We start from the raw sequence: 139,160 nt of genomic DNA on the forward strand, positions 1-139,160 counted from the left end.
CTACTTTTTAATTTTCAGGTTACCTTCTTAACGTGAATATAGGAAGTATTTTTTGGCGACAAAAACAATTAATCTTATTTTGGTTTCCTAGCAACTCGGCGGAACAGATCTTGACTCATTTAGAATTAAGATTCACTGTTCCTAACAACTTATTCAGTAGATTAAAAACTGTTATTATTAACCAGTTATCTTTGCTCATGATAATACCTTTAAAAATCCTAAATTGGTTTTTCTTTTCAAAAGTTGTATTCTTAGAGCAAAAGGAATTGGTGCAAGGAAAAAGAGTGTTTAAGAAACCTAGTCAAACTATTAAAAACTCGTATGTTAAAAATAAAAAAAAATGAGTTCTTATTTAATCTTTTATTTTCACAAGCTACCAATTCTTCAGTACCATACTGGTAACTTTTATTTTTAAAGTTTAATAATTTAAACCTTTTATTTATGATGGAGATTTACTCCGTAATAAATATTAATGCCCATAGTGGCGAAACGAAAGTCGATTTAGATTTTAGAACTTGTCAATACTTATAAAAATAAATTCCGCTGTAATTAGATAGAGATATTTTTGAATGCATAAAAACTCCACTGAATCCCTTAGTAGACATAACTGAACAGGTGTTAAAAATTGTTTTTCAAAAGTCTAGAGTAATCTAGCAGTTTTTACTGGTAAGCCCTACGGTTACTGCAAGTGGGCGGATCTACTTATTTCATACTAGATTCATAAAAAGGTATATTCCTATAGAATTTGTACTATTTCATTGTTTTATATATACCCAAGTACTTCATATATATTAACAACTATCTTGTAAATCTAAACTTATATTTTCAAATCGTATACTCCTGATTAACCATTGTTAACTTAATAGTTTAAGTTGGTAAAGTTATAATAACTCCCGATAGGTATGTATACGTTGGGTCACAAGTTTGTGTTGTAAAAAATCTGAACTTCCGTATGAAACTTTTATAAAATATAAAAACTTGTGTATTGAATTATTCGTCATTTTCACTGAATAATCTTTATGTAACTATTTTCCCCTGCCCCCACGAGCCTTATGTATAGCTCTCTGAGAAAGACTTTATATCGATTAACGTGTTCATCGCTTCTTCCATTAAGAAAAGAAGAAAAATATAAGTCCGATTGCCTTTTAAAAAGTTTACTCATTGTACTTTGTTGTTTACAAGGACGCCCGGTTTCAAAAAAAGATGATATTCATTGCGATAATAAGAGCGATACAAATAGATTTAATACTTTGGAAAAATATAAACTACTCTATTTAAACATTTTTTATAAAATGCTTTAGATAATTTTTTGGAAAAATAGGGGAGTTAATAAAGCTTCAGGCAAATTTCTAAATATACCCTATTTGCAAGCTCACAATAGCAATATTAATATAAGCTACTAATCTTCGTGCTTTTATAAAAGTTCTGTCATACCCCTCTCAATAATATTTATTTGAACAAAGTCGATAGAAAAATATATTGAGCTTAAATTTTTAAAATTGGAAACATTAAACAACTTCAAAAATTAATGATAAAGTTTTTTTTGTCAAAAACTTCCAACAGTTATTTTAAATCAGGTTTAAATTAAGTAAATTTTTCTAATACTCTTTTTTAACCAAAAAGTTAAAAGGTTTAACAAATTTATTCCTTTAAAAGGTCACGACAAATCGGTTATATATTTTATAAGCTCTAAAATATATATAGTTATTATTTTTAGTATAATTAGTAAATTAAGAGCTTTTAAATCATGATGGTCCAGATATATTAACAATACAACTGCAGCTAACATATAAAATAACAGAAAATCATCTCGCTATTAACGTTGACCTTATATGTGCAAAGAAGTTCAAGTTAATAGAAGGTAAAACGAAAAAACAAGAAATTAAATCATGTCTTCAAAATTCAATAAAAATTTGTAAATATTTGAATTTTGAAAATAATTGGAATATACAAAGTATTTAATTGCATAGACCACGGAAAAAGGTTTAGAGCTCACGATATAAAATATTAAAGTAGACTTTTAAACAGGTAGTTATTTATTACTTTAAAAAAAAATAGATTAGTATAACTCAACGCATTTCTGCCATAGCTTCCTCTAGTCTCTTCTTTCTTATTTTAGATTCCTCAAGATTTCTAGCCCTTCTCTCTCGAGACTTAATAATATATATATGAAAATATAGATACTAAAAACTTAGAGTTGCCCTTATTTGTTTACGGTAAACAAACTCAAGAAATGAAAAATGATAAGAGATACATAAAATATGTATATATATATTAAATGTCTAAAGTGTATACGTATTTAGCAAGACACCGGTCTAACTCTAGTCGCGCCTGGTTGCAATAACCCAAAAACTTCCCAAACTTGTGTTCGTTATGACAACGCTGAAACTGTTCAATGACGTCCTTGCAAGATTCAAAACGATCGCCAAGTACTGGGTGCATCAAGACAGTATGAAGAAAGAGAGTAGTACCCGAACGCAATCAGTCCTCGAGGTCTTTTTTTATAAATGGTATTTCCTGGTACTCAATCGGGTCGTAAAAGAAAACCCCGAAGTTACGAGTTCTCAACAGGGTGATAGAGCAGACAATAGCAATAAGTTTTGTATTAAAGCAATGCTCATATATATATATATATATATATATATATATATATATATGGCCGCGCTGTTATATACATGTATACTAGGAAATAACATCATTAGCCTTTATAGCAAAAAGCACAGTTAGGCCTTATATATTAAAAATAGTTTTACCCTGACCCACTGTATACTTAGAGCCCATTGCGCGGTCGGCGATAGCGTGCACCTTCCCACCTCATCTTCCAGTAACCGATTGGTGTGCTGATCTCGCTTTTTTTATAACGTCTCTTGCAGATGCCCGGTTTTTCGAGCTCAGACTGTTTAGTATACATTGGGCACAGGAGAGGCCTAGGTAGCTCCAAGAGGTGTAATCAAGAGCAATCTTGTATGACTTTCTCACCTAAGCTAGAACCTACTTCCCACCGCATATAAAGGCAACAAGTTAAGTAAAATAGCATAATGGAAACCGATTAATTTCAGTTAAAAATAGTTTTATAAAAGTGTTCATTTTTATTAGTTACGAAGTGTGTTAGACTCAAATTATAATATATATTTTTTTAATTTTTCGTTTAAATAATATATATTTTTTAAAAAAACAAAAAAAGGTTCCAGTTCAGAAAAAGAAAGACTACTCATTAGTTTATAATTTATATATCGAGAGTTTTTAGCGTTATCCTGCATAATTTCGCAAATAAGTTTCGGGTCCTCACATGTCCAATAGTACTAAACGAAAAACAACACTAACAACAAAATGTACTATTTAATTTCATATCAAGAGTAATCACTCTCTTAGAGTTCTTAAACTTGAATCAATTGGTTCTTTATTTTTCTCAATTGTTATTTTGAAACTTAACAATAAAAGACACAAGGTTGTTCAAATATAAGTTTATAGGAAGAAAATTTATTGAGTAATATTTTATTTATTATGAAAACCCCCAGCTGCCTAAGGGACACTAGTCCATTTCTTCCAAAAATTACTCTCAAGATGAGTTCCTGATAGACCACGCACCACCTAATAACATCTTTTAGAGTACCTGCACGCAAATTTCTAAGCAGAAGTATTATATTCTATACCTTAAAAATGTTTATTTTGATATACACGCCATATGGTTCTTTCGGGCAAATACTTATATATCACCTAAAGACACCATGGCTTTATAACTTCTAAGCACAGAGGTGCGAGAAGACGTATCACTAAAGCTGGGCCTATAGAATTGCTTTACAACTATGCAAAATAATTGAATAGAGTTACAAAAATAATTTTTTATCTTTCAACGTAGCGAGTTTAAGGTAATAACAATAGCAAAGTAAATCAGCTCAGTGACAGAGATTGGCTTATACAAGTTTGTTTTATGTAATAAACATCTTAAACTTTAAGTATTCTCTCCTTAGAACTTGCGCACTTAAAGTTAAGTATGGAGGCCTTAACCCTAATTTTGTGTACATCCTATTTTTGGTTTTTTAGATCCAATATCTAGTAACTTTACAAGTTGGAGCTCCTCCCTTAGGGCGAGGAGCTCATAGTTGGGGAGGCCTGGCTGGCAGTGGTACTGGCCGGCGTCTCCAGGCGGACTCGGGTCTTGTGCCTAGGGTTGTCCCTCCCGATGGTGGTTTCTAATGGTTTTCTACGACACCTGGCCAAGTGGCGGGAATTCGATCGAATATTTCCCGCTTTTCCAGTCCTTCGGGACAGGCATTATAGCTTTCTAAAAAGCTTTTTACACTGGCGGGCACTATTGCTCCAACCTTGCAGAAGAGGGAGATTCAGCTTAAGCGGCTTTAGGTCTCAAGAAGACCGGCCGTGGTATGCCAGGGCTAGAAAAAAAAAGTTACAAGTCGACGCATTCCAACTGCACACCTTATATGCAATATATACATTTCCTATATTAACTTTGACGTTATGTTGTTAACAATAGGTTTCCCTTTTATCTTAGCTCAAATTTTGACTATCGTTATTACTTTAATGGAAGCAAATTTAAAAAAGCTTCTTTAGGTAAGTAAACCTAAAAACACCCCATAAGGAGATCGAAAACTTGTATATCTTTTTTGTGTTAAACTTAGTTGAGATTTTTCAAACATAAATCTTCGATGAATATATAGGAATTGAAATAATCAATTATTGTTTGGAAGTTTTTTGTGAAATTTTATGTATCATTTGCTCCATTTAAAGAAAATTTTAAGCCTCACAAAGGAACAATTTAGCTTAGAGCTTAGATTCTTCTCGCGATATGTTAAATTTAACAATGGTAGCCAATTAAAATGCTAACTGAAAAGAAAAAAGTGCCCATCCTACTCCCTCTGCTGGTTGAGCATGACTTCTATGCCAACCTCACAGCGAAATACAGTTAATAAATATTCTTTTACTTTGTAAACTTATAAGATTACTCTGTATGGATATATATTTTGAACCCGAAATCATACCTATACCATCTTCTAAGATAAGTATTTCAGAGGCCTTTATTGACTCTTCCGAAGGCAACGGAAAACCCCATCTTTTTTTAGCTACTTTTATCCGAAACCAAATTACTGTGTGGTTGTACAAAGCAAATGGATTTCTACACAAGAAAAAGTCTTATCTTTGTAGCAGCAACATTAAAGAATTGTTGTGGTCTCCTAATTCCAAGTATTATTTTATTTTTTTAGTATTCAATGCTAGGATGTAATTTAGATTTTTTAGAAAGAAATTAACAATCTAAGAGCTTCTGAATACCATTAGATTCCTTTTGTGCCTTTATGTTGATTCTTGCCACCTTGAGCTTCTTGACATGGAAGAGGAGTCTTCTGGTATAAAGAACTTTGTTGATTGCTTTCATTATTCTGATGCCTTCTGGTTTCCTGACTCAACTCATTTTGCCGTTCTTCTAGAGTTCAACGTATTTTTTTGTACTGTATTTAATACCTTAGGATTATGTTAATATTATTGCATTAGCTTAGAATTTCTATATGGTCTTTGCTCACCAAAAATGCTTCTTTTATAAAAAAACCAAAGTCAATGAACTATTCAAGTATTAATATTTTTGTAACAATTTGAATTTTTTACTGTTAACATAAATAAAAATTTATAAAAATTGATGTAGACGGAAAATTTAGCTGCGGAAATAAATATTTTGCTATTGTTAGAAAGGAAAACAACCGCGATTACGTGTCTATTCTCTCCACTACTACTTATCAACTTCATAAAGTACACAATCATTTAAAAAAGTTATAAATGCCAAAGAATATTTTTTTTTCTCACTTATATTTAGTTTTTCTTTTTTTTTAATATACATTAAAGGCATTTTCGCTAAGTACCAAAGATGCCACGCACTTATTATGGTCTCCCATCTTTGAAGCTCTTTTTTGTGTAGTGGATTCAGTTTTACATGTAAGAAACGGTTTCATTTTTGCTTAATGAAAATTGTAGACCTATAATTTTTCCTTATTATTTCTTTTAAAATTTATTAGTATAAAATTTGCCTCTACTCCATTCAAGGTATGCTCCTTGGTAAATATGAGCAAGGCCTGGTGCATTATTATTTTTCGTTTATTCTTTCTGTCATTGAGCTCTAATTTCTAGGAAATACTGGGAATTCGAAATCTTTTGTGGTATAATACTGGAGATTTCTTTGCGGCGTTAAACTCGATGGACACGGTTAGGACATTTAAAATTTTTAATTTTTTTAAAAAATTAATTGATTTATTTATGAAGTGATTTTAAAATTTTTTTTATTAAACTTTAATACAATTGTTTCTAAAGATTACAGTGTTTACCTCCACTACAGTGCGTCCTGTTTTACAAAGACAGCTTCCTAGTGCTTTACCACTAGTTATTGCATATCGCGTGATTGTTTTTCAAGAAATTGAACAGGAAGGGCAGATGACTTGTACGATTATCATTCTTTCGCTAAAAGAAAATTAATTAAATTAAAATTTTCAAACATTATTTTTTTATAGTTATTGTAGTAAGTAAAGCAGAGGCAGTTGCCTTTCCTAAAGTAGTTTGTGCTAAAAGTGCTTCAGTTATGCTCCAAAGTGGCTGTGGATCATATTTGTGTGTAAAAAGTGGTTATAATAATAAAGCTTTTAATTTTTCATTCTTAAAATAATAAATTCCTTTTACTAGAAAACATGCCGAAGTGCGTCTTTATATATAATTCTAAAACTTTAAAAATAAATTCTGTTGTAATTATGGTAAATCGCTCTAAATAATTGTGCTATAAATTGGATTGCACTGACGCGAGTTGTATTAAAAGAGAAATGTCGTCACTTCCCTTGCTTGGCACCCTAAAAAAGTAATTTTAAGCATCTGCACGGGAATACAGGCCTTTGGCTTATGGACTCCTATTGGTTGTTTTGCTGTACATATTCCAGGATTCCAAAATGGTTGGTTGCTAATAATAAATGTTTATAATAACTTTAATATCTTTCTTTAGTAACAGATTTGCTCGTCAAGAAAATTGTTTGGTCTGCAACGGGAAATAATTTTATAGTTGTTGGACACAAAACGGTAAAGAAAATTAAAAAATTCGCTTATTATCTTTTTTACTTGATTCAGGCCTTTATAGGAATCATGACCCTAACGAAAAATACACATGAAGAAAAAAGGAATTCGATAGGATAAACACCTTTTTGCTAAATGATGGGAAAAAGTATTTTTCTTCCGCTGTTTATATTTTTATTATATCGCTTAAAGCACTACTGAAGGGTCGCTGTTAAGTTTAAACAATTTGTTCAGACATCGAGCCACTTGGAAGTAAACGAAAAGTTTGTGAAAAGCGCCTGCTCTCTTTCATCCAGTGGGCCGCCTTCTAAAATGGAGAGCTTTGGCTCCTCAGAGGTAAACATCTCATCAAAATTGCTCAATCCATCGTTGATCTGCAGAAAAATGATTAATAAAATCGTTTATATGTTATGGTTAAGCCTAAGAAACGTACAATTGTAGGAACATACGGCGGCGCAATCTGCTTAGTTTCCAGGGCTGTCCAATCAACGCCGTTGAAAAATGGATGTTCCTTAAGCTCGAGGGCGTCCCGCTCAGAACTTCCCAGGCGGAGTTGGGGCTCTTTTACGAGCAACTGGCGTATTTTCGAATCGAGTCGGCACGTGAGTCGCCACGTTAGCGACTATTAAGACCTGCTTGATGACGGACGCCGCGGCTGGCTGTAAGAATCGGGGCACTACATACTTGCATTTCACAATCGCCTCAAAGATCTCCTCCTCCGTATCTCCATAGAAGGGTGCCTACCATAGCATTAGTATACAATCCGATCATAGTAAGACCAAGTTCCCGCCCTTAAGCCACCTGGCCAACAAGCATCTCGAATATCAACACGCCGAGAGCCCACCAGTCCACTGAGCGCGTGTAGTCGTCCGCCGTTAGTACTTCGGGAGCAATAAATTCTGGAGTTCCGCAAAAGGTCGATGTTCTGTCGCCATGCCGCATATTTTCCTTGCAGAGTCCAAAATCGGCGATTTTGATATGTCCGTCCTTGTCGAGTAGCAGGTTGTCCAGCTTGAGGTCTCTATAGACAATGCCGCGCTTGTGCAGAAACTCAAGACCCAGTAAGACCTCTGCAGCATAGAACCTGACGAATAAAAGCCCTACTTTATGGAGAGTGAACTAGCTATCCAGGTCAGCAAGCTTACTGGCCACGTTGGTTGGTGAAGATGGCTCTGTGGATGTGCATCATGAGGTCGCCCCCAGCAGCGTACTCCATGCAGAAGCAAAGGTGGTCGGGCGTCTGGAAGCATGCGTACATGTGGATCAAAAACGGATGCTTCACTTCCGTTACCAGCTGCAGAATCCGCTTCTCCGTGAAGATACTGCGTGACTTCACAATAACAAATAACAAATAACATGAAGTCTGGAGGATAAGGCCCACCTCTCCTCCTCATCGAGAGCACTCCACTTTTTGATAAGCTTTATAGCAAACAGCGGTGCATCTGGAACGTGTTTGTACTTTGTGGCTTTTGCAAGGATCACCTGTTATATAGCAAGGCAACGAGGGTTACCCTTCAGAGGACGTGCTGGCTATACAAACACCACCTTTCCAAAATTTCCTCTTCCTAACACGGCCTTGAAAGTGAAGTGGCTGAGCGATATTTTGGTAGGCAACACACCAGCGGGTGTTGTGATTTCCCCTAAAACCTATAATGGTGGTCTAAATAAGCCCAGAACCCCCCACTCCGGAATCTGCAGAGCAGACTAACCCGATCTTCAAAGGCTTTTTCCGCATAATATAACTTGTCGTCTTTGGCCGCTTCCACTTTGGCTAACTCAATTTGGTCTACTTTTACAGGTGGAACGGGAGACGGCGTGGTTTCTGTATTCAACTTGGTTCGTTGCAAGCGACAGTAAGAAGTCAATAAACAGTAAAAACCGTGTGGCTGAACGCTCAGGCCAGCTACTGCACGTGCGAAATCTATGGACATTCCACAAACGTTAGGCACAAGCTCTTGACAGCGCTTATGGCACACCCAGTGACAATCTATTAATAACAAATCTTAGTAACGTTTATATTAATAAAAGAGCTTTAAAATTTTACGATCGCATTTAACAGCATTCTTTCCAAAGATGGAAGTCCCACACCAGCCACAGAAGGCTTTAAGGTTCCAGCTTTTAAAAGGTTGAAACAAGTGTGGAATTTCAAACTTCTTTCGAGACTGTAATTAGTAGGTTAAAAAATTATAGGCAAAAAAATCTATACAGTTTATTAGTTCGACTCGCCTTAGCGGATTCTGTTATACACGGAACGGCCACTTTTGGGCAAGACAAAAAGATCCGATCTTCTGCACAGCATTTTTTGTGGCAAGTAAAAAGACATTCTACAAGAACATGAGCCTTCCATCCGATATTAACAAAAAAAGGTCATTACCTGAACACTGGAATCCCGTTCTGTCTATAGAACGGTGGCAAACTGCGCACTTAGTACTCTTGTGGAGCCTGTGGGCCACAAAAAGATGGTGGCGAACAGCGAGTTTCTTTTTATTAACTAGTAAAGCCCCTCTTCTTACAAATTCGCCTTTATGTCCGCCCGTTTTCCTGCGCCAGGAAAGTTCACAAGTCAAAGTACCCTGCGGCTCAACGCGAAGATCCAGCTTTAAGTCGTTGGTTTGCAAAAGTTTTTCCAGATGAAAAAAAGCGATTCCGCAAATCAAGCCTTTTGCATTGTACAACATAAACTCAATAGTTCGATTTTTGTTTAAGTTAAATTCGAATTCCTCGTCCCATATAGGCAGAAGAGAGCCGGGAAGGGATGTGGTGGTGGCCACCGTGGAGTTGTCTAGCTTAACTGCACAGTAAGGAGCAACTTTATTAGAGGCGGGGATCGTGGGCGCCGCTAAATGAGCAGCGCTGATTACCTATACTACGATAAGTAGTCCACTGCATTTAAATTTAAGTGTACACTTACTCTAACTGTTAGATCGCCACTAATGGAAAGGTAACTTGTAGAATCAAAAGGTTCAGCCTTTTCTAAGTATTCAATAATTTTTTTGTTGTTTTTTCTATATTTCTGCACAGCTTGTTGTAATAAATTCAAGCGCCGTTCTTGTTCTTTCTGGAGTTCAATGGGCTTCCCATTTAAAGCTGCTATTCGCTTAGTGGCCTCGTAAACGGAAGATTCCACTTGGAGAAGATGAATAACTTCGCGAATATGGTCAAGAAGCTCGTTTTCCTCCGCACTTAAACCGGAAAACCGAGAGGCTTTTCTAAATTATTTAAATTTTATATAAGCAACAAGACCTCCCTTATGTGCGATGATACTTAAGTTGGTCAATTTGCTGATAAAGTCGCGTTATACGCCTTCGGGCTTCTATTAACGACTTCTTGGCATTCTCTAACTTCTCCAGTTCATCTGGAGATATACCGACTTTAGAGTCAGTCGAGGGAGTGTACAGGACTATAATATCCTCAGAAGCCCTTCTGTACTTTTGTTCTTTTTCGATCTCCAGTTCAAGCTAAGTTGACATAAAACTAAAATTCCAACAAAGTTTGCACGTCACAAAAAAAAACCTTGGCAATTTTGTCTCCCAAGTTGCTAACATTAGGGAGTTGTAGATCCATCTTAAGTCTAAACTCAAGAAAGTTATAGATTAATAACTAGAGGATTATATAGTATTACATAAACTTTGTAAAGAGAAATAGTAATTATAAAAAAGATAAAAAATAAGTTTTAATTATTTAGAAGATACTATTGAGCTATAATTAATATAATAATGTTTAGTGTTTTAAATATCACCAGTGATTTAAGAGGTCAAAGAGTGGGAACTTTACCAAACTTTGCAGATTAGAGCAATCAAATAAAACAAAATAAAAGGTAGGGTAAAAAGTTTAAGAAACTATGAGGAATTAAATATTAAGCAGTAATTAATATAAAATCGTTTAGTTTTTCTATAAAGGAAAAGAGGTTTAGGGAAATTAAAGGAGTTGCTAAACAAAGTAACGTTTATTGCCCCACCGCCGAAATTTTCAGTTTTATCTATTGGCTAATCAAAAGATGGGGTAATAATGGTTATTTAGAGAAAACTATTATTGGTTAATTATTTTATTTTTTGTTATAAAAATGTGCATGGGTGGTATATTAAGTGCTTGTTTTTGCTATAATATGCATTAAAGGTGACTCACTTATTTTTTTGTTATATGAGTAAAGGTGTCTACTTGGATCCTTACTTTAAAGGAACAAATTTACTGGGTGCCGTTTAGCTAACTAAAATGTTTAATTTAAGCCTTCAAGTGCTCAGTAACATTAATAGTTTGCGTGGCGTTGCTTGGCGTGAGGACCGAGAAAAAAGGGGAAAGTACATACACATAAAGACGAATAAGGAATATAGGTCTATTTAGTCTAAAAAATAGTTGCTCAAAAAACCTCATTATACGTGAAATGTCCTTATATTTCGTGAGGCAACCACTATAAATTGTCGGTAACAGTAAGTACAACGTTCAAGGTCAGTTTTCGTAGGGAGTGCAAAGTTCTCGTGTAAGCGTAAACTGTTTAGCGTTTAATCACCTTAAGCACGGGTTTAAAAATTGAATTATTAAGGGTTACTGAAAATTGTTTATTAGACCCTTAATAATCTAATGCTACATTTTATGTATGATATATATATATATGTTTTTTAATAGAACATACGGGCGGTTCTACCTATTTTTCTGCTCTTTCTTCCCGTCTTTTTTTTCGGATTTTACTGCGTCTTTGTTGTTGTGGTTTTAAGTTGGCCTAGAGGACCAGGGATATTATAAAGATAGTAGTTTTAGTCTAGGAGACTAGAACAAAGACTAAAAGCCTAGTGGGCGTTATAACTGTAGTTACTAAATATATTAGTAGTTAAGAGGACAACTAAGTAAATGCTAAGTTAACTAGTTTTACTAAATATTTTAAACAGATTTAGAAACTTTATTTAAACGTAAACATTGTTTCAAAATGATTTTTATTAGGATACCTAAAGTCGTTTTACTTTTCTAAGCTAAGATTTTAAGTAAATAGCGCGATGTGTAAATTTTAAAAGCAAAACGCACCTTTATAATGAAATTTTATTAGTATAATTACGCAAATTATAGAAGTGATAAATCCTAGATAAAAAGACCTAAAACTGGTGAATTACATAAGGTAAAAAAAGTTATATTGTCAGTGGTCAGCTATGACTAAAGTTAATAATAACTATGTCCCACTTACACAACTTCCTTATTCTTAAGTTTACTTGCTTAATGTATAGCTTCGTTGTTTCTTTTCCAGAACTTGTTCATTGTATCAACTCTTTTGGTTAGACAGTTAAATAGTTAGCGAAATAAAAAAAAATGGTTAAAATAATTTTCTAAACAATAACGTTCAAGTTCATTAACTAAAATTATTTCGGAGATAGTAGGTTTTTAATACTTAAACGTAGAAGTTAGAAAAACCACTTCTACCATCTCCTTGTCACGTGCGTTCTGTATGAGCACGAGCACTTGGTTTTTATTATCCTACCCTTCCAGTGTAGTGATCCTTTTTTTATTTTTACAAAAAAATAATGGGCATTAAAGGATTATCTCAATTATTAATAGATTATGCGCCCAATTCAGTTATAGAGAAGGAAATTAAAAACTATTTTGGTCGCAAGGTGAAATTTTATTTAAATGAATTCCACTAAAGAGTTTCGTTAATATAAACCGGTTATTAATATATTACTAAGTAGATTGCCATTGATGCTTCTACGAGTATTTATCAATTTCTTGTTGCTGTTAGATCTGAAGGTAATAACCTACAAAACGAAGAAGGCGAAACAACTAGGTTTTAATTAAAACTTAAACATTTTACTTCAGCTGCAGCTTTTTTTCTTGTATAATTCAAACGTATTATATATTGAAGGGTATATATTTTTGATTTTTTATAAAAATTACAGTACATTATTGTAATAATATCATTATTTAATAGTCATTTAATGGGCATGTTCTATAGAACCGTTAGAATGTGTGAGAATGGAATCAAACCATGGTATATAACTTTATTAACTTAACTAAATTAAAATTATTATTAATTTTTTTTCCACTTTTTATATATTTTTTAACTTCACCATATAAATTAATTTTAAGTTATGTTTTCGATGGAAAACCTCCAGAACTTAAAAGCTGCGAACTCGAGAGAAGAACAGAAAGGAGAGTGGAAACACAGAAAAGTTTGCTTGAAGTCTTTATATATTAATTTCTCTATACTTAATATATTCTACTTTTTTGATAAAATTTTATTATATTTATTTTATAAAATATAATTTGCTTGTTTTTTTACTTCTAAACTTTTTTTTTAGCATAATTTATTCTTTCTTACATTTTCCAATTTTTACGAAATTTAGTATTTTATGTATATATATAATTATTTTACTTGTTATGCTTTTAAAATATTAAGTATATTTATATTATTATAACACAATTTTTTTAATTATCATTAATCTTATTTAAAGCGCTACTATTACTCTTTTAGAATTTTGTTTATAATCTTTAAAAATTTTTGTCTTTAAAGAATTTTAGCTCATTAGAATTTTTTTTAATAAAAATTATAGTTTTCAATTTATTTTAACTCTTATATATTTCAAAGTATACAACCTTATTACTAGTAGAAATTAAATTAAATAACTGTAGTTTTTTAATTGCATTTCTTTTGTAAATTTTAAATTTATTTCATTATTATTAGTGTTTTTAATTTTTCTTATTTTATGAATAAATGCGGTTTTTTTGTTTTGATTTTTTTATAATTTATGATTAGTGGGATGTAATTTATTTATTTTATAAAGCTATTATGTATAAAAATTTATATATTTGTATATAAATATTGTTATTTTAAGAATCTTTTAAAAAAAATAATTTCATTCTCGACTTTTAGTATGAGTTTTACTTTAATTAAGAAATTATTAAATAAAATAATTTCATTTTTAATAAAAATTTATTTATATAATTTTATTTTTTTAAAATTCGTATTTTTCTTTTTTGTTATTAAAAATTATAAAGTATTATTTTATGTTCTTTTTATCTTAAACAAAATGCATTTAAGAAAACTTTTATTACAATTAATTTACATTTGAATTGTAGTATAAAATTTTTTTTATATAATTCAGGCTTACGAGTCTGGCACACCACAGGATGTCGCCAAATTTACGCGAAGAATGGTGAAAGCTACTAAAAAACATAATGAGGACTGCAAGAAACTTTTGATGTTAATGGGAATACCTTACATCGAGGTTTTGATTTTATATTTATATAATAAATGGAAAGTAATTTAATTAGGAAATCTGTAGTATTTTTTCATTTTCGGTGGTTTTTTTTAATTTAAAAAATTTTGTTTAGTCAAGTAATTTTAAAATGAAGTTGATTTTAAAAATTTTATTCTTTTCTTTTCAACTCTTCTTGTTCTAAATTTTAAGTAAACTAGACTAGAAAAAAATTTGATTTATAGTATAAAATAATAATATATTTTATAAAGTTCATTTTGTAATTTTTATTATATGAAATTGATTTTTGTAAATTCAATATTTTTTAAATTTAAATGTTTTTAGTAGGTAAACTTGAAATAAAGTTGTAAAGAAAATAATAATTTTTTATAGTTTTATTAATATATTCTTTTTATACGCAATAGATTTTAAGAAAATTTCCTTAAATCTAAATGAATTATAATTAAGAAAACATTTAAAAAATATATAAATATAATATTTTTAATAATTTTTCTGATTGGAATTGATTATAGAAATTTATTTTTCTTCTGTTATTGTAAATCATTAATAACTAAGTTAACTAAAATAATATAATTATTAATATTATTTAAGTAAGTTTTTTTTTAGTAAATATATTTTACATATTGATTTGTGAAGTTTTAATCTTTCTCTTAAACTTTTAAATTTGTTTAAATCAGGGACACCAGAAAAATTTAGGAATTAAAAATAAATATAATTTTTTTTATTTTTTTCTTTAATGTTAGTGATTTTAGAATTTTGAAAAATTTTCTTACAAATTAAATTTGTTTTAATCAAGTAAACTAGAAACTTTAGAAATAAAATTTTCATATTAATTTATTATAATTTAAATTTTTTAATTTAATATAATTAATTTTATTCTTGATGTTTATGTTATTTATTACTATTATACTACAGTTTTAGGTAATTTTTATTATTAACTCTATACCTTTTATAGTAGGAGTAATAGTTAACATGAAATTTTGTTTAATTTAATATTATTATTAAAAATCTTATTTTAATCTTCCAGTCTTCTCAATAGAGTCAGTATTAATTTTAAAAAAGAAGTAGTAATAAGTAATAGTAATTAATTATACTTAATAAGAAGAACACAAGAAAAAGTTTATTATTGGTTTTCTCGTTCACTTTTATTTTAGCACTTTTTACCGCTTTTTTTCAAGGCCATTACTATAATTTGATTGGTTGGGATTGGGATGTAATTGCGCTGTGGAGTGTTTTTTAGTCATGTTAAAGCATTTGGCGCCGTAAATTATCGTTTTTTATCGCGTCCTTATAGGTTCAATTTTTATTTGTTATTTGGATGGAAATCCAGGCACACATAATCTGCGTTTAACGTTTTTATAAAGTTTTGCTTTTGGGTGAAGCACTTGATTCCATCTTTTCTAAAGATAATAAAATAAGAGTTTTGTTTATAATATTAGCTGCTATATTAATGTTGATAGAAAGTACCAGTGGAGTAATTGAGTAAAAACTAATAAAACTCACTTTAACTTTAACGTGCTTTATATAAGTTTGTTAAAATATAAAAATTATGAACACCTTTTAATATTATTAGTAATGCTTTGATCAACGATCTTCTCGAGCTTTTAAAATTGCTTACTGTAAAGACGTGCATTAGTTAAAAGCAACCAATTATGGGACAGTTGGTCCAGTTAACATTTTTTGGTTGGTGAGAGGGCAATTATTATAATATCAAAAGATATACTGCTACAAGTGACTTATATATGCATATTCCTCCTATTGTTAGGCGCCGTGCGAAGCGGAAGCGCAGTGCGCTGAGCTGGTCAAACTAGGAAAAGTAAGTATAAAAGGCGTTAATTTTTTTTATTGGTGCGGGCGGCCCAAGAGTGCATTGCTTATTGCCTCGAGCCCGCCACTGACGGCCGTATCCATTTTCATGTAAAAACTTATTTCCCATTAATAATTATCCGTTCATTGAAGTTTAGCATTTTAACATCTTTATATGTTTTTTATGCATTTTTTTTTCTATTCTCTATTATTTTAGGTATTTGCTACTGGAACTGAAGATCTGGATGCGCTTACTTTTGGAACTCCCATCTTGTTAAGGCGTATAACTTTTTCGGATGCTCGGAAGTTACCGATCCAAGAAATTAACTTGAATGTTGCATTGGAGGAACTTAATATTTCTATGGATCAAGTAAGCCATGCTTGTTTATTGGCTCTCATTCATTTTACTTACACTACTATTGGTTAATACCGGATTACTTTTATTCTATTTGTCGATTTTTTTAATATGATTGGTTGATGTAACTGCCTTTAAGTCACTTGGTTTCCTTGTGTTTTTTTAGAAAATATAAAGTTCGGGGAATATTTTCATTATTTCCATTTTTAAAAAATAGATCTACTTTTAACTTAATATAAATTTTTTTTTAATTTTCCTTTACTTAAAATTTCAAACTTTTGTATACCAGTTTATAAACAATGTTAGTTTATAGATCTTTGCATTCTTCTTGGTTGTGACTACTGCGAGACGATTGGCAAAGTCGGCCCTCAACGTGCCTTGTCGCTAATAAGAGAACACAAAGACATTGAAACTATTCTTAAGCATTTGGACCTCAAAAAGCATCCCGTTGTTGAGAGTATCTGACTGGCGTTGAGTTTTGTTTACTGCTTATAATTCCCTTTTACAGATTGGAAGTATAAAGAGGCACGTGATTTTTTTAAAAATCCCGAAGTACGAAGTTGTGATGATGTGAAGGTAGTTGACGTAAATTTTAGTTGATTCCATTTTTTTGTAATGTAATTTAACTTTTGAAATTTATAATAGCGATTTTTATTTAGAAATTATTTTAGTGATTTTTGTTGATAATTTTTTTTTCGTAGCTTGTTTGGCAGTTGCCGGATATTGAAGGTTTAGTTCAGTTTATGTGTGAAGAAAATGGATTTAGTCATGAACGAATTCGCAACGGCGCAGCTAAACTTGTAAAATCTGCAACGGCGGCGGTTCAAGGACGAATTGATTCCTTTTTTTCGGTGACGGCATCGAAGCGGCCCGTAATTTTTTTTTTTTAATCTTTCGGTTTTTTTTATAACTTTATTTCTTTTAGGCCGCCGTTGTCAAGAAGAGTAAAAACAAAAATAAAAAAGTAAATATTGCGGGAAGAGGAAGGAAAAAGAGTTAACGTACAGCAAATTATAGAACGTTAGCTATAGTTTGCATCCTCGTGTTGTTTAGAATCTTAACCTTTTTGAATTTTCTCTTAATCCTGACTGAAGTATTATCGTCTCCCAAAAAAATTTTAATAAATTTTTGAAATTCTTACTGACTTATTTTTTACTTAAATCCTGATTAGGAATTTGGTAGTTTTTAGTTATATTTTTTTAAAACTTTTAAAAAAGTTTAGTGACTTCTTTTTATTACGTTCTTTTATTAAAGTGTTTCAAATTAAATTTAATTCTGCGCTGATTTTCAAAGGAATAAACAAAATATAACAGGCAAAATTTAAGTTACCACTATTGGCTGGGGTCATCCTTGTGTTTATGTATGTAGTAAATAAATAATGTTTTTATATGTAGATTACTTCGGTGTAGTATTCTTATTACTCCCATCTTTAATTATCCAGATATGGAAATGAGAGTATTCCTGTTAGAGAGTTCGAAGTATTTAAAGTTAATACTACAACAAGCACAGGGATCTCGGTGTAGTTCTGATTATGATTAGGCAAACCATTGAATTGCCTTGGCTACTGCTCAGCTTTAAAGCTGTTAAATAAACTATAGCCGTGAAAAGACTTGAGAATGTTCAATTGAATCGGTGGTTTCTTCCTAATTTAGAGTTAAAATTGTGGGTCACTAGGTACCCTTGCGACGTAGATTTTATCTATCTATATAGCAGACTTACGTATAGAAAAACCGAAATAACATTCCAGGTGATTTAACACTATCCTTCTCTTCCCAGCTTTCTGCTTAATTAAATATACAACTCAGTTTCTTTCTCACGAAAATCGTTAAAGAGTATCGAAATATATAGTAAATAAATAATGTTAATGTGCAGAGTTTTGGTGAGCTCAAAGGGGGCGTTTTTATATTTAAGAGTGACACCAGCTAAAAAAAATATCTGAATTAAGCATATAGATTACGTTACTAACAAAGCTAAGAAGGCAGTGGCCTCTCTCTACACTGTCTTAAAGTTACCTCTACCGAATAAGTATTTAGTCTACATACGATTACCTCTCTATTTAACCTGATTCTCAGTACAGAGGGCTTCTAACGCCTCAAGGTGTACTAGCAAGTAAACAAACAAATAAAGAAATTACGTGAATTAAAAATCTACGGGTGAAGACGTTAGTTTCTTAGAAACCTTCAGGATCGATAATCTTTAACTATCGCTCTATATAATAAGCAGTGAGACACTCTAATGTCAACTGCATTCCGTTATTAAACGACAAATGAATAAAAATATATGTTCCTCCCTCCGCGCGCAGTATTAAATATTTATCATGTATAGGTGGAGCACCGTTTAAATAAACACCAATAGTTTTGCAGAGCACTTGCAAATAGTGATTTTGGTTATTGATAATATTATTTTTCTAAAATTTAGTTATGACGCTTTTCCAATATTTTTCTTAATATATTAGAACGTAAATTATTTATATGAGCTTCAGAAATTAATCCGAGGTGTATTATTCTGTGGCGAGTGCTTAGAATAAACAATAAGCCTGCAAAACTTAAAAGGCATCCCTCGTGGAGGCCGCGTCTTGCATGCATTTAGTATTTCTTTTTTAGTAAGCTTAGTTTTTGACTGTACGAAAACTATTAAAGGAGTATTGTCCCTTTACTAATGTACATTCTATGTCTATCAATTTTTGCATTAAAAGTTTTATTAGCCATAAAAGCTTGAATAGTTAATTAGTTTTAATCCTTTTTTATTGTGATTTGCACTCAAGTTTATGTCTCGCTCCGAACGGCCTAGGTTGCTTTATGAGAATCTTTTATGTTGTTTTATTAATAAATTTTAATTACTGCTTTACTAAATATGACTAATAATTATTATTATAATAACTTTTATATAGTTTTATGTCTTTTTTCTTATGTAGTTACTCTATTCCTATCTAAAGTTTGAGCCCCCCCTTTAATTATGAACGTCGTAAAAGGGGCGACCTTAATAGAATTCGAAGTCGACATGAATGTAAATCATCTGATTTAGATAATAACTATAAAGGAAAAAGTAAAAGCCCTCGTGATCGTGAGCATAACCTGAATCCTGTCAAAAACTCTTCTTATGGAAGTGATAAAAATAGAAGTAGTTTAGGAATTCGCGGCACTTCACCACACTCTTCCTCCTCTTCCTCCTCTTCCTCTTCCGTTGATTATGATGATCTTTCTCCATACATTACCCCTGAGAACTCGCCAGTTAGTACTATAATAAGTGAAACCTTCTCAGACACTGAAAGCTCAGGTGATGTTTACTTTTTCTTTTAAATTTAAAAAATTGATTATTTGTATAAAAAAATTTCTTAGTTAATTTATTTACATGTTTAGCTATTAATCCCTCTTATAAAATATACTATCGTATTTTACTTATCGTTGAGTTCGATTCATACTCAGGGGTTTTGAGGAGTTTTAATTTTTATCTCTTATGTTTTTTAATTTACTTATCATTCGAAGTGGTTTAAAATATTATATTCTATAATTGTCAATTCGTAATATTTCTTTTTACTATAAATTAAATTATTTTTATTTTTCTTGTATACTTCCTTGTTTTGTTCCTTGGATATACTTTTCGTAGTTTGTCTTCTGTTATAAGTAAAATAATTGTTTAAATTACATTTTGATAACTTGTTGCAATTATATATTTTTATTTAATAACTTTCGTAAATAAGGTTTTTTTATAACCTTTTTATAGATAAAAAAAGTTTTAAAAATAAAAATTATTTTTAATTTATTGATCGACAGATTCTCCAGTGAGAAAAAGAAAGTCTTCTTCATCCAATAGAAAGGTATTAACATTATTATGACTAATATTTAAAAAAAATTCTCTCCACTTCATAAAATTTAGTATTCATTTTTTTTAATTTAGTATAACTCTAAAAGTTTATTAGTATTCCGAATTGATATAATTTAAAGTTCTATTATAGCATTGCTTAAAAATAGTCAATTGATAGTGTAGAATTATAATTCAGTTTTATTAGTTAATAAAAAATAATATTTTTAAGTTTTAAAACTGATGTTATAGTTTCTACCTTTTAGCGTAACTGCTTGGATTTAACGTGCTCGTAGCATATTTAATTATACATTTTTATCTAATTTTCTGGTTGGTTATTTTTATTTCTTTTATTGTCGAAATTTTATAAATAAATATTTTTTAGAAGATTTTATTGTTTATTTTTTATATATTTTATATAGTAAAAGTATAGTTTAAGTAAAGAAACATTAGAAATTTTTTATTAAAAAAAAAGTAAATCATTATTTGAATCTTGCTTCATTCTATTGAATAAGTTAAAAAATTAATATTTATAAAAATACCTTAATTCTTAGAGGATTATAATTTATTTAAGTTTTTAAAATTCTTTTCTCTTTTGGTCGTTATTCAAGTGAAATTTATATTAAATTAGTTCAAAGTTTTATAATTCTTGTTAATTTGTGTTTTTTAAAATTGAAAACGGTAAATAAAATTTAATTAATTTTTTTTAAAAATTTGAAACTTACTAAATTGATATTTTATAGGCATGTTATTATTCGCAGCTTTTTGGTTTACATTTTATTTTATGTTTGGTTGATGATTATTTATAGTAAATTATTTTTTACTTTATTGAAATTATTAATATATGTTTTAATTTTTTTTACCATCGTAATAAATACAAAATAGGGAATTTATAATTTAGTAATTAAGTTTCCTGAATTTTTTTGTGATTTCATTTTAGTAATTTGACGAAGACAAATTGATTTTATTATTTTTATTATATATAAATCGTCGCTTTTTACTAATATATTTACAATTTTAATTTTTATATTATTTTATTGTTAATATAGTTTAGTTGTTAGAATTTAACTCTTCATGTTTTTTTTTGTAATTAATTTATTTTACATGGTATCCACAATTACTTAAAATTTTATTATTACTAGTTTTTTATAAATAAACTTTAAAGTTATCGTTATTTTGTAAGTCACCTGATAAAAATCTTTTTTCTATAATTATTATTAATTTTTTTAATAGAGTAGTAAACTCTTAAAAAAGAAATTAAAAAAGAAAGAAAAGAAAAAGAAATTTAAAAAAACATTAAAGGTAAAAAAATTTCTCTTTAAATTGAGTTAAATTTTTTTTACTATTTATACATAATCAAAATTTTGTACAATTTTTACTTATAATCGTCAATAAACGTCTTCCGCTTATTTTTTTATTATACATTTTTTTTAATATTACTTATACTTGGAGATTTTTAGTTTATTTTTTACTGCTATATCTTTTTTTAATAGCGTTCTAGGGAAAATGAAAAAATTAGTGCGATCACTGGAAAGAAAATTAAAATGAAAGTCAAAAAAACAGCAGCCGATCGTGCAGCCGATAAAAATAGATCAGAACTGCTAAAATTTTACAACGAAGCCACTTAAATATTATTTTAAGGATAAAAGTTCACAGAATTCTTTTTTTGCCTTAATAAAATTTATATATATCCTCTTGAACATCTTTACCCACTGAATTCCTTACTATTTTTTTTTTACTACAATAAAACGTTATAAATCCCCTTAAGAGGTTTGTAGTCTCGATGCTTACTAATGATTGGTTGTATTTTTTATATTGAGGTAGCCTGCTTGCTTATTTCCAATTGTTTACCTAAAAAAAAAAAAAGAATTGGTGTTCGTAAAGTTGCTGCTTAAATTTTTTTTTAAGAAAAATAACTTGTTAGTTATAACTATTAAAAAATATAATTTTTAACAGTTTGCGCTATATTAAGCGAACAAAAGGTGTCTTATTTAAGATAGTATATGCTTTTTTAAATTTTTTTGAAAGTTTTTTTTAAAAAGAGTATTATAAGAAAATTAAAAAAGCAAGGTTCAGGCAGAAGTCTAAGAATTATGCAAAGGTTTTGTGTGTTAGGGAACATCAAATTACTGCAACAATTTGTATTATAAGTTTATTGGAGCTTCTACTCTCTTAAAAGGTAAGGATTAAACTATAAGTGTATAATAATGTTAATTATTTATTTAATAATAAAAGTTGGTACTGTTAGGGTCACCTTCTGCTTTTGTATAGAAGTGAAATTTAATCTAATTGATATAAAATAGAAGTTAGTAAGAACAGAGTTGCCTTCTGCCATCGAAAAACTTTTTACGGAGGCCAAGGAATATAGAATAAGCAAATCTCGGTAATCACGCGAAAGCTAATGGTAACACTTTTTTTAATGGAAAATTTTAACTGCGCTACTTATGGCGCTTGCAGAGTTTTACTTTAAATCTAGCAAGCGCACTAAAAGTAAATATAAAATTGCTAACAGAAATATACAGTTCACAAAAGGAACAAGCATAACTAAAATTTAAAATCAAACTATGTAAATAATAATATTAAGGAAGCGACTTTACAATAGAGATCTTTATTCTTTTTATTACTTATTTTTTAATTCGCTCTTTTTAACTATTATATTTCAATATATTTCTGTTTATAAATAACTTTTGCAAGAAGGCCACGCCCCAGAATGTGCAAGACCAGTCTTGCTACGTGGGCCTATTTCGTGTTCTGACCTAACCTATTATCTACACACCTTCACATTTAACTACCGCACGGTCGCCTTGAAGATTTAAATCGCACCTTCATTATGAAAGTAACGGCATAAAAATAACCACGTGGGTAGAACGAGACAAAAGAAAGGAATTGAGTGAGCTGCTCTCTGTGAGTACTTATATAATACTTTTAACATGTTAACTACGTGAAAACATCAAACTAGGCGCGATAGTTTGCAACGTAACTCAGCGTTATATGAACATTGAAGCGCATACTTAAGGTCGCGGTTTCCACCGAGACCCTTAAGGGCAAAGGCCTCGCAGAAGAGCTTTCAACAAATCATAACTTAACTTCCCAAAAAAAATTGGTTTTTTTATTTGTACACTTTTTACTTCTTGATTTTCCTTCCTTTCCCGTTTTCCATTTTTTCATAAATTTTTATAACAATTGTATAGTCACAAGGGAATAAAAAAAACATGGGTATGAGTCGAGAAAAAAAATATATAAATATATAAGAGCTGGTCTTGCAGCATAAAGCTAACGCTTTTTAATGAAAAATGCACTGAACCACCGAAGCATTAGTTGCGATGGGCGCTCTGTGTATAAGCCTCAAGGCGGTAATAATAAACTTTTTCCGTGCGACAACTATCCACGTGACTCGACCTTTCCTGGTATACCGTTGACTGTAAGCCTTTGATCTAGCATGCGCCCCTAACATTATTTTCATTGGATACTATGTTAAATGCGACCAATGCATGAAAATATTATGAATAGCGTTATGAGCGCTTAAACATACGTTTTAAGACTTTCAACCTTAGAGTGAGGAAGCTGATTCTTCTACTTTTTCTATATGAAGCGCCTCTCTATAAGTTAACATTGCTTCTAAATTTAATTTCTAAGTTCTGTTTACATTTTACAGTTTTTCGTAAGGCCCCTTTCCCCCTGAGTGCAGCTTTGATATAGTTGTGCATTAGCTCCACTCTTGCTATAAGATTATACTTCATTTAATTATTTTTGTAGCTTATAACCGTCAGAGAACCTTATGATCTTCAGGGTCGTAAAAGAAAGCACCGGTGGTTTAACAGAGGTAATGTTTGGGTACTAAAATTGTTTAATTTATCGTCATGCTTCGTTCTATTGCTATTTTATTGTAATTCGAAGTGTTATATTTTTATCGATATTAAGCTTATATATATAAAAATTGTTATTGCTCGCTTTTAAATTACGATTGAGGGCTATTAGAGACACTTAAGATAATATGACACTTAATATAATACTATTATGAATTAGTTGATAAAAGGTAATACATTTTGATTGATAAACTGTGAGATTCTGCGACAACATAGAATTACCTACAAATATTAATATATAAATAACCAAAATAAAAAATAGTAATTATAAATAATTATTGATAGTTATTAATAATTATATTTTAAAATAACAAATTAATAATATTAATTATATATATTATAAACAAAACTAAAAAGTAAAGAATAAAAATTATATTTATTTAGTTTTAGGGTTAATGTTTTGAAAGCACTTTAGTATTTTAATTGTTTAGTTGACTATCATTTTCTTATATTAGCGTCATAATACTTTAAAAGATACCAACATGCTTATATTCTGATAACTTGTGTCATGAATCTAATAAGGTTAAAAAGAAAATTTTATAATATTTGTTAAAAACCACTCATGGTTTTACTCAATTATTTGAAGGAGACACGAGCGTTCAAGTGATCATTTTCAAAGATGACAATTGTATACTTTGTTCACTAGCATCTAAGGAGCATACTTTTAACCTATAGGCAGTAGTTGACTTTGAAGCTTACAATTAATTCTTGTTGTCCTTCAATTAATAATACCCATCTGGTCCTATCTTTAGTTTTAAATTTTCTATGGGGGTAGCTAAAAAAAGTCACAAATTTCTTATGGTTTTCCATTAGGTAAATACTTGCAATGGTATACTTGGAATGGGCATCAATTTTAATAATAAGATATTGAAAACCAACAAATGAGGTTTAAATCCTTGTAGTTTGTAGAAATGAAGAAGTTATATTTAGCTTAACTTTGAGAGCGAACTAAAAATTGATACTTTCATTTGCTCCTTGGATTTAACTATTAAATAAAATTAACAATTTAGGTGTACGATAGTATATTATTATTAACAATATAAATTTTTTTTAGTGAATTCAATATATATGTGATTATCCTCACTTCTTAATTGTTTTATATAGAGCAGAAATAAATTGTTATTGTGCTAATAGTTTCGTTATTGTGCATTATTTACTATTTTGTTGTGCAAGATAATTTAATCTATTAGTGTATTGCGGTGATAATACACTTTGATAAGTGCTACTTTTGAACATTAATAAAATTTAAAACACTATAATTGTTTAGAAGTAACTCCCGTTGAATAAATTTGTTCTAATAATAATATTCTTCAACTTCGACTAAAGTGATAGTTCATGTTTTATAAGTTTCTCCACTTGATCGGGAAATAAGAAAGATTTACTTGCATGTGAAAACAATTTAAGAAATATTTAAGCGCAAGGCAAGGCTTATTTATTCTTAACAAGGAAGCATTATAAGAGGATGAAAAAGAGGTATGGACAAATCAGTATTTGAATAAACCCACTTCGGCGCAGTTACGCGGTCAACTAATCACTATCGTTAATACACAAATTCTTAGATGTTCTGTCGTGGAATTTCTTTCTTATACTTCCACTATTAATTTATAAGGGCCTTAGAACTGTATAGAATTATTATTGGTTTATGCACATACCTGATAATTCAGAACTCGCCAAGGAATATAGGTTTAGCTTTGCTGCTTTTTTTCTATAATGTAACATGCGCTTATTTCCACTAAACAAGTTCGTTCTACCAGGGATCACCTAGTTTTATAGCGTGTTGTTTTTTTTGAGTTAAATTTAGTAGCACATAGAGTAGGCCTTACCCTTCAGTCAAAAATTGTAAAATAGCTCTGAACCTTAAAAGAAACTTATCTTCCTTAATTGCTTCGCAGATTACGGGCGTGTAAGTATGTACAGTTGTTTGGTCAAAAACTTGTGGACTGCACATCTTTACCGTACGCTCATCACTCTCAATTTGGTTGCGCCTACATTGCGGGAACGTCTAGGAAAATAACAGATCAGCAGATCTCGCTGCTTCGAAAGGCATTCCCCCGTATGAGCCTCATGGAAAATATTTACGTTATACTTAACTTTATTGAAATACCACCGAAAGGCGACTATAGCGGTGTGGTAACGTACTGGTTAAATTCGTTGCCAACCCTCCAATTTATATTAACTTTTGAATTTTAGATTTTCGGAGACACTGAAATTCACATGTACCAGCCTATGTCTGACAATACAAGTTAGTATTGAACTTCGTTATCGTCTACTAGTCTAAATTATTCTAACTTTTCTTTAGTCACAAGACCGTCCAGTCACGGTTACGATCAGCTTGAAAAATTTTGCCAGAATTCTTTTCAGCCTATACTCCCAAAACCGCAATCCGTCGTGTGCGTTGAAAATTTTAAGATTATAACTAATGATCCTTGCATCGCTGAATGGCTTGACAATTTTTCCTTGGTAGTAACCGGCGAAGTGGAAGCTACCGGTGCACACTTTTGATTTCATTTATTCCGAGCTTTGATTATTTACGTGTCTCTGCTTAGAGAGTACCATGTTCCAGGAGCTCTCATGGGAAGTGACAGAAGTTACTACGAGGGTATGTCCAAACCAGTTTCCTGCTAGATTTTAATTCATAAGTTGATCAGGCGGATCTTGCTTAGGTTTATAATTATATCACATACAACGCACAGAAGTTGGTTGACGGCAACCACTTGATTTATGCTTACGGTACGACTAATCCCATAACAGGCAAGCTGAGAGAAGCATTATATAAAATTTCTTTGTCAGAATTAGCAGAGATTGTATGCACGGTGAATTCCAACTCGGATATAATAGTAAATTACATTATATATCTTTTTGTTAATATGCATAGCTTTGATTTTTTTTTATAATTTATTTCATTATAACGGAAAGTAACTTAATTAGGTCTTTGCTCAAAATGGCATCCACATCAATATGAGAAGATTAGAGAAGTTTGTGTCATACTATGATTTATTTTTCTCTGAACAGCGGCAAACAGAAGTTATGAATTTAATACGAAACCACGATCCGACTATTTTAAACTCGTGGACAGGCGAACTTTTGCATACGCTGAAACTGGAGAGGATTTCCACCCTAACTCTTCCGTACGAATGGCATAAAGATTCACCGCTTAGACTTTCGCAGTACTCGCTGAAACCTCCGTGTGTGGCCCACATATGGACAGCCAAAACATACTGCTCACCGACTTCCTGCCATTTTTGTAACACGGGGCTGATGGGACTAATTAAGCAGGGCTACCGCTGCAGCCGCTGCAAGCTAGACGTGCATAGGATGTGCACCAACGCAATGGTCGGCTTTCGGTGTCTTGTAGAAAAAAGTAACACTAAAGCTGTAGTTGAGTAGAAGTTGTAAAAAAGTTTTTCTTTTGTATATGCATTCTATATTTGTTTGCACCGCTTTAATTATTTCAATTTGTTCCTTGTTAGGTTTGGTGTAAATAGTTCTAAAGTAAACTATTTTGAATCACTTAATTCCAAGTGAAGTAAAGTTGTATAGAAAAGTAAAAAAAGATACTGTAACTAAAAAGTCCACTTAAAACACAAAAAGTTCATTGTACCTTAAAAAATTATTGTACATAAAGTCTCACGCCTTTGACGAAGGTTAAATAAAAAAAGCGCTTTATACTTTTTTTTATTATTGCTGACTTTACATAGCATTGATCCTGTGTGTCATATAAAGAAATTAACCATAATTGTGGAGCATACTCTCTTGGAGTTGCAGCAATAACAATTCTGAAGCCACTTAAGTCCATAGAACCAAAGGATTGCATCCACCTAAAAAAGAAAGCGACTCCTACCTAAGGGAGCTTCTAAACTACTTGTTAGAAATAAATAGTATAAACTTGTTTCTTAATTTATTAACCTTTTTATTAGCGAAGACCAACAGATGCTCTGTATTTTTGAGCACAAGTGCACACAATTGTTACTCTCTTGGTAGAGTATCATGACTTCGAAGGGAGTGGAAAACTGCTAAAGACCATTACCAAAAGAGACACCTGGAATCTCACTAAGACAGGGAGCCTTCGTTTTCTTTGTTAGCGAATAACACTATTTCAGTCCCTTACCCTAGGGACTAGGGTAGCAACCCACACTCCATCGCTGGTTAGACAGTCTGCCTGTTTTTAAATATGGCTACCAGGCTAAGTCAAAGTTATCTTATCTTAATCCTTCAAGGCCAGCTCGCTACGCGTCGGTTAAACCCACAATTCGAACGACTATATTGAACAAACTTTTAGTATTTCAGTACAAGCAAAGGAAAAAAAAAGAAAAAAAAATTATTTATTAAAAATATAAACATATTTCTTACATATGGGCTTAATTTATTACTTAATAATATGATAAGATTCAAAATTTCTTAATTGTGCACAACTAAATTTTTATTTTTAACCGGGCTTGAACTTATCTGTCTGGCGCTTGAGTCAGACGGGTTAGACGCCAAGAGCATTCAGTGGCTTGTCTTTTTTATAGTTATTTATCTTTTAATGTGTCCTTTTTATAACAAGGAAAGTCTTGTCAAGTAATTAAACAGTAAACAACTTTTCAAACCAAAGTAAACAAGCGCACCAGAAATTGGTAAAAAGAAAAGATGGAGGGGAAGCGAAGTTCATATGATCATCTATACTCTGAGTACCTCCTGGTCCCTCTTTCTAAGGTCTTTTATATTGCTCAAGCTGGCTTTATTGCGCTGTTATAGCAGATGATAGAGTAATACAGGTCAAGTTAGGGGCTTATCGGAACAACGATGCAATTAAGTTAATGGTAAGGCCTCTTGCAAAGAAGAGTAAGGGGCTGTATCACTCATCATTACGTAATTTTAGTTACTTTTAATAAGTTCGGATTGCTAAATAGAAATAATATTTAAGGATCAACTTTTAAGAAATAAAAATAAAAACAAAAACAAATATGAACCACAACGTGATACCTAAATCTTAGTATCGCATAATCCCGGACTGGGCTATACAGCACTTGAAAATAAAAAATTTATAGTTTGGTAGTTTAAGCATAGACTAGTTGCAAACGCAAAAGTACTTAAGCTAAGTAAGATATATAGTGATTAGTACAATTATTCAATAACAAACAATCGTACATATTTAATCGGTTAATTCTCGATAACACAGTAAACGCAAATTAATGGAGGTTACGAGGTAGAGCGTATACATTTTTTTTCAGTAATAAAGTGTTATGAGACGAAATAAATAGCAATACAACAGCTTATTTTAGTCTTCAGCAATGTCATCACCGATAGAGGAGGGTGAACAGTGGCGCAAAGGACTTGAACAAAGTGCAATAAGTCACTTACTCTTTTTGTGGGTTTCAATTTTTTGAAAAAGACTGAAATGCACTTAATTTTCCTTAAAGTTAAAGGAGGAGAATAACATAAGACCTAATTAGAGATTAATTTTTAAAAAGACTACTTTGTAGGCAGAGTTAATATATTTTCTTACGGAAGGTGGTCGCTCGGTGTACTCTGTACGCAAAGCACAAAAATAAAGGTCTTAATCCTTTATAATATAGAAATACTATAACTTAACTTTAGGGCCCTCTATTATTGTTAACACTAAACTTTAATACTGTATCCAAAATACCTTAGCTGCTAACTATTTATTTGTAACTACCTCGGCGACCAATGTATAACTTATAATTCGTACTTCATTGGGCAATTATATTTTAAAACAAAAATTCAGGTGGTATTATTAAAACTTAGCAAAAGTGCAAAGTCGAAACTAAGTGTGGTAATTTTTTAAATGCTTTATGTGTGATTTAATAAAAATATGTTTTGTCATTACAGCGAGAACTTCGAATTTTAACGAAATTAATATTTCCTGAAGCCGATAAACAAACTTAGGACCGCCGCTATAGGCACAGATGATAATAAAAAGTTTTCGCAGGGTAAATAGAAACTACCAATAATTTAACACTTTAAAAAAAAATAGGAAGTAAAGACAAGAGAGTTAAACGCAGAGCACCCAACCGCACCTGAAGGAGAAAGAAATCACTTTACGTTTGACACGTTAAACTATCGTTTTTTAACTCAACTTATACTAAAAAAGTGGATGCGGCAAACAAGGTTATATAGAAGTCCAAAAAATATTTAGTTTAAGGCAAATGGTTTAAGCGAGCGAAAGGGGTCCTGCAGGCAAGAAATCTGCTCTGCTGCCCCGCATACTCTAAAAAGCATGCATTTGTTTTCTCATTATAAAGTACTTATAAAGTAAAATTTATTCCAGCTTTAGTTTATTAAAGTAATACTTTTCTTTAACACTACAGAATAAAAAAAAACTTAGTTTCCTAACAGTGCAGCATAAACAATTTAAAACAGCTTGTTTTTTCAACAAAATATTTCATCCTAAAGCTCACAGAGCCCTAATTTACAAACTATAACACCCTAAAAAAATCTTGAAGTCACTAATAATAAGTCGGCTTTAGTACTCGAACTTAATATATAAATAGATAATTACAAATTAGCTAGTTCTAGATCCCCGCCAAAATTCTAAGGCTTGGTTTAGTTGAGCGAAAAAAGGTTGAAGCATTTCATTTTTAAATATGAGTTCTTCTTGAAAGCACTCTGGGAGGAACTCAACCTGCAAAATTTGTTTAAGGTCACTTTAAAAATAAAGTTTGAAAAGCAGTACGTTCATCCTGGGAACGTATTCAACTTCTTCTGGTTGAAAAATTAACTTAAATTCTAAATAATTATTGTAATACATTTTTATGAAAATAAGTAGTTCAAAAAAAAATTTAAAAAAGCCCTCCCCCCAACAAAAAAAAAGGAAATTAAAAAACGCCACTTAGTATTACGCCTTTAATTGGGCGCCAAAATCACCCAGATATAAATAGCGGTTGTAGCACCTGTCTGGCTTTCTTCCAACCTGCAAGTAAAAGAATTTAATTCCGTAAAGTTTTTTGTGACTGTAATGCCACTAATTTTGCTATAAAAGTTGACATATTCTAGCATAAGCTTGTGTTCATTGTGTTCGCGATCATATTTTTGATTCAATCGCGCATACTCCTCTTTTAGTGTACTGTATTTTTCTATTATTATATTTGTTTTCTGTCTTATCTCGGAAAGTTTGAGCTTCTCCCGAAAAAAAATATAAAATAAATACTAGTATGGCAAATAATAATAATGCTTTAGGACTTCAAAACTGTTCTTTTCCCTTTTTTCGTTTTCTAGTAGGTTGTTAAGTCGATCTATTTCATTATGGGCCTCTATAAGATTATTTAAGTCTGACATAAAATTGATTTAATATGACAACGTTTGGAAGTTTGGAAAGTTAAAATAGATGCCTTCTTTAGTAGGCTTTTCTTGTAGTATAATTTTTAATTGCTCATTTTCGGTTTCCAGAGCAGCTTTAAATTGTGTGTAGCAAGTTATTTAATTCTGAAGCAACTTTAGTACCTTTTGCCTTTGCCACTTCTTGTAAAGACTTTATTGTTAGCTTTTCCTTACAAAGTTGCTCATTTAATTTAAAAATCTGTAATTCATGTCCTAAAAAAAGTGAAATTTATAAAAAAAAAGCCCGTAACCTTTGATAAAAAAACAAATCTAAACAAATTTTGTAGTCATATAGAGTAAACTAATTTTTTTCAGCTAAAAATGCGCTTACAATTAACAAAAAAAAGTGCAATTTTGATATAAAAAAAACAGGAAAATTTCCACCAGTCGAAAGAAATATTTACTTTTCTCTATTTCCGTAATTTTTTGTAGAAGCTCTTTGTATTTAAAAGTTTGTTCTTTAGTTGCGTGTCTCTCTTTTTCAAGTAACTGTTTAAGTTCATCAATTACTTCCCTGTGAGCTTCATTAGCTTTTGCGTCTTTGTCACCTTTAAGTTATGGCAAAAAAATATTGAGAAAAAAGGACAATTGAATAATCTTTAAATATCACAAGTTTATTTAAAAGTAAGAAATTTAAGGTTTCACCGGGAGAATGTTGCAAGCAAAACTCTTGGAGTTGCTTTCTTATATGTATAATTTCCGAAGCCTGCTCTGTTACAGTCGTAGTCAACTCGGAATTGGTCTGACGTAAAGTTTCAACAACCTTTTGATCAACTGCAATTAAATTAGAAGTCGAAGTTATTAAATTAAAACTCAAAATAAACTTTTTTCCAAATCGGAACACTCCTTTCTAAATTTTTCTGCTAAAAACTCAGCTTCTGTATTACGCATGATAAGTAGATTTCTATACTTAACCAAAATTGATTGGTAATCTTCTAAGCCTGAGTAATTTTCTCTTTCACTAAAAACACTTTTAGGGTAAAATCCAGATCGACTTTCATAAGGCTTATTTATAAACCCTTTAATGTTCAAGGAATTCATAATATTATTAACTGACCCAGATGTTTCGCCTTTTAAAGACTTTTCTGTCATATTTACATTTAAATCAGTTATCGGCGCAGCAATGGTTTTAGTTTCGGAGCTCAAGATTTCGTCAAATTTAGTACTATCTTTGCTTCTCAGAGGACGAGATTTGTAGTTATTAACAATTTCCGCTTTTTTATTTGTTTTTTTTCTTAAAATTTTTACTTTACCTGCTTTGTTAATAGTTCCTTTATTAAGTGAGTCAACTACATCTATAAAAAGTGTATCAGAAGGTTCATTGATTTCGCTACTCTCTTCGCCACTGGATAAATATTTTATACGTTTGGTGCCCCTTCTAGATCTTCTAACATAAATAGACGCTTCTCTTCCTTCCTTTGATAAAATCTAAGTAATTTAAAAGGTTAAGAAAAGAATATAACCTACTAAAAAGTGCTCTATTAAAACTATAAATTACTTTATTAGCATCTATTGTGGACGAGGCATCTGCCAACACCATTTTCTAAGGTGATAAAAAATAATAAGTACTCGAAGTTATATGGATTTACCAGGTGCAAATTATAGGATGCATAACAGAAGTAACTTTTAAATAATAAAAGTAAAAAAGGTATGAGACAAAAACTTAAATTCTTTAGCGTGTTACAAACCTATTAAAATGTACCTTTAAATAATCTTAAGCGAAATAGCTTGAAACCAGTTTAATTTTAGTAATGAAGCTTCCCTCGCAAAGCTGAATGTACCCTAAAACAAATATAAGCTATAATCAGAATTAAAGGGCTACCAGAAAGCTCACCCTCAAGGTATAATAAACATTATATGGAATACAAAATTATTTTTAATGGTCTAAACATAAATAAGAGAATTTAGAATTGTAAGAAAATAAACATGTTTATTACATAAAACAGATTAATTAAGTGTTGTATGGAACTTTTATATTGGGAATGTGACCTAATATTTTAATAAACTACCAAAAATTAGTATTATTACTAGACAGACAAACTTGGGCCGCAGATTTGTTCAAGAGAAGGCACATTAGCTTTAAACCTAAAAACATTTATAATTAAAGTTCAACTAAACGCATGAGTACTAAAAATTTTAATATGTAAAAACTTAGAATACTATTATAAATCTGTTTATTTAGTTACTGTAAAAAGGAGGGACCACTGCACCTTTTTTAAAGCCCTTGAGCAACATATAGTACTGTATACAAGTAGAAATTATTGACTATTTATAAGAAGCGCTTATTCAGTCGTAAAATTAAAGCTAATTTTAAGCAAGATGTTTAGTAAAAAATAGAAATTTTAGACACCTTATTTTTCAACGGGGTGAACTACTAAAGAATGTTAACAATTAGCTGTGCATTGTTTCTATAACTTGATTACTTTTCGCTTTTATTTTAAATTGCGAGGACATTAATTAATAAAAAGTACTTATTAGAAAGTTATAAATTTAACTTGTGCGTTTAGTTATTAGTGGAGTAATCTCTTTTAATTTTAAATATGATGTACTGTTTTACTAGAATATAAATTATAACTTAAGCTGTATTGAATAGTTTGCCTTTACAAAAGGTTTTACAGTCAATTCAATCTTGAAAGTCAATCTTTTATTTAAAAGTGTGCCTGATGTTGTGATTAAAGTAACAAAAACGGAACAAACTATAAGTCAACAAAGCTCATCGTTTTTATTATTAAACTCATTAATTTAAATATATATATTAGAAGTTTTAGTTAAAATTGTTACACTGAAAAGCAGATGTTAAACAGATATTTAGGGGTTATCATGTACTTAAGTAGATACCGATCGTTGCGAGTTTGATATATTTTGTCAAATTAAACCTTAGTTCATTTCCTTAGTTTTTTTTTGATATTCACGTCACTTTTTAGAAGCTGGTAACTAAACCTTAAAGCACACTGTATTTTCCTGAAACCGTCAGAACTAAGGTATACTAATTAATTTAAATTAATAAATTCATAGAAAATAATTAATGTTTAACAATTCGGACTATGTACGATTATAAGAACCCAAAAAGTCTTTCTCAGAATTATTTTCCCTTGGTACTATTATAAATGAGTTATCTCTTCGTTTCTATAAACCAGTATGATATTAGTTATTTAAGGTTAACTACAGGACCTTTATTTAGTGAATGTATAACTTATTTTTAGTTGAAATTTAATTGTGACTCCGGAATTAATAAATTAGATATTTCATAATGAACTCTATATATGGCGAGATTAATAACAACGAAATGATCGCCTCATTACCTTATAATATGTAAACTTAACACTTCGCGGTATACTTACACCGCTTTGGAAGTCTAGAGGTCGCTTTACATTCTAGACCGCCACCACAAAATTGGACGCCTCCATGGGTTGGATAGTAACTGACCCGACCCCTGTCCAGTTACGCCAAGCTAGACGCCTGAAATACTGTACTAAATTTTCCTTCAAGGTAACGAGGGGATTAGCTATGCAAACTTGGAAAAGCTGTTATTATATAATAAATTAGTTTTACATATCCGTTGTTTCTGCTTTTATTGCTAACCGTTCTCTTACCTTTTTATACGAAGAGTTGACTCATCTGCCGAAAGATAACTAGCATTGAGAAGTTAGAAAGTTTTTGTTTGCTAACATTTGTAAAACTGAGTTAACTGACTTTAAAAAGTTCATCTTAACTGTACCATTTGAAAAGTCACTTTACATAACTCATGATTTCCTTTGAATTTTATAAAATATTTATCATAAATTTTAATGGTTATCGCTCTTGCAGTTTCACCTTTTCATTCTTACCTCTTATCCACTCTCAGTATAAACTTTTCTTTACTTTAAATCTTTCAGCTGATTACCTGAAGATGATTAGTACCAACTATTAGAATTTTTAAGCTTTATTTAGCTGTAGAAAAGCACTCTACTATTGATATAATAGTATGATGGCAGTTTTATAGGCATGTCTCTAAAAACCTGCTAGCATAGTAAATATACTGTTTTTTTAAGATGTACGATATTTTATAGGTGAAGTGGTATAAATTGATGTACGCCAAGCACAGAAACTCGGTAGACTTTATGTAATGTATTAGTAGGTACTAAAAATTATAAGAGCAGGTTAAATGCACACAATTTAAGGTTCGTAGAAGAGAGCACAACGGTGAAAAAAAGAACCTACTACCCTAAGGTTTGTGAGTTAATTCCCTTCACCGCCGAGCTACAACGACAGCTCTCTGTCTCGAATATGATGTATTTACGTATAGTTAACAGACGCCTTATTCAATTAAGATGACTGAAAATTATAAAAATTGGAATCTTATAAGAAAAATGGGCAATGGTGCTACTTAATAAGCCCTGCACACCCTCAAAGTGTTCTTTGCTCTTGTCGGGATTTCAACTTGTTAACAAGTTTCACATGTGTTTTAGCTTTTCAAAATTAATAGACTTTAAAAAATTCCCTTATATTAATATTGTCATTTGCAAAGTTTATAATTTATTGCACTTTTTCTATTGACTGTATCTTAGTTTTGGCAGACCTCCTTTTGTAATACAAGACACCTGATACGAACTTGTGGTATAATGACACATGGTATTTGTAGCACTTAGTATGAGCAAGTAATTTGTCAGGGTCTTCTATAGTGTGAGCTCACTTCTCATGGTCCTACCGAATATCTTATAGCGCCTAATATTAAAGTTATGAAGATTTGCGAAACAAAAACTCCTGTGTTTTCATTATCAAAATGCATCTCACCGCACTCGAGAAGTGAAACTGTCGCGTACGTTGCTACTAGCGTTTTTAAAGGTTATTTGCGAGAATAAAATGTTTAAAGCTATATTAACTGGCTCTTTCAGTTATGCGATGCAAATTTGATTGTCCCTTCATTAACCAATTTTTTATAGTAGAACAACTGAATGTATATTCCTCGTGGTTCAAGCTTTGATACTTCTCTCTTTGACGATGTTACGCGTTTCTTATTACATAAGTAGGAGATTGGGGTTTTGTATTAAGTAGCACTTTTTACGTTACTCTATAAGTTTACAGTAGTTAAGTTTTTTTAAAGAACTAATAATTTTGAAAATGAAATTTAGTGTACGCCAATTTTGCTATACTTAATCAGAAATACGCTATCATTAGTAATTTATGTTTCTTGACTCTTTCTCCTGGTAACAAACTCCTTTCTTTCTAAAACTTACCAGATTTGCTAAATTTTTCTTAAAAAAATTATTAAACTTTTTAGTAACCTTTACCTTAGTTTTTAATAGTATAAATTTTTTTCCAAAGTAGAAAAGGATGCAGGAAGGCCCTCGGGCTACCTACAACCTCCTTTGCTTTAAATTTTTAAATGACTACTGCTACCAGAAACTAAAATTTTCGTTCCATTGCTAGGCTAAAGTAGTTAGTTAAAGGAATTTATGAGGGCTGCAGCTAGTTTTTACTTTTATTTTTACTAAAAAATATATGATTTTTTGGCCGGAACAATAACACAACCAGCTCATCCACATCAACCATGGTTGTTGTATGATCAACGATCGCCTCATATAAAACGCCTATTAAATAAAAAACACAATTACAGAAGTATACTTATAAATGAAAAACAGTATAACAGTACACGTGCAACGATTGTAAGTTATGCTGGTATAGCAAAATTTATCATTATATTACTTGTAAATAAAATTCTTTTTTATCGTTGTATCGCAAAAAATTACAGACTGATATTAACTCACAACAAAACTTAATTAATGGTCAAACTTGAGTAAGTTCAGTCTAGCTTTATTTAAAAGAGTTATTATTTTGCAATTCACTAATTGCAATTGTAATAAAAAAAAATTTACTAAATTTAACACTACCCTAACCTTAACCTTAACCAGCTAATTCCAGTCTAGTTTTATTTAAAAGAATTATTATTTTGCATGTTTTCTGGGTAAATGAATGGAAAAGAGAAAATTTCCACTACTTGATTAGTTCACTGATTAGAAAACTAATTAAGTTTTATAGAGTAAATATAGAAGACTTGGGATGAGGGCAATGAACTCTATTGATAAAGCGATCAGCGGAGCCGCTTCAATTTCTATTTGAGAATTTTGAAAATAATCGGATAGTTCAGAGCTAAAAAAAGGCATTTAATTAAATTAAATAAATCTCAGCTGAACATTTAAAGCACCCGGTCAACTTTAACAAAGATTTTTTGTGGCAAAGAAGAAAAGCAGCAGACAGCAAGACATTCATATGGAAACCAAATGCGTGGAAAAAGTCCCAAACCCTAAAAACTTCAAAGTTGTTAAATACGTGAAGATTATAAAAAATTTAAGTAGACCTTCTTCGATTGGACGACAGTTGGAAAAAAACAATCCCACCAAAGGAAACAGTAGGAAGAACGCAAAGCCTAAAAGTGAGTAAACATAAACATGGTATTTATAAATGAAAAGGATGGACCAGGAATTTGAAGTAAATGGCGGTGAAACTCAGGATCGATGTAGAGCAAGCTCAAGCCAAGCAGCTATAGAAGTTGTAACATTTTTTCGCAAATCAAGCAAATAAAAAAAAATTAATTTTTATTAATAAATTTCTCTCCTTTTGGGTTCCGAACTACGGCGAAATAAGTTATGTTTTTGGTAATATTGCTTAAATATCTATTAAATCTCAAAAGCCACAAAGATGATAATGAAAAATGAAGATGCAATAGATTCGAAATTTGGAAGAATAAAATAAAGTTTAACGAAAATAAAGGGAAATTATTTAGAATCATATAAACAAAAAAGTATAGAAGAACCTTCCAACCGATGGTACATCCGTAGTTATAAGGCGCCATATAGTTTGAAACTATTTTTGAAAACTCCAAAAAGGAGTAGAAACAATCCAGCTATAACAAAAAAAGGTGAATTGTAAATAAATTAAGACGCTACTATTTGACAGAAGATTCACAACCAATTAAAATTCGTTGACCTAGGCATATCTCCTCTTACAAAACTAAAGGCATTTCAGTTTTTTACTTAGTTGCCCACAATTAAGCAGACTCGAATATATATATAATAATAGAATGTAGATGCTTTGCTTAATATAAAGAAGGAGACCGCAAAAATAGTTGACCTCTGGCATGAGAAGTGCAAAAATGGTACAAGCCCAGCTCATCCCTTGTGTGTAACATTTTTTTTCGTTATCTGTTTCATTAAAATAAGTAAACAATCTTAAAAATGCTTAAAAAAAAATTTCACAAAAAGCATTTAGAATTCTCGTTAGCTTTTTCCAAAGTTCTTCGTTTTTTAACTCAATAACAAGCGGTTTCGTCCTTTTTATATCATTTTCTATTTTTTCTTTATAGAAAATTAGAAACATTATAACTTACAGCACAAAGAAGATATCTATTTGAGGTCACCTTACCATACACTGAGGCTTTGAACAGCAAAGATGAGTAATGCTCTCGAGAAAATAAGCCTACCTTTAATAAAATTTTCCAGATGCGAGCTCGAACTTCCCACTGTAACAAATCCTTTTAAACCTTTCTTAGAAGAAGCTAAGTGATGTTAACCTCAATCTCTTCAGGCAGCCCATAGTTATCCAAGATAATAACTTTAAATTTTTCAATTTTACTTTTACAACTTATTATGGTTGAGTCTATAATAGCCATTAAACAAAGATTTAAATGCTTATAATAAAAAAGATATTAAACCAAGGTTAATTTCAAAACTTTAATATTAAAAACTTACCAAGTAATTTAATAATTTTTTGTCGGTTATTATCTTTTGGGAACGGCATACGAAATTATTATTTACATTAAGTTGCAGTAATATATATTTATATATATAATTGGTTACTTATTACAGCAAATTTCAAAAACAGAATGTATCTTTTGGTTTTCTATATTTGGGAGATGCGCCTATTTTTTAATTTTGGAATTTTTTAGATATCGCTAATCACTTATCTTATTGATTGACAAAATTAAATTCTATCAATACTATGAAAGTATAATTGCCGTTTTCTTTTTCAAGTTAAAAATTTTTCTCCTTTACTTTTCAATGAGTATAGAAATTACACGTTGACCTAAAATTATAAAAGTTTAATATACACGACAAAAGGTTTCAATAAAAGCAAACAAATTAAAAAAAAGTTCTTAATAAACAAATTGTATACATAACTAAAAAAAATGAAAATCATTCAGAGGTATTGTAATGCAATCAAGACAACGGAATATAAATTAATGCAGATTTATCGCCAATGTTTATATATTCTGTTGACATGTTACACCATACTTTTTTAAATTAATGCTGATTATTAGTTGTTATATATGTTCGAGTACTAGGTGCAAGTAAGTAAAGTATAGAAATAGTCTTTTTCTAAATTTATTTGTTTATTCTACTAGTTAAGTTGTTTTGGCAGCGGCATAATACCTTTCATTTCGGCGCTTCTTACGCATTACTACCTTTGTAACATCTTTATACTATATTTCGAGGGTTTAATTACCCTTGACGCCTTCAAGTGTCGATGCCAATATAGTATATTATTTGGTTGTATTGAATCCGCATTTAAAATTATTCTTTTAATTGCAGGAAAATAAGTAAGAAGTTTTTCTCTCGGAAGAAAAAATTTTTCTATATTCTTTATAATAAGGAGCTATCTTTATGTATTCTTATTTCGGTTGCTCCCAATTGTGATTCTGCGATTTTAGCTCCTTTCCTTGTCAGCGAACTTCTTCTTAACTCTATTTCTACGATCTTAGTATTCTCGTATTAATTTCTTACTTTACAATCTAGCTCTACTTTCGTGGCTACCAGGAAGTTTCCTTTTACCTTTATATTTTTAGCTTTATGTAATTTTAGTTACACTTTTTGCGCTTATTATCTTTATAACCTTATAACCGTCTTGGTTGAACACAAGGTGTACAAGGTTGCCGATTAAAGGTTTAAATTTTTTTTCTACTTAAAAGCATTGTCTTAATATAATGGTAACCTTCTTCAACTTTACTAGGACAAAAGTTTGAACTTCGAGACAATAATTTTGTAATCATGCCTGCATTTCTCACTAACCAGTAAAAGGCGTTGGCAGTACTGCTAGTAGTGTGCTAATGTAAACCTAATCATGCGGAAAATGCAGATAAAAATTATTATAATTTTAAAAAGTTAAATTTCTGTAGAATTTTTGCTTTAACGATAATAGCTATCTACCTTAGGATTTACTGAAATTTAATAGCTCTAGGGATTTTTGGAATAGGTAAAAGCCTGAAATACGTATGTATAGAGTTTTTTAAGCGTTAATGACATTTTCGCAGTTCAACTGTCAATTTAGTTTTTTGCAGTGTCAGTGTTTACAAAAACATGACCTAAAACCCTGGAAATTCAAAAAATATCATTAAAAGCACATGAACTATTTAATATACTTAACACTGAACTAAGAAATACAACTATTGACTATATGGTTACCGACTATAAGCAATTGTTTTGACTGTAAAAAAAGAGTTTAATAAAATTCTTTAAGGAAACCCGACAAATTTTCTTTGTTCTTGAATATAGCAGAAACAACGGAAAATATTGACCTATTAACGCAATATAAGCAGAAGGTAAAACTGTCAAGGCTGTTCTACTATGCTAGTTGGAAGAGTTTGTAAAAACATTCGGAGCGATTATAGAAATCCAACTCGGATTTCCAAGAATCCATTCACAGACATAACAACTCATAAATCGTTGAGGGGGGAGGCTTCAATTTTACAAATTTCAAAGGTGTCGTCTACCCCGACGTTAACGTAGCCTTTAATATGAATGACACGAGGGCCTCTAATGTAAATCATGGATATTTAACAAGAAAATAACTACAAAATTATATTAAAAACTAATTCAATTAACAAATCATTGGTCTTGATACCGGTTTTGATTAGTTCTTTTGAATCCATTTGTTAGTATAATTACCACAAGGCTTTTACAATAGAAGTAGACAGGCTTTGTCTGCTTATTTATTATCATATCAATTTTCTGCATACTATTCATTTACATATTTTTTTTATATCCTTTTGTTCTATTTTTCTATAATTCTAATAGTATTAGGCACTCCGTCAGTCCCCTACAGCATAATTGGGTCGTGTGAGGATTGGCACTGCTCTGTACTTAGAGTGCCGCCTGAGAGCTAGTGTTCAGCAACGCTCCTTCGCTATAATTACCCTTGTATTCTGCGTTCCATGCCAGACACTGCCGCCTATACAGGTACTCATATCAACACAACATAATATATAATGTCCTAACTACATAATACAACAAAAAAAATTACAAAAGAAAATGTAGCACTAAGCGTTGAGATAACGATACAAGACAGTTACAAATATTGTTTCAATAAGTATTACATAAAGAAAAAGGAAACTGTAACAGTTTGTGTACCATACTTCAACTCCCTTGCAAGTTTTTTTTTAGTGAATAGTGTTATCTTACTCACATAATAACCAGTTTGCTTAAGTCTTAAAAAATTAAGGTAAACTGCTCGCAATCACTAATAAAAGTGTAGAATTTACTCTTAGTCCTTAAGTCTTCTTTTTAAGTTAACTACTATTGTTGGTAATACGAAAAAAATTTCGGTAACCCAAAACTTCTATTTAGTTAAATGTTGTTTTTAAGTGTAAAGCCAATTTTCTGAAGTAGGTGAAGCCTAGTGCATTATCCATTTTGGTGTTAATAATCAGGATTTTTAAAGTTTGCTTTACTAAAATTACTCTAAAAACTCTTAAAAAGCAGCCTCTAGTAACCTTTTCTGCATCGCCTATATTTATATCACAATCAAAGAGTAGAGAAATTGAACTCACAGTAATGTTTATAAATAATGTATAACATTTCCCCTGTAAATAGTAAACACGTGTTATTTAATACTAAAAAAGTTTTAAATATTTTTACAGGCTAAACTCTAAATCTCTATACATAATTTACTAAATATGTCATTCTCTAACCAAGTTAACTCCACTTTTTAAAATAAAGAAAACACTCTGAATTCAATAAAGTAGTTACAATTTAGATTAAAGCCGTGGATTGGTCAGTTTTCTGAGGTGCATGCCCGTGTTGATTATACCTTCATGTTTTAAACCTTAAAGGTCGTGTTTTTACTGTTCATGATATCCTCTATTAAGGTTAATGAAAACTTGCATAGCTAAAATAGTTGCTGGGTCTTACGAACGTTTGATTTTTGGTTTAGATTGTTGTGTCATTGACCTTGGGAATTCTAAGTGTTTGGTTAGTTTTTTAATTTACATGTCTATTTTTGTAAATGGTCTTTTTTTAGGATTTGTCTTTTGAGCTTTCTTTTGCGTACCCTGCACATCTTTCGTGTATAAAGGCTGTTTCTATTAGTCAGGATTCCTCTTTCTTGGCTTCAGGTGGCACTGACGAGAACATAAGGTTGTTATTGGTAACTTTTAGTTGTTTTAGAGGTATTAGTTTTCTATAACGTTCTGGTAGCCCCATTTAAAATAAATTTTTGCTAATATTAATAACTCCCATTAATAAGTATTTAGCCATTGGATTACATTTTATATTTTTATTTTATATAATACTTCAGTAACTTTTATTTATATGTTGAGCTTTATTTCTTTTAACAATTTTACTAGACTGTACAACTTGAAAGAAAAAAAAGAACTTGGAGAACTTTTTCGGCATGGAGGGAGCATTTCTACCCTATTTTTTTATAGAAATTCTCATCTGCTCAGCGGTTCTCATGATGGGATAATATCTTTGTGGAGAACTAATGATTGGGAGTGCCTTCATGATTTAAAGTTTTTTTATTATTATTTTTTTGTAGGAATTAGTTTTAATTTTATATTTAGAGGTCATAAGGGAAAAGTTAACCAGCTTGCTGTCCATCCGAGCGGAAGGCTTGCCTTATCTGTTAGTGATGATAAAACCATGCGAACCTGGAATTTATTGACGGGCAAGCGGCGTGTTTGTTGCCTTCAATATGTGTAAGGGTAGTATTGTGTATTATAGGCCGCTGCGCTTACATCACCAGAATGCCTTTTGAGATTGTTCATGTCCGCTGGAATCAAAGTGGTTGTGATCTGCTTTCTCGTTAGTCATATTTTTACTACTTAACGTAAAATTTTTAAAGGAGATTTGTACGCACTTGCTATGAAAAATATTCTCAATATTTATGCTTTGGAGGTTTTTTTGTGATTAACTATTTTAATCTACTTAAAGATTTTTCAAACTACTCTTACAGCTTTTGTTAGTGTGTTGAGAGTTTTCTCACCGCCTCCTTATAATATTAAGCGACTTTTTTTAGAATTCTAAACTCTTGCATAGCGTCCATTTCGATCAAAGCATCAATACTTTCGATTTTCTTTCCGTCCGTATTTATTATTAACACTATTTTCTTGTTATAATTAAAATATTTTAGGACACATTCATATGCGTAGGGACGCAGGGAAAAGACATTGAAGTAATTCATATTGAAAGTGGGCAAAAACATGCGATTATCAGGGGACACACCAGTCGGTTTTACTTACTTTTTATATTTAAATATAAGACTATAACCAATTTTTATAGCGTTAAAGCGCTGAAAGTTATAACGAGTCCACTATTAGAAGAGCATTTCTTTGTGATTTCTGCCTCGTCGGACGGTTTTATAAAGGCTAGTCTTATATATATTACTCTCCTTTACACACTTATAGAAATCTCTATTTAATTTTGATTATTTAGTTGTGGAACGTTGGAAAGCACATCAAAAGCGGATCTACAATTGAATCTTGCGTTGCAGAATTTGATAGTAAAAGCCGCTTGACCTGCTTGGACGCCGTCTCTACTGTGTGGCAAATAAGTTATTTTTTTATTTCTAGCTTTTACTGCCCGCTCTATATTTTAATCGCAAACGTTTTGTAGATGAATTAGAAACAGTATTGCCTTTGAAAAAAGAATTGCGCAAGCTCAGGAAAAAAAATAAACAAGGCAATAAAGTTTTAAAAAGGGTTTCCGCAAGAAGAAATCGTTTGGCTTTATTAAAAAAGGCTATGAAAGGTTAGGGTTAGGGTATATAAACTTGAGAAAAAAGCTTTCTTACTGCACCCTCTCCAATTTTATGAGAAATCGGGTGATTTTTCTTATTAATAAAGTTTTTACATATTATGGCTTTTGCAAAAATTGTATTTTTAAAAATACCTTGCAGATATATTGTGTGAAATTTTCGGTTACTTTCTTTGGTTTGAGTTCTAGTGTTTTTTATTTCGAAAATAGTACAAAAGGTCAATTTCGACCAATATAATAAACTAAGTTTAAAAAGTCGATATATTGTTTGAAGAGTGCGGCAATACACTTATTTTTTTTTAAAATTTTGTGTTTGGTTTGGCAGACCCTTTTTTTGACAATCTTAAAATCAGAGGTATACTAATTTAAAATCTTAAGAGGATTTATATTATGTTTTTAAGATTTTATTACTATGTATATTTGACGGTTACTTACCCACGTAAAATTAGTGTTTGATGAAATATTGAACGTTATTTATTAATAAATTAGGAGAAAGACACGAGGTGTCAATAAATAAATTAAAACGTACGCATTTCAATACAATCAAGCTAGCTACATATGGTAGTAACTTGGTCCGCGGCGCAAAGTAAAATAAAAAAAAAAATAGGTTTTTTCGAAAATTTCTAATAAAGATAATGGGCAAACTTACTTAACATTTTTGTGCTTCAGCTGTTGCTAGCTATTAGGCTTATTTCTCTATTAATATTCTTAAGTTAATGAATTAATAATTAGAACTTTCTCATTGCAAATAAGTTTATTGCTGGTAAATTTGTAAAGCGATTTTTTTCTTGCGCATTCTCTCTTAGAAGTAGCCTGTGCACCTCGTCTTCTTACTGTAAACTTGTTTTCTTGGTTAAATATTTATTTTTAACAAGACAAATGAATTACGTAAATTATTAGAACGGTATAGAGAGTTGTTTTCGTCCTTACTGTTTATAAAAAAAATGTTGCCAAACTACTCCTCCCAGGTTGAGCGCGATTAACCTGTTATAATGCTACATAGGCTCTGCATTTAACACCTACTCTGCGTCTACGTTAAGTCTCTATTACTAATATGTTGTGGTATACTTACCAAATTATATAAAAAAAAATTTATTTCTCTTCTCTGTTGTGCAATATATAACTGAGAGGGATGTACAATTTATTTTATAAGTTTTAAACCTCCAGTCGGGCCGCTGGGCTTTAGAGACCTTTGACTAACGGTCCAAGGCACAAGTCAAAGGCCGCGCCTAGTATGCCCACTAAGCATCTGAAAAAAGATCTTATAATTACTATTGTATGAAGGGCAATGAAAAACTTTAAAAAAACTAAACCTTTATTATAAAAAGCATACCAAATTTGTTTGTAATTATAATGACCGGTATATATATATTTAAATTATTAAACTAATATAACTAATGTAATGAATTACAGAATCAAAAAATCAAAAAATTTTAAGAGCTTAAAGATAATTTTAACAGACATTGAATTATAAGTTTAATGGGAAATAATCCACATTGAAACATGCGGAACGCTAAATCACACTACGAATTAAAAATACAAATCTTTTGCCATTTCATGCAAAAATATATGTCTTGGGGTCGTTTTTACAGAAAAAGAACCGTTGTTCTTCTTTTTTGGCATCGGGTTCTTCTCTTCGATATCATCCACATCCCACAGTGAACGAAGGTGAGACTTTCCTGGTTCGCAAAGCACTCCAGTGTATAAAAAATTGTGATTATTCTACGATTTTTTTTTTGACTGAAAACAGTTTAATCACTAAAAGTCGTAGTATTTTATTAAATAATTGAATATCTTACCATCCATTATTAAACCTTTCACAGAACAAAGTGCTAAATTAAGTAGGGGCACCGGGTCTTACAGCCTTTTTGGTTAATAACTTTTTACCTGTTCTACGTCGTGTCCCGCTAAATGTACCTCCGATACAGGAGGAGAGTTTAAAAAGGTAATGACTACCCGCCTCAAAGGGATAATTCTAAAAAAAATGGCAGTCACTTTTATGAGCTTCAGGTTTCACAGAATTTACGCCTCGACTGAGGGGTTGACAAATAAACAAGCATATCCCCTTAATTTTTTTGTCGCCTGTGCAGCCAAAAGACAGATTCATCTCATTAATGGTTTGGAAGTTTTTATTATTAGAATAAATGCATTCTTTAAGTTATCAGAAATTAACGCTAAAAAGGTTTGCACGATTAAAAAAATAAAAGTTTCAGAATCGAGACTAAACGCGCAGCTCAAAAACAAGTAAAAGTTGGAACCGTGAGCCTACAAATGGGGTGACAGTGCTCTGGCTTCCTAAAACATCACAATTTCCGTAATTAGTAAATTTTTTGTACATAATGGCTAACGCTCTTTAGAAGTCTTTTAATTAAGACAACAAGGATTATTTACCTTTCTATTGGCTTTTTACTTGTATTTTTACATGTAGTTTGCCGTTTAATATTAATTTGGCCACACAAAACAAATATCTTACCTCTTTTACAATACCAATTGCAGACAGCCTTACTTTAGATGGGCATAACTTTTAATATTTGTAGTTACAATTTATCTAATCGGATACAGTTAGTTCGATCTAATACATTCTATCTAATCTAAATATCGAAAACCTATATATGTATATATTTATACATTTATTTATAGCAACTCTTTAAAAGGGGGTGTCGACTTTTCTGCCTGCCTGTCCCTGGCTGTTGCCTTCCCTTGGCTACTTAAGTGTCTATAGGGCAGGAGGGTAGTGGTGAGTTTGTAAGAAAACGCTTACTATTTTGAATTAAAAAGTGTTAAAGTTTTTATATATATATAATAAAACAGACCAAAAGTTTTGTTGCTCACCGATCAAGAAAGACGGTTTCACAGTCAACCGAAAACTTCAGAAATACCCAAGTACGCCAACTCGGATGTAGCATAATCATTAACTTAACAAACACAAGTGTGACCTTTACACACAATTACCGATAAGATCTCTCCCTCGGAGCGCTATAAATTGCAGCATTTGATAAAAGCCATGCTGAGGATAACAAGAGAAAAACTTGAAACTGAAACGGAAAGGTGTTACTTAACGAAGCATATTGTTATTGGAGGTGACTGAAGCCGATTTAGCCGAAATGAAACTTGCTTAAGTGAGAGACTTTTAGACATTAAAAAAAAAAAGAAGGTATGTTTAAATTTCAAGACAAGTTTAATAACCTTAGTTGAAAGGGCAACTTCTTAAGAACTTTTCACTGGATTCAATGAAACTTGACTGATTTCTCACAAATTTATTAGGCAGCGATCATTGAAAAATTACTCTTTGGTTTAACTGACTAAAATTGAGTAATTAAGCTTTTTTATCTAAAAACCATCGCAGCGAAACCGAACAATTCTAGAGATGTAAGAAAAAGCTAACAACTTTGAGAGGAACACTTACCCATAATTTTATAAGAGAAGTATGGGTCATACTTATAAAGGCAATAGAACATGCTACCCATGCGAAAAGAGTGACAACGATAAAGAATTAATTTTAACAAAAAAACAAGAAATGTTGTGTTTATGGGTCAACGGACATTGAAGATGTAAGAATAAAAACTCAGCTCTTCCGTTCACACTTTTAGATACAATTTTGAGCGCCTTATAAAAAAAGAAGATTTTTCAACCATCTTATTTTATTAAGGGTCTACATAACACTGGAACTTTGGCAAAAAACACTATACTTGCCTTTGAAGCTAGTTGCCTATATTTAAGGCAAGGTATGAAAGGTAAAGAACCTAGCAGCTGATATCAATTTTTCCAACTAAAGAATAATTTCAAAATGAAAAGATATTAGCCCTATTTAAATCTTCAAGTAAGCTTGTAAGTGTGAGAAAGATCCGTTATATAGGAAAAACTGTTTTATTTAACAAGGATAAAGCTTTATTTATAAACAAGTGCAACGAAATGACCGAACGGTTTCTGAAGATATCAGTTAAAACGATTGCTGAGAAACGCAGTAACGGCGCACAAGGATTTTATCATACTTTTAAATATAAGAAAATAAAATTTTTTGCAAATATTGTATGTGGATGCTCAGCTGTAGAACATGCCCTAAATCCAACATTTTTAAGGGTTAAAGTCGGAAGAATAGCGAAATTACCTTATTTCCCTGCACTCATATGCGATGAGCATTATCTTTTAGCGCTTTGTCTGGGCGTTAATTCTATTCAATAAGAGGCCATTGCTTTCTAGGAGCACAGGTTCGATTCTCAGAGGCAGAAAAATTCATGATTTCTGGGAGCTGAGCGTCCTAAACAACTTACCCGTTAGTAGGGTACGTAATAGCGAATAACTAGAAGCGTTCCTTCAAAATTTGCTATTAATATCAAAACTTTTTCAGCAATTTAAATTTTTTCAAACTTCCCGTCTACCGATACTTTTTTAACTACAAGACACATAAAATTTATCCTTAAGACTTAAAAAAGTTACTGGCAATTCATACTTGTTAACTTATAAGAATACCCATGAAACTACTTCTTACATTCTACTTTATCTTTCTCACCAAAGAAGAACAACGTGGATACAGGAAGATTGGCGATAATGGTAATTACTAATCCGCTCCTTGGTAGCCTAGCAACTTGGTGGACCAAACTTTGTAACTCAACTCAGCTTTGACAGATTCACTATGTTCTTATAATTTACTTCAGGAATGAAAATCTAAATTTAATTTTTTTTCTTCTCTAATACTTCTTATCGTTATAAAACCTTATTGGAAAGTTTTTTAAAAAAATTCCCTCTGTTAAACAAAATAAGCAAGAAAAAGTTTAATGAAGTTAACTTTTCAATCGACAAAAGCTCATCTTATGGCTGCTATTTAAACATTCAGTAAGCGCTAGACGCTTAATAGGTACTTTAATAATTAATTAAACGCAAAAGAAGAGTTTATACGTTACCCCCTGACTAAGCAGAAACCACTGATAAAACTTGACATGTCAACGCAACCTCTTATTTTTTTAAACTAAAACGTCTACTGGCCTGAGCGTGTCACAAAGATTCGCCGAACAAGTTATTAAAGCGGATGGAACGTATCTATATACTGTTTTAAAAAGAGTATTAAAATAATTTGCTATTAAATGGCTTTTATGATGTTATTAATAAGTCGACTGTTAATGTAAAATTTTAAAGAGGACAGGGAATAACGCGTTGTAGTATAAATTTATTTTTTTTATCTAAACTTCAAGGTGAGTAATATTTGTAGTTTAGAAAAAATTTTATATGGAATTTGCTGTCTTGGTTCTGTGACAAAGGCGCTCTGTAGGCGTAAATGAGGAGGCGACTCCTCGAGAAAGTTCGTGAGAGGTGGGCAGACTTATGGCCGCGCTATGTACCCTCCCTGCGAAGCCTAATTGGTTATGTAGCCCTTCAGAGCGGGGGCAGAGCGGAATCTTTTTTAGCTGATGCGACTCCAGCCGAAAGCTTCGCTGCTTAGGTGCCTCCCCGGGGCGAACTTAGGGCCTACTTGGAGTTTTACTGGAATTAAAATGGTGTTGCTAACTTGGAGAAGTTAACTATACTGCGAATGGTCAAATAGGCTATAAGCAGCCGGATAAGGTTTCCACTTTCCGTGGTGCGAAATAAATATTGTTATATTAAGAAGTATCTCAAAAAACTTTTAAAACCTAAATAATTTATAACAGTATATAAAGAAATTCTTCTTCAAAAGATTTACAGCTCTTTATTTAACTAAGTTATTTTTAGACACATTTTCATATTTTTTATTAACTATTTAACTTTTTTTTTGGTTACCCAGCTAGAAACGATAACGACTCTTATTTAATTTTAAATTGCTACGAGGGTTAGTTATAGGGATTAAATAATTTTTAGTTTACTAAAATAATTTTATGTGGCCAATGTCATGAAAATAGGGGACATACGGGAAAGTGCGTGTAGGCATACCTTACAAAGTAACGCCGCTACCATCTTTCCGTAGCCTTAAGAAGTTTATACAAGCCCATTGAAAGAATTTTTTTATATCCCTTTATAAATAAAATTACATTAAATAAAGGTGTTAACTCAGTTTTCTTGCATCTTTAAAAACTAAAATCAGTGATTACGCCCCTTTACCCTAAAATAAAAGCTGTATGTTTTTCTTAATGCTCTAAAAAAAGCGCCATAAAGTCCAACTTTAGGGAGACAAGAAATTTTTTACCTAATTATTGAACCTTACTAAGAGTCTATATTTAAGGTAATTGCAAACAAACAAATGTAAAAACTAGAGAGGTGTTTTTATTAATTACTTAGTTTCTTTATGTGCTTGCCATTAAGTTGGGGTTGTTACACACAACATTTGACTCCAACTTATTAGTTTTATTGAAAATTATTTAACCCTATTCTCGTTGTATTATTTATATTCCAAATTTTAGTCTTTTGTTTAAATATTTATTTAACTTTTAGAGTTTTGGCAAAATTAAAACTTTTAATAATCAATTTACATGTAGTTTGTTCAGATTGTTTATTGCCAGTTCACTTGTTAAGAGGAAGCAAGTTTTATTTATAATCAAGTACTTATTTACTAAAACATTCTTTTACCAGTATATAGAAGGTTTATGTAAGGTTTAAAAAAAATTAAGTAAAGTTGGGTATCTAAATTACATTATTACACCCTCTCTTTTTTTATCATTATCCTTTATTTAAACCAGCTTATATAATTAAAATTAAAAATTTCTTGCTGTAATATACTATTCTTTGTCTAAAAAACAGTAGAAAATTTCGTAGACACTTAAGAAAAGTTCCCTTGGTCATTAGGGACAAGATTCTACATGAACGGAGGGCTATTTATAAACAAACTTTTTAAGTATTTAACATAAACTATACCTTCTTTAAACAAATCAAATATAGTTACTTTTTTGAAATTACAGCTTGTATTTAATTATTTCAAAATGTTTTATATTATGGTAATTCAAGCCCCATGTTTTTATATGAATAATATCTTCATTGGTACACCATAGCAGCCCTGTGCGCTTCATTCGCTTCTTTTTAAGACCCCTCCTTCTTTTATGTAGCGTAGATGTAAAACTGTTAGATATCAAGTAAAAAGAAAGTGAGATTTAATATTCTCAGTTTGTTTATAAATTTACTTCTCTCTACTATTTCAAGTTTTTTAGAATCCGTTTATATTTTATATGTTTTTATTTTTAAAAATCTTAAGTACAAACATACGTTTTCTATATACCAGCCAGTATATTACCACCTACAAGCCCTTCCGCATCCGCTAATGCCTGCCCTGGCAAACACCCACCAACCATGTTTCAGCTTTTCACTTATGTTGCGTGCCTTCTTTTTACCTTTGTTTATAAAAACTTTTTTTTTATCAGCTTCCTCGTTGTTATCAAAAGAATGGATATATTTACTAGAATTAAATAGGGTAAGTGCTTTCAAAAGTATTATAGAGGCTATGAATTTAAGCATTACTTCCAAGGAAATTAATTTTTTAATATATAGATACTTGCAAGAAGCAGGTTTTCTTAATTGTACATTTTTTGTTAACTTTATGTCTTACGCGGTTTTTATATTTTTTTTATAAGGATTACATTATTTTTAATTTTATTAATTAACTTAGATTCCTGTTAAATCGCTTTTATTTTCAACTCCAGCTTTTAATTTTAATCACTTTATTTTATGGTTTTAGGTTTTGTACATTCGGCTTTTGTCTTTGGAAGTGAGAGTTTAACTACTAACTTTGATTTTAGCACTGACGAAGTCTCACCAGGTATAAATAATTTCATTATTAGATTTTCTAATATTAACTTGTAAAATAAAAAGGGGCTTTAATAACTCTTCTTCAGAAAGGTTTGCAGTATCTTGAAGCCGAAACTCATATAAACGAGGTTCAGTACTTTATTGTTAACTTTATTTTTTATATATTTAAATGTTAATTTTAAATCACTACTTATATTCTCGTATTCTATAGTCCTAACAAAGTTATTAGGTAACTTTTCTTTTGTAGCGGTTAAATTTTTTAAAAGAATTAAAATTAAACTTAAGAGTTGTAGGTTATTATTAATTTGTTTGAACATCTTTTATATTTATTTCTTTTTTTTTTTTTTGTATTTGGAATTTGTTGAAAGTTTATAAAATCCTAATACTTTTAGTGATAATTAACTTGATTTTTTTTAAAGTACTATCTTTTTAGAAACTTAATTTTATTATTGTTAATCTTTTAAACAGCATTTATTTTAAATTCCTGATCTCTCTTATATACTATAAAGGTTATTCTGTAGTTGCTAGGGGTTATTTAGTTTATTGTTGTTATTATTTCAGTTTTGTAAACTTAATTTTCAGATTATTTTAAGTGCACTTTATGCTAAACATTAAAATTATTTTAAATTTTTTCCTTTCTTTTATTGTACTTATTTTTATTATAATTTAACTATAATTCAATATTTATACTTAGCACACGCATATCTACTTCGTTTATACGTAATAATATATAGGAAGGGCGTGAGATCAAGTGCTCTGGGCCATTTTCCATTGTTAAAAAGCACGTGTGCAACTATGCCACTGCACATGTTCCAATTGTTATTAAACGTTTTGTAAGAATTTCCTAGTGAGCCACTATTTTAACAAGAAAGAGCACATAATTCTTGGAAGGGAAGATGGCGAAAGTGAATTTGCTCTTGCGAGTTATGCTCCTCCTGAGGGCTTACGAGTCAAGGACGTGATTTACGAAAGAAATAAAGAAGATCTAAAAATAGCTCATGGGGATGGAAAAGAATCTGATGTTTCTACTTATGATAAAGAAATACTCGGAAGGCGTTATGGAACTCCAGTAAATAATTCACAAAAAATAGAACAAATAGCGGATGAAATGGATCAAGTGGAATCTTGTATTTCTAAAACCACCGGTATCTTGGTTTTGATTGGCCAATAACTATAAAGAAAGTTTAGGTGAATGTTTTGTAATAGAAACTATAATAGCAAACAAGCACGTGACATCACTTCAAGGCCACGTGGGCATGACATCATTATGCTCGTGGAACCCATGTGAAAACATTTTGGCAACGGGAGGATCTGATTCGATAGTGAGCTTGTGGAATATCGCTACAGGCGGGCGCCAGCTCTTAGAACACACCATGAACTCTTCAAAAAAATATAGTTTCGTTCATAATTTTTGGTTTTTATTTTTTTGGTATATAAACAAATTTGCATCTCATCTGTTTTTAAGTTAAGCAACCTAATGCACCGTAGGTTTGACTTTTACATTTTATAATGGCAAAAAAATTACTTATTCTCACTTTTGTTGCATTAAATAACTATTCTTTTGTCGCTTTTTTAACGCTAAATTCAATAGTCACTGCATTGGATTGGAGCGCAGACGGCAACCTGCTCGCTTCAGCTTCATATGACGGCTCTCTGAAGCTGTGGAGTCGTGCTGGCGTTCTTCATGTGGAAGTGACAGGGTGTACGGGACCCCCCATCTGCGCTGCAAAGTTTAATAAGAAAACAGATGCCTTGTTAACAGCCTCCTTTGCTGGTGCCGTGCACGTCTGGGCTGTTCCCTCTGGTCACCTAAGGCACTCTTATGAAGCCCTTCATAGTGGTCAGTCCCTTGATGTGGACTGGAGAAATAATACGTCATTTGCTAGTTGCGGTTCTGATGGGCTTATTCACGTTTGCAAACTGGGCGATATTATCCCCTTCCATACTTTTACTGGCCACAAAGTAGCTTATTGTACCTGTAACTTATATATGTTTGGCTATAATACTTTCGTTGATGAAACAAATTCAGTTGTTTAGGGTTGTATAACTTTACATTATAGTTAAGTGATCATTGAGTGTATTAGTAGTGAGAGAGACGATCTCTTGAATTTATATGTTTAGCCCCTTTTGAGCTTATACTCAAGAATGAATCATTATAGCCACCCACTTAAGAAGTTTAAACTTTCGCCTTTCTATTGCATTAATTTTCCAATATGTAATAGATATTAGGAAATTAAGGAGCAAGTTAGCTTTATTTGTGTTGCTTAGGTCATTAGGTCATTTTTATTTAATTATCAATAGAGCAGTGTTAATTGCATCCGATGGGACCCCACTGCCACCCTTCTGTGCTCATGCTCGGACGACCAGTCCGTTAAAGTTTGGAATCTGCGCCAACAAAATTGCGTTGTTTCTTTAGAGGGACACTCACTCAGCGTAGATACAATTGACTGGAATAGCATGCAAAATGTTTCATTAGTAGCCTCCGCATCGATGGACACCACTGCGCGTGTATGGGACGTTGAAATCAGCCGTTGTTTACACGTGTTAACCGCTCACAAGGGCCCCGTGCAATCAGGTGTTTCTTTTATTAATAAATAGAGAATCCGCCACTCAGCAAGGCATAGCAATGAGAGTAGAAAAAAACTGAAAGGTGTTTTCAGGCCTATAAGTTTCGCAGTACCGCGTCGCGTAATTTACTTATAGCCTATTTTGTTATTTAGTTGCATTTTCGAGAAAAGGTGACTACTTAGCCTCAGTCTCCTTGGACAAGTGCCTGCATATATGGGACGTCAAAGTTAACTCTACCACACGCTAATTAGCAATTCTATTTAGAATTATTTGATTTTATACAGAGCGGGAGTATTGCTAAGTCTTTTCGGGCTCCTTCGGAATTGTTGGAGTGTGAATGGAGGAGGGATGACGTGCAACTCGCAGTAACTTCGGCAGACGGGGCGGTCCTCTCCCCTTTTCTTTTTGTTTTAATTAAAAAAATATACGAAATTTAGGTGTTTCTTGTGGATTGTCGAGCTTAATGAGAATTATTAACTTTACTATTAAATTATGTAGTTAACCCAATTGGAAAAACTTTGTTTTATTATTATAATTCTTTTGTTTACTTTATTTATTTTTTCTTTTATTCTTTCTTGTGAACTTTAAAAACTTTTTATTGACCGCCAGAATAAAAGTTTTTTCAGCGCCACCCAGAGAAACACTGCCTTGATCTAAAAATAAACACGAATAATAATAGTAATAGGAATTATAATCCGAATAAATAAAACCCCTTTTGGGTAAATAATATTCCAATCCATCTGAACAGGATATGTGATCGTAAACATACAGTTTGTAAAACCGTAATAAACTATAATATTACAATAAAATTAGTAAATACAGTTTTGCTATAGAGAATAAAAAAATACTTGCGCATATCTTTACTTTCCAAACCAAAAAGCCAGGGTTCTTTACTTCGCCTACTTTGAAACTTTTCTTGAAACACCAAATGTCTAACAATAAGTATAAAGATGTATTTATAATAAACACACATAGTCACCATTATCCCTATAATCATGCCTTTTTGTGGCGTAGTCGAACACTAAAGCGCAGGGCATACTATAAAAATATTGCTTAATAATTTTTAAAATGTTTTCGAAGCATTCTGGAAGGAGATAGTAAGAGACACCTACTATAATAGTGGTACTTATAATTACACAGTAACAATATTAGTAAACCTTCTAAAACGATGAGAGTTGGAAGTTTTATGCTAAAAGATGAATAATCTTTTAGCTTAAGTAAAAAATTTTCACGTGTCAAGTCACATTCAAGGTACACAACCCTTTGAAAAACTTCAGAGTCGACCAAGACCTCATAGTATGGGAATTTGGTAGTTTATTGGATCGATCGAGTGAAGCATGGATGAGCTGCACAAGATTATCAGCGCAGTTAACATCTCTAAAGTCGTAAGCAAATGGGTCTCCTTCTTTGCGCTTGTTGTAAAGCCAGGAATCTTTGACTCTTTTGGTTAAGACCCGCTTCTTCGCTAGTTGTGTGGCTAATTATAGAGGAGTTCAAGATTATTATGTAAGGATTCAACTCTGCCAGAAATACACTATACAGCAAAATGTCATAAAGTAGAGTTAAAGGTCAACTTTTGTAAATAATAAAAATAAAACTGGAGAGAGTAAAAATAATTTTTTATTCCTCCTTGAGGGTAATAACAGCTTGAAAAAGGCAAATAGAAAACATAGAAAAAGAGTCCAAGTAAATAATAAATTAAACGACCATTTATAAAACGAAAAGGTTAATAAACTAATACAATCTAACATAGGTCTATTAATAACAATGCGTTAGGTCAGTATCATACGTAAACTAATTGTGGCAACATTATAGAAAATTTGTTATGTGCTTAAGACAAAATTAACAAAAAATAATATATCGATTATAATAATGCAGTAATGCCGTTAAAATATTAGTAAAAAAAATTAAGCGATCACAATAACAAAAAGCAAACTTTTCAAATCAAGTTCGTATAAATTTGCCAGCAAGGGAATAGGAAGACGGTAAAAGCGTGTATCATAGCCCGCTCCGAGGATAATAGTGTTGCTCTTGAGTATTTTTACAAAATAATTATAGAAACATATAAGGAGATAATAGCATAAAATTTTTTAATAATAAAAGTTAAATAGTACTTCTATTTATTTGCTACGTTAATATTGTTAACCATAACCTCGTATGCGACTACAAAGGTTTTTTAAAAAAAAACTAATACAATATGCTTTTATACAGAACTTTTACACTTTTTAAGAAGCCCGCTTCTAACTTTGCAGAAGCCATTAAAACAATACAGAACGATACGAGATGAAGAGCACGTAATCATATAAAATATAGAGGGAAAAAACACTACTACTGTTATACTTCCAGGTGCTTAATAAAAATCTAGCTAAGTTATAAAACTCTTGAATTATTAATACAGTCGTTACTGTCAAGCATTGGCGAAAGAAAACGAGTGCTTCAATTTATTTGTGGAAACAAAAAAATACGTGTTCATTCCTGAGCTGTTAATAGTTATGCTTTATGCATGTTATTACTAACAAAAAAAATCCATTTGCTAAACAATTAAAACCAAAAAGCCCTTAACCCTTTAGACTAGCAATGTACGCAAAGTAAAAGCTTTTATGGCTTCTACACTTATAAGCTTACAGTAACTAATATGTCCATAAGTTTAATTTTTTAATAAAATAGTATACGCTCTACTTTATTAGGAAAATCCAAAAAGAATTGAGACATAACATCGTCGATAAAACATGTGCGCGTTTGAGTGAATGCAATCATATCCAAAAACAAGAAAGGCTTCTTGAGTTGTTCCTTCTAATAATATTTGTATATACCTGATACAAACATTTCGGTATTAAAAAACCCTCAAATTTGCCTCTCCGCCAAGAAGGGCAGCATCGTAGCAAAGAAAACCTGTTTTAAGTTTTAAATAACACTTTTAAAAGAATTGTGTTCTTGATCATAAGCCTTTTGTGAGTCTAGAGCAAGGTTTAAAAAATATTACAAAAGTTTACTTATTACAGACATATAAGTTTTTATATATAAAAGTAAAATATAAATCTAACAGAGCTCGTAATAAATATTATGACAAAATTAAAGGATAACTCTGCTTATATTATTGGGGAGGTAAAATGCTATTTTACAGCTGAAAATGTAGATTGAAACTAATTGAACATAATTATTAATAAATGATAAGTTTTTTTTAGAACTGGCAATGAAGAGTTGATGGTCAATTTTTGCTCAAGCCATATTTGTATAACCACTATAAAGTATTTGATTATAAAATGTTCAATAATACCATACTAAAAGTTTAACAATAACTTTAACTGCTATAAAATTAACCAGATGTTTCATTTTTATATCAGTTGTTTAAGTTAAAAAAAGAGCTTTTAGTAGTTAACGAATGGATTGAGTAAAATGAATTTATTAAGAACCTGTTTGCTCAAATTGAACTTTTACCTCCTCAAGCCAACTTTCCTGTATAAAAATTTATTGTTAAATATCAATTACTGAATTAATTATAGAATATAGTAAAGTCTAATTCCCTTTTAAAATAAGTTAATTTTAAGTTGTGTAGGGCTATTTTGCAACTTAAGTTGTTATTATAACATATACTTACAGGTTTATTACTAGAATCAAAAAAGATACGCGAAAGATAATCGGGACCAAAGCCAAGGCGAAAGGCGCAGAGGCTAAAAGTAATATTACTAAGATGAAAAAGTTTTTTCTTAAAACAAATAACAATTTTTAAAGATATATTTAATGGTATATGGTAATGGAACTAAGCAATGAGTAAGAGCTACAATGAATTTCCTCTACACTCTTTTAGTGTAGAACGCTAATCCTTATAAACAATGTTCATAAACTTTTCATATTATTTAAAGAACAATACTAACATTATGAGCTTGCTCAAAATTCTCCACTATTATAGTTTAAAGCTCTTAACCGTCTTGACAATCGATTTACTATATATGATCTTCTAAAAAACCTAAGTGAATAGATATATAATGGGCCTCCTTTCAGCAGTTACCAACAATACTTCATGTAAATTTCGTGCGCTATGCTGACAATCTCTTGTTTACAAGTATTATCCCCTCTAGTGCTAATAACCCTGACTGTTTGCAAATATATAGTTATCAAGTTTTAAACTTTTCGGGTATTTTTTATAAAAATTGGGTTGAGAAAAAACAAAAATATATTTATTGATATTTTGAAAAAATTCCAATGCAATAAGCATAAAAGAAAAAAAATGAACTGACCGGTAAGCACAGGAACCAAGAGCAGAAAGGCTACCCCCCCTTTCGTCTTCACCGTTTAAAAAATTATAAAAAAAATTAAAGATTAAAAAATTTTCGTAAAAAACCAATATTTACGAAAAGTTAATAAATGTTTTAAATTATTAGCAAAAAGTTATATATCAAAGCTCAAGCAGAATCACAACTTCCTGTGCTTTAACAAATAATAAAACCAAAAAAAAAAATTTCATATAGTGTTTTACTTAATAAAAAGTACTTAAAGCTATGACGCGAGTGATTCAAATGTTAAACGCTTAATATGTTCAAAGTTTTGTAATGGCAGCTATCGAACAGCGGTTTATGTTGCTATATATACTAATATTTTATTACACTACGTTGCGATATATAATCCAATCAGATTAGATTTTTCAGTGTTACATTTCGGTAGATCCAATAGCATCATAGCAATAGGTGTTTCCGTAGAATGGAACAATATACTATTTTTTAAGGTCCCTTGTAAAACACAAAAAATAGTATATTCGCTCGTGATTTTTTATTTAAAAGTTTGCTGATAGGTTTTCTTGAGTGTTTGTAACTTTTCTTAAAAAATAAATGCGGACCCAAAAGTATAAAGAGACATGAAAGGATTGTAAATTTATGTTATCAGCTACATAACTTTTACGACGCCTAAAACAATCTATTACTTATAGGTCTTTAGAACAACTATAATTATAGTTATAACTTTTAGGTAATGGCCATAAATAGTTTTTTTCTTTGCTTTATTAGTATTTATTATAAAATATAAGCTCATATCAAGATATTATTTAATGCGTATAAAAATAGAATAAGAGAACTGACCCAAGATTGATTCGAAATGACTAATTTCATTACTTTTAATGCTATTTATGTAGAATAAATCTTCAAAAATAGTACTTTTCGTAATTAACAAAAAAATTATACAATTTCATAGATTTAAAACATTAGTAAAAAGCATCATTAAAAACTGAATAGACCAACAGTAACTTAACAGGAAAAAAGGTGGTGTTACTCTTAAGTGGAGATCAAAAGAATATAAAACAAAACTTATTTACAGCCGTCTGCTTATGCGTGCAAAAAAGTGTCGCCTCTAAGACATATTATAAAGTTGTTATCCAGCGCAATAACACTTTTTTTTTCAAAATATAGTAAAAACAACTTGCAAAAAAATATATTAACTTTTTCAATTTTACTAGCCTAGCGACGCCACTTAAGCGCAAGAAGCAGACCGCCCCGCAATCACGCGAATAGAGACAAAATATATTGAGCCTCGATAATTTAGTCTTCACTGAACTCTTGCTAATTATAATCCCAACAAATCCAACTTTCAAGATTGATGGCTAGACACGGAACAACTGCTGATAACTAACGTAGTGACGATATCGTTATTAATATATTTGGAGTGATCAAACATAAAGTTCGAAGAAAGACTACGCAGGCAATGACGAAAGCAAATGAGCTTTTTTGGAGTACAGTAATTACAAAACTTCAACCTTATTAAACGTCAGTTATAACTCGCAATCCACTAAACTAAAACTTGAACCTTTAGTTATATGAGTAGACAAAAGTATATATACAAACATAAAGGAAAATTCTATTAATTACAGTTTTTCTAACTACCTTTATAAAAATACAGTCTTTTGTATACAAAAGGTCAAGTAAAAGCCCGAAAGTTTAACTTGTCATAAGCAATGTTTTCTAACTAAAAAAAGTATAGCTGACATGAGTAAACAAACAGAATTTTAAACTAAAATTTTTTTAAATGCTCAAAAAGATAAATGTTCTAAATGTCTTAGTTATTTAACATTTAAAATCTGTAGAAAGCTTAAAAAAATTGTCTTTTCAAATTTAAAAATGCTTGGATATAGGCAAAACCTGCAAAGTATTAATAATAAGTAAAGTAAAATATATATTTTTTAAAACTTTTGAAAAATTTCCGGCCACCCATGCAAGTCCATCAATCTGCTCACTTCCAATAGCACAGTAGTTGGGTGAAAAAGTTGGTTAAGTAGTAAACTTTTGGCTACTTGAGGATCCTGCAAATTCACTTACAGGTTTATATAATAGTAACAACAAATAAAAATAAACTTACACCAACTGAGAATATCCTTTGGTAGTTACAAAAAAGACTTAGACCGCCTTCTCTGGTAAATATGCAGAGAAGTTTTTTACAGATATCTTCGGGAGTTAAACTAGGAGCAAACAATGCCGATAAATTATCTTTCTTCAAAGACCAATGCCAACTTCTAGATTGCTTATTAATCGATTTCTCGGCAATATTTCGAGAATAAAGATTGCGAATTTCTGATTCCTAACTTAAAAATATTGACACATAAAGATATAGAACAAGTCACCTAATATTACTATTCAATAAAAAATTGCGTAATTGTTTAATATAATATTTTCAGAGGTTGCTACCATATAGAACATAAAATATATATAAACCGCCTTTGGTAGCATACTAATAAAAAGTTTTTTTTAATAGAGTCCAGCAGAGATATTAGAAAAGTTCTTACTTTTTTATATAAATTTAATCTGTAAGAAAAGCATGTATATACATAGAGAGGGCTATACCTTTAATAACTAATTTTAAAAGTGAGTGAAAGTGAACAACTTTGCTTGCTTGGCTATATGCACTCGGTGTATGTAACAAACTGCCCCCTATGGTTCTCCTAAAAACCCCGTTAGAAGTTGACGGTGTTATGTAATGTTACAGTAAATAAGATACGCAGTCGTAGTGTAAAGGCATACTTAAAATGAGGTCCGCCGTACAAAGATAACCTCCCCCACCCCCCCCATCTTTAACTTAGCTTTCAACAAGAATTTTTATAATAAAGTTAAAAATTGATATGAAAAGTACTACAGATATATAAAACTTTCTTAATTTTGGGTAGTCCTATCGAACAGGCAGAGTAGCTCTGGCCTTAGCCTACTATTTAGAAAAGCAACATAAGTTACAGTGAACGAGCACCAATCTCAAAGGTTAAGTTTTTTATATAAAATTACTTGTCGTTACTTTTGAGCAATTTAAAAGACTGAATCTTTAAGTTGATTTCATTATCACTTTTTAAAAAACTTTAGCTTCCTGGGAAGCTAGCTGGAGATAAAAGATATAGATTTTAATTGGTATTATTATGCTTAGGAACTTAAACCTTTAGGTTATTTTTGAGTTTTTAAAATAAACCCATTAATAAATCAAAATATAACTCGTTCAATCACAAATTGCTTATTTTTATTAACTTAGGTATTTAAAAATATTAGTTAAAACTTAAACAGGGCTAACAAATTATTAATGGCATACAGTAAAAATTATAATAAATAAGTGTTGGAAAATTTCAAACTACATAATTTCTTTAAAAAATTATATTACGAGTAAAGCAAATCTGGAGAAGCAGCGTTGCAAGCTAATAGGTAAATAACACTTATAACTTAAACTCAAACTCCATAGAAAAATATTTAATAATTCTCAAATAAAATGTATTTGTAATAAAAATATGTCACAGTCAGGCCAACTTAATTATAGCATTTTCAAAAAAGTGAAATGAAATAACATAAAAGATGTCAGTAAATAATTAAACAAAAAATCAATTCTAATATTTTACTCTTTATTAAAAAATACCACTGAAGTACTAATTATTTCTTAGATTTGCCAGAAGTATGAGGTTTTGTTTGATTAGACCGCGTTTTACCTCCTTTCGCTTTAGAAGGCAGGGCCGCTACAACTTGCTGAGCAGCTCGTTGCTGCTCTCGCAACTTCTGATGATGTTCCTTCGCTCGCCGAAGGATCGCCTTCCTTCTTGCTTCTCGATCTTCAGAAGACTCATTTTTGAATTTTTCTAGTTTTTCTTTAGATAAACCTTCAATGGCTCGATCAGCCTTAACAGTCTTTCTGGTTTTGCGTTTTTTAGCAACTGTCGAAGCACCTAATAATAAAAGTTAAAGATAGTAAGCTTTCTTGATAAGCAAAATAGACATATTCTAAACCTTTCTTATGTATCTTTCGATAAGCTTGTGTCCAAGCTATTAAACGCTTAGATTTTCTTTGAAAGTGCAAGGAAGCAACTTTATGAGATATAAAGTTATGAAGCTTGTGATAAAGAAAAAAAAAGGATTTCTTATAAAATGAATTTAAGAATAAATAATAATAAAAAAATTACTCGTCCATCAACAGTAACGTATGAACTGCCGTGACCGGGGTAAATTCTGTGTCCTGTAAATGAGCAAGTCCCAAGTCTATATGGGTATAAAATAAATACCTATCTAGCTAGGTCCCAATAATATTATAAACATAGTTATATATATATATATAAAGTCCTTAGTAACGGCTAAATAGATGCATAGCTTGGAAATAGTTAATAAAAAATACTTTACACCGGACATCGAAGCAATATTCAACTTCAAAAAAAAAAGCAAACCGAAACTGCGCAAATGTGGGTAATACTGGTCCGACCCCACTTTTTCATGTGGCAAGAGTAAGGCGACTAATCTTGCTGAGCTAGTAGTACAAAAGTGTGCGGTTTCATATAGTTTTCTAGCAATTTAATGGATGTTAATTTTTTAAAAACCTTATATTAAGACTTAATTTTTAGCTTTTTCGAAATTACCATTTGAGAAAACAAAAATTTAAGTATTTTTAAGTATTTATTGCATTCCTATGCCTATTTGACTTTTTTAGATAAGGGGAAATCTTTAAACCACCAAAAAATTACACATCACGTGCTGTTTTAACATTTTAATTTACTTCAAGCATACGAGGTATAACTTTTTACAGTTAAAAGTTTTCCTGATAATGCTTAGTATCATTTATACTAGTAAAGTAAAGGTTTTTCATCTATAAACTTTGATACATAAAAACAAAAAACCTAAACTATAGATATACCTTTCTAAGTTAAAATGTATAAACCTTAAAAAATTGTTTATCTGCACTTCAAATTGCTTCCAAGTTAAAATCTTTATAAAAAAATATAGTGGAAATACTTTTTCTTTTTTAAAAAGTGATGCCCAATTTATATAATTAGAAAATGGTCCACAAAAATGGTGGCACGTGTAAAAGGGCTGCTGTTTTATCTGTTTTTCTGTAGATTGGTATTTAATTTTTTAGAGAAGAAAGTTACAAGATAAATATTTATAAATAAAGTTTATTCAGTTTACCCAATCTGATTTATAATTAACAACCCAACGACTACGTTTCAGGGCCATGTAAATAATATACACCATTTTACCTCATTACTCGAACCATAAACGATAAAGTTTTTTTTTGGATATGCATCGAGCAATATAAATAATCGATTATTAATTAAATAATTGTACTAAGTTTCTTATTAAATTTTATTTTTAGGGCTTATTAAAGTCTAAAAGAAACATTATTTAAAGTTTAAATCAATAAAATCTTGAGTAAAAGTTCTAACACCTAAAAAGTGAACAAAGCTAACTGCAACAAAGAACTAAAAGGGGTTGAAGGCCGGTCAATAGTAACAAACAGACTGCTTGTGGTGCTCATCAATAACAGTGGTGTCTAAGAGCCATAAGCTCTTCTTTACATTATTTTCTTTCTTTAAAGTTATAGCTATTTCACCGCTCCCCTCGTTTTTTTGCTTGGCAGTGCGTTAGCATTATAAACTCAAGCACAATTTGGAGCGCAAATTTACCCCTTTTTTATTTTAAAGTTCGGAGGTACCCTGTACTTTTCTATAAGGGGAAAGTTCTGAGAGTTTGTGACCCTTAAAAGCTCCGGGTTAAGCCTTAACTTCTCACCTGCTGGAGTCATAAATGTTTGAAGTCAAATATGACTTTTGATTTTCGATATGAGCGGAATAAATTTTAGTTAGGTCTTGCCGTAGTATGGAAAAACGAAAATTTGCAGCTTATCGGAATAGCGTCCCAGCATTGCTTTTGCGTCTATCTTTTGTCTATGCCGATTTTATTTGTAGTCAAAGGTCTGAGGAAAGAGCCATACAGTACATAATGTAGCAAAATTTTGTATACAGATTAGTGTAAGGACAATTTTATTAATAAAGATTAAGAAAACTAGTTTTACTTGCTACCTGATCCTTACTAAGTTATTAACGAATATCATATTTCTACGGTATAATAAATAAAAGCAAAACTTCCACTGCGGTTATTATACTTTAAAAAACTTTCTCTATTTTAAAAAATTATTTCATAATAATCTACAAAAGGCACAATTGCACTATGTACTTGAGACATGTTTCAATAGGCAGGATATTCCTAGGCATCTCTAACGAGCCTAAAGTGTTCATAAAATAGAAAGTGAGATTATAATCATTTCCGTTAATTTTGATAATTTTATAAGAAACAAAAGGCAAAAGCGAACAAGTTTCATTATAAACTGCACAGCTACTACTAAGTGTCATTTCCGCGCGCTCTCTATCTTTATATATGCGTGTGTACATTTGAAAATAGGTTTTGTTGCCTGAGGGCATACGATTAAGTTCAGATGGCCCTTTGTGAAATTTTTGAAACAGGTCTTCATTCTTTTATATACAACTGTGCTTGTCAGTATAATTATCTAAAGCGAAAACCTTCATATTGATGTTAAACTTGAAAAAGTTATATATATTCTTAAAAATTATTACGTAAATATTCCGAAACTTTAAGACGGTGTTAGAAATATGAGAGCACGTTTCCAAATGAATAACATTTACTAATATGTATTATTGTAGAACAAAAAATAGTTCATTTAATAAACTGTTATATTAACGTGATTCTCGTCGATTGTAGTAATTTCCAACGAACCAAAAGACGAAAACTGAACAAGTTTAATTTTATAAGCAGCGCAACTATTTGTATAGGATAGCGATGTGTATCATTTTTATAGGTGCATGCATACATTTGTCTAACGTTTTTGTACTCAGGGAATTTTGATGGGGCTTTGAGAATGGTCTTCATCTAATCCTTAAAAAGTTGTTCCGTTGGCAAACTTTGTGGAGTCCCGTAAATTTGTCCAAAGCAAAGCTTTCAACAGGATTATTATAATTAGAAAAACTTCCTCTGTTTCTAAAAATTATATCAAGAAAATTCATAAGGGCAATATTAAATTATTAAATCGAGAATATGTTTCGAGAGGCACAACAACACCAGTTAACTAAGGATCAGTACACAAATAATCGTTCATATAAAAAACTAGTACATTGGCATTATCCTTGTCAGTTTTTGTAATGTAAATAGAACCAAAGGCAACACTGAACAGGTTTTGTTGTATAGCACAATTATATCTGTATGATAACGTCTAGCAATTTTTTTCCTTATAAAAGTACGCATACAATTTCCATATCCCCATGGCTGTAGAGTATACACATTCAAAAATATGCATACAGTCGGAAAGCATTCTACAACGACCCCAATCGCATGTGGACTTTGGTAAAAAGCACATTGAGAAATTTTATATAAAATTTTTTTGTAAAAGTAAATATAATATCAAACAGGTATTTACAAGGATAATACAATGATTTTTGACTAATAATATACCTAACAACTAAACTTAAAATGTTATTCTGCGTTTTTTACAGTCTATAAAAATGTTAATAAGCAAATTAAACTGATTCTTATAGCAGAGTATAATATCCTTCCTTTTATAACAATCTATTACTTTATAATTCAAATGTTTTTAGTACCTCCTCAAAAAATTAATATTTGGAGATACTGCGAATTCATTTCTTTCCATTGTCGGTGTCACTTCACACCTAGTGCATTAAGGCCCACTTTCTACGGGAGTCAAGGGGGTTTTAAGCTTAGGCTTAATTTGCAAAACCAAACCGAATTAAGACGTTTATAATCTAGCGTTAGCCAAACCCAGAGGTATTAGTGAATCAGATGTTTTTATGCCTAGGAATTAATTTTAGTAATATATACATTATAAATTTGCTTTGGTTGGTATGTTGTTTGTATAACAATTTCTAAGTCTCCCACTTAAGAATGATTAATTTCCGTGTATATATATCAGAAGCCTAATAGCAGAAGTTTCTATCGGAGAGGTATGAAGGTGGTGCTAACTAAATGTTTAAGTTTTTATAAAATTTAGCCAAGTATTCAGCCCTAAAAAAATTTAAAAAAAGTGATTCTTTAACTAGCTGGAGTCTATGCTTATTCTAGTTTCGTTCATTTTTTACACCAGTTTATAAAACAAATAAGCTGTTTAACCTTTATAATCTTATTACTGGTCATAGCTATTTACGAAGCCTTTACTAAGAACACTTGGTTATGTACGCAGTTGAGACCATACTAGTGATTTATTATATTATTTTAAGTTATGCAATATGTAGCTTTGAGCAGAAGTTTACAACCTTGCGATTAATTTCTTAAACAGCGTTTAAAATCAACATACTTATGCAAATTATAATAGAATAGCTTATGCATGTTTTATCTTAATGCTTATCATGTTTGTAACTTTTGCATCCCCAATTGAGGGGTTGGGGCGTGATGCAGATTTAAAGCTTTCATGGTGGTTCTCTAGTCTCATTAACCTAAGCGCTATATGCATTTCGAAATTTAGTATCTGCAAAACCAAGAATGGTAACTAAAGTTAATTTTATGTTTTAAACTGTGATAAACCGAATATTTCATATAATTGACTAAATAAAATCTTTAGTTTTCTCTTTTTGACTATGACCTTGCTGTAAAGCTGATGCTAAAAAAACCTCGCATTACCTTTCATCGTTTTAAAGTTCCTCGCAAAAAATTCAAACAATTATTTTTTGATTTATTGCATAGTCTTGCTACAACCGTGATGAGTAAACCAACAAATTAATCTACATTTTCCCAGGTAAAAGTCTCGTGAGGTTTGTCTCTCCGCAAAAGAACTGCTTAATCAGGTTACGTTTTTAAAAGAGTAATACTTTTTAAATGGGGCGATTGTACGATTACAACGACCCTGTAGATACAAAATAATAAAATCATTAACCAACCTACCTTACTATTATTATAATAATATAAGTTAATGTCATAGTTACTTCTATATTAAAATAAGGTTAGAGTAAGCGTAAGAGTTACAAAGTTTTCGTCCCTGTAGATATAATTAATTAGAAGTTATTAATTGCTTACGTCACTTCTATTATAATAATACTTGCAATAACATTATTTAGCTATTGTTATATACTTAACATAGATACATTAAGGATGTTTACCGTTATTATGAGTGCTACAGTAATAGTTCTCCATAAAAAAAAATCTGTCTTTACGAAAAGTGTGAAGGCTTTTAAACAATAAATAAAAGCAGACTCCGAAATACAAGTAAAATTTAGATAACTAAAATGGCCGACTGATATTATATTATCATAAGAAAATATTATTTAAAATAATATTTTTTTTAGTGAAGATCGACTTCTACCAAGCTGGGCGGAGTTGCTGACTTTTGAGTAATATATAAGTACAACTTTTAAGGGGTAAAACACTAAATCGCTATAGCGGAATGTAGTCTCCAAAGTTCGACTTTAAATTTTCCTAAAAAAGTTAATTTTTCCAAATTTTACAAATAATTAGATATTTACAATGTTTCAGCCATAAGACTCGGACGCGACTCAAAAGTGCTCAAAAATTTTAACAAATTTCTTTCAACTACTTCAAAATTACTATTATATATATATATATATGCACATAAAACCCAGCAATGCTGTTGAAAGAGATCAGCTCGTAGGTAAAAGGCGTCAACATGCATGGTATTTCATGCGGTTTCCTGCGGACCTCTCAGAAGCGAGGCGAACAGGGTTAAACGTACCACACATTATGCCAGTCCATTGATAGACTCATTACCATATAAAAGTCCCATGAAGGACGCCAAGCACACGCCCCCACTGAAGACTAAAGTAAAGATTAAGATGAAGAAAAATAAATAAAGGTTTGCATGTAGGCGGACGGCGCTGTCGGTGTCCTATAAGTATACTTTGGACAATTCTAGCGCCTTTGTGTTTCATTGGCTAGACGTTCAATGGAGGTTACTTCAAAGTAGTACTGAAAAGCACAAGAGTATGTGTTATGCTAAATTAATACAGATTGGGAAGTTTTTTTAATTAAATAAATAACTCTGTGCCTTTTTTACTAATATTAATCTCAAGGAATTCATTGCTTTCAATAAAAGCAAATGTGACTAAAAAAAATTAATCTTAAAACTTTATTTAATTTCCTTGAGGGCCGACGTAGTAAGTTAAATTTTTCAACGTTTTCCCCGAAGCAAATTCCTTTAAACTCTCTAGTTTGAACAAAAATAAATTAAACAAAAATAAATTAGATAATAAAGAAGATTATTAGCAAAAACGGGTGATTCTTCACCAAAATTAACAAAATTTTTATAAATTTTGGTCAACGTTAACCGAGTGTGACTGAAGAGATGTTACTAATCGCCTCTTTAGTCAGAAAAGCTTGGTGCGATGTCAAGATGACGTTGTTTAAGGACAAAAGCAACGAGAGAATGTCGTCAGTGATCGTCTCTTCCCCTCTATTTTCAAAGAAATAGCCACTTTCATTCTCGTAAACGTCCAATCCAGCCCCTTTTAGAAGTTGTAATAATATGCTAAAACTACTTAAATAGATCAAAAGAAAACCTTTCACTTGCCCAGACTTTAAAGCTTCTATAAGATCCGTAGTTTTAACTAATCCGCCCCGCGAAGTGTTAATAATGATAACACCTTTTTTCATCTTACTAATTGATTCTTTGTTGATTATATAACGTGTAGAATCTAAAAGAGGCACGTGCAACGAGATAACATCGGAAGCCGCGTAGAGCTGATCCAGCGAAGTGTACTTCACATCCGCCTTTCGTTCGATTTCCGGCGATCGGTAAACATCGTAACATAACACTCTGCAGCCAAAACCAAGCATGATGTCAACGAACACTTGACCGATCTTCCCGGTACCAATAACACCCACTGTCTTCCCGTGTAAATCGTTACCAACAAGCCCTACACAAAAGTTAGAAACTTAAATTCTAAAGAGGGGTTCGTTTGTTTAAATACCAGAAAGTGAAAAGTCGCCGTCACGGACACGGTTGTAGGCTCTATGAATCTTTCTATTCAACGTCAGGAGCAGAGCAGTGGCAAACTCAGCAACGGCATACGGAGAGTAAGCGGGAACTCGCACCACACTAATTCCAAAGCCAGCAGCCATACCAAGGGCAACGTTGTTAAAGCCAGCGCATCTTAAAGCAATCAGTTTGACTCCTGCATAAACATTTTATAAAGTTAATTTTTATTAAAATTTAATGTACAAAAAACCCATTCTGGCTAAAATTTTAACTACTTCTTCTCCCACATCATCGTTTACAAAAACGCATACGGCCTCGCAGCCTTGTGCTAAGTTAGCTGTGTCGATGCTAAGACGGGTCTCCAGAAAGTTGAATTCATAATTGTACTTTCCCTCACTATTTATTCTTTGAAAGCTCTCAATATCGTAGTTTTTGGTATCAAATACAGCAACTTTGAGGGTCTATGATAGACAAAACAATTATTATCAGACTTAAAATCAAAGAACAGCTGGTGTAACTGAAGAACTCTTCTGTGAAGGCTTTGTGGAATGCTGAACGAGGCCGGCACGTAATTTCTTAACAGTCTTACTAAAGTATCGAAGCATACTATAAGCAATGGAAGGATGCTGCGTAATAAGACTTTGAAAATCGCTATTTGTTAGTTTGTAAATTAAGGCATCAGTTTTTGCAAGCACAGAAGCAGAATGCTCAGTTTCTTCAAAAAAAGATCCTAGTCCTGACAAAAATTTAGTTAATATTTAAAGCAGAAGTAAAAAACGACCTGCAAAATCATTAACTCCAAGTTCATTAACTTTAACATCTTGCTGAACTTTACTCGAAACCGTCACAGTTAAGACCCCCTACAGTTTATTAATTGCATATGCACTTAAGAGATAACTTCAAAGTGTCACCTCTCCCACGATGTATAGGGAACCTGTTTGATCTCCTTGTTTAAATAAGAATTCTTCTGATTTTAAGTTTACTTGTGTAACTTTTGAAGCTATTGCAGAAAGCATTTCTGAATTAAGGTCGGAAAAGCAGCCTGCCAAGTAATTTATACTCGTATTACTAGTCAAATAAAAGTCCTAGTAGCTTTTTTAGCTTACCGCCACTTTTCAAACGACTTAATATTTCATTACTCATTCTTAAGCTATTTCCTGCTAACTACATAAACGTACCAAACTTAATGAAAAGGACGGTAGTATATTGTTTTATCACATCCTATGGAACTAAAAAAAAATTAGTCCCTTGTCTTTTTTAGAATCCGCCAAGAAAGGCTTACTAAATATAGATTTACTAAAAAGTTTTTATACATGAAACTTTTTGTAATATCACAGAGTAATTAATTACATTACACAAACAGGGCTACTAACATTAGTATTGGGTATACATATATATATATTTACTTATTAACTTAACATACCATTTATTACTTAGCCCATTTAAAGAAGCCTTAATTTTACGAATTAAAGTTTTTCCTTTGGGAAACATTATCGGCGTTAATAAAAAATAAAAATATTTTATGCCCCCACGCTTAGAAATTTAAAGTTTGTTATGAAAAAATATAATCAAGATTACGATAATGCCAACGAGTAGTAAGACTTATTGTGGATGCTAATTTATATAGATTAGCGTTGAAACAGTTGCAACCATTGGTGAGGTGAACGCTTTAAAAATTTTAAAATACTTTCATATACACCGTTAATCGTCATTTTAAACACTAAATTTTGTTGTTAGCGATGCTATTTACCATAAACCAGGAGCCCGTTAGAGGAGTGGAACTAGGAAAAATACTATCACAGTTTAAACACAACATTTGATAAAACACAAAAGAAACATAGAACATGAACATAAAACGCAGAATCAAAGACAAATAGTATATTGCATTAAACAATATGTACACTAACCCTAAAACAAAAAATACAAGAAAACGGAATTAATTTATTTACCGCATATAAATAATTTGACCCACTTTGTCAATGATACAAATTATACAGTAAAATTTTGTAAAAACTAATCAGGTCAATTAAATTTATTATACAAATATGGAAGCATTTTTTGACCTTTTGTATAGGTAGAAATACATACCAAAAACTGGTTAATAAAGGATTTCTTCCTTGCTCAAAAAAAAAAAAATTAATTCCTCCTTTTCTTTTTTGTTTTTGTTTTATAGTTAGTGTATATAATGTTTAATGTAATATCTCTTTGTTTTAGTGTTCCGTGTTTTATTTTTGTTCTATGTTTCTTTTGTTTTTTTGATTTTTGTGTAATCCATATTTTGTGTTTTGAAGAGTGTTTTATATGTTTTTGTATACTGTGATATTTAGTATTTTTCCTTTTTTAGAGTGTAGATACTGTGGTAGGCTAGAATCTAATAACCTGATTATAATTTTAATAATTTTTAAGGTTTTTAATTTTACAGAAAGAATTTAAAAAAAATAATATAAATAAGCGACTTATACCATAAATTAAGTTGCCCCACTTTATAAACATTTTTGGACAGAAATCTAAGTGAATATACTTTTTTCCATCAGAACAAGGTATTGATGATGCAGTCATCATATAGTTTGAGAAGCTTACGAACCCTGCCTTAAACTTCTAAGCTCTTTAGGACCTTTTGTTTATAAATTCCTTTCAAGTTTTTAGGCACTTTTAATAATACACATGCCCTCTAGACATTAAGCTCCCAATAAACTATCCTGTAGACAGTTACTATCAACACTTTGTTCGGTTTCTATAGACCAAAACAATATATTAAACCTGCTCTTAAGGCAATAAAGCTAAAACTTCTTTACAGCTCCAGAGACTAAAGAGATACCACAAAAACGAAATACCGAAATCCTGTTTTTATTGAACTAATATGAATATATTTTATATACAATTTTAAATTAATCTTGATAGATTAAATGTACCAGTTAAAATTAATATAAATGCAAAGAGCAATCCTCAGTGGTATGGAATCTACCCTTTTTTTGTTCAATTTTCTTTTTAACTGCACACTGTCATTGGATCATACAATTAACACTTTCAACCTAATTATGCATCTGCTACTAAACAAAAAAAAATTTATGGCTGCAGGATATTTTTAGGACAAAGGGACCTACCACAAATTTATGATCAAATATAGTTAAGATGTTAGAATAGCGTATTTCTCGACGTAAAATTTTATAAGTTTTTACCGCAATATATATATATCACGAGGATATTATAGTACATACTTCTAGAAATAAATCTAAAGTTTCGCACCATACCCACAATAACTTTAAAAGGGGAGCCGTTCTCTTTGCGCCCTTAAACATAATCTGGGCCCTCACTATCTTAACACTTGCGAGGAAACTCCTAATATTTATGCTCAAAGATATAATAACTATGGCTTTCGCCTTCATTAAACGAGCTCATTAATTCGATATAAACTTTTTTTTTTATTTTCCAGCTCTTGGTAGTTAGCAAAAGCCTTTTTAATTCCCTATTAAAAAAAATTAAAAATCTTTATCGGCCTATAAGTTTATTATTCAGCAGTGGTAAGTTGCGAAGGCCATATTCCAGAGTCTCAAATAGGTTTCCATAAGAAGTACTCTACAATTCAATAAATCTTAAGACATTCTAATTATCTAACTAAAGCTGTAGCAATTTCATAGCCGGATTTTAAAATGGGAAGAGTGCAGTACCTGGTAGCACACCGTAGCACCAACCACGCTCCTAGAGAATTCAGTCTTCAGATCGGACAGCGATATTGAAAAAAGTTAGTTTTAGTCTATAATGCGATTAAGTTAAAGTTAGCATGAAAGCTTAGTATAAAGGACGGTTAAGTAAATAGTAATACTAAAGATTATTAAAAAGATTAAGGCCTTATTATGAACACTATAAATTCCATAGCAAAGTTTAGTGACCTTTTAATGTATTAATAAATTTTTTTAAGGTTAAGGTTATTGCAGTAACCTAAAAAACATTTAATAAAAGTCGGATAATGTGGGGAAGGCTGCAAATTTTTTTTTAGTTGTCCAGTAAGTCTTTTTTGTGGAGCCATTCAAGCTTTGCTGTGTTAGTAGTAAATTCTTGATAGTTTAATAAACGTATATGTAATTATGTATATAGGGGGGTGTTACAGGGAGTAAAGTTAAGCCTGTATAAGAATGACAGGCAGGCATGCGCAAGCAGTCACCAGCGCCATAGATATGAAAGGCATGCTTTTTAAAAATTGTAGGTCTTATTTATTTGTTGTTTTCGTTAGTTTAGGGTCCATTGAGGCTCAAAAGAAGACGGCGTCGTAGATAGAGAGACACTTACTGAGGCATGGTACACTGAATATCGAAACATTTAAATTTATTAGAGGCAATGAGCCTAATACTTTACATTTTAAAAATCTTATAGATTCATTCATTTGTTTTATTATTCTAAAAAATAAAGTGCTCAAATGTTTAGAAAAAAATTGTTTGTGAGTGTTGTAATAAAAAATGCTTTACTAAATGCATACTTAAGAGTAAGAAATTTTAACTTTAAGAGTGGTTCATTAAAGGATGCGTTTTACTAACCGTATGTGACTTAGGTTATAAAAACTTACGTGGGAATAAATGTCCTTGGCCTAAAAAATTTGGAATAAAAAAAAATTAGTTACCAAACCTATGAAAAAGGATTGAAACAATGGGTATCTAAATAAAAGTATAAAAAAAAGGTAAAACAAGGAAGTGTAAAAACTTTAATCGGAGCTTTATAAGGCTTGCACTTTCTAACTGTTTGAGGGAATAGGTTACCGCAGTGTTTGGTAATTTATACAAGCAATCAGTATTTGTACGTACGTTACCAAAGGATAAAGGAAAAGAAATTACTCTCTATTAAGCGGGCCTAAAGAAACTTAAATATCTCATCAAGAATTACCGTTTAGTCCAGTGGTTGCTGTGACCTAAGGGAAACCTTAAACTAAAATAAGTGCATCTGCGTATACACAGTGTGTTTTTGTCCAATTAGCATCTTCCTTACTTTTGTGGACGTCATATTGTTAGTAGTGTGGTGTTGTGTATTTTTTAAAGATATTACCATTACATATACTACAGAAGGGCCTAATAAGAATACAGGAGTGTAAAATTCAAGTTGTTGGTTTGATGTGGTAATGAACTCTGATAACAATAATTCTATTATAAAGTCCGTTTCTACCAATATAAAAAGTTTTATCGAAAATTATTGGAAAGATTCTGTTTTGTTGGAAAGTTTATTAATCGCTTCTTTCCTATCTTTTAAAATCACTTTGTAATATTTTTAACACAACCATTTAGGCTACTTTTGCCACTTTCCTTTGTGAGAATTGTCAAAAAAAATTATGTTCCTCTTGTAAATTAGAAACAAATATATTTGAAGAAAGATTGTTATTTGGTTAAGTAAAAGTTCTATTACCTTTCAGCAAACTCTAATATTCTAATAACTTTTACAGCGGAAAACAAATCTCAAATAAAAAAAGAAGCAGAAAATTTTTTTTCTTATCATCTTAGAAAATATTGTAGCTACTTTTTATTACTTTTTACTTACACTTAACTTTTAATTGTTTTATCTTTCAGCAATATGTTATCTCCACCAGAAGCAACTGGAGTTATATTGTGAGTATCATAGAACTCTTCTTTGTTTGCAATGTTTTATTAGAGGCATGAAATTATAAAGCTTATAGAATGTAAACAATTTATATAATAAATTAATGTAAAGAGCATTACCGTGATTCTCTTTGTGAGTGTGTGTTGATTGAAGAAGCTTTTGATACTTTATTGAAAAAGTTTAACGCTATGACGAATAAGGTGCTTAAGTATAATTTTAATTTAGTTAACTTTTTATTAAGTAAATGAAATTATAACTTTTTTTTATCTTTTTAAAGAAAATAAAGAACACAAGTTTGAAGGAAATATTAATAAAAATTCTTTGCAAAAGTGTTGAAAATTTGTTTAACCGTCGTGTTGACAACATCCAAGGGATAGTGGCTCAGGTTATAACTAGAGATATATCTGTTAATAATTTAAACATGTATAATATTATTATCAAGCCAATTATGAGAAAAAAGGCTTAAATCAAGAACCTTTTTTTCGTTAATAATTAAAAATTTTTTATGAATAAAAGCAGAAAAGTATTACTTAACACCTTATATTAATTATTAGGTTTTGCTTGATATAAATTCTTCGCAGAAAGAAAGCTCATATTCGTATTGATTCCATCCACAATTAATTTTTTAATGCTCTTGCTGGCCTATATTGTTTATTATAAAAGGTCACTATCTACATCTGAGATTTCGATAAACTCTCAAATGAAATTAACCGACCGATTTCTGACCTTGCTTCATGCCCTCCCCGTAAAATTCTACTTATTCTGCATTTTTTTTGTTTTTTGTGATTTGCTTTGTTTGTCTTTATATAACTACGAAAAGTCATCTTTTGATTTTTTTTCACTACACAGCAAGAAGAGTTATTATGCATGTTTTCCGCAGGATTTAAGACTAATTTTTTGAATAGTTTAGTTGGTTTACTTACTCAAGAGGGTACTTCGCGTTGTACTATTAAAAAAGTAAGTCCCTTTTTTTGTCTAATTGATTAGAGGTGGAAAAACAATCCTCGCTTAAAAGAGATTTGAAAGACCCTCCCACGGCTTTTGTTGATAGTAATAGCTTAAAAGAGTGTAAGAGCTCAGAAAAACACACAATTTTAAAGTTGATTTCGGAACTTATAAACTTCGAGGAGTTGCATTTTAAAGTTTTGTATAACAAGCGAATAATTCAGAACTTTCATTTAGATTTAACCATACGCAAAAAGAAATTGATTAAAGAGGAGGTTGTTATCCTTATGACTTGCGTAATTTTTTCTAAAATTTAATAGTATAGGTACAAATTATACTAGATGACGCGAATGCCTTGAAAACAACCCTCGAAAACAACTTGGATTTGTTGGCCTCAATTTACTTATATTTAAATAGTTGCAGGTAACCTTTTTATTCTAGCTACACAGAGACCTTCTGATCTTTATAAATTTTTAGCGCGGCAGATAATTTTCTTTGTAATTCTGAAGAGTTAAAGATGGGTATTTCTTTACTACTGGCTTACCAGAGGGATAATATTGAACATCTTAGACGTATCCACTCGTTTGTTTCACTATTAGGTTCTTCAGTTAAGCTCGCTTTTTATAATTACTAAACAACGCACTACGTTGCAGATCGAAACAAAGTTTCATTGAATCTTACTGACAGCCATCCGTTACCTCCTCGTCCTCCAGACGCATGCATTTGCTCCATCTACGAATGCGCAAACTCAACTTTTCCATCTGTTTATCCTCCACTTACTTCTTTAAATGTTCCAAATAACTTTGAAGAGTTAAAACCGGTTTCTTTAAAAGTAGACCACGAGCCCTCCTTTCAACAGGAGTCAGCCTTGACGAAAAGTCCGGAGAGGCAAATTTATCCTTTTCAATTTTTATTATTTTTGTGTATAAAAATGTTTTTATTAGAAGAGCAAGTGACTCTTGCTTAGACCGTAAAAGCGTGGAGGATGACTATATTAAGGCTGTCTTGAAAGAACTGAGGGAAAAGTTTTCCGAAAAAGTTAACTTGTAACAAAATTACTTATAAAGTTTATTGCGGTGAGACAAAACACTTTATTAATACTTTGGGAGTTACCTTTTTTTGCTGCTAGCTCGACATATATTATATACATTTATATTTAAATTCACATTTTTAAACTTTTCGGCCATTATAAACTGACTTTCAGACTAATTAAGTGGTATAAAATAGGGAAGATTAAGATTTTCACATAAGAAAACTTAGAGGCTAGGTAAAGCAAGTCGAGATCTGCTTCAAAAGGTGAGCACCCACTAACATAGGCCGGAACATTTTTAACATATTGATAACTGTATAAAAAATCTACAACATAGGCACATAAGGCCGACATTCCCTTTAGCGCAACACAGCCCTCCCCTCTGTAACTTGCCTCTCGGTTAAAGCTCTGTTTAACGAAAGGAGTATCAAGCAGCGCTAACTTGTTTTTGCTTTATTACTTTTTAATAACTATAAATTAAACCACCAATATGTAAAATGGAGTGCAACCTCTAAAGATCATGGTATTTTTGCGCCTTAGTGGCTGTCTTGACCTCTTCGCCTCTACATAATTTACGGGTGTCCGTTGTTTGTAATATATTATTTTTAAAAAATTGATAAACAAATGATTCAATCTTAAACCTAATTTTTTTTAATTTATACTTTTGTTTTTTATATACTTTATTCTTTTTTTTTCTTGAGAATACACGGCATATTCATACAATTAAAGGTTAAGGACACCATTGAGGGACGCGTTTCTTTCAATTAAAAGTGTTTTTCTTTTCATTGCATGTATAGCAACTTATAAATTGGGACACCAGTCAGCAAGGGCATCAAGACAGCGCTGTAGGTGCTGGCATAGCAAGGCGGAGCTTCTTTTTAACTATTGATCTTTTTATATATATTTTTCAAAAACAAACAATAAATAACACTATGTTTATGTTTTAAATATTATTTCGCTTGAGTAAATTTTAAACATTACTATATTCTTGGTTTGTGAAATTTTTATACTAGCGCGCGCCGTCCTTAAGGGATAATTGTATTGCGCGATGAAAAAGATAGAAACTCATTTTTAGAGGTCTTGACGTAATGCATCGTTTCGATTCATAGTGCGCGCTTCATGAGGCTTGATTTTGGAAATTTTTATGAAAAGGGTTGTAAAGTTTTAGCATATACAGGCGAAACTTTTAATACTAGTATTTTTTTTTTAAAGATAATTTTAGCATTATTACTTTAAAGTTTTAAGGGTAATTAATTTTGTGTTCTTTCTAAGGGGCTTTATAAAGAAAGTAAGTTAGAACTTAATATTTTAAATAATTCTTTGTTTCTTTACTGTGGCACCCATTTCTGAGCTTTCTAAAGTTAATGTTTCCTATTTAATTGTTAGTTCTTAATATTCGTGTCGAGTTTGAAAGCAAAATATTTAATTTAAACTCAATTAAATTTAAGTCTTAAAAAAATTTATATACAGACTTTTATTTTTATAAACATGCTTTTATATAATATTAAAGGCGTATGGGCCTAGATCCAACAGCGCGTAGCCTAAAAGGTTAAACTATACAGTAATTTGTTTGGAAAGTATATTCGAAGGAAATTTTAATTCGTTAAAAACTGTTTACTAACGTTTTTTAATTGATTTTGTCATCTGGATCAAAAAATTTCACTAACTTTACATTAGATTCGAAAAATTGTAGCATATTAGCTTCAACTTGTCGGTCTTTAACTAGTAATGAAAGCAACGTTGCAAAAATGCAGAGATTATAGAAGCTAAACCAAAGTAATCTCACTTTTTTCTACTTAAACGACACGTGTTTGTAAAAAGTGTGCTCAGCATACGCATGTGTACTAGGATTTAACTAAACACCTGCTACAAGTGATGAGAATGATTTTGATCACTCCCTTAATGATCATACTATTATCGGCAATGAAATTACCCAAATTACCTCTATATAATCTGTTACTTAACTTTAAAGGGCTTTCAAACATTAAAAAAGCTTTTTGAGTTAAAAAAAAGAGAAAAGTAGTGCATAACTAACAAACATTACAAAAGAGTGGGAATTACAGAGCGGTTAGAATTAAATATAATTATACTCAGTTAATATTCGTACAGCGCCAAAAAAGTTTTTTGTAGTTTGTAAGTTCAACGAAGAGTATATCTCAATACGTTTCTGTAGTAAACCGTAATTTTCCTGTAAATCCATTTTAACCCCGTTATTATTCTAAAGCTTAAATTCGTTTTGGTGAAAAGAATTCAGCATAATCGTAAATTTTTGGTTAACTACTTTTTATAAACTAAATGCCTCTCATATGCTGGATATCGCTGTATCATAGAATTTACTTAGGCTTAAGCCTAACCATTCTCTAGAGATATAGTTACAAATAATATACTGAATTTACCCAGCATATACAAATTACTAGAATAATGATGAGCAGAACGGGTCTGTTGAAAGGCATGCGTACAGAAAAAGGGTATTATCTGTATACAGAGCGCTTAAATAGGTTAGAAAAAAGAAGTTTAACTTCGTCTTTTAATTTTAAAAATACGCTCCTTTCTCCATCCACGAAAGAAGCATTTCAACCCTTCTCTATTTAGTTCGCAATATGCTAAGACCTATGCACTTTTCACACGGAATTTTTAGCCGATGACGGGTGCTCTCTTACGTCAAGCCCATTTTGTAATCACGTGCTTATAATGTATAAGTATATATGAGGGCAAAAGTTAATTCCGTAAGCCGTTAAAAACCCGAAAAAGAAAATCGTGTCGTTGAGTTTCCAACTCACGACCTTGAATTTACCTATTGAATTTCGTTTATGAGATCAAATTTTTCTTAACAATAGTTAAAATGCAAGCATTAAGGAAGCTATGTTGTTAATAATTAAACTTTAAAAGTTTAGAGAGTCTTCTATTAGTGCATATACAGTAGGTGGCTGCATCTTATCGACTCGTTTTCTTAAGAACATTGTTCTGGTCTAAAGTAAAATAGTTACTAATAAAATTTAAAAGCCGGGTCGAAAATATCTTTTTATTGTCCGTATTTGTTAATCCTATTAGAATACTAAATACTTTAATTTCTCTTTAAGTGAAGGAAAAACCGTTTTAGTCGTATCTTAAAAAGTTAGCCGGGAAGACCGTAATATTAAAATTTTTAGTTTATAATGATAAAGGCAGTAATATTAAGGACGGCGAGTTGTATCTGATGTGTCGCTTAAGCGTATACTACAAGTAAAGACATTAAAGTTATAAGAATATTTAAATAAGTTCTTTAGAGTTAAGTCGGTATACAGTTACAACATCAGTTTAGACTTAGAAAATAAATAATACCATGTTATGCTGAAAGGGAAAAAAAATGTTTTTCTTTAGGGCTGCGAAGCTCCCTAAAGTATCATTTGCGGAAGGTAAAGGGGGTTGCCTGGGATGTTAGTCTAGCAAACAACTTGTGTATATACTTTGGACCTCCGCCCCGTCGGTTTTTTTAAGAAAAATGGCTGTGAAGCTGTCAAAAGCTAGCTTGTTACCTTCTTTAAATAATGATCGAAGTGATGAACTAAATTTTCGGAAAGATGAAATTGAACACTTTGAAAATTTATTGAAGTTTGCCGCTTCCATCTGTCCTTCTTCAGTAGAACCAAAGACGAGTAGTCAGCAAGTCGAGGATATAGAAAAGGTCCGTTCATATGAATTAAATATTCTTCAATATTCCTTTATTATTAAAACTTAATAAAAGGCAATATACAAGCTTTCTGAGTGGTATTCTCTTCATAATTGTCACTCTAAGTTGGAAACCATGATTAAGTCAAGTCGGGGATTCCTTACGAGATTATCTAAATCAAAGTCGGGGAAGTTGGTTCATATCCTACTTATTATAATTAGCGTGATATTTTTCATTTGTAAAAGAAACAAGATTTTTTTATACCTAAAGAAATAATCACTATAGCTTCTTTTCTATTAGCACTTCTATCTATTTTATGTAACACCACATAAATTTAGTTTTGAAAAATTAAAAACATCACTTTTACAATCAATACTTTGAACTATAATGCATATGTTTACGAATTCTTAAATAGTATATTTATTGATCAAATATGTCCATTAAATCAAGATGCGGACTATGGTGGGATCTTATTTGGATATGGAAGGCATAACCGTTGCCATTGCTATTGATCTTTGCAAAGACTGCGTCGAGTGGTGTCAGAAAGAAAAACGCTCTTTTCTTAGGCAATCCGTGGAGTGCCGCTTGATTGCTTTATACCTGGAAAACAAAAGCTACACAGAGGTTTCTTTTCACTTTTACTAATTTCCTTTGTATTTTCGAATTATAACTATTACTTCATCGTTTGCTTCAGATATATTTATATATACTATAATATCGTGGTATATACCATTTATCCTATGACCTTATTATAAAAGTAAAATTTTCCTTGAGCCTTTTTTGAGTAATGTCTTCTTTTAGTTATTATATTTTTATTTTTTACGTTTTGCATCAATCTTCAGTTTACTTTATTTACAACAATTTTAATTTATATATTTATACTATTTTTTTATAAAGTATATTTATATAACTTATCCATTTCGCGTAATTTATATGTTTGAACTATCTTTGTTTATATTATTGTTCTTAACTTTGAAGACGCGTCTGTATTACACTGACTAAAATAATTTTTTATTATAATAATATTTACCTCATCATCACAAAAGTTGTGACCAAATAATATTTTATAATAATTCGCTTTGAATTCTTTACTTCAATTTTAGTTTTTTTTTTTTTTCAAATTATTAGTAGATTATATTTTTTAAAATTTTTACTAATAGAGGTGCACTATTTTTTTTATTCTATGGCTAATTTTTTTCCGATAGTGACGATAAGCGTTTCAGTATAATATATTAATTTTTGCATTCATACTTGTTTTATTATTCAGTATTAATCTGTACGATGCCTTGTTCTTTTAAAATATTTTTTATTTATATCGTTAAGATAAAAGTTTTTTTTAAACTTCGTTGCTCTCTTTAATTAAGAATGTTATTATTATTATTCAATTTATACATTGCTTTGAGCTTCCTTTACTTCGTACTATTTTCCCTTCCTAATTTTATACTTCTTTTAAATTCTCTTTATTATCGAAAGCAAAGTTGGAAAGAAAATCCAAGTTCATTTATTTTTCTTGCTGTAGGCTCTTGGTCTAATCAATAAAATTACTAAAGAGCTAAAAAAGCTGGACGATAAAGCTTTGCTTGCGGAAGTCCATCTATTGGAATCCAAAGTTATACTTTTCTAATTTTTTTTTTTTAACTTCTCGCCGGACTTTTCCTTGCACTAATCAGGCTTATCACTCGCTGTCCAATTTGACCAAGTCGAGATCCGCTTTGACCTCAGCAAGGACCGCTGCTAACGCCATTTACTGTCCTCCTCGCTTGCAAGGTCGTCTACTTTTCTTTAGTTCCTATTATAATTGCCATGATATGCGCTTTTTATTCTCATTGTATAACTAAAAACTTTTTCAAATAAGTACAAATGTTTAACATTAAATAGTTATAAAGTTTATAGTTGTAAATATCTTTTTGATTTCCATTTTACTTTATTCTTGGTTTTATTGTGTTCTTAACAAATAATACGAATTTTTAATTATTATACATTAATGAGTTTATTAATGCTTTTTATATATTTTCTGAGGATTATTTATCGTCTCTTAATATTTTTAGATATTTATAATTATTTGATTTTTTATATTTAAAGTTTATCCTTCATTATTTTAGTTAGAGTCTTGTTTATTTATTAATGGACACTTAATCATTATTTGCAGGTGCTCTGGATCTCCAGTCCGGCATACTAAATGCGGAAGAAAAGGACTTTAAAACGGCCTATTCGTACTTTTATGAGACTTTTGAATGTTACGATTCCAGCGGGGAAGCCGAGTTGGCCACGACGCCGCTCAAGTATATGCTTCTTTCTAAGATTATGCTCAACCTGCCGGAAGTATTAATGAGTTGTTGTATATTTATATATTTTAAATACAAGCATGAGGACATTTCCCATTTATAATCTATACTTTCAAGTTTTTTAAAGCATATTTTAGGTTTTTTTTACTTTAATTTTTTTTTGCAATAGCGATTATGAATACTTTTAATATTTACTATTAATATTGTATATATAAATATTTTTGTAAAATTTTACTCACTAATTTTTAGTCTTTTTAATTCTAAAAATATCAAATATAGACTTTACTATAATAAATATTAAATATAGTTCAAGTATTATTTCTGATGTATACTGTTTATTATCTTAAAAGAATATAGGAGGGTTTTTCATTATAAGTATGAAAAACATGATTTTTTTAAGCTTGTAGTAATTATCATAATGCAAAATATAAATTATTTTTTTATATAGTTGCAGACGTTGTCCTTATTATTAAAATAAAAATGAGCTGTTTGGTTAAAGAATTGTCGTTCATCTAATTATATCATGTTCAGTTATGTGTATTTTTCTTCTTCTGTTTCTGTATTACTACTATTTGTTCTTTCTTTCGTGTTTGCTTACTAATAAGTTGTATGTAGTTTGTTATATTTTTTATATATTATAAATAAACCTAATTCTGTAAATATTCTAAAAGGACGTAGAGAGCATCATCAATAACAAAATTTGCAGCAAATATGCAGGAAAACACATGGAAGCCATGAAGGCGGTGGCCTCCTCGTTACGCGATCGCTCATTGGATAAATTTAAATCCGTCTTGGCCGAGTACCCCAATGAGGTTATTTGTTTATAAAGCATAGTGTATTAAATTATTAAGTTTAACAAAATTTATTGATGGAAAGTTATAAGGTTTACTACCTACTGTAATAATGACATTAATACTGCTTACTTCTAAAATTTTTTTTTAATTATGCTGGCTTCAGTTTTATGCTGTCTTTTATATTATTGTTATCGCTACTACTTAAATATTATATAAACTGCTGTCCTTTTGCTATTAACTGTTCTCATTGACGTCGAAGTTGTCGGAGGACCCAATCATTGTTTCCCATTTGACCGATCTTTACGAGACAATGTTCGAGCAGAATCTTTTTCGGATCATCGAACCGTTTTCACGAGTCGAAATAGCGCATATTTCTGCGTAAAGTTTTTTGTTTTACTTTACTGCTTTCTATTTATTGTTTTTTTAATATAAGTTTGTTACTATATTTTGTTTGGGTACAAAATATGTACATTTACTTTTTTCTTATATTTATAAATATTTTTTATTTATATAATTATTTTTGTTTTATTTTTTTATATTATTTTTATAAAACTGTAATAATTTTTATAGAAACTTTTTCTACTAAAAATTTGGTTTTTTAATTATTATTTATATTTATTATTTTATTGCTACAATTTTTTTATTTGCTCTTTCATTATAGGTATACATAATATTTATATATCATTTACTGGTTAATATAATATTTTTTCTATTTTATATATATTAAGGTTGTTTTTGTTTTACTTATAACCTTTTCATTTTCACTTGTTTATTGTATATTTTCACTTATTTATAACTTTTACTATTCTCTATTAATTCCAAAATATCAGTTTACATAATTTTTATGTTTGTGTTCTTATTATTTACTTTCTCGATAGTTTCAATTGTATTATTTATATTTATTATTACTAAATCAATAATTATTATTTTTACCGAATTGAGGTGCATTTTATATATATTTATGCCTATTTTTTTTAAATTACTTTATTAGTTCTTATATTTTTTGTTTCTATTATATTTTTATTTTATACATAAACTATATTTTTGGTCTCCTCAAATCCCCCCCCCCCCCCTTTTTTTTTTTATTTTTTATATATGGTATTTATATTTTTATAATCCCTTATCAAAATTCTTTATTCGGCTTTACATTTACTTCGTATTATAACAAACAATGTAAAAGTTATTGTATAATTTGATAACTATTATACTCTTTGTACTTCCCCCTTTATAATTTTTATAATTTGTTATTATTTATTTATATATTTTATATGTACATTTTAGTTTACGTATTAACAATTTAATGATTTTCATATATTTTTAAGGCTTATAAATATTCCTGTTACTGTTGTAGAAGAAAAACTTTCCAAAATGATTCTAGACCAAAAGTTTGCAGGAGTGCTTGATCAACGTGAGAATAATACTATTATATATTATAGCTGTTGTATTAATTATCTTTTATTACTTCTATTTATTTAACAGGTTATAAGAACTTGTGAATATAATAATACTTATATATATATTTCGAGTCTATTTCTTTTTTTTAAAATTTTTTTTTTTGTATAAGAATAATTATTTATCAATAACTATAATTATTGTGCATTCAAAAGTTATTTTATTTATTTGTTATGCGTGTAATATAAATATCTAATTTTTTTAATTATAGAACTTGTTAAGAAAGCGATGTTATGTTGTTTAGTGTGTTTATATGTATTCATTTGCTTATATGTACTAAATGCCATATTTCAAGTATATCATGTACGTCATGTTATTAAGTCTTTATATTAACTTTCAATATAGTATTAGATAGGAAGGAGGTTACACAATGTTATTATTAGCTAATACCCTTATATGCAAAATCACTCATCTTCTTCCTTTTATTCTTAATCCTATTCGGCCCGGCGGCTCGTAGCTTTCTAAATTTGCTATACATTTCTAGTGTTTGTTGATGCCAGTGTATTTTTTCAGTTATTCTATATTATTCCCCATCTATAATATATTTTAAGGCTGACCTGTTAATTCATGTCCATTATTTTATTATTTTCGTATTCCTTGTTACTGTGTAGGCGCTGGTTGTCTCATCGTCTATGACTCAAAAGTCGTGGATGAATCCTATTCCGTCGCTTTGCAATCGATTATCCATATGAACAAAGTTGTGGATTCTCTCTACGCCAAAGCTCAGCAGCTCACCCACTGGAACTAATTCTTTTGGAATTTGTTATAAAGTTATTGATAAAACTCGTTATAGACTTGTTTTGGTTAGAGTTTAAAGACCTTAAAGCTTTATATAATAGTTTCTTATAAGTTGATATTTTTAAGGGGCCACTGAGCTTTACCTTGCGCTTAAGAACATTTTGTCCATTCGTGAATTGTTAAGTTGACTTTATTGAGCTCGTTAAGTGATTCGCCTACCGAAGTACTTCAAATGACTTTTTATTGCAGTGGCGTTGGCATACAAATAGTGTGCGAACTCGTTAGTACGCTTACATCATTAAACTATCAACTACTAAAAATTGAACTAGTTCCTGTTCTAAGTCGTCCTTAATCCCTAAAACTCAAAAAGCTTAAGTGTATTATGGCATGTATTCTTTTCTGATCTCAGAAATTATCTATAATGCTCAATGCTATTGTTAAAAATGAAAATGCTTATATACTTCAGTGCTTACGTTAAAGGCAATTGTTCCACTATTCATCTTTATTGCCATTCATTGTTAAAGACGGTCTACTTAACAGAACCCCAGGGTATTATAGGGTTTGCTTTAACAAAAATACACTAATAGCCCTGAGCGCAATCAACACAAATAAAAAATTAGCTATAAAAGCAGAGATGTTTGTGACCTTGTAAATCTAAATAAGCAGCCTTTCTTTTTCCATTATGGTCACCACCGAAGCGGTTTAGTACATTAAAATGAAACCAAATAGCTTTAGTTCATAAACGTACTTCCCTTGCCATGAAATGCATTCCAAAATACTTTAGCCGTTGGTGTAACTCAAATGTACACAGTTAATAAAAGACCTCAATTTTTTAATATTTTTTCCTTTTTTTTAAGTTTATTAAAAGCTCTGCTGTAGTGAAACGCATCTACCGGATTCTAAATAATTAACTGTCACTCAAGGTTGCATCACCGCTAATGTTCTCTTTTTTAACGAATTACAACACTTTTAAGTATGAATTACCCTCGATCAAAAATATAGCTTTAAGCCTTACTAAGGTTGTTAGTACCTTAGAGAAAAGTCGCTCTCAATTATAGTTCGTATGTGCCTTGTGGGATGACATGTCATACATTAAACCCTATTTTAAGGCATAAATTGCCATTCACCTTATTCTTTTGCTATAACGAATTTTAAGGTCTGTCTGTTATTGACTAAGGTAATTTATAAGATATGGCCATTGTGATGTATGAACGTATATATAGTTTGCAAAGAGACTATAATCATCCATAATGCATACTGGCATTTCTAAACTAGTTGTCTGAAGGTGTATCCTCAAGTACACTTTCTGGTAACCAATTTTTGGTATCGTTTCAGTTTACGCCAGCTAATCTAGCCTATAAAAATTTACAAGAGTCAGGTCGTGGTTATTATCTCCTCATTGGACGAAATATTAATGACGGTTAAAATTCATATTTTCATCATGGTATATTTAGTAGGGAAGTATACTTAGGTTGTTTACCTTAATTCACTTTTTAAACCTCTTGCTAATAATATGTTTACCATATGACCTAGTTTTTTTAAATTAATACTGTATTAGTACTCAAAGAACTCTGCAATAGATCCCTAGTATTAATGGTCCCTTATGTTGACAAGTACAATAAATAAAAAAAAAAGGATTTAGAATTTTTTAAGAGAAACGCAGAAATGGAAAACAATTAATTTTAAAGTTAAAAAACTAGACTTGTGCAATTTCCTCCAGCATCTCAATGACTCGAGATTTTATTTGTGAGAGCCCTTGTGGGATAGCAGGCGGGGGAATGTTAATGGAAAAAGCTTAGCCAAAACAGCCGACTAAAATTTAATTGTTATTGTTTCAAAGGACCCAACGCCTCTGCTTGTGGCGTTTAAAATATCACAATAATACAAATGTTTTCTTACCTGTTATCGCTAGTACGCTATTTGGACTCTATTTTGATCATAACCCCATCTTCATAGAGAGGATATTAGTCGACCTCGAGTATTTGGGTTAAAAAGGTAACTTGTTGCCAACATACTGGGATCATTTAGACAAAAGCATAGATACCAGGGTGCACACCATTAAGAAACCCCCTATTTAGACAGGGCTGTTATGCAACTGGAAGTAAGTAAAGAGGGGGTCTATAGTAGACCCACTTCATTTGAAGAGCTCAAAAACCAACAATAAAACCCCCCAGTCCATATCAGACCTCTGATTAAGAGACGCCAAATATGAGGGCAAGATATATGAACTCTTGTTTTTCAGGCGATAGAAAATTTTAAGAGATCAACCCTCGAGTTAAGGAGGAATTGAAAGCATGGTTTAACGAAAGCAGGGCGAACTAATCAGTATCTTCTGGGCCAGAGAATAATTCCCTATGGGTATAAACAAGGACCATTAGATCTACTGAGACTAGGGGCATAACACTTCTCATCCATGGCGCTAGATGCCCTCCAAAATAATAGAGGCAGTTGCCGACTCATGGGAAGCCCACCCAACTATGCTAGAGTCCAAGGAAATTGAACACCACCCCAAGCATGGGGTCCACCTTAGTTATAGCTTACCTTTTAAAACAACATATGCAACAAGATTAAGTCCATCACCAGTGCGGCACTTAAAACTATTATTCAATCCCTTAATGCAAGGAATGCCTCGAGTCTCGACGGTATTTTTAATATAATGCTTAAAAACCTTTCTCGGATTTAAAAATTGGTCGATAAAACGCATGACTACTGTTATAGCCCTAAAGTGTTTGCGTTTTGTACCTTATTTGACAGTCACAAGCAATTTTGTTGTTAGGATGAGTTTATAGCAAGCCACCCTCTTGGTTGGAAAATTTTAGGTTTTGTTATATTCCTTATAATAGAGCGCTTTGTTACTTTTGTTCTCGAGTGTTATGCTTAACTCTCAGTTGTTCCCTATTTTTCTTATAGTTTTAATTTAATATAATTGTTCTTAGCGTATTTTCTGAATATTATTTATAGATTTAGTTGCTTTATTATTTCTATCAAGTTTTGGAATTTCTATTACTCTGCTTCCTATTACATTCGCGCTTATCTTCATAGAACGTGATTATTTTTACGTTGGTTATCACAACTATCTACCTCTTCAAGCGGTGGAAATTAGCAGAAGTAGTTTTTATCCCTAAAACTAGACCCTCTAGCCGTTTTATTAGAATTATCGCCCAATAAGCTTGTTGTTTTGCCTAGCAAAGGTGGTAGAATCGGTGACCTTTTCAAGATTACAAGAATTTGTGGTTAGTACGCGCGTTTTGTCTAATTTTTAATTGTTTTTAATTGGGTTTTTGAGAAAAAACTTTATTATTCATCAGATATTCAGGCTTATGGATAAAGCTACGAAAGCTTATACCAATAGAAGAGTAACAGGTGTGGTCTTTTTATATATATTGAATAAACTTCAGATAAAATATGGCGCGATAATCTAGTCTTCAAAATAATTACTGCCAGCTCTCTTTTTACTTAACGCGATGGTACACGCATACCTAACGGATAGAACCTTTACTGTTAGAGTAAGTTTGTTAAGCCCCCTGTTAGACAATTAAAGGTGGGTGTCCCACAAAGTTCCTTGCTACCCTCTTTATTTTTTTCTATCTACATGTCTTTCATAATTATAACAAGAAGCAGGTTACTCCCCTCAAGCCCCCAAAAAAAAAATCTCTTACTACGCCAAACTATCACTCCTCGAAATAAGGTTAAATATCTCGGGGTACGCAAGTCAGTGGATTAACCTGGACTCCGCGTCTTTCTTACGTCTTTCTCCAACCAGAGAAGCTATAACGGTTTTTATCCCTCACCATGAAGGAAAGCAAATTGCATCTAAAAACAAAGATCTGTTATACAAATCGATTATGCGCCCAACCGCCTCTATTGCCTGAGCTTATTCTCCAAGCAAACCTATTCATCGACTACAAATGTTACATGATCGCGTCCTGAGGATGGTGATGAACGCCCCTTGGTTCGTGCGCAACAGTCCACTACATAGAGGATGCAACCTCGAGCTTATTGAAGAATATCTTTATACATTAAGGAGCTGGCTTTATAGAGCCTGTGCTCGCCACAACATACTAATTAGGGAAGCTCTTGGATATGACTCTTGTTGATACACCAAGTACTCGCTGCCAAATATTTTATAGGTCGACTAAAGGGGGGATGTGCTAATTATAGTTTATTTTATTGTGTTGGTGTTTATATCCCTTTCTGACCGGTATCTAAGCCTTTTAACTCTTTTAAAATTAATTGTAAACAAATTTATATGTATACATAGAGATGTACAGATGTGACTAAAAAAAAAATCACTAAAAAAAATTAACACGACTGCCAGTCTATTTTTCATGAACCTTTATTATATACTAACCGCTAAGCGACGAAATAATCAATAGTAGCCATTAAATTGCCTTAAATGGTAATTTGCGTCAAAACTTGTGAACTGGTATTTTTTCCTCAACAGTTAACTTATCATGTATATTTCTTAATAATATAACGGTACTGAAACTTAACTATTTCTCTAAATGTTTTTTTTTTGTTACTTTGCTATTGCGTCTTTATTGATATATACTATTTTACTTAATGATCAGGCACATTCGTTCTTCTCGTTGATGGCGGAATAAATCGTTAGGGGAGTCATGGTTTCTGCGTCTTCTCTCAACAGAGGAAATTGATTAAGAGATTATATATCACGCCTGTGGTAATACAGTGCTATAAATAAATTAATAGAAATGTGCCACGGTGCACGTTGAATTTTCAAGTAGGTCCCTTAACATTCCGCTCTAGTGTTTTGCCAATTTTACGTCAAATATTACTTGTAAATTTCCTAAGTCGATAGTTATTGGCTAAGAGCCAAATTAAAATCCTTATGAACTTTTTAACGCTACGAAAAAAATGATTAGGCCCTTCTAGATTAGTACAAGTAACCCACGGGAGATATCAAAAATTAACTACTCTTGGTGCATTGAAAACATGAGGTCGCGTTTGTTATATAACAATATTTTTTATAACCTTATACTTCCTGTTAAGTTAACCCGCTATAAAATTGGCAAATTAAAAAAACGGTGGTACATAATAGGATGAGAGATTCACATGGCTTTATGTATTATGATTATTACTACAGTTCCTAGATATTTTTACTTATAACTATACTTAGTTTGCATTGGCTTCCGCAAGTCGTCTCAACAGTTATATATATGTACGTAGCAGTATACCAACAAAAAGCGTGGGCTTCGCGCTAAATAAGTTAAAAAAAACTTTCTTTAATTTGGTTAATTTTGTGTCTTAATTATACTCGAGACTAACCGTCCTACCAAATGTTAGTGTACATAGCTATACCTTTATTAAATGATGTTAAATCCGTTTTATATAAAATAGGAAGCAATATTCGAGCGAAACTTGTACAGATACAACAAATACGCTAATTAACGTTCATAGTGCAGCTTTATGTTCTACAAATATTGCTACTACTCCTACTAATAAATTTTTTAATAATAATGGTAATAACAATAATAATTACAAAGCTCTTAATAAGTAAAACTTACATGGTTACATATAAATTTGTTAAAATAAACAAAAGTTGTTCAGTTGGCGTTATGTACAATTTTACTTATAAAATTAACATTTTAAGTTATCGTTCCTGTGATAAAAACTTGTATTGTATGACAATTTTTTACTTCATAATCGGAAAGACAACTATTATCCTGAAGTTTTCTTCCTTTATAAAAAAATAGTTGTTGCGTAGGTTTAAACTTGTCTTCTTCATTAACACACTCTTTTAATTCTAAAATAGTAGTGCTTTCTGTGACCTATTTATAAAGAATTATCTTGCGGTTTTCAAAAATAATAACTTAAGCAACCTTCCACTTATGTATTATCTGATGGGGTGCTACTACCAACCGAACTTTTATAAAGTCGGCGTTAGCTTTAAACTTCCTGCTAGCTAAGTTGATTATAATCAATAAAATAATTGTTATAATTATGTGTGAGCAGTGCATAAAACAAAACCTTTCATATATTTTGGAAATTCGTAATGATGAGAGTTACTACTGTGATTAGCGTTGTTATTAGTGTAATTCGGACTAAGTCTATCGTTTGGAAAGCATCTATCTTCTGTAAAAAAGGATTTCACGTCCTCGAGTTTAATATTTTTAGGATAATTTAAACAAAAAAGTGGCAGCTCATAATAAAAGCCCGAGTTGTCAAAACTACTAAAAATTTGTCCTTTAATAAGATAAGGTTTCACGCATAAATTTATTAATAGTAAGGGAAATGTCACCAAGAAAACTATATATCTTACCGGTGGGAAAGATGACGTTTACACTTTCAAGTATGATTCGAGCTTGGTGCAAATCTGAAAATTCAACAGCTAACCGTAAGGCATCCCAGACCTCTTTATTGCCCCCCTTAGACTTACAATTTTCCCAAAATTGTTTTCTTTTTCTCAATACTTCACTCACGGTGACAGGAAATTCTGATTCCCACTCTGAAGAAAGTAATTAAAAATATGCTGCACACCTAATTATAAAACATGCTACCTACATTAAGGGCTCTTAAATCAAAACTGGCTATAGAAATTATTAGTGTAAAATAGCATGAAATTTAAAAAGGTTAGAAATATAGTACCCCTCTTTTTATTATGTTGTTTTTCTAAAATATTTTTTGACTTGAAATCAACTCTGGTATAGCAGCTTTGAAAAGCCCCCATAATAACTAGCTCTGTAATAGTAATAGTAGTATTTTTTGGTGGTGTGGACAGCAGTATACAACTAGATAAATTAAGCGACCACCAATTTTCATTATACAAGTAACGTAAAACCACTTTATTTGCTTAACAACGCAGAGACCATTTTAACGTTATACTGACTATTTTAAATTGGTTAAACAATATATAAAGAGGGATGAAATCGTCAAATGAGATTTTGATGAATTACTTTATTTGGCAGAAGTTCTTAAAAAATTTAATCTTCCAATCAGAAAATATGCAATACTAAAAAATTATCCCTTTTCTATAGCCACTTGCTCTCGTACGGTAGTTTGATTATATTAACTGTAGCATCTTTGACAGAGATGGGTTAGAAGGAGGAAAACAGAAATAAATTTATTAAATTAATTTTTTTTTCACCATTAAAAGACTTGAGGTAGTAGGCACGTTTTATTTAAAGGTATTTTACATTAATGGAGATTATACAATGCGAGTCTGCTTTTTGTATAAGTCGTTGTTAGCTATATTTGGCACACACTTTTATGAAAATTCCGCATGTTTCACGAACTAAAAAAAAGGCTAATCGAAGCTAGCAAGTTACATAGTATTTGGGAAGAGTGGCTGCCCTTTATACAATGTCAACAAACGAAATACTAAAGTTACAGAGGTAATTATTTCTTGGACCTTTAATGGGGTATGAAGGCTCCTAATTAAAAGCATAATTAATGTCAATTTTTTATTCAACTATTAAGTACAAAATTTTAAATTTTTAATATAATTTTCCTTTATTAATAACATAGAAGAATTACTAATTTCGAGTAATATATTAGTTGTGTTCTTATAATTTAAGATTCCAGGTGTTATTAGTAACCCTCTACAATACCAATCCAGTCGTTTTTTAGTTTTTTTGTTTCTGTTTTGTTTTGAAATTCAATCTATTAGTAAGCCCTGCAGACGAAAATGAACAGCTGCAAGATAAAGAGGTGCTAATTAAGAGATAAATCCCTACATATTTTTTTTAGGGCGTGTCATACTACGGCCGATCTTCTAAGGGAACTTAAGCTGCATAACCTATATTCCCTTCTTATACAAAGGTTAGGGCACGAGTACCCACCAGTATATGCTCCTTATAGAGCTATAATGAGTATCCTGAAGGACTGAAAAAGTGGGAAATATTCGGCCAGATCTTCCACCATTTGGTCTGGGGTGGTAGAAAAACGCTAAAAACCACCACCGAATGAGGCAGGCCTGGCACAGACCCGAGACCACCCGGAGACACCCTCTATGAGGCCCTCACTTAGAAGATAGAAATCCCTAATTCTTTATTTATTTATTTTTTTTTTAAAATTGTACAGTCGCTATGCATAGCACATCTTTGCTGCTTAATCCTTGTTCTCTCTTAAACTATAAGGGTTAAAGAAGGATCCAGACCTCCCGAAGAGTCTTCAGCTACAATGTTTTTGCGTACCCATGGGCAAGTTAGAGGAAGAAAGAAGTACGCAGCAACGACCAAACCAAAAAAAAACGACTTTAAAATCAAGAATACTTAGAGTATATTAAGTAAATAAGATCAGTAAATAATAATAATAATAATAATAATAATAATAATAATAATAATAATAAAGTGTAACGTAAATATTATAATATAAATGAGTTAACGACAAATGAGTGGGTGATAAATCAAGGCCAAAGGAAGCGGTCTTAAGAAGTGACTAGGTCTTTCATACCTGTTATACTGGTCTGGGATATAACTAACAGCGGTGGCTAATGAACTATTGGTATGTCCACTGTATTCTTTATAGCATTTAGTTGCAATTTGTAAGAACAAGGTCTTGATTGCTTTCATTTGGCAGTCACGATGTAACTAAGCACTACGTATGGATCATGGATCATTAATGGTTACTCTGAGGAGTTAGTTTCGAAAATCTGCAGCCTAATTATATGACTCTCGGTAGGACCAACAAACGGAAGCATTCACACCATAATTGGCGAGTAATGGATTTATATAAAAGTAGCTTGTTTTTAAGGTGAGGTTTCCCGTGCCTACATATTAATGGGTATAGGACATTCTTGGCAGCGTTCATTTATCTCAGGAAATACTCAACATGGGCGTTCCAGTTAATTTACTATTTATATTAATCCCTAAGGACATAACGCGAGAACTCCACGTGATAACAATTTTAAAAATATATGTAGAGTTTGATTTTCAATAATAACCCTTCTTTTTTTTGAAATTATCCTTTCTGCACTCTTAGAAGCATTGATAGTTACTTCCAATTAGTAAATCAGGTTTCCAGTGTACAACTAAAGTTTTAAGTATTTAATAGTCAGTGCAGTGGAATTAGAGCGCAGAATATAGCTTTGTAGTCCGCATATTAGGCAACTGATACGGTAGTTAATCTGTAGAAGTCTGCCATATAAATGCGAATAAAAGCGGGTGATAAAAGTGATCCTCGAGGGACTCCAACGTTAAATCTCCCAGATTTGAATTAACTGTTCCTATACGGACTGTGAATTTTCTATGTAATAAATAACTTTTTGTCATCTGGACTAAGGGTCAAGGAAAGTTAAACTCATCCCTCCTACAGACAGTTCCTCTGTGCCAAACTATATCGGAAGCTTTCTCAACATCTAAAAATACTATTGCGGATTATTTTCGATCGTTAAAGGCTTTAGTAACATTCTGGAACTCTTAGAATCGGTTGAGTGTTTTTAACGGAAACCACTTTGGCACTAGAATTATGTTCTTTTTTTCTTTCGCAAAGTTTTTTTATCTTTCGAGTGTCACAGCCTCCGCTACTTTGCCGATGCTGGATAGTAAACTTATGGGCCGAGAGCCCTTAATAAAGTTTCCTGGTCTTTTTAATTTGGAAATACTTTATTAAGTGTAAATGTATATATATTTATAGATATATGGTGCGCTAGTGAACTAATCATACATTTATTAGATTAAATGCTTTAATTAAATAACATTTAGTCTTTTAATCTAAAAATTACATCATAGCAATTTACTAGTGTATTAAGCCTTCAAACTTGGTTACCGAGGAATTCTTAAAACAGGTTGTTTTATTTATCTATTATTTGGTAAACGTTTTAACATATGCAAAGCCTTATTATCCTTTGAATTTAAATAATTGCCATCATATAAGATACACACAACTCGAAAAGCAGAATTTACCAAATATAGTTCTTTTAGTTATGCCTTGGCTTCTAGTACTGTAATAATTGTGGTGTTCCCAGACGCCTAACTCTAATGACCCAACATTCTTTAAAGCGCCTTAACTTTTGGCCAGGACGTCTAAAGCTTGAGCGATATTGAAGACCAGTAATGATTAAGAGGTAGAAGTAAGGGCAAAGGGGAATATTTGAGGTAGAATGCAAACAGCACAGGTGTACAGTACCTGAGGCTACGCACTTGCCCGGGGTTAAAATATATCTCGGGTATAGTGCGAAGCATTTTAGTATAAGATCTCCATTTTGCCTATTTTTCTCTTCTAGTTAATTAAGAGATACCTTAGTATAAACGGAAGTACTACGTTAAGGGCAGTCATAAATAACAATTAAAATTGCTTTTACACCCTAAATTAAAGTAAGACGTCATTGTCGACTTCAGCTAAGAGTAATAACTTTTTTAAATTGATCATTGTAAACCTCATATTAGTGGTTAGTAATGAGCAGAAAGAATTAAGGGGACACCTTAGTGAGATTATGTGTAAAGAACTGCAAGCTTCAGAAGATGAAATGGGTTTTAAGCTGGAAGAATGTCGTAAATGCAACTATTGCGAGCAAAGCCTTTTAGTAAGGCGGAGGGGCATAGAGTATTTTGTCGCTGTTAAGTTTCTTACGAAACTTAAATAACATTTTTAATTGACTTAAAAAAATGGTTAGCTATAGCCATCTGTGTCTCTATTGATGGATGGTGGGTTTCCTGTATTACTGGAAAGTAGAGTTCTTCTTCGAGTTGGAGCTTGAGAGTGCTTGGAAGTTCTTGCTGTTAGTATAAAGTTTGTTTAAGAGCATTATATTTTAATTTAAATAAATTTCCATGATCGCAGTTTTTATTAAAGTCATCGGTTAAAAACCATATAGTGGCCCACCCTTTAACAACAACAAAAGATTTAAAACTCCGTTACGATTTTACAATTCTGGAGATCGTAAGGTTCTCTGACGATGAACTTATAGGAGTTAAAATATATAAAAAGTAGTAAAGAAAAAAAAGTTAAACTATTTAACTTAAAGCTAAATAGTTAACGGAGCTAAGATCTTAGAGCAAGAGCGGAGTTAATGCACAACTATATCAAAGCTGCCCACAAACGGAGACAGTATGTAAGGAAAGAATGTAGAATAGGTATAGAACTTAGATATTGGATGTAGAAGCAAAAGTAACTTGAGGAGAAAATATGCCACAGGCGCCTTACATAGAGAAAGTAGCAGAATCAGTTTCCTCACTCTAAGGTTAGAAACCTTAAATATCTGTTTAAGCGCTAAAAACTCTAACTATAAAATTATCATGCATTGGTGGCATTTAACATAATATTTAATGAAAAATGTGATAGGGGAGCACGCTAGGGAAACATCAATTTTAGAATTTTATGTACTGACTTATAAACGTGAAGGAAATGGAGATGAAACCAAGTGCGGTAAAAGGAGGCCTTGAATGAAGAAAAGTTTGTTAAAGTAGCGGTTGAACAATGGTGCCGAATTTTGATGTTAAGAGGGAGAGGGGCAAGTGAAATTGTGAATTTGAAAAAAACCTTATGGCTTTGTGGTGTTCTGGAATAAATAGGAAGGACGGGACAAATTTGGCTAAAAAGATATACAACCTTCAATGGGGCCCTTGTAAAAGAAGCGTCATAAAAATAGAGCCATTAAAGGTTAAACTGAAAGATAAGATTCTGTCAGCTTGGCCAGAGTACGAGATTAAAGATAGGAATAAGGTTTTGTTATAATAAAAAATGTGAAAAGCTATTAAAAGTCGAGCTTCTGGAGACGACCAATAGAGAGCGGAACATATGCAAGTTGTAGTGGAGAAACCTAACGCAGAACAAGCCAAGTGGGAGAGGTGCACCAAGAGCCTGATATATTAACGAGGATGCGCGACGCCTCTCAAGTTCTTAATAAGAGATGTATAATAGAGATAGAGGACACCTGATAAAAGAGACAATTTTTTTTTTGACAGTTGGAGGTAAGAATATTTTTAGTTCATTGGATAACGCAAAGGGATTTATTAGAGGAATATTACACAACTTCTAGAAATTCTTTGCGTTTACAATGCCAGACGGAAGTAGGATGCAATAGACAGTGTTACCGTTCGGCTCTTTCAATGCACCATTCGACTATTAAATAAGTATGTGTATCATTACTAACGTCTGGTGGAATACGCCTGTTCATGCGGGTGATTCTCTGGTCGCATGTGATTCCAAAGAAGAACACTTTAGATTATGTGAACTTGCGGAAAAGTAGAAAACCTATAACATTATTCAGGTTTGAAAAGTGTTGCTTTGCCAAGAACTGGGTGAAGAGTTGAGGAGAGGACCTACGTATCTTTTGCTTAAACGTAGGAAAAAACCAAGAACAATTGCACCCTGCGCAACTAATAGGCCTCTGCGACTGATGACCATTGCATCTTAATTCGCGCTGATTTTTTGAATATGTTAATAGGTACCAGTGGGTTCAAGATCTTACATACGAATTGTGGATAGGCGCACGCTCCCATGACCGTGCTTGGGCTTTGGGCACACACTTATCGTTCGTAAACCTCTACACACTTAAATTTATGTGTACACGAATAATGTTGAGATGACTCTACAGACTACACCAAATAATAAGTTATTAGCAGAACTAAACGGTCTGCTCTCGGTTTTATTGAGTGATCTGCACCAATGGATAATAAAAAAATTACCTTTCGTAAAACACCTAGTAACTTAAAGCCACACTGTTCTAAAATTTAAATATAGTTAATAAATTTGCTACAATAATATTTTTATAGAAAAATAAAAGTTTTTAAAGTTCGTATTTAACCATTACATTGACTATCGAAGATGCCCTACCAATGAGACAATCATTCAAAAATCATATAACGACTTTATGCGCAGGATTTTTTCAGAGCAAAATGCGGATAAGTTCTTAGCGGTGTTGACATCTTGACGAAAGCAAAATAGCATAAGGCGAGTAATATTTTCAAGAGAGTTGTCCTGCAGAGATGAAGGCTCACTCGAAACCACAGAAAACGTCGTCATAAGTTGCGAAAAAGCCGTGACCAGTCTGTCAGTATGAATAATTAACAAAGATAGAGCAAGTTTCTCTTACAGTGAGAGGCTAAAAGAAAAATGATATAGTCCAAAAGTTGTATTCTTTATGTACATACTTTTTAAAAGCGTTATATACTTTTTTAAACTCTTTACTTACAATTCAAGTATATGTGATAAGTCAAACTAAACACTGCAGTGCGAGTTTTAGAGAAAGAAAGATATGCAATAAGGATTTGCACAACACCTGGAGGAGTCGGAGTATTCGAAAACAGGAGGCAGTTGGTGTAAAGGTCGAAGTGTTTCTACAATTATACTTAAAAGTTCTAAAAGATGCTGAAAAGCGGGCCTCCAGAAGAGTAGAAAAGAAGAATCTAGTAAGAATATAATATGTATACACCTATAAAAGGTGAGTGTATTCAAAAATAACCCAAAGAATTAAGTTTCGTAATATACGCACCGGCAACTAATTTTAAGTGCCGCAGAAGGGATTCGGGAGTAAAGTCAATTAATATCTACAGCAAAGAGCATACATAACAATTAAGTTGTCGAACAGACGACATAAGCACTACAACGTTCTTAACTATTATAAACTACAAGCCAATAAAAAAACTAATTCACAGCCGCGTATAACAACATAATATATAAATTAATTTATACCAAACTGGACTTGAGGCACAAAAAGTCGCGCTCAGCAACCTCAAAACTCGCATTTGCACATAATTTAATATCTTCGTGTACAATTTCCATCATCTCCAGTTCTTTATTACTACTTTTATAATCTCCATTAGTATCACTTTCTACTTCGTCAACATCAATTTTTTTAATTTTCTCAGCAAAAGAATCTTTTAGGTGCTCCATAGAAGACCACGCGCAATTCCTATTAGTATGTAATAATTAAAGAATTAATGTTAGAAGAGACACCATAACTTACCGCGTCATAGTATCGACTGGAAGTAACTCGATGATAGTCTGACACTTACTTATGAGAGAAAACAGGAAGGATAGCGTGAAGGACTCCGTCGATAACAACATGCTAAGAGAATGTAGGGTACGATGAGGAGCGACAACAAACACAAAGTTATACCGCTCGTTAAAGGCGACGCTTCTCAGTAAATACTGGAGTCTGAGATTATCAGGAAAAAGAGTGCTGGCGCTCTCAGCGGCCTTCTGTAGCTCGGAAGTGACATCCGCGGTCGCTTCCAGCTCTTCGCAGCTTCCCTACAAATAGACTTAGTAGTGGGAGAATAAAAGAAAAAAGGAGCTTGAAAAGTACACTGGCAACCGAGACACAGAAGGAGCACCAACGCAACACCTGGAGGACTTGCTCCAACGGGACCCTGATTGTGTGCGGTTCAGAAGAGACCCCATTGGGAGAGGACAGAAGAGAATTTTTTTTGGGGGTGGGTCGAACACGTGATCTAAGGGCGTTATAGAGAAGAGTTTTCAATTGATTTATTGAGGAGATGGCGACTCGCTTCTTTTTATCGTGTTGAGGAAACGACTTGACGGCCTTCAAAATATTTTCCATGCACTGAACCTGATTGAGGGTGATGTAAACATAACAAATAAAAATAAATAAATAAATAGACCGTTTCGCAGTGTGACAGCGGGCTCTTTGCTAAGGCATCAAGCGCGTTTTTGGCTAAAAGGAAGGTGCGCGTCTCAATAACTTTGATGTCCTTCAGAAATGAAAGACTGTCAGCATCGAGCGAACCTTTACCACTAAAAAGTTTTTCCGCCGTTCTAAAAGTTGTCGAAGTCCAAAAAGAGCCCGACTTTAAAATTTTTTGGCTGTCTATTTGCTTTAATAGAGCAGTTTCGAGGGTATAAGAAGAAAAGCAACTCCAGCACTCAGAAAGCAAAAAAGAGGGGTCGCTGCGCTCAAAAGGTGGTGATACCTCCAGTTTAGAAATGGGCGCTCCTACTTCAATGCAAGACGGCTCTAAGTTGATGCCTTCCACAGTCAGACAATTATAACCGAAACATATGCAAAACATAACAAAGCTCCACCTCTCAAAGTTTTTAACAGAGTTGGCAGGGTCTCAACATCGCAAACTTGGATCCCTTTAAAAGCCCAAAAGTGAGCAATACCGATAACGTTACAGTCATTAGCTATTATTAAGCAATATGCGTAATGGCATTTACTACTATTAGCTAAGTATCTAATTATACGCGAAAACTGAATTTTGCAAACTTCAGGCTAAAAAAGTATTTAAGATGTTTTTCAAAAATTTAAAAAAGAAAACTAGAGGAAAACCAAACAAAAAATGACTAGAAGAAGTCGGTAAAACGGCTTTGAAGCTACACTGTTTAAGTTTCGGTGGTCTCTCATAAATATAGTTAATCTTTTTCTAAGTTAAAGTAATATTAAACAATATTTTCAGGGAACTTCAGAATCAAAAATAACTGGGTTTAGGTATAGAAAGAACTGCACTGTAGATATATAAGGCAAAAAGTAGAAAAAATAATAATACTCATTTTACTAATTTATAACACATACAAGCCGCAATAATCATGGGAAGGACAGGAAAAAAATAAAAATTAAATATATATTAATGTCCAAGAAGCTAAAGAAAAAGTGGTAAATCCAGAAAAAAATAATGATTTAGTATAACAACGCTTTATAAAAAGAAATTATGTATTAGTAACAGTAAAGAATTACCATGAACCAAGGCCTTCACGCTCAAGTTTCTATCGTTGGTCACAAGAATTACAGTTTCTGGTACAGCAACAACACTGTTGGCTTTATTTGAGCTTTGAAATGATTTCTTTTTCAAAAAATAAAGACAACACTGAAGAATGCGATCATCGGCACTCTTAGAAACAAAGAATATCGAATACCATATTGACAACTTATAAATTGTATAGACAACCTCAACCGTGCAGTCAACCAATTGTTCTGTTTCATAAATAGTTTGACCCCTTACTAAAGGATCTTTAACTTGAAACCACTGAAGCAAGGTACGAGTGGCCTAGAAATAGAAATTATATATTTTGTAGAAAGAGTGTAGGAAGTCCATTACATACATACATAAGAACAGTTATACAAATAAGAGGAAGGGGCCATACCATCCTCGCCTGAACGGCAACGTCCTCTTTACGTGAAGATTTAAGTTTATCTAATTCTGTTAAAACTATCCATGGAATAATTAAAAGGGTTTTTGAGTTTTTCTTGGGAACAAAAAGTGAAGCCTTTAACTTTACAATTAAGGACAAGTGTGAAAGCAAAACATTGGTATCCCAAACAATGAATAAGTCGGATGAGTCATTTTTCAAACTAACTTGTTCACTTAGATCCTCAGAGTGCTAAAATTAAAAATATTATTCAAAAATATATAAATTTTTACCATAGTTTGTACCAACTTTTTAACGTCATAATTAGGTGAAGGTAAAGAATGAAGCCAATCTCGTTTGTAATCACTTTGTTGAGCTTCTTTCATAGGAACATCCGAATTCATCTTTATAAAAGTATTAGATATTCCAAACTTACATCTTAAAACACTTCCACAGGAATCTGGAGAATGACTATAATCCCGCCGGTCAACCGGCTCACGGAATAGCTTCGAAAAACTAGGATCATGTGACCGAAGCCCTTCACTTTTTCGTTACTCCCTTATCTTGACGCCCCTCTTGCATTTTACTATTGTTCTAAAGTGTAGTGGCGTCTTGAATTTTTTTTATTTTATACGAAGGTCAATATACCCAGAGGCCCTTAAACCGTTGCTTCACTGCTAAAAGAACTTTTAATTACACTCATATAAAGACAAATTATGATATTTTAAAAAGAAAAAAAAAACTATTTAAAACGGTTATCAAGACGTTCCACCTTTTAGTATTTTTTTGGCAGCATCAAATACATATTATCTTCCAAGACAGGCCTAATAAAATTTGTTATCTTTAATTAGAGTTCACTGGAGGTCAAAGTTTACGTTGACTTTTGACGAATGAACGTTGTTCCAACGGACTAATCAAATATTATTTTGTTTTTATAATAGGTACTTCATCTGCTTGCTTTCATTATATAATTGCCTGTAGTGTGCTAGTTGAAGCTTACGAACTTTTTTGGGGTGGGGGGGGGGTGAAATATAGAATACTATAGAAGTTACCTACATATACTGCTTTACTACAGATATTGCTAACGTGAGAATCAAAATTGACCCATTCATTAAACCTCTTACGCTATAGATATGCAACCAGGAAAGTTAGATAGAAATTACTGTTGGTACCCGAGTACGTGACTTTCTGCCCCTTTAAAATGAGGTGTTCACCGAATAAAATTAGTGGCCAAATTTTGCAAGGAAGACAATAACGCATCATAGTAACAATACTTCCTCCTTTTTTAATTTATATTTAATTAAAAGTTTAAAAGGTTGTCCGTTTATATAAAAGAACGTCTTTGAAGAAAGACTCTTAGACCATAAATTCACTGTAACGGTTATAACTCTACAAAAACGTTAAAATTAAATTTTGTAATTGCAAAGGACTTAATGTACTGTATTGTGGTACAAAATCCAAAAGCTGTCATATAAGAACAGATTTTACTATACTAATAATTTTGAACGGATCTTGATTTAGTTAAAATAGCTGTAGCAGTATTATACCGCCGAGGTCCGACTTCAATAACAGATTAAACAACTTTAAATTTTGTAAATAAGTTATGGTACAAAAGACATTTTAAGATGCAGAACTGGCTATCTCTTTACGAAAAAGATAATTTAACGACGAAACACTTTAATGGCCTCAACCCAGTTAACTTTACAAAAAAGTCTTTGGCCCGCCAACTAAATCAGTGCTTAAATTGAAATTAAAAAAAAAAATTAAAACTTTTGTACTATGCTCAATAAGCATTATCGACTTCTGCTAAAATAAGAGATTTTGCCGACGAATAGCTGTTTTCAAAATAGCTTGGCAGCTGGAACAAAGATTTTTTTATCTATAAGTGAGTAAGAGAAGTCGTCTACATGGTAACAAGTCATATAATTTGGAATTGGAATCAGGGAAGGCCAGGAGCATCGGGACACCCGACTTGAGAGTTGCAATACTTAAGTTTGCAGTCAGAATAATAGTCTTCACTTATATATAATGTAAATACCGTGTAAATTCTCGAACATTAATATTATTCCTCTGGGTCATCAGAAAAGGAGCGCTTCTGTTCTTGTTTAAGTACATGCTTATTTATTATTGAAAAGCCTATTAAGTTGCTGCTTCGTTGAGTGTTGTCTGTCATAATAAGCTATTTTGAATACAAGATTATCAACAGTAACTTATTATGGGAGGATAAAAGTTACTATAATACTTATAATTAATAATTAAAAAACTTTAAAACAGTTGCTATTAACAAAGTTATTTATAAAAAAACTAAATATGGTTTTTTCAACGATATATTTATACCACCCTTTCTGTACGAATTTTTATAATTCAGAAAAAGAAGTTTTCAGTTCTTTAAAACAACTCGTGATAGGTAGGTAAAAGGCAAACTTTATCGAATATAAAAAAACTGTTCACGCGGAAGCAAAAAAAACGAAGAGATCGTATTGACAGACAAGTAGCTTTGGTCACACATTCTTACAAGAGTCCAAGCTCTTCATGTATATTTATCGTTAACATTTTGTCCTTAACTATTTCTAGTTTGGCTCCTGTTTAGCCCAGCTGGCAACTATATTAAGATTTAAACTTTTTATGGCCATAAATAACCTGGCGACTATCTCACACATAAAAAATTCTTCAGCTCTTTAAGATTAAAATAACTAAGTTTTTTATATTTTATATACAATATGCAAGCTCAAAGAGGACGCCATCGACATAATCAAATCTTTAGGCCGTATATCTGCGTTTTTAGCTAGTTCTGTGTGCAAGTATTCTTTCAATTCTTGCCCTAGTAGTAGCAAATCAGGGCACGTGCGCTGGTGTCTAGGCTAAAATGTTATGTACAAACTTTATGATGTTTATTTTCAACTCAAAGAAGCAAACTTGCCTTTAATCATAAAACTATTACAACAACTCAAAGCTCTGAATGAATAAAAAGCTCTTCGGAGGCCTCGGAGGGTTTGGGGCAAACGTACGGAGTTTCGAAATCAATTTCGTAAAAACAGCGCTTTCGTTCTTTTATGGATAAAAAGCGGTCCTCTTTTCCACAAAAAAGTCTGTTTAGTTGAGAGAAGATAACACAGCAGCAGAACTATATGGGGAGTCGAGAGTCGCACTTTACATCAGTGGAACGATGCAAATCACCGCTGCAGGGCGCGCCATGGCTATACCGCATGACCTTCAGGGGACCATCCTCACCATCTATCCGCAACAGTCAGAGGCAAGAAAACAAACTTATGATAGATGAAAAGTCCCTTCAGAAGGGCGGTCTTCCCAGGAAAAGTTTTTTCCAGCACTCACTACTCCAGGATGCTGCACAACTTCTTTAAACATGCACAACTCATAACTGAATTCTCCGTCGCTCCCTGCAAAAGACTCCTACAGCTCAGAAGCCAAAAAATGTTTTTAACAAAAGTAATTAACCAGTGAAACATTCACGCGCAAGAACACGAAAAATATTATTTTCACCTGAAATTATAAAGAATTTGAAGATATAAAATTGTTGTAAAGTAAAAAATTTAACTTCTTTTATACGTATAATAACGAACCGAAATCGATAGAAGAGAGTTGTTGAAGATCAGCAACTTTTGCCTTTAACTCATTAATTTCGACTTCTAAATCATTTTTACACGCTCTTTTTTCTTTTTCAACATTAAGTAAAAATTTAGTTTCTAAAAAATAATACCAGAGTTATATAATAACTTTGACAATAATAGAGATACCGTTCGAATAATTTAAATGCTCGTCCAGCTCCTGCGGCACAAACTTTTTTTTACCCCAATAATCTCCATCCGAAATGAAGTTGTCAAGTGACGCAAGATCTTCAGCATCTTCTACGTCTTCTAATATAACAGTAACTTTAATAAGTGAAGAGCAAAACAACAGAATTAAAAAACAATTCTACTACAAGTAAAGAAGATTAAAAATAACAAAGTTCGAAGCTAATTATAAAAGTAAAAAAAAAAAGTAGTTCAAGTTGGTATAAAGTGAAAACTCAGGAATAAATTGTAAGCTTAACAAATAGTCAATAGGCAAAGGTTCGAATAGAATAAAAATTAATTTTTAAAAAGGTTAATATTTTACGGCTAAACAAAGATTATTAATAATGCTGTAAAGTAAATATTATAAGTATAGAGCAGTGTAGCAATAAAAAGTAAAAAAATATAAAACTAGATTAAATACCACTTATAAACGAATCTTCTTCGTCATTACCATTATTAGCCAAGTCTCCCTTTATATATAAATTAAAATTAGCCGTGTTGCTAGCATGAGGGTATAAGAATTAAAACTGATTTTATAGGATCTGATGTATTTTCTGTTGGCTCGGTTGGCTCTTCAAAATCTCCGTTTACTGAAATTTTAATAACATAATACTAACGTTGAAGAGTATATAAATTATACTACGCGATAGCAACTCTCTTTCTTTGCTAACAGCATATTTAGCAGCTTCAAGAGCGGACTGATGATTGCTGGCTGCTACTGCAAGCTCACGCTCCTGCAGGCACGATAAAAATTTTCACTGGCGCTAAAGTCTAAACTATCGACCTTTTGGGTTAATTGTCCTCTAAAAGTCTGAAGATCAAGTGCATCTTTTCGTAAAAGTTCTTCTGCTAACACAATAGCTTTCTCTTTAAGTGACTGCGCTCCCCGAAGAAGTTCCTGAAGCTTATAGGCGTTCTCTCTCTAGCAAATAGAAAGTAACCATTCCAATATTATAGTTTTATTATTTAGACAAGTGCCTCTTGTTCTAAACAAGAATTTTGGCATAAGTCTTCAAATTCGTCGGAGCCATCACAGCAGTCGCAAACCAAATCATCCACAAAAGATGAAGGTATAATTTTAGGATTATGGCCTTCATTATTACAATAAAAGACTCCGTGAGGACCTTTTAAAATTACTATAAGGACCTAGAATCCGAAAAACAAAATAAGCCCACAGGCATTGGTGCCGGGCTCGTCAGTTCCATCTACGCAGTCGCAATAATTGTCGTTAATAACTCCTAGATCGTGACTACTGTTACCGTCGCACACGAATTTATTATTGCCAACGTATTTGCTTACATCTATAAATTTAAATAACCGTTACTTACACACGTAATAAAAGTAGAGTAACCTTCAACTTTAATGCCTCTCACATGGCAAAGAGAAGGAAGCTCAAAATATAAAAGGAGGATTAAAATACTATAAAATATATTCATGAACGTAGATCCCTAAAGAAAGAACATAAAGTAGGGTATTTCACACTACGACGGAAAAGGGGAAGGCGCCGGTTTTACAGAAAGTCAGAACAAAGGTATTTTAATTTCATTTGCACGGTCATTAAGGGGCAGAAACTCATCAAAGGTGGTCGAGTCCTAACACGAGCGTAGGCATGGGGAACGCAAATTTATCCGAATTCCCTTATTCTAGGCCAGATGACCCGACTACACCAGAAGGAAGCACTGATATATCGGACACTGCAGTATTAAAAATATATATATACATGACTGCAAGTATTAATTCTATTCACGATTTATCCTCCACCAAACTTCGATTCATATTGAGCCGAGAGATACTGTTTTTTCCTGGAAGATTAAAAACTAATGAAAATAATTTGTTTACCAATTTTTTAGACAATATTGGACTAAAATCTATATAAATATACTTTTCACTCGCCTTCAGAGACAGGTATCGATGATGCAGCCAATCATCTAGAATAACAATCCTAAATGCTTAAGATTTGTCTCAACTCCTAAGCGTTCTAGATCCTTTAATTATTAATGTACCTCGCTATTTAGCAAATGATTATAAGAGGATACTGCCTTAAATTAAAATCTATAAACAGGTTTTTTTAGGATCAAAAAAGCCTACAACAAAGTTAATGATTTATTGAAGAAGGAAAATTAGTACAAGAGCCCTTTCGTCTTCTTTTGACTTTGCTACTAGCGAGGAACGAAAGCTTATCATACTAACTTAGCCAATAGTGTCAACATTTTACCAATGGTACATACTTTCAACCAGTTTGAGAAGTAAGCATATTTGTTAGTGTTATTATCTGTCCTAATGGAAATTTAAAAAGGATCTCTGAGCAAATTACTAGAGAGAGAGCAGAGTTGTACTTTACTTTTATCCAGAGCACACCGCAGGGAGCGCGATTATATACAATATCTTGTAAATAACACTATTAGCCTTCATTGCCACTGCGAGATTAGCTAAGCCACTCAGTAACTATGTCAGCTTCCCTAGTACAGACAGTTCAATTAGTAATTTATTGTTTAAGGTTAACTAGCCTCTTCCTTTGGCTAAAGATATAACTGGTGCAGCGGCCCAGGGGTAGGGCATTTTGTTTCTGCCATCACTCATTGCCGGAGCCTTCATAACGTTTGCTTTCGACTTTGCTACTCGTATAGAAGGTTATCTTACTATAACAACTTAGTCAGTCTTACCAAGAATTCACCCAAGGGCCAAGAGGAACTGCTAGTCAATTGCCAAACAACACACCACTGACGCATAAAAGTACCAGGATTATGGATAATCTCAATGTATACTACCAAAGAGCTGATTAAAGTTGTTACACTCACATGAGGTTTTGCAATTTTTAAACTCTCTAGAACCCTGTGCTGAAAGCAGCTCGTGACTTTACGTGGTAGCGTACGACCCTTTTGTAAAAGGACCGTTAGGAAGAACTCTATCACATGGGTAACCTGTCGTCTAATTAACACTCTTAGCAGGATACCTCTGGCATCCAGTTTGATGCTTGAAAGAATATGTCTAAAACAACCTAAGCTAAGATAGAACCATTATCAGGACTGATGCGCCAACATTAAATAACTTCATTACAACTGTTTAGAATTGAATCCCCTTTCAGCACGAATTAAAAATTACTTTAATTGAGTTAAGTATTTATTGTTTATTAGGTACCTTTAAAATCTATTGATACAATATATAGGTATTACATATTTTTTTTAAAAACAGTGGTTCGTTCATTTTTTTTACTTTCTTTCCTTTTTCGGATTTTACCGTGTCTGTAGTGTTTTAGTTTTCCGTTAGTCTAGAGGAACAGCTTGTTAATGTAACATTTTAGTCTAGAGGGCGTTATAGTGGGGGCTAATATAGCTTAGTAGAGGACAACTAAGTAAATACTTAGTTAACTAATTTCATTGAATACTTTAAACACAAACTAGGGGGAAAAAAGCTAAAATGTTTAATGCTGCGGATTAACGTTATGGAAATTTTAAAGACTCCTCAGCCCTTAATGCGATTTATAAAGCATACCACCTTATTTTTAAAAGAAAAATGGTGTTGCACATACTGCCAGAGATAGTTCTAACATATTTGCAAAACATTTGTCCTCGTTTCCAGAGAGTTCCATGACGACGCACGAAAGGTATCTCGGCTTAAAGGGACTGATGAAGAAAAAAGGGGAAGCGGTTCATTTAGTGCCCCGTAGAGGAAGGGTATATATACCCTTAAATAGGGCAAGCATAAAACACGTGCGGTACATAGTCACGTGGTACAGTAGACAGAAACTTGATTTACTAAAGTTAACCAACAGCGACCTTCAACTATAATTTAGACGATCTTTATTTTGTTAGAGGCAAAAAATATGAAATATAATCAACTCGTTGAAGATCAGGAAAACTCAAAGACCAGATGGTCTATCCTACTAACTCTAAAATATTTTACTACTAAGGCTATTGCCTATGTAAACGAACTTTCTTAATTCGATGTTACCTATAGCTTACTTTCCAAATTTTTGAACTTAGCAGAAGTTGTTTTATTTAGAAATTAAAGATAAAAAGGAACTTATTCGCGCATAAGATTACTTTCCTGCATTGGTAAAGTTGCTAAGGATGTGATACTAGCAAGCTAAAAAAATTTTGCGTAAGAAAAAATCATTATTCCATAATGTCAGTTGGTTTCCATGAAATTCACTACACATCTCAACAGATTCTATGACATTCAGAATGTGTTACTGAAAAAAAGTATACCGCAATATATTTTAGACGTTGAGATAGCCTTCGATAAAGTTTGTCATAAAGGACGTGTCTATAAGATCGCCAAGTTTAACTATCCTATCCTTAGTTCATACGACACAAAATTGTTCATTAGATAGAATATCCACAGTTTGTATAGAAACATTGAAGACTCTCAAGGATCATTTTTTTCGCCCCTTCTATTCGCGAGTTATATGGCAGAACGGCAAGCACTACCTTGCAGCTCTAGATCGACGACACTGACTATTAAACACTTACGTCTTCATTAATGCAGCTATAATAATTTTAGAAAAAGGGTTTACATTCAAAACCGACAAACTCTACATATATTAAAAACTGTTATTCCGTGGGGCTGTCAGTTAAGTACTTAGGAGGTTTTACAAATTATTAATAACTTGGAAGACTCAGTTTAGTATGTTTTGAGAATAATGGATGCTGCCAAGTTTGTAGTGTACCCATTAATATGTAGACCCAGTAAACTTTGCATTATATATTAGCTGCTTTTATATAACTTATAATTCTCCCAATTAAGTTGAATGCTTTTGTTGTTGGTCCTACTCTGTGCGTTATATATGTAGACTGCAGATTATTTAAAACAAAAACCGGGGGGAGTGCACTGGCGAAAAGCATTTCAAACCACCCTATCTGAAAAGTCAAATCTCCAAAAACTTAGTTCTGAGGTGGGTAACCAGGAGGCTACCACGTACTGCACTTACCTCAGAAAAACGGAGCATCAATGATACTTCTCCAGGAGATGTACGGGCACCTACTTGCGCCCAAATCAAGACTAAACTTTCCGAAAAAATCATTGATAATAATAAACAAAAACCACAGAATATTCACAGATTCTTCATGGTCCATACGTAATGCTTGGTTACTTCGTGACTGATAGATTTGTTCTTACAAAAAATATAGTGAACATACCAATATTTTGTTAGCGACTGCTGTTAGTTCTAACCCAGACTGGTATAACCGGTATAAAAGACCTAAATACATCTTAAGGGCGCTTCCATTGAGCCTCGATTTACCACCCTAATTATTGTTGTTAATTCTTAATATAATATAAACTAATTTTCACTTTATTATTATTATTATTTAATGATAAATAATTTATGTATAATAATTACATGATAAGTAATCCTGCCTGCAAAATTGTAATAGAATTTATGAGGGTGTATGCTCGCAACCATCCAAAGACTGAAAGAGATAGTCGAGATTATACGTAAAGCTATAATACTGCGACCTTGTGCATCTTTCTCAAGTCGTTTTTATTCCTTACCATGCAGAAAAAGCAAATGCTTCTAAAAACAAACCTGTTTCAAACCCTATGATAATCTACGCCTCCATTGCCCGTGCCTATTCCTCAAGCAAACATATTCATCGCCTACAAATACAACTAAATCGCGTTTTAAAAAATGGTGTTGAACGCCCCTTTATTGTGCGCAACAGGCAACTAAATATAAGTGTAATCTCTAGTCTGTTCATAACATCTTTATTCACGGAACTGGCTAACTAGAGCAGGTGTTACGTACTAACAAGACATGCTCTTGATTAAAAATCGTTATTACACCAAGAACTCGTGACCAAAACATTTCTTAGACCTACTGAGTGAGGGGGGGAGTAGGACCTTATAAGTACAGTTTATTTTTTTTTATCCAACGGTACTGAAACTTAACTGTTCTATATGATTTATTGTTCTATTTTTTTTAAAAATCCATTTTTTTATTATTACCTTTTTTGGCTATCACGTCTTGATTAATCTGTACTATGAAGCTGAGACGATAAAGCGCGTATGTTCTGTTGATGGCGTTATGTCATGGAAGTCGAAGCTTTCGAATCCTTATTAATAATAAAGGGAAAGTAAACTGGGCTGCAATTAATTATAAATTACGCCTGTTGTAAGCCAGTGCTAAAATAAAAAACCACGACTTTGAGCATGCACGTAAATGCTCTTAACCGCTAGGCTGTTCTAATATTTTTGGATTTAAGCAGGAATAGGCCTTCAAATCTCGTTTATTCAGCTTGGTATACTTTTGTTACTAATTTTTTAATTAGAGAATTTCACATTCTTTTGACCCATGGTTTGTGTGCCCTTACATTTCTAGATTAGTAAGTTTTTGTGCTTAGTGTCAAATAATACTAAAATTTTTTTGGTTTATTTTTCGTCTATGATAGAGGGTCAAAAATTAAGTAAAAATCCTTTTTAAATTTCCAGCGTGTAGGACCTAAAATGAGTATTAACCCTTTCGTATTTTTTCTGTAACTACGTAAGCTGAGAAAACTATCGCATATACCAACTGACAACTTAATTCTATATCACCTTCGACCTATACCGCACTAAAACACCTATTCCTTACGCTAAAAAACCGAGTATACCGCATTACATGTATCGCAAAAACTAAAAATTTCTTCCTAAAAATATAATATCAGAAGATAAGTATTTAGCAAAAAAAAAAAAAAGATTTTTACTTTACTGTAATACTGCGGTAGGTAACTTAATTAAACACATATTCATAAAATAACAAAAACGCGTGAGATTTCAAAACAGTTTCTACAGATACAATTTTTAATTCAGAGTCTGAAGCATAGCACCAAACTTCGGAGTTCTCTATATACTTCTTATCTTTGTCTTCACTATAAATAGAGTCTTTCATATTATTTGCATTAAACGTTGTGCTACAAATGAAGTTTTCGTTATTATAACGGCTGTTTCGATTAAACCCAAGGGAAGAAATTTTCGAGTAGGAAACATAATGGCCACTATTCAACGTTCCTGTATGCTCGATCACACCCTGCAATTTATAAAGGCAACTAGAGGGGGTCGCATGCCTGTATTCGCCAAAAGAATTTTCTTTTGCAGGAACTTTACAAGTAGAAGAACAAAATTCTGACAAATCCAGATAAAGATGGAAAGGGACGAACCCATATAATTTTTTAACTCGAAAGTCAGCATCACAAAAAGCAAAGCGTTTTATCGCAATAGTCAACACATGTGGAAGGGTCAGAATAGCGCTCTGCCTAACTGCATCAACTAAGATGGTCGGCTGCCCTTCAGCCGCTTTTACACTTTCACTCGAATCTTCCCACTCCGCACTTTTACTACTACTACTGTGGTGTACGCGAGTACAATTTGAACATGCATATTGGTTACACCCTCTCAATTTTTCCACTTTGAAATAGTGGCGGAGTAAACAATACAAATCAAGGGGCGACGAAGTTTTTAAGGTTGGTTGATTAGAAATAAGCAACTGGAGAAAAGAGAGGTTGACAGAAGACGACATATTAAAGTTTTTGTTTCTTTCAAACAAAAGTTTTTTTCTTTGTTCGGTGACGGCTTTCTGAAGTTCAGAAGTCGTGTAGTTATCCTTTACACGAATGGTGAGCAGCGAGCCATCAAGATCGCGGACAAAGAACTGCGATATGCCACCTGATTCGGCCTTGTCAGCTGCTATAGAGGAACAGAGTGGAAGAACTACTGAAGAGTCACTGCATCGAGACACACCGTTACCCTATTAAGAGGATAATATAACAGTAAATGGAATATAAAATTCATTAACTGATATACATATAAGCACTTTTGCTTTATTAGATTTAATAATAAAATTTTTTCTGCCGGTCCCTCTATCAACAAAATGATCAGCCTTCGATAAAGAGATGTGAATATCATAAAAAGGTTCTTCAGTCGAATATTCCTGCGAGAATGGAAAAGATTTAAGGGGACCACCAAAAAGTGTGATAATAGGGTATAACCTCGTGACAGCTTAAACATTTGACCACGTGCAACAGTTTTCCTTCAAAGATTGCGCCAACAAGGGTTGAAAGTGAGCTCGTAGTAGAGTTCTCAAGATGTGTAGAGTCAGATGACTTCAGAATGTTAAGCCGGGACTTTTAGCGAGAAAAAAAGTGATAAATATACAATTTAATGAGGCTAACAGAAGCAAGAAATATTAGAAAGATGTTTAAATATTTTTAAAACTATAAATATTAAAAATTGGAAAGCCTAAGAGAAGTTCACCTGTTTTTCTTCTGAGATTAGCAATTCTAAAATAAGTCGAAAGAGCTTATGGGCATCCCCCTGTTGGTTTTTCTTAAAGTAAGAAGAACTAAATCTTATTAAAAAGGGGGAAAAGAACCAATCTATAATATAAACTTACGCCTTCTCTACTAAACCAAACAACTTTGAAGGATCGATAATACGGTCTCTCGACTCAAGCAAACCAGATTTACAATTGGCAGTGTCACAAAAGAGTTTAAAGAAAGAAGATAAGGTGCTGGTGAACTCGCCTACGGGGCGATCCCCAATGCTGCTGAGCGGGGAAGATTGGATCAAGAGATCTTTTTCATGCGTGGAAGTTAGGTAGAATACGAGAGGTCTCAAGTTCGCAAGATTCTATATAGAAAAGAATAAATAATAGTTTGAATAAAAATTACAACTTTTACCTGTAATAAGGAATTAAAATAACAGGTGTTGCCCAAGTTTTTCAAACCAACCAAAGAAAAATCAGTAGGTTTTTTGTTATTAGCAAGGTTTAGTAGGTTTTCATTACTAATAACCACATTATTATCGCCAACACTCAAAAAACTGCTACTATTTTTAGAAGTGATAGTAATATTTGGAGAAGATTTCCAGCCTTTGAGGAAAACTTTAAGAGATTTTTGTGCCCGTATAAGTTCATTTTTCCTCAAGATGGACACAACGGAATCGCAAGAATAGCAGCTAAGGGTTAGGGAAGAGCAAAAGGTGTAAGGTAAAAGGTAAAAGTTAAAAGTATTGTTGTAAACTTTTATAATCTTAGCTGTTAATTTAAAAATTAAAAAAAAAAGCATACAAAGCGAGTGAGGCGTCGAAGGACATTTGCAAAGCATGTGTTGGACTTTTAACAAAATGAGCAAAGTTATGTCTAAACGAGGAGCAGCCAACAAAACCGCAATATAGGCATACATGCAAACTAGCTTGCTCTTCACAACTCTTGGTAATAAATTTGAGCGACGTTTTTATAAATGTAAATTTCTAATATAGCAAGAATAGAATTATACAAATACACAACATGTTCCCAAAAAGGTTTTCAACCGCTTTTTAAATAACCGATAGCACACCGAATTTTTCCAATGTTGGCACCTATAACCAAGTAGGCAAGCATTACTACCAAAAGCTAAAATTTAATGAAAAACTAATATATTAAGGAAGGCAAAGACAGAAGTACCCATTATAATCCGCTTTATTTACAGAGCCAGTGGACATACGAAATATTGAATGCATCGAAAAAGCGTAGTCAACGACCTCATAAACGCACTAACCCCCTCTGGACCACGTTCTTATTTTCGGTAGCATTCTGTAGTATTTTAACTGGGTTCTATGCAAGAGTATATAGTCAAACATGTGTTCTCATAAAAAAAATAAAAGAAATAAAAATTGTTATAAAGATAAGGAACATAATAAGTAATGGGTTTTTCCGTGGCTCGATTCAGTCAACAACGAACTTATATTACTTCGAGCTCTACTGGGAACATTCCACTAGAGTTTCTAGGAAGAGCCGTATTTTTGACGGATGCTTGATCCCTTTTACTATTACGATATAAATTAAGCATAGGAAAATATTATTAAAATTACTCTGGTAAAATTTAATCAGTTTTACAAACATTGAAAAATGACTGTTAAAGGTGTGAATACAGTGAGAAACTAAGCGATAAAGCGTGTGGTTGTACTGCAGGTTGTACTGCAAAAACCTTTGTTTTATTTTGTGGTTAGTATCCAATAAAAATTATTAATTTAAATATTATCAATATGAAATGTTAAAATAGGAACCTATAAAATGTCCAAATAATAATTTTTTAATAGTAAATCCTACAGCTCCTTATAGTTTACGAAGTTTAACGAATTTTTTAAAAATTCCTAGGTAGCCGACATGCTTTTGGCAAGGTCTACGTTATAAGTTTTACAAATCAAACTAATTGCTTCTATATGTTGAGCAGTGTTTATAAAGAAAGGACTTCGAGTTTATAACTGTTTTAAATTATAGGCGAAAGATAAATTTTAGGGAGGATAAAAAATTCCCCGAAAACCGTAAAGTAGCTAATCGAGATAGATGTAATCTAAAAGAGCGTGCTATCCAGGTTTTTGCTGAGCTTTAAAATTAATACTGTCGTTAGTGTAGACGCAACGCAACTCAATTAAAAATTATCCCTTTCCTTTACCACAGCTTTAAAATAGGTGCTGCAACTCGACTAGTGGACTACAAGTATCGAAGTTAGTAATTAACACAAGAGAAATAGGGGGAAAAGAAAAAAAGCAAAGCGTACAAGTAAATTTAACATATTTTCATTTGCACAGTTCTATTTACATTCTACGACATAGTTCTAACGTTTCTTCAATAAAAATTTTATAAAGGCAAATGATATCCAGACCTCTTCTTCCACAATATTCTGCTACGTTTGTAACATGTTATCACCTCCAGCACCTAAATTGTCACTTAACCTGGGGTCAAGTCTTAGACAAAAGGCTTGCGCCCGGTTAAGAGTAGCTCACTTTTGTTATTTTCTTTAGATGAAGCGCGATCAGAGTCTCTCCTCCATAATTTTGGTTTGGCTTTAACCTTCTTGTCTTCCTAGTTTTATTCGTGGTTTTATAGCTTATTCTTTTTTTCTTTTACAATGTAGGAAGCAACTGAGCATGAAGTAGCATATAATATACTGGGTTGATGAAGACAGCAATGTTTTTTAGTAAACCCAGCTTAGTTATAGAAGAAAATACCGACGTCCCATTACAAGATTTCATCAAATAACATAATACAATACACTTAATCAAATATTCATATCATAGTAATATCAAAACAATTAATTTAAGAAAAACGCTGCCGCATTTAAACACAAATTATATATATATCTATACACTAACAGACATACTTGAAACGTCATAGACAAAATTATTCAAACAAAACATTAAGATACATGTTAAACCAAAAACCAAAACAAAGCTCATTAAATTACTTCACAGATAAAATAATCCTTGATTAACCCAATTAGTAAGTAGAAATTTATTAAAAGAAAAACATAAAAATTACTTTTTTACCAATATTAAGTAGGTCTAAAGCTTAAAACGCTATTGAAGACCAGTTAAATGTTATAAATTAAAATAATTATACGCACTATTAAGAAAGCGAAAACATAAAAGTAAGGGCTTTAAAGGAAGTGAGGAAGAATGCTAAAATGCAAACATCACGTATGCTTTCGAGTATTCTGTTTTTTTTTAATTATTACAAATTCTTCATTTAAGTAATCTATTAATTAGCTATTTACAATGATATTTTACCTTTAACGTTACAGTTCAAGTGAATAAACTTTTAATAATCTGCAATATATCTAATTTTAGTAATACTGACTAGATATACTCCAGAATCATACTAACTGAAAAAGAGCTTTTGTTAAATACTACACTTACTCACATTTTTTATAGGATAGATATGCCCATTTAAAACACTTAGAAAATGACCCATCTCTAATGTTATCTTTCTAAACAGTAAGTTAGAGAAAAGGTTTAGTATCAGCTACTTGGAAATACCTGACAAGTTTAAAAAACACAACTCGATTAAGTTACACGAGTTAAACAAATATAAGTGAAATAGTTTGTTCGAGTAACTTTTATGGTCAAACAAAAATTTAAAAATTTGACTAGGTTGTATATTTAGGCCATCTTACTAGGACCAAGAGCGTTGACGCGCAACTTCAGGGCCTTGGGTTCGATTTCCATTGGTCTTCGATGGTTGCGTGCTTAATTTTAACAAAAGATGCTCACTTAGTTGTTCACTCTTAGTTCATCACCCCAGAATGTGAGTTGACTCATCGTAGCTCGGTGACCAGAGCATCGGCGCCCAAAATCGATATCGCTGGTTCGAATTCCGTAGGGCAACTTAGACTTGCTAGTCCGAATAAGTACTTGTAAATTTTTTTTAAAATTTTTTATAATAAATTTCTCCCTTATAAAATCTCTTAACATCTGTAGGTTTCTAGCTGTCTGGGTCTATGCTTCGCTAAAGGCAAAGAGTTTAGACCGCAAGACCAGATCAGCGGCGGTGTTATTTTGGTTAGTCGTTGCTCGGGTCCTAGGTCATTTTACTCTTAAAAGTAAATTAGAGCATTCTTTTGAAAACCGTATATGATTAACTATCGAGAACTTATAATAACCCCCTTAATATATGTTATTTGTTTTTAATTTTTTTTAACTAAAAATGATCTCGCACTCATTTTATAATAAGCTGATAAATAAATTTGCCCTATATTATTAGTTGAGGTAACAAATTAGGGTGTGGTTTATACACAAACATCAAGTTCGAATAAAAAAACTGAGTTAATAAGAAATAGGATATGCGGCCTAAGTTTACGCGTGGATGCTATTAACTGCTGAGCTTCGACAAAACTCTCAACCCCAGTATAAAATTGCCGTATTTATTTTGTTAAAAAGAAAAAGCTACAACTGCTTGTTCTTTTAGAATCACGCCACTGATGGTTTTATCTTAAATGATGTATAACGCCACTATCTTACTAATATGGAAATTAATATGTGATAATATAATAATGACAATTAGTAGTTGGAGATAAAAACTGACCTCAGCTTTGTGTCAACCACAAAGCTAACAACTTATTCTTAGTTAGCCTTTCATTGAGTGAAGATCTTTTAGTAAGTCTTTATGGTAATTTTTCCACTGAATATCTTAGTTTCCTTATGTTCAATATGTGATGGTTTTATATATTTACGTGCTTAATTAAAAGGGTGCCATCCTTCCAGTTTGTTGTACTTTTACATTCAGTTACGCGCGAAAAATCAAATGAAGCCTATACTTTTGTAAACTTAATTACCAGTATTGATAAGAGGTTGAAAAAATTGTAGTTTGTAACGTTTATAATTAAGGCTCTAGCTATCATGTAAATTAAACATTAAAACTATATTACTTTTAAAAATGAAAAGTTTCGTTTACTTTTTTAGAAGAAGGAAGTACATAATTTTAAGCTTTAACTGAATTATAGAGCAAGGAAATAGCTTAGAGAGTTGTTACTTTTAGGACAAAATTTATATTAATATAGATTTCATTTCTCTTATCAATTAAAAGTTAATAATAACACTTACTCCCACATTTTAATTATTGACTAAATGTATAATCGGGGTCAAAATATCTTTTTATGGTTCAAATATATATTTAATTTTTACTATGCTTATCCTTCGGAAGGTAAATTTGATTTGATTATAAACTTTATCAACTTCCCTTTCCTATGTACGTCATGTTAAGCTTTTTATGTTATTAAAAAAACAATATAGTAATTAGTATAATTATTAATTTTATAAATATTACTTTGACCTGTAATGTTAATAATTCTTAATAAATAATTTTTTAACCTTTACTTGCCCATGACATTTAAAGAATAAAACAACGCTGTATTTTAAGGGGACTAGCTATGATGCTAACTTTACTAGCCAGCTCAATTTTGCTAAAGGTATTATTATATTGCGTGCGAGTAATACTTACATATATGTTTGCACTTATAAAAAACTGTAGTCATTTAAAATATGAACATAGTTGTACAGCTTACAATCAAAGTTGATCGCTTTTACCTCTAGGTTCCTTTAAAATTTTTAAGAACAAAGAGAATCTTACAGTTACAGTTTATGAAATAACTTTTCATGCCCTTCAAATATATCAATCAGCAATACTTTCTCTCTTGAACAATACTTTCATTGTAAAAATAATCTTATTAATTCTTTTTATGGGTTACTTTTTGAAAACAGAGAAAGTTTTTAAAAGTACCGCAGAGGTCCCCTTCGTGCCTACAACCGGTTTGTTAGAACTCGGTACCTTTAGAATTGCTTGCTTGCCTCCATAGTGTGGGCATCCTCTTCTCGGCGTTGTGGGAAATCTAATACGGATATATTCTGCTCTGAGGGGCAGCTAAAATTATGTAATTTTTTTAAGGTTTAGGGTGCACCAACAAAGAGGCTCTATAAGCTTATGGAACTATAGCCTGTGAGCCATGTAAGGAAGAAAACATTTCTACCCTTGGGAACCTCTAAGCTATCTTAAATAATTAGTATGTAGGCTTCCCGAACAAAGTGCAGGTTAATAAATAAGGGTTAAAACGTACGACAAACCTGCAAATATTTTACAATCAATGATAGCAATATGTGTAGCACTTCTTTCCGAAGTAGTAGTTAATTCCGACTTTTAAATTTTTATATTTTTAACTTTTCTCACTATTGTTTAAAGACAGTTTTTTTTTCGCGTAGTGGGCGTCAATAACAGGTAGACAAGGTGGCTTAGAACTAGACAAGGTGGCTTAGAACTGTTTATTTTATGGAATTGCGTTGCCTAGCTGATACATATAACTGATGAGGACGCCACTTTAACCTTAACAACAAACATTAACGCAAACTAAAATTGCTTATTAGTCCTTAGCGGAAGTCCTTTTAAAACTCAGAGGCACCAAACATTACGAAACATAGAGAAGCTCCGGTGAACGTAAAAAAAATATACCGCAGAACCAAGCTTCTACCCCTATTGTCGTTTAATTAAAAGTATGTAAACTTAAGAAGACCAAATGTTAAAAATAAATAAAAAGCTATAAAATTTTGTCAGACAGAAAACTTTTGACACTTGTCTTCTAAACATACCTTAACAGCATTTTTTTCAAAAATTGGGGTTCTGAAAATGTTAACATGCTTTTTAAGCGTTACAGTTAGTAAAAATAGTCCTAATTGAACAATAGTTTTAAGGTTATTGCACTTTAACATGCGGCACCGTTTATGGGGTACCAAAATTAATGATTCGAAATTACATAGCAACTTTCAAGACACAGCCTTGACTTTGCGCTTCAAAGCTCTTAGTCGCTCATTTAAGCGACAACTCTCAATACCTGTCATTGATCAACGTGTTAAACACTTGTTATACCTCAATTTTATCAAAACTTAGACTTGAACGCCTAATATTTAGACCAGGGTAGAGCCCGAGCTTATAACTTAATTAATCTTTAGAAAGCTAAGTACTTACGGATCCGTTTGAACTAGAAGAGGACTTGCTCTCGCTATGACTCCAAAGCTACTATCGTTGAAAATACTTTGCATTGACACATGCTATTAAACTATCTGTACAAAAACACTTAAATTTATAAGCTTTTTATTGCTTCTCAGGGTATTCAGTGTTGTGAATTTAGTAGTCTATTATGATATAGTGGTAGAGTTATAGTTCGTTATCTGTTTAATCCAGTAATTAGCGAGCATACTTTAAAATATGGCCTAAAGTTTTCAAGACCTTTGTAGCAGGGCAGTCAAGCTAAATTACGACCTTGTGTAAATCAAATTTTATTTTAAGTTACTAATTATATTGAGCCATGCGTGTAGGATCGCAAATACTATAAAATATGTTTCGTGACTGATTTAGTGCAACTTTTTAATGAGGCTGAAGTGGTTTTCATGCCTTCTATGATAAAATTTTTAACTCTTGCGGTTAATTATGGAAATCTTTATTGTAGTTAAACTAATCTTATGTTTATAGTTTCGGTTTTTTCTAAAAAAAAAATGTTTTGAAGTGACTAAAGGTTGGAATTAATTGTAACAAAGAAATTGAAAAACGTAAAGGAGTATTAAAATTAGTATTGACTCTAAGGAAATTTAAAGAACTTAAATAAACAATTAATAAAGCTTTTCCGCACTTGACACAAGATTATGTTTTGTGTGTATGATAAAGGGAATCATCAGGCACTCCCATAAATAGACCCAGAGCATTAGCAAATGCTAAAAGTATCATTTAGTAAGGGCGGTTATGGGCATAAGTTTCGAATGGTGACCTTCCCTGTATCTAAGTTTTTTTCTAGAAATTTTTAGTGTTCCAAGAGTTTATGATTCCCTTTTCAACCATATGATATTCTTACAGCAAATGAGGTTAGGTGGAGTTTTAATATAAACCTTATATATCCTTAACGGACTAAGAGTTTATCGCTCTATCATTTTAGTTTAAAAATCCTGAATTAATATTGATTTTTAACGTATAAAAGAAGCTAAAAACTTACGAAATTTTCCGAACTGGAAAACTAAGGTAATCTCTTCCCCTTAGCAAAAAGAGGTCATGGACGCCACAAGGGGAAAACTTGAAAAGACCAAGGAAAAAAAAATTGATCTTGCTTGGGACGTTCTCGTTAATAACAAAGAACTTGCTCACTTTTTTAATCCTACTTAAAGCCGAGAAAAAAATAAATTATTTTAAAAGATTTCTAAATCAACTATTATAATAAAGCATCTTGTTAATAATCCTTTAAAAAAGAAATGAACACCAAAATACCAGCGGTAAGAAATGCATTAATAAATGAACTACCAAACATCAAACTAATTCCAAACGGGTATGTAGGTCAACTATAAGAGAGAATTGAGTACCTTGTTAAAAGTACAAACGCTCAGGGGGACGAATTACCTATGACCGACTCTGCCAAACACTGATTTACTGACGCTCACCCCATGATGTAACGTGGAAAATTATTTAAACACGATTATTTTGTTAAAAAAAAAGACTCAAAATGTGACAACGTGGTAAGTCTTGCTGAACCATGGTAAACCACACAACAGCAAAGCAATGAAACTGATGATAAATATGAGTCATAATAAAAAGCGAAGAAGTTACCCACAGAGTATGCCCGTTTTTAAAGTAAACAGGGATATCACCTAAGGGGTTTATAAAAATACAATCATAGCTATATATCTAGAAGTTAAGGAAAAAAAAACAATAACGAAGACAAATGCTATTTAAAAAGAAAGGAAATACTTTCGTTTATGGTAAAAAGGTACATTCTTACACGCAGTGCAAAGCATAATTGTCAAATAATCTATGAAACTATCCACGCAATCAAATTTAGCCACCAATCCGGATACATACACCAGTTCACTCTATAGTAGTCGCAGTAGGTCTCTCAGACTTCTTTAGTTAAATTTTTTTACTTTTATATTAAACAAAAATACCGTTAATTTTTGAACTTTTATTGTTTATTGAGGTATTAGGATACAGGTTCACAGTAAATTTTAACTTCAATCTAATTTGAAAATTTAGAATTAAAAATCAGTATGCCACGAACACATTTTATGACATAGTCTTACACTTTTAATTTTTCTTAAAGATTGTGTATTAAACACCATATGTTACTGCTGCAATAATAAGGAGGAAGTTCATTTAATTTAAAAAAAAAATAAATTATCAAAGTCAGTTGTTAGAGGGGCATCTTAATTGACTAAATATCACCTCGCAACAATCGTTACAATTAATAAAGGAGTATATTAAGCACGTATATTTTACCTTTTACGCAACAATACCTTGTTTTTTTCTTTTTACCTTTACACGCAGAGCAGTCCTCTATGGCTGTCTCTTTCTTAAATATCTTCCGGTCCATAAACCAAAAAATTTATTTATTCTAGTAGTCATGTTTCGCGAAATATTTTTGTTTACCGCACGCTCTCTCGTATGTTCGTCAATAAGTGCAAAAATTTTCTTCTTTTCATAAATTTGGTCTATGTTTCCATCATTTATAACTTTTGGATTATACCAGTCACGTACAGAATATGGAATAATACTACTAGAGGCCACCGTTTTGTTTTGCGGTGCAGTTATACAAAGCACATAATTTGTTGACCATATCCGCACTTCCCTTGGTTTGATTGTAGCTTGTTATAATCTCAGGTGTCTGTTTTTCTCGGTATTCTTATCAATGTCGTCAGTTTTCTGCGAACTTAACAAAAACACAACCTTGCCTTTTTGGGGATGTACGAAACTAGTGTGGATTTATTTCGGTATCCCACATACTTGAAAACGGTGGACGGATTATACAATTGAGTCATAGTGGGTGTACTTGCCGTATATTCTTTATGTTTGTATCCAGAATAGTTAGTGGGTGGTTCAATAACATGGCATCAGCTAATTTAAAACTATTAAACAAAGTGTCTACGATTATGTTCCTTCTTCGGTCTGAAATTCATCATGCAAACGTAAAAGATGAGCTTGTTCTGCTTCGTAATTTCACATAATTTGCTACAGAAAAAATTGAAGTTTCAAAACAACTTTATATTCTTACCTTATAAACTAATACCAAAAGCAAAACAATAGTTACACCATCACCGATAGTAGTCGCAGAAGGTCTCTCAGATTAATATCAGTGCTGCTAACCCCCGAAGTTTCATACTTAAACCTAGGCGAATTGGTAACTGTCTAAGAGAGTGCTTTATCGGAAGGCACCGGAAACGGTCGAGTGTAAGATCCAATGATTCCTCAGATATATCTGAATTAGAATTTTCAGAGCTGTGGGCCCTCTGCGACTACTGCAAGGTTAAAAGTTTGGGGCCACACAAATTCAAGAGCTCCACCTGAAAAAATTAGAAGAGTTGTACCTATAAAACTCAGGCGCTAGTTGTTACAGTTGAATGATAAACGGTAAATAAATATAAACCTTTACAAAAAAATGTCAAAGACCTTCACATTAGCCAAAGAAGAAGGTAGCGGAACATACTACAATAGCAGGGCTGTAATTATCCTTAAAGTCGACTGCAACCTGATTTGCTCTGGGAAGCTGTGCAAAACGAAGAGGTGTGTTATTTGAAAGTAAACGCAGTATAATTTTTTAAGTAGGACGACATACCAAAAGTTTTATTTTCAAAGTAATGCAAGGAAGATATCGACCAAAAAAGACGACGAAATATACTACTAACCAAAGGGATGCTTACGCTGAGAGGATACTAAAATTGGCATTAAATTTTAAGATATCGGACCTAATAAATTGAAAAAAAAAGTTCATTAATGTCAAAGATTAACTATAATGACCTCTAATATGAAAATTTATATGCGAAGTGTGTGTGAAGAACTTTGGATCTTCAAGGGCCTTATCTAGGTTATTGAGTGGCATTCGCAGTGCTGTCTCATTCGTTACAAAATTTGTCTAGTAGTCTTAGTCAAAAAGTCATCTTGGCTATTAACCTGGAAAACTCCCTCTAGCGTAAAAAAAAATACATACCGATAATGAGACGAAATTTAAGTTACGAGCATGGAGTCATATGAGCAAAATTAGAGGTTTACTCTTCTTATACAACACCGACCACTTCACCCCATAATTTAATTGAAGAGAGATATAACAGTCTTATAAAAGCATATACAAGGGCTATACTTTCATCAGCTTGGTTACCGTCACAATTTTATGAAGAAGCAAGGAATTAATTTTCGCTCTTAATTTGCTTAAACTAAGAAAGTTTGTAACCCACGTTTTATCACACAACTAAAAACCTGAAAAGTTGGATTAAAACGGGACGAGTGAATTATTTAAGGTCCCTCTTCGAAAACGCATGGAAACTGGGGGTCTTTCAATTGTAAGACCAAAAAACTAGTGAATTATAGAAAACTTTCTAGGGCATGCAGTACTTAGCTATGGTTCCTAAAGCTGGTGGTTTCATACTTTTAATTATTTCATGTCACATGAATACCACGCATTTGAGTTATTTTGGGGCCTCAAGAGCCAAGAGCTTGCGCTGTGCTCAAAATCCGGCAAACGGTAATTACTAGGTTGCTTGGAAACAAAGAAGCGGGGTGAAAACTTCTCATACTTCTTTTTAAAATTTTTATAGGTCATTTTCTTATATTATATACTAATATATTTTTTAATACAAGAATAATTTCTGTACATAATATCTTCAGATTTTTAGTGACTACGCTATTGTAATTAGTATATTTTTGACCAAGAGTGCATATTTAAAATAGATTAATAAACATGCAGCTCTTTTACCGTCAACTTTATTGTTAGGAAGACTGAAATAACTCTAAAAAGGGTTTTAATTAACTAAGAAACTAATTTATAAATATATTTCCCCTAACACGGTTAGACCGAGTATACAGTCTTATAGAATCATTATACCCCTTTTAAGGTATATTAATAAAGAAAACTCATGTTTTTAAGAAAAAAATTAATGGTCCGTCAATTTCAACACGAAAATATATATATTAAAAATGGTACTATGCATGCAATGAAATCCTTCATGCTCAAAAGCTCTGTGAACTTAGTTGGGTCCTTATTTTAGGGGGTCAATGTCTTTTCATGCCTTTTTTTATATGATCTTCTAAGAATACTATTACCATAAGAATTCCAAAATACAGACGGAGACTACAACACCCACCACAAGAGACATTTTCTTGCCCTCCGCTCTATAATGTGGGCCCTATGTAAAGCGTTAAATTTTTATTATTAATAATATTTTTGTATAACTAATTAGTCCCCATTTGAAGTAGGTAAACTTTCAATACTTATTTAACTTTTCGGTAATATTATAGTTTAAGTTATGATTCTTAGCTATGGTTGACACGGTGATATAAAATTTTCTCTAGCGATGCTAATGTTTTTCACAGTCTTGTTGTTTTTGTATAATTTATTACCTTCGTCCTCCTCTTAGACAATATCATTCACTAAGTAGGTTTTTAAAGGTTTCTGTGTACATCGCTACTCAATGCCATGTGTATAGCCTCACAGTATGACTTTTGTATTTTGCTATTGTTTATTACATGGTCAGTGTATAGGATCCCTTAAATATTACGTACATTGATGGGCAGAAGTCGTAATAACACTCAATTGTACATTCTCCTCTTATTATTCATGACGCTTAATGCTTAAAGTGACCTTTTTTGTTCCTTAGAGCTACCCACAACTCGTTTTGTTAGAATTAGATGTGTTTCATTTACTGTTATGCATGGATTTTTAAGTAATATTGGTTAGCATTTGCACTACCAGATCCGGTAACAAGTCCGTTATGTCTTTAAGAAAGCCAACTATATATAATGTTCTAAATTTACTTCATTTTTTTCTATAGAGGGTTTAACTTTATAAAATTACAGGAATCTTTCTATTAGTATATATAGTACATACTTGGGCCAGCGATCAATTAATTTTTCGGTTAAAAATGTTGCACTCGTTTTGAAGATAGTTTAACATACGTTAATTTTGTAGTCTCTGAGTAAAATCTTGTTGAAAAAGTCAAGAGCTATTTCAATGTTTTAGATTATACATATCTTGCACTCTGCCTAATGCCAAGTTTGTAGAAATTTCCATTTGGGGAGTTATACAATTTTCTAGAAGGTGTAACCCTTGAGTTAGTTGAACACATGGTCTTTTAAGTTTAGTTTTAGAAAAGCAGTATTAAAGAACACTCTCCAGGCTAGTAGTTATTTGAGGTTTGCTATGAACATTAATTAAGCGAAAAGAGCCTATTAATAGCACAAGTAATGAACTTTTTCATAATCTCTGCCTGTTTATTGGTATTCCCTTTTAGTCAAGGCGGGTTTCATATAGACTATTGTTGCGGTATGGTTTCGATAGCTAAACTGGTGTTTTATGTCTTGTTAAGGATAATAATTCATATTTGTTACTGTATAAAGTTTTATCTTACAGCTAAAGTTAGGTAGATGGCGGCTAGGTGGTATAGTTTTGTTTTGTGTTATTTAATTTCATTATCCCACTTGATATTAGTACGGTACCTTGATACTTTGCTTCCTATTTTTTTGTACTATTTATTTTCCTCAGAGTATTTTATAGCACAAGAGAGTCATCGCTTTTGACTGTCCATATGTTTTAACTATTAGTTTTAAGTTTGTGCATCCCATTTGTATGGTCAGAGTGTTGTTCTCAGTTTATTTCATTTATTTTTATGTGGGATATGATGTTTCAATTTTTTATAAACATTTTCATATTTGAAAGTTGTGTGTGGCTGTTAAGTCTGCATGTTTTCAAATATATATGTTCACTTTTTACTAATTACATTCGCGTGGTATATGTATCTGAGTTGCCGTTTATTTTTTTTTTAGTCAAAGGTTGTATTTTCCTTACTTTGTGCTTGCTTTATATATTTGTGTTAAAAAATAAAGAGATTTTCTTTGGGCAATAACTTGTCAATTAAGATGAGAATTTCATTATTAGCTAGGCAAATGTGAACTTATCTCTATATAGTTGCATTTTTATTTTCGTCTCAACTAGCCAAACAGAGTTCTATAAATCCATGCTTAAATGTTCTCATATGTTTTGGATGGCAAGTCCGTATGTTCGTAGCTAAGTAAGCTATTATCGTTAAAGTTCTACTTTCTTATGAATTTTTGCTTTAAACAATGGTGGAATTGTTCTGTACCCCTCCCCACGCCTTCTTTCTTTTTGGGGCAAGTCCCATGTCATTAACTGCGGTAGAGCTTCGTGCACGTAACCTATTAGACCATGAGGAAAGCATTAATACCAAAAATGAGGGTCGCGTCGTGGAATCGAGTCCACGACCTTAAGTTTGCGCGTCATCTTAGCCGCTTAGCTACAGTGATTACTCTAAAATCTGGTATGACATCCTACGAAGAAAGAGCTGGATTTCGGAGAAGAGTTATTTTATAAAAAAAGAACGAGTTCTTACGGCTTTTATAACTTACGAAGTAATAGTTTTATTAATGCAGGCAACTATTGTTATGGACGAGAAACAGTGGCATACGAACGCTTAAAACAAAGAAAAATATTTAAGTTTGTGGGGGTATGGTTTCTAAAACTTTTAAAAAAATTATAAGTGAGCTTGAAAGCCTGAGAAATTAATTGAATAAAGTGAAGATTTCTGCAGATAAAAGTTATTTAATTTAGTTCTTGAGATTGATTACTGTTAAATTAGAAGTCAACTGGAACCAAGGAATTAGAATAAATTAGAAAGCTACTAGTTCTAGGTAATAGTATGTAGTATGTAGGTTACTCGCCTGAAAGCATACCACTGCAATTTATATTATTATCTTCTCTTGGTTTGATGTGGAATAATGGTAGAGTTTAAAATTATCTAGTAAATTATCGCAGATCCTTAGTTTTCAAATTTCCTTTATTATAAATTTTTTATTGATAATATACTAGTTCTCAAAACTACCAGCCTCTGTGAAGTCGTCGTAAACAAGAAGAGGATTGGTTATCTTAGAAGAGATGTATTTCGGTCATATAGCAAATTGAAAGTTGAGGATTTAGAGGAGGACTTACTAATCTAATTTGCAAAAACTGCAACGAGATATCCAATTTTTATAATCGATGAAACTTATACTTGAAAATGTAGGCATCTGCAGTTTGGTGAAGCTAAGAGATTAAAGACTTTTTTGAAGGGAGGCTATTATTAGAGTGTAAGAATAACTACAAAGGGTTGGCCTGTTAAGAAGATTCAATTTCGAATGAAGTTTTAGTTTTAGTAGTAGTTGAAAAGTCTGAGATGAAGGCAGGAACAAGTAGTTAATTGTACAAGAACTAGAAATAATATATGCGGATATATTGTGCTTTGTAAAATATAAATAAAAAACAATGCGCGGTGAGAAGATATAGCGTTTCAAAGGTGACAAAATAACTATCAAACTACAAAAAATAAATGAGAAATTAACGAGGCTATAACACAGAGACTATTAGAAGTATTTCTCTATTTCTATGCCAGAGAAAGCGCAATGGACGACGTTACCGTTTGGATATGTAATGAACCCCTTTTTATGACAAAGTGCATAGAAAAAGTTGTCGTCGGATTATAAATTCCCTTTGTTTGTGATGGTTGTTTAGTAAGCAACAATAGTAAAGATAAGCATTAAATAGCTTGGTATCTACCGAATTGGTACGAGAGATATAATTTTAAACTTTCGTTAATAGATTCTACTTTTTATAGACTTTAGTAAAGTGGTTAGAAATGAGAACTGACAGATGAAGTAGTAAAAATGAAAAAGGAATGTTAGAAGCATTTGAACTATACAGAAAGCTGAAACAAGGACAAAGAAGAAATGGACAAATAAGACCTCTGGATTATTTAAAAACGTGTGTAACAGTGACACAGTTAATAGAAATGAGTGTACAAGAGTAAAAAAAATTATAACTAAGAGTTAAGGTACATCCAGGTTAATGTGACTATAATTACTGACTACTTGTTAGACGTCGAGAAAAGTTACTTCGAGAAAAAATCTTACTGCTGAAGTAAGCATAATGCTGAGTATCGAAAAGAAAAAACCCACAGACTAGGCAAGGTAATGGCCTTTATCGTACATAACTTTTTTCACTTAGGGGTAAAGTATTTAAAAAGATTCTAGGGCAGCGTGCAGAAATTTATCCGTTGATCAGGCGTTACAGAATTGTGAAATATGTTAAAGATTGGCATATGGAAATCCTAAACCAAAAAGGAAAAACCAAACCTCAGAAATCTCCTAAAGAACCTATAGTACAATTGGCAATGGACGTTATGAAATTGTATAAAACAAAGAACGTATCAGAGACTGGTACTACAATAATATGGAGCAAGACTTTTATATAGGTGAAAAACTTATATTGTAATAAATAACTTATTAGATGAGGAGGTAGTCTTGCATTACTAGACTTTAAGAGGGGCACAAACAGTATATTATTCAAAAACAGCAACATATATTAAGGATTAAAATAAGCTTTCTATACCACGCGGGTAAGGGCGGAGGAAAAGTTACAAGTACAAAAAATGCTTGACTCATACACTGCAAACTGTGACAGGTCAAGCATTATAGTAGAGGTTTACGCAAGGTCAATATATTAATGAGTTCCACTGCATAAAGTTACTATTACTCCAGTTCTGTGTGCTTATCGGGCCTTATGCAAGTAGGAAACAAATGCACGTTTTTACATCTTTTTTAATTATAACAATTATCTCAAACAAAGTAAAAGTTAACCATTTAACTCTAGAATGAGAAAGGCCCGAATGGGTATTCGTGAAATTTATAAAATTAAGCTAAAAATTATTTTGAGTTATCATGAACTCAACTGGCAAAAACTTGATAATAAACTCTTGGGAGCATTGTGGTTGTTTTACTGTCTGTATAAATAATTAAACGTTAAAAATTAAGTATAATCCCTCGCTCTCGTAAGTATAAGTAGAGATGACAAACCCTTACAACAAGAGAGCTAAATAATTCTTGCTCTCTACTCTTTGGTGTGAACCTCGTAGCGGTGTAAGGGAGTCTTTTACTATATAATATATTTACTTATTCCTGAAGTCGATATGCGTGACACAGCAAATTATACTTAATCCTTCTTCCCTTTTAAACTTATAGAGAGGTAAAAAGAGTACTAGTTTCTTGGGTCACAGCAATAAAGAAATTATATTACATAATAATTATAATTTAAAGTAAAAAAAATGAATTAGTAAGTTAATAAATTAATAAATATATGAAAATATATTAAAATTTTATCGCTTATTGTCACATGTGTTAACCGAAGTGTAATAAACAAAACTTTGAGTGGGGTTTGTTAAAGTAAAAGTTATATGGTTCATCTTTTAATTAGGCATGAAATAACAACAAACCACCAGAGTGGTAATGTGATGCTCGAAAAAGAGGCCTAAACATATATTTTGGACTTTTAGAACTATTGGAACAATCTGTATTATAACTACTAGCAGCAGCTAATAAACTACTAGGGCATCCACTATATTCTTCATAGCACTATCTCGCGATTACTAAAAAGAAATCCCCGATTCTCTCTAATTTGGCAGTCGCAATTTAACTGAGCATAAATGTTTTTGTAAATAATATGGCGATGTTATTTTAAAGCGTTAAAGGTCTCTAAGTTCTAAAACTCGATTTTTTTGTTAATTTGTAGAGAAGGTCTTACGAAAACAAATTGGAGCTCTGGGATAAAACTTTAAGTGCAATGCCTCGCCACTAAGTCAGGTGTACGAGCACCATTTGCTAGTTTGTAACACAATATAACGCAAGGCAATCTAACTTGATTCTTCTATAGAGTAATAAAGAGCGATTAGAATACTCATTACAATGTAAAACTTAACTATCTTTTTAAACTTTTATGAAATTTACTGAGAAATAGGTTTAGCGTGACTATATCTAAATGCTCACTAAAAATAATATTTTATTTATAAATATTGTACTACTTTAAATTGTAAATTTAATAGAATGCTTTCTAATAAATACTGCCATATTGCTTTAAAGGTAACTGCACTGATTAGTAAGCTTAACAATTGGGGCATAATATTATCTTTTTTGTTTTGTGCTGCAAACCTTCTTTTTATAAGCATTGTAATTATTATAATCTTTTTTTTTTTCAAAACTATATGAACCGCCAAGAAAACTACTTCTTTGTATTAATGACTTAATGCTTTAACACCTTTCTTGTCCAAATTTATTGTAAAAGAACACATTATCAGGTAAGAAAGTCCACTTGGAGCTACAAATTAGTGATTTAAAATCTTAATTATAAAGTATTTAACTATTGATATGTAGCTTTTTTTCACTTGTTTTAAGGCATAACGGCGCTAAATAACAATTTAGAAGGCTACGTTCTCATAGATTCGCGTTAGTGGCCCAGCAAATTAGAAAACCAACGCAACCCTTTTTAGTTTAGTCTCTCATCCTGCTATTCTTCGAACAATACAAGTTTACATTGCACAGCATATTAGGTAGCGAATCAGGTTAAGTCTAATAAGAAATGTGGTAAAAATAGAAGTGTATAAAATTTGTGTAAAGTATAAAAATAAATGAGAATTAGAATAAGAAGACATAATAAAAGGGCAACTAATCTACTAAAAACGCTTTATGACATTTGAAATCAAAGTATAAAAATGCATTACAATGTTTCTAAAGATGTCTACTTCAATAACTTTAGCATAAAAAATGTAGTAGTAGTCTTATTTACGCGTGCAAGTTATAGCATTTTGTAATCTTTTTTTTTAAGCTGAAGGCTTTATAAATCGGTTTGTTGAGCAAAAATAGTTAATTTTAAAAAAAAATTACTATCTTAAAGATGGCTCTTATAAAGTATTGTCCAACCTCGTTGGTAAGATATTAAGGAGTTTAATTAATGTAACCTTAAACAGCATGTCAACAAGAGCAATATATACATGTAAACAATTACGTTGAAAATATAATAGTTATATCTAACCGACTGACAGTGTGCAGGCTTCATAAACCGGCTAACTGCGTTTACTAAGAACTCAACGAACTAGAAGTCAGCAACTAAAAAAGCAAAAGCTTTACGAGTTTTTTTTTTAACACTGGCAATACTACGGCCGGTCTTTTAGAGACCTTAAACCGCTTTTCCTCTTCTGCTGGGTTGGGGCAAGAGTGCCTTCGGTGTACGCTCTTTAGAGAGCTACAATGACAACCCCGAAGGACCGAAAAAGCGGGAAATCAATCGGGTTCGGTTTCCCCCCATTCGGCCTAGTGAGGTGGAAAACCGCTAAAAACCACTACCGGGAGAGGCAGTTCTAGACACAAGACCTGGAGCCACCTTGGAGACACCAGCCAGGCCTCCCCCTATAATGAGCTCCTCTTCTAGCTGACAACTTTATTGTAAAAGAAGAGTTTATATCACGTGCACATGGTAATAATTTTGATAGATTATTACCTTCAAAAAAAAAAAAGTCAAGATTATATTAATTTAAAGCAAATAAACAAAGATAGGAATATGTAAACTGTCATTCCAACAAAATATGTTTAAATAAAAAAGTTGATTTAAAGTTAATAAAACAAACTAATTGAAAATTAAAGCAACATGACCACTGGTATTAGTATTTAAGCGAAGATAATTACAAGCTCTAACTTTAATAAGCAAATAAATATCATAAAATCTCAAACGTTTGACGAGAAATTTGTTTATGTTCATTAATACAAATTTAGCAAAAAATTATTTTATGAAGAAAAAGTAGCAAGATGCTGGCAAGCCTGGAGGAATACGCACGTCTCCTGATAATTGAGCGGCGCGGTTATATATATAGTACTAGTACCTAGTATTTACCATAGCATAGAGGTAAGTACACTAGTAGCCACAGCTACCAGCGCCGCGAAAGGGCACTAATAGCCGAAGACAAGCCAGACGAGCTAGGTAGATACTAGAGAAAGTACTAGTACCACAGACCGATCTGACACAGAAGCAAAGGCGAGTCAAGTGAGCTAGAGCCAATATAGTACCCGAACCGAGCATAATCGCAATAGAACACGAGTAACCTCGCATATTACAATAGTAATAATGCTTCTGCTAGTGTCTATGCTAAAAGGCACGGAGCCGCCTGCTCCAACAGCGCGCTCTGGAATGAGCGTAGATAAAGGTAAACATCACTCATTACTAGACAAATCATTCTGTCTGCATTCGTCTTTGGTACTAACATAACAGAACTTTAATCTAGCAACTTAGCTATTTTCCACTCAGTTTTGTGTATTAGTTAGTATGCATGAGTTTGAATAGATCTTCATTCACTATGCCGAAGGAGGAATAGCTGCAGAAGGCAATGCTAGTACTCAACGTAAGCCTTATGACGCAAGTTAATTAGCCTGAATCATAACACAATCCAAGTCACTCGCTAGGAGGCTCAGCCAATGACGCTATTATAAAAACCAGATCATCCATTTTAATGCCTCATATTATAACCGCGCCTTATCCCACTTTTTGTTGTAGTAGTATATGCGTGAAGCAAATTAATTAATCTGTCTGCTTTTTTTTTCCTACTTCCACTACATTGAATAGACACTAAGAATTAACCGTGTATAAAACCTTAGAAAAAAAAAACAGTTACCACCACAAACTTTAGTATTAAACGTAATGGTCCCAATTGGATAAAACACCTCACAAACAACTTTTACAATTTGCCTATTTGTTAAATTCATGTACAAAACTTTACTATAAGCTACTCGTCAAATTAAGGCTGTAGTTTTTACTTTAAAGTGAAAACTTTCGGTTAAATTTATTAACTGTTACTGTTAATGGTTACAAAAATCGAGAATATACTTTCCCTTGCATTAAAGTATCAAAAAGCTGTGGATACCTTAAATACTTCGTTAACTAAAATGTTACTTCAGCAAAAAAGGGACCTTAGTTTAGTTTCTTCAAATCGTATAACTCTGTAAAATATTTTTTTGTAACCAATGTTATAAAATTTTTTTTAGTAGAGCTTCTTTTTTCAAATTTGAACCAAGTTTATTATACACTTGAACAGTCTTTACATCAAACTAAAATAAACAGTGTAATTGTTTTTTTTTATATTACTTCCTGAAGGCTTAAAATTTCGGCTTTAAAGCTAATTTTTTCCTAGCTTTATATGTTTTCTTTAACTTACCTGACACTCTCGTTGACTAAACTCTCAAAATTTGTTTAGCTTTGGAGTGTGTATTAACGTTTCTCACTTTGCCTTAACACATTTCGCAAGTTAGGTATCAGTGAAGCTTACCTGTTGTCAGAACTTTACTCCCTTCTTCAAGTTATACGTAAAGAAGTTTTTAAGGATTACCTTCTTAGAGTATAATTTTTATTGTTATACTTTAATTTTAAAACAATTTAAAATACTTCCAGAATTCCATAATCTCTTCATTAATGAAGAAGAATTATTGTAAGGATAAGTACACTAGCAATTTAGAGGAGGAAGCCACCGACTTTGAAAGAGATGCACTTTTGTGTGCTTGGAATAATTTTTTGGGTTCAGAGTCTGGCGTTTATTCTGCCGCGAAACTAAAAGTTTTATCTATAATTAAAGAAATAAGCAAAGTTTAACTCTTTTTTGAATGTTGAAAGTTGTGTTTATAGTTTGCTATTTAAAACTTAAGTAATTTTAGCTACTGTCTCAAAGAGCGGGGCTCCATTTTGGTCACTTATATTATGATTCGTATATAGAGAACTACATTGATTTACTTTAGATTTTACTGCCCTGACATAGAGTCGTTCTAAATGCTTTTTTAAGGTGACTTTTTCTAAAAATAATATTCGTGAGATTTCTCAAGATAAATAGCTTGTACAAGTCAATTCTAATAATATAATTATTTTGAGTTACACACCTAAGTTTTGCCTCTTCTTAATTAGCGAGTTCTGAGAGATAATCTTGAAGTCGCCATGAACTCTATCGATATTCAGGGTTTCTTTAAAGAAATTTTGTTATTTTTAACCTTCTCTTTTTGACTGTATTACTTTTTATAACAGCTGCAACGTAAATATTTGAAAATTCTATTTGAAGTTATGTTTACGTTTTATGTTGCATAAAAACTTTTGTCGCAGTAAAAGTTATTGATAAGAGTTAAATCTTCTTATATGCTTTCTTAAATTCTCAGCAAAAGTAGAATATGCTTTTTTTGAGACCTTACGTCTTTTTACTGTTAAACTTTATAATGTTTAACTTGATTATAACTTTTGTGTAAGCACGAAATCTTTTAGGAGGGATGACTACCGACATTATCCACATTATTAGTCTTTTAAGATCTTAACACTATAAGAGTTGGAATATTTCATGTCACTTAATGCTTGCAATACTCCACAAACGCCTAGAGTTGGACTCATATACTGAAATCGCTTAATTTTCTAGTCACACTACTATTAGGCCTATAACTTGCCAACAAGCGAAGAATTGTTGTAGCTTTTTAAAAAGATAGTATTTTTAAAATTTAACACTTGGAAAACAATATTTCAGCGTAAAAAAGCTTGTCATTGTTGATAGAAGATAGTTTACAACCTCGAAGAAAACGGCTATATTTCAACCAAATAAACTCCATTAGCACGAATCTTGTTTTTTCTGTTTAATTGGGACAAAAAACTGCTACTGGCTCTTTTGACGCTTATGAAGAACTTGCTCTATCAGAGACAACCTACAGGGAATGGATTAGACGGTTTAAAAATTGGTGATTTTGACACGAGCGATAAAGAACGTCCAAGTCTGCCACCCAGGCATTAGCGGATGGAGATCCATGTCAGACGCAAAACCAACTTGCCGAAACGTTGCATGTTACCCAAGCGGTCATTCCAAACGTTTAAAAGCTGTGAAAAAGGTATCCAAAAAAAAATTGGGTACCACATGAACTAAAAGAAAAAGTTATTAAAAGAAGAAAAACTATCTCCGAAATTCTGCTTGCCAGGCAAAAAAAGAAAAGGATTTTTATATCAAAGTGTGATAGACGATGAAACATGGATCTACTCTGATTACACCAAACGCTGAAAAACTATTTGCTATAAGAAACAACCAACATCTGCGCCAAACGCAATATACACGGGAAGAAAGCCACACGCTGTATACGGTGGGGCCAGAAAGGTGTGGTGCATTTGAGCTACTGAAACCTGGCCAAACAGTTACAGGTAATATCTTACCAAAACCAATGTTCCGTTTAGGTTAGGCATGGCTAAAAAAAGACAGCTTAAAGTAATTTTGTTTCATGATAACGCTCAACCCCACCTCACTTACGTTGTTAAGGAAACACCGGAAACACTTGGCTGGGAAGTGCTATCCCGTGCGGTTTATTAACCAAACTGTACCCCTTGACTATCACTTGTTTAAGTCAATGACCCACGCGCTTGCTGGAAAATACTTTGACTCTTACGAAATATCGAAAGATATGTCTTTGAATGGATAGCCTTTAAATATGTGTGAATTTTGGAAGGGGAGTCCGCTTGTGGCCAGAAAGATGGGAAAAAGTCATTTTAACGTTGGCCATAATTTTCATTAGTCTCTATTTTTTTTTTTAAAATAAAGATTTAATTTTTGCATAAAAAAACTTAATACTTGGTTGAACGATGCCATTTTGGTATGACAGGGAAAATATATATTTATAGTAATAATTCAAGTTCGCGTACTTGATCTAGAGAAGATATATTCATCCCACCAGATTCTGTAAATGTTTTTAAATTGTTTTGATTGGTTGCAGTCTATTAAAGGAAGGGGTTTAAGAATAGACCCGAGCTACAAGTAACAACTGAATTCCTGCCTTGAGTCAGCTTAATAACTATGTTTTTTTTAATTTAAGCGCATTATTTTTTTGTGCATCAAATTTATAAATTTTTGTAACAGACATTTATTGTTGACCTCCAATTTTAATTATCCAAATGACACTGAGGTTTTTGACTATTATTTCAAGAGAGGGCCTAAATGGAAACAATCTTTTCACCTTTTCTTTCTTTCCCTAAGAAGGGTATGGCGCAGCTTTTTAAGGTGTTAGGGTTTGATACTTTGGTAAATGAATTCCTGTCTCCTGAAGATGAACGTCCACTTTTAAGGGTGAAGAGAAATTAAACGGGTCAAAAGTTCAATGTACGACCTGAAAGGTTAATTAAGAGTACCAAATATTCTAAACCCCTAAGTTCATCAAAAATGCTTCGGAATAACAAAAGGTATATATACTAAAAATTTGATCTAAATAAATCAGCCCACAATTTTTTTTAATTTTCTTGTCTTATTTTGTTACAATGCTCAACTTCCTTTCATTAACCCATGTTCAAATTAATTAGAGTAGGTTGCTGAGCTACTATAAGTAATACTTAAAATGCATGCAAACGCAAGGAATTTTAAACAATATTGAGGGGTAGTTAAGACCTCTTTCCACTTGTGTTGATACATGCTCAGAGTCACGTTTAACGGAATATTATTCTATTTAGGGCCGACTTACCTAGTTGGTCTACTGCTTTTTAAAACGAAGTCTACAAAAAGAGCTTTTATATGTGAAGAGAAATACTAAGTATGGGAGTGTGGGATTAAATAGAACGGCAATATCCCTTTGCGGACCAGCTAAAAAGTTTTCAACCAGGATATTTTACCAACTCAGTTTTTGTTGAAATTTTAAGAGCTTAATATATAAACTGAAAATGATCAGTACACAGAAAGACATACACGTACACATGAACAAAAAATTAATATAACAAAGTTAACATATTATAGATAAACCAACCATATACGTTATTAACTTATATTTTTGAAGAAAACATCTTTTTAAAAATTTTTGGCAGAGTACTTTAAGCAGTTCTCACTATATACAA

General features: G+C 31.9%; 14 protein-coding genes and 5 long non-coding RNA genes across 26 annotated transcripts; 9 read left to right on the plus strand and 10 right to left on the minus strand.

Annotated features, from left to right (window-relative positions):
* Positions 1–5,689: 5,689 nt before the first annotated feature.
* Positions 5,690–7,332, plus strand: LOC135121279 (WD repeat-containing protein WRAP73-like). The gene is made up of 11 exons (XM_064045591.1): positions 5,690–5,760; positions 5,854–5,943; positions 6,024–6,083; positions 6,136–6,210; positions 6,316–6,442; positions 6,513–6,623; positions 6,682–6,749; positions 6,812–6,941; positions 6,992–7,065; positions 7,114–7,207; positions 7,263–7,332. The coding sequence occupies exons 3-10, from the start codon at positions 6,054–6,056 to the stop codon at positions 7,177–7,179; spliced, it is 681 nt and encodes a 226-aa protein (XP_063901661.1). The 5' UTR covers positions 5,690–5,760; positions 5,854–5,943; positions 6,024–6,053; the 3' UTR covers positions 7,180–7,207; positions 7,263–7,332.
* Positions 7,290–10,908, minus strand: LOC135121278 (protein kinase C theta type-like). 2 transcript variants are annotated; one of them, XM_064045589.1, is made up of 16 exons: positions 10,799–10,908; positions 10,573–10,630; positions 10,324–10,517; positions 9,971–10,268; positions 9,434–9,920; positions 9,286–9,383; positions 9,104–9,221; positions 8,939–9,046; positions 8,769–8,881; positions 8,605–8,706; positions 8,441–8,541; positions 8,205–8,381; positions 7,861–8,143; positions 7,692–7,799; positions 7,493–7,633; positions 7,290–7,433 (listed from the first exon to the last, which is right to left on the minus strand). In XM_064045589.1, the coding sequence occupies exons 2-16, from the start codon at positions 10,621–10,623 to the stop codon at positions 7,290–7,292; spliced, it is 2,523 nt and encodes an 840-aa protein (XP_063901659.1). In that variant the 5' UTR covers positions 10,624–10,630; positions 10,799–10,908. The 2 variants fall into 2 exon arrangements, with proteins under 2 accessions (XP_063901659.1, XP_063901660.1); XM_064045590.1 differs by having other exon boundaries at positions 7,329–7,433; positions 7,509–7,633.
* A 1,658-nt stretch (positions 10,909–12,566) lies between these two features.
* On the plus strand, positions 12,567–17,465 carry LOC135121280 (flap endonuclease 1-like). The gene is made up of 11 exons (XM_064045593.1): positions 12,567–12,656; positions 12,732–12,826; positions 12,971–13,030; positions 13,129–13,222; positions 14,145–14,267; positions 16,024–16,074; positions 16,282–16,434; positions 16,726–16,876; positions 16,928–16,995; positions 17,121–17,291; positions 17,345–17,465. The coding sequence occupies exons 1-11, from the start codon at positions 12,567–12,569 to the stop codon at positions 17,417–17,419; spliced, it is 1,131 nt and encodes a 376-aa protein (XP_063901663.1). The 3' UTR covers positions 17,420–17,465.
* A 1,662-nt stretch (positions 17,466–19,127) lies between these two features.
* LOC135121301 (uncharacterized) lies at positions 19,128–21,868 on the plus strand. Its single transcript, XR_010278919.1, has 5 exons — positions 19,128–19,209; positions 19,355–19,695; positions 20,193–20,236; positions 21,454–21,522; positions 21,714–21,868. It is a non-coding gene; the product is annotated as an uncharacterized LOC135121301 (long non-coding RNA).
* Positions 21,869–25,993: 4,125 nt separating this feature from the next.
* On the plus strand, positions 25,994–26,474 carry LOC135121275 (uncharacterized). Its single transcript, XR_010278915.1, has 3 exons — positions 25,994–26,216; positions 26,277–26,328; positions 26,386–26,474. It is a non-coding gene; the product is annotated as an uncharacterized LOC135121275 (long non-coding RNA).
* Positions 26,475–26,550: 76 nt separating this feature from the next.
* LOC135121274 (uncharacterized) lies at positions 26,551–27,473 on the plus strand. Its single transcript, XM_064045588.1, has 5 exons — positions 26,551–26,574; positions 26,633–26,685; positions 26,750–26,816; positions 26,877–26,923; positions 27,015–27,473. Exons 2-5 carry the CDS (start codon positions 26,641–26,643, stop codon positions 27,471–27,473), a joined length of 618 nt encoding a protein of 205 aa, XP_063901658.1. The 5' UTR covers positions 26,551–26,574; positions 26,633–26,640.
* Positions 27,474–31,373: 3,900 nt separating this feature from the next.
* On the minus strand, positions 31,374–32,390 carry LOC135121285 (uncharacterized). Its single transcript, XM_064045604.1, has 5 exons — positions 32,231–32,390; positions 32,052–32,180; positions 31,811–31,954; positions 31,530–31,619; positions 31,374–31,480 (listed from the first exon to the last, which is right to left on the minus strand). The coding sequence occupies exons 1-5, from the start codon at positions 32,295–32,297 to the stop codon at positions 31,374–31,376; spliced, it is 537 nt and encodes a 178-aa protein (XP_063901674.1). The 5' UTR covers positions 32,298–32,390.
* Positions 32,391–32,487: 97 nt separating this feature from the next.
* On the minus strand, positions 32,488–33,182 carry LOC135121273 (uncharacterized). Its single transcript, XR_010278914.1, has 3 exons — positions 33,109–33,182; positions 32,905–32,949; positions 32,488–32,834 (listed from the first exon to the last, which is right to left on the minus strand). It is a non-coding gene; the product is annotated as an uncharacterized LOC135121273 (long non-coding RNA).
* A 9,388-nt stretch (positions 33,183–42,570) lies between these two features.
* On the plus strand, positions 42,571–44,456 carry LOC135121299 (p21-activated protein kinase-interacting protein 1-like). The gene is made up of 11 exons (XM_064045617.1): positions 42,571–42,628; positions 42,678–42,793; positions 43,003–43,167; positions 43,219–43,322; positions 43,379–43,441; positions 43,500–43,552; positions 43,674–43,736; positions 43,788–43,885; positions 43,937–44,021; positions 44,090–44,207; positions 44,270–44,456. Exons 4-11 carry the CDS (start codon positions 43,298–43,300, stop codon positions 44,407–44,409), a joined length of 645 nt encoding a protein of 214 aa, XP_063901687.1. The 5' UTR covers positions 42,571–42,628; positions 42,678–42,793; positions 43,003–43,167; positions 43,219–43,297; the 3' UTR covers positions 44,410–44,456.
* Positions 44,457–51,770: 7,314 nt separating this feature from the next.
* LOC135121281 (F-box-like/WD repeat-containing protein TBL1XR1) lies at positions 51,771–55,149 on the plus strand. Its single transcript, XM_064045594.1, has 11 exons — positions 51,771–51,876; positions 52,047–52,127; positions 52,181–52,245; positions 52,852–52,926; positions 52,986–53,262; positions 53,324–53,512; positions 53,709–54,079; positions 54,419–54,692; positions 54,838–54,911; positions 54,970–55,071; positions 55,123–55,149. Exons 1-11 carry the CDS (start codon positions 51,813–51,815, stop codon positions 55,147–55,149), a joined length of 1,599 nt encoding a protein of 532 aa, XP_063901664.1. The 5' UTR covers positions 51,771–51,812.
* An 85-nt stretch (positions 55,150–55,234) lies between these two features.
* LOC135121286 (uncharacterized) lies at positions 55,235–61,566 on the minus strand. Its single transcript, XM_064045605.1, has 18 exons — positions 61,510–61,566; positions 61,381–61,450; positions 61,140–61,246; positions 61,028–61,079; positions 60,859–60,971; positions 59,758–59,798; positions 58,924–58,969; positions 58,284–58,356; positions 58,099–58,141; positions 57,528–57,577; positions 57,365–57,478; positions 56,622–56,715; positions 56,038–56,162; positions 55,843–55,975; positions 55,685–55,793; positions 55,534–55,617; positions 55,396–55,475; positions 55,235–55,338 (listed from the first exon to the last, which is right to left on the minus strand). The coding sequence occupies exons 2-18, from the start codon at positions 61,393–61,395 to the stop codon at positions 55,235–55,237; spliced, it is 1,383 nt and encodes a 460-aa protein (XP_063901675.1). The 5' UTR covers positions 61,396–61,450; positions 61,510–61,566.
* A 985-nt stretch (positions 61,567–62,551) lies between these two features.
* LOC135121300 (uncharacterized) lies at positions 62,552–63,329 on the minus strand. Its single transcript, XR_010278918.1, has 4 exons — positions 63,302–63,329; positions 63,093–63,168; positions 62,920–63,022; positions 62,552–62,858 (listed from the first exon to the last, which is right to left on the minus strand). It is a non-coding gene; the product is annotated as an uncharacterized LOC135121300 (long non-coding RNA).
* A 5,736-nt stretch (positions 63,330–69,065) lies between these two features.
* LOC135121287 (2-hydroxyacid dehydrogenase homolog) lies at positions 69,066–71,113 on the minus strand. The gene is made up of 9 exons (XM_064045606.1): positions 71,017–71,113; positions 70,822–70,952; positions 70,692–70,770; positions 70,429–70,646; positions 70,161–70,371; positions 69,903–70,106; positions 69,492–69,848; positions 69,261–69,437; positions 69,066–69,139 (listed from the first exon to the last, which is right to left on the minus strand). Exons 1-9 carry the CDS (start codon positions 71,051–71,053, stop codon positions 69,066–69,068), a joined length of 1,488 nt encoding a protein of 495 aa, XP_063901676.1. The 5' UTR covers positions 71,054–71,113.
* Positions 71,114–75,777: 4,664 nt separating this feature from the next.
* On the plus strand, positions 75,778–77,485 carry LOC135121288 (uncharacterized). The gene is made up of 9 exons (XM_064045607.1): positions 75,778–75,875; positions 76,045–76,088; positions 76,154–76,235; positions 76,340–76,421; positions 76,478–76,710; positions 76,761–76,858; positions 76,913–77,034; positions 77,089–77,323; positions 77,380–77,485. The coding sequence occupies exons 3-9, from the start codon at positions 76,191–76,193 to the stop codon at positions 77,483–77,485; spliced, it is 921 nt and encodes a 306-aa protein (XP_063901677.1). The 5' UTR covers positions 75,778–75,875; positions 76,045–76,088; positions 76,154–76,190.
* Positions 77,486–80,906: 3,421 nt separating this feature from the next.
* Positions 80,907–86,414, plus strand: LOC135121283 (26S proteasome non-ATPase regulatory subunit 11A-like). Of its 2 annotated transcripts, XM_064045599.1 has the most exons (10): positions 80,907–81,129; positions 81,190–81,309; positions 81,565–81,738; positions 82,634–82,723; positions 82,785–82,881; positions 83,264–83,436; positions 84,071–84,211; positions 84,453–84,571; positions 85,516–85,601; positions 86,257–86,414. In XM_064045599.1, exons 1-10 carry the CDS (start codon positions 80,947–80,949, stop codon positions 86,391–86,393), a joined length of 1,320 nt encoding a protein of 439 aa, XP_063901669.1. In that variant the 5' UTR covers positions 80,907–80,946; the 3' UTR covers positions 86,394–86,414. The 2 variants fall into 2 exon arrangements, with proteins under 2 accessions (XP_063901669.1, XP_063901670.1); XM_064045600.1 differs by lacking the exon at positions 80,907–81,129 and having other exon boundaries at positions 81,244–81,309; positions 81,530–81,738.
* Positions 86,415–97,348: 10,934 nt separating this feature from the next.
* Positions 97,349–97,981, minus strand: LOC135121272 (uncharacterized). Its single transcript, XR_010278913.1, has 3 exons — positions 97,892–97,981; positions 97,701–97,841; positions 97,349–97,518 (listed from the first exon to the last, which is right to left on the minus strand). It is a non-coding gene; the product is annotated as an uncharacterized LOC135121272 (long non-coding RNA).
* A 1,122-nt stretch (positions 97,982–99,103) lies between these two features.
* Positions 99,104–102,821, minus strand: LOC135121282 (uncharacterized). Of its 4 annotated transcripts, none has more exons than XM_064045598.1 (14): positions 102,679–102,821; positions 102,389–102,625; positions 102,193–102,291; positions 101,982–102,135; positions 101,330–101,383; positions 101,218–101,273; positions 100,909–101,121; positions 100,593–100,856; positions 100,404–100,537; positions 100,251–100,352; positions 99,977–100,196; positions 99,747–99,831; positions 99,564–99,690; positions 99,104–99,332 (listed from the first exon to the last, which is right to left on the minus strand). In XM_064045598.1, the coding sequence occupies exons 1-14, from the start codon at positions 102,775–102,777 to the stop codon at positions 99,134–99,136; spliced, it is 2,043 nt and encodes a 680-aa protein (XP_063901668.1). In that variant the 5' UTR covers positions 102,778–102,821; the 3' UTR covers positions 99,104–99,133. The 4 variants fall into 4 exon arrangements, with proteins under 4 accessions (XP_063901668.1, XP_063901667.1, XP_063901666.1 ...); XM_064045597.1 differs by having other exon boundaries at positions 100,909–101,114; positions 101,163–101,273; XM_064045596.1 differs by having other exon boundaries at positions 99,777–99,831; positions 100,909–101,273.
* Positions 102,822–105,299: 2,478 nt separating this feature from the next.
* On the minus strand, positions 105,300–107,660 carry LOC135121284 (uncharacterized). Of its 3 annotated transcripts, XR_010278917.1 has the most exons (12): positions 107,519–107,660; positions 107,343–107,468; positions 107,146–107,291; positions 106,952–107,089; positions 106,811–106,901; positions 106,696–106,757; positions 106,589–106,637; positions 106,129–106,248; positions 105,955–106,077; positions 105,830–105,874; positions 105,523–105,771; positions 105,300–105,462 (listed from the first exon to the last, which is right to left on the minus strand). XR_010278917.1 is itself a non-coding variant. In XM_064045602.1 (11 exons), the coding sequence occupies exons 1-11, from the start codon at positions 107,601–107,603 to the stop codon at positions 105,641–105,643; spliced, it is 1,116 nt and encodes a 371-aa protein (XP_063901672.1). In that variant the 5' UTR covers positions 107,604–107,660; the 3' UTR covers positions 105,300–105,640. The 3 variants fall into 3 exon arrangements, 2 of the variants coding, with proteins under 2 accessions (XP_063901672.1, XP_063901673.1); XM_064045602.1 differs by having other exon boundaries at positions 105,300–105,771; XM_064045603.1 differs by lacking the exons at positions 105,300–105,462; positions 105,830–105,874 and having other exon boundaries at positions 105,669–105,784.
* A 5,506-nt stretch (positions 107,661–113,166) lies between these two features.
* LOC135121289 (uncharacterized) lies at positions 113,167–115,885 on the minus strand. The gene is made up of 10 exons (XM_064045608.1): positions 115,586–115,885; positions 115,453–115,500; positions 115,211–115,392; positions 114,822–115,098; positions 114,536–114,771; positions 114,397–114,484; positions 114,132–114,266; positions 113,957–114,073; positions 113,321–113,890; positions 113,167–113,268 (listed from the first exon to the last, which is right to left on the minus strand). Exons 3-10 carry the CDS (start codon positions 115,234–115,236, stop codon positions 113,167–113,169), a joined length of 1,551 nt encoding a protein of 516 aa, XP_063901678.1. The 5' UTR covers positions 115,237–115,392; positions 115,453–115,500; positions 115,586–115,885.
* Between the last annotated feature and the right edge of the window lie 23,275 nt (positions 115,886–139,160).

Source organism: Zophobas morio, unplaced genomic scaffold (assembly GCF_036711695.1).
Source record: "Zophobas morio isolate AGI-343-1 ecotype UQ-CSIRO unplaced genomic scaffold, CSIRO_AGI_Zmor_V1 ptg000546l, whole genome shotgun sequence".
Taxonomy (NCBI): Eukaryota; Metazoa; Arthropoda; class Insecta; order Coleoptera; family Tenebrionidae; genus Zophobas; species Zophobas morio.

What these genes read in the sequence shown, in the direction of transcription:
- LOC135121280 (XM_064045593.1), top strand. Translation starts at nt 12,567, where the DNA reads ATGGGCATTAAAGGATTATCTCAATTATTAATAGATTATGCGCCCAAT. An exon ending in CACAGAAAAGTTTGCTTGAA is followed by an intron (nt 13,223 to 14,144) that starts GTCTTTATATAT and finishes TATATAATTCAG; the next exon opens with GCTTACGAGTCTGGCACACC. An exon ending in TGGGAATACCTTACATCGAG is followed by an intron (nt 14,268 to 16,023) that starts GTTTTGATTTTA and finishes TCCTATTGTTAG; the next exon opens with GCGCCGTGCGAAGCGGAAGC.
- LOC135121282 (XM_064045595.1), bottom strand. Translation starts at nt 102,777, where the DNA reads ATGAATTCGGATGTTCCTATGAAAGAAGCTCAACAAAGTGATTACAAA. An exon ending in CGTGAAGGCCTTGGTTCATG is followed by an intron (nt 101,384 to 101,981) that starts GTAATTCTTTAC and finishes GGGCTTTTAAAG; the next exon opens with GGATCCAAGTTTGCGATGTT. An exon ending in AGCGTCGCCTTTAACGAGCG is followed by an intron (nt 100,353 to 100,403) that starts GTATAACTTTGT and finishes ACATTCTCTTAG; the next exon opens with CATGTTGTTATCGACGGAGT.
- LOC135121287 (XM_064045606.1), bottom strand. Translation starts at nt 71,053, where the DNA reads ATGAGTAATGAAATATTAAGTCGTTTGAAAAGTGGCG. An exon ending in CCCTATACATCGTGGGAGAG is followed by an intron (nt 70,771 to 70,821) that starts GTGACACTTTGA and finishes AATAAACTGTAG; the next exon opens with GGGGTCTTAACTGTGACGGT. An exon ending in CGGCGACTTTTCACTTTCTG is followed by an intron (nt 69,849 to 69,902) that starts GTATTTAAACAA and finishes ACTTTTGTGTAG; the next exon opens with GGCTTGTTGGTAACGATTTA.
- LOC135121286 (XM_064045605.1), bottom strand. An exon ending in TTGATTCTAGTAATAAACCT is followed by an intron (nt 58,142 to 58,283) that starts GTAAGTATATGT and finishes ATTTTTATACAG; the next exon opens with GAAAGTTGGCTTGAGGAGGT. An exon ending in AGTTCAATTTGAGCAAACAG is followed by an intron (nt 57,578 to 58,098) that starts GTTCTTAATAAA and finishes AACTTAAAACAG; the next exon opens with GTTTTCTTTGCTACGATGCT.
- LOC135121278 (XM_064045589.1), bottom strand. Translation starts at nt 10,623, where the DNA reads ATGGATCTACAACTCCCTAATGTTAGCAACTTGGGAGACAAAATTGCC. An exon ending in GTATAACAGAATCCGCTAAG is followed by an intron (nt 9,222 to 9,285) that starts GCGAGTCGAACT and finishes TACTAATTACAG; the next exon opens with TCTCGAAAGAAGTTTGAAAT. An exon ending in CGCCGTATGTTCCTACAATT is followed by an intron (nt 7,434 to 7,492) that starts GTACGTTTCTTA and finishes ATTTTTCTGCAG; the next exon opens with ATCAACGATGGATTGAGCAA.
- LOC135121284 (XM_064045602.1), bottom strand. Translation starts at nt 107,603, where the DNA reads ATGAATATATTTTATAGTATTTTAATCCTCCTTTTATATTTTGAGCTT. An exon ending in GAGGACAATTAACCCAAAAG is followed by an intron (nt 106,902 to 106,951) that starts GTCGATAGTTTA and finishes TCGTGCCTGCAG; the next exon opens with GAGCGTGAGCTTGCAGTAGC. An exon ending in AGAAGATTCGTTTATAAGTG is followed by an intron (nt 106,249 to 106,588) that starts GTATTTAATCTA and finishes CTGTTATATTAG; the next exon opens with AAGACGTAGAAGATGCTGAA.
- LOC135121279 (XM_064045591.1), top strand. Translation starts at nt 6,054, where the DNA reads ATGCTCCTTGGTAAATATGAGCAAGGCCTG. An exon ending in TAAATTCTGTTGTAATTATG is followed by an intron (nt 6,750 to 6,811) that starts GTAAATCGCTCT and finishes TTGTATTAAAAG; the next exon opens with AGAAATGTCGTCACTTCCCT. An exon ending in TAGTTGTTGGACACAAAACG is followed by an intron (nt 7,066 to 7,113) that starts GTAAAGAAAATT and finishes TACTTGATTCAG; the next exon opens with GCCTTTATAGGAATCATGAC.
- LOC135121281 (XM_064045594.1), top strand. Translation starts at nt 51,813, where the DNA reads ATGAATTTAAGCATTACTTCCAAGGAAATTAATTTTTTAATATATAGA. An exon ending in GCAACTATGCCACTGCACAT is followed by an intron (nt 52,927 to 52,985) that starts GTTCCAATTGTT and finishes TATTTTAACAAG; the next exon opens with AAAGAGCACATAATTCTTGG. An exon ending in CAAGGGCCCCGTGCAATCAG is followed by an intron (nt 54,693 to 54,837) that starts GTGTTTCTTTTA and finishes TTTGTTATTTAG; the next exon opens with TTGCATTTTCGAGAAAAGGT.
- LOC135121274 (XM_064045588.1), top strand. Translation starts at nt 26,641, where the DNA reads ATGTTCCAGGAGCTCTCATGGGAAGTGACAGAAGTTACTACGAGG. An exon ending in TGACAGAAGTTACTACGAGG is followed by an intron (nt 26,686 to 26,749) that starts GTATGTCCAAAC and finishes GATCTTGCTTAG; the next exon opens with GTTTATAATTATATCACATA. An exon ending in ATTCCAACTCGGATATAATA is followed by an intron (nt 26,924 to 27,014) that starts GTAAATTACATT and finishes TAACTTAATTAG; the next exon opens with GTCTTTGCTCAAAATGGCAT.
- LOC135121285 (XM_064045604.1), bottom strand. Translation starts at nt 32,297, where the DNA reads ATGCGTAATACAGAAGCTGAGTTTTTAGCAGAAAAATTTAGAAAGGAG. An exon ending in GTGTTCCGATTTGGAAAAAA is followed by an intron (nt 32,181 to 32,230) that starts GTTTATTTTGAG and finishes ATTTAATTGCAG; the next exon opens with TTGATCAAAAGGTTGTTGAA. An exon ending in AATTACGGAAATAGAGAAAA is followed by an intron (nt 31,620 to 31,810) that starts GTAAATATTTCT and finishes CACTTTTTTTAG; the next exon opens with GACATGAATTACAGATTTTT.
- LOC135121289 (XM_064045608.1), bottom strand. Translation starts at nt 115,236, where the DNA reads ATGTCCTTCGACGCCTCACTCGCTTT. An exon ending in ATTTTAATTCCTTATTACAG is followed by an intron (nt 114,772 to 114,821) that starts GTAAAAGTTGTA and finishes TTTTCTATATAG; the next exon opens with AATCTTGCGAACTTGAGACC. An exon ending in AATGTTTAAGCTGTCACGAG is followed by an intron (nt 114,074 to 114,131) that starts GTTATACCCTAT and finishes CCATTCTCGCAG; the next exon opens with GAATATTCGACTGAAGAACC.
- LOC135121288 (XM_064045607.1), top strand. Translation starts at nt 76,191, where the DNA reads ATGAAATTAACCGACCGATTTCTGACCTTGCTTCATGCCCTCCCC. An exon ending in TGGTTTACTTACTCAAGAGG is followed by an intron (nt 76,422 to 76,477) that starts GTACTTCGCGTT and finishes CTAATTGATTAG; the next exon opens with AGGTGGAAAAACAATCCTCG. An exon ending in TTATATTTAAATAGTTGCAG is followed by an intron (nt 76,859 to 76,912) that starts GTAACCTTTTTA and finishes ATAAATTTTTAG; the next exon opens with CGCGGCAGATAATTTTCTTT.
- LOC135121299 (XM_064045617.1), top strand. Translation starts at nt 43,298, where the DNA reads ATGCGAACCTGGAATTTATTGACGG. An exon ending in TGTCCGCTGGAATCAAAGTG is followed by an intron (nt 43,442 to 43,499) that starts GTTGTGATCTGC and finishes AAATTTTTAAAG; the next exon opens with GAGATTTGTACGCACTTGCT. An exon ending in CTCTACTGTGTGGCAAATAA is followed by an intron (nt 44,208 to 44,269) that starts GTTATTTTTTTA and finishes AACGTTTTGTAG; the next exon opens with ATGAATTAGAAACAGTATTG.
- LOC135121283 (XM_064045599.1), top strand. Translation starts at nt 80,947, where the DNA reads ATGGCTGTGAAGCTGTCAAAAGCTAGCTTGTTACCTTCTTTAAATAAT. An exon ending in TGGCCGAGTACCCCAATGAG is followed by an intron (nt 84,212 to 84,452) that starts GTTATTTGTTTA and finishes TTGACGTCGAAG; the next exon opens with TTGTCGGAGGACCCAATCAT. An exon ending in TGCAGGAGTGCTTGATCAAC is followed by an intron (nt 85,602 to 86,256) that starts GTGAGAATAATA and finishes GTTACTGTGTAG; the next exon opens with GCGCTGGTTGTCTCATCGTC.